This window comes from Amblyraja radiata, chromosome 5, assembly GCF_010909765.2.
Source record: "Amblyraja radiata isolate CabotCenter1 chromosome 5, sAmbRad1.1.pri, whole genome shotgun sequence".
NCBI lineage: Eukaryota > Metazoa > Chordata > Chondrichthyes > Rajiformes > Rajidae > Amblyraja > Amblyraja radiata.
In genome coordinates, this window is record NC_045960.1 from 62,716,826 (window position 1) to 62,853,493 (window position 136,668).

At 42.0% G+C, this 136,668-nt stretch overlaps 3 protein-coding genes and 1 non-coding gene across 5 annotated transcripts; 3 read left to right on the top strand and 1 right to left on the bottom strand.

Moving 5' to 3' along the window:
- Positions 1-29,868: 29,868 nt before the first annotated feature.
- LOC116973378 (transcription factor Sox-7-like) lies at positions 29,869-39,729 on the top strand. Its single transcript, XM_033021375.1, has 2 exons — positions 29,869-30,281; positions 37,364-39,729. Exons 1-2 carry the CDS (start codon positions 30,053-30,055, stop codon positions 38,218-38,220), a joined length of 1,086 nt encoding a protein of 361 aa, XP_032877266.1. The 5' UTR covers positions 29,869-30,052; the 3' UTR covers positions 38,221-39,729.
- A 4,420-nt stretch (positions 39,730-44,149) lies between these two features.
- c5h8orf74 (chromosome 5 C8orf74 homolog) lies at positions 44,150-70,956 on the bottom strand. The gene is made up of 4 exons (XM_033021376.1): positions 70,901-70,956; positions 60,375-60,567; positions 54,864-55,267; positions 44,150-44,423 (listed from the first exon to the last, which is right to left on the bottom strand). Exons 1-4 carry the CDS (start codon positions 70,946-70,948, stop codon positions 44,226-44,228), a joined length of 843 nt encoding a protein of 280 aa, XP_032877267.1. The 5' UTR covers positions 70,949-70,956; the 3' UTR covers positions 44,150-44,225.
- A 2,563-nt stretch (positions 70,957-73,519) lies between these two features.
- trnal-cag lies at positions 73,520-73,602 on the top strand. Its single transcript has one exon. It is a non-coding gene; the product is annotated as a tRNA-Leu (tRNA).
- An 8,866-nt stretch (positions 73,603-82,468) lies between these two features.
- On the top strand, positions 82,469-114,741 carry rp1l1 (RP1 like 1). 2 transcript variants are annotated; one of them, XM_033021377.1, is made up of 4 exons: positions 82,469-82,562; positions 91,267-91,915; positions 95,867-96,041; positions 108,973-114,741. In XM_033021377.1, the coding sequence occupies exons 2-4, from the start codon at positions 91,286-91,288 to the stop codon at positions 114,621-114,623; spliced, it is 6,456 nt and encodes a 2,151-aa protein (XP_032877268.1). In that variant the 5' UTR covers positions 82,469-82,562; positions 91,267-91,285; the 3' UTR covers positions 114,624-114,741. The 2 variants fall into 2 exon arrangements, with proteins under 2 accessions (XP_032877268.1, XP_032877269.1); XM_033021378.1 differs by lacking the exons at positions 82,469-82,562; positions 91,267-91,915 and adding an exon at positions 94,274-94,311.
- Positions 114,742-136,668: the final 21,927 nt, after the last annotated feature.

The following is a 136,668-nucleotide window of genomic DNA, read 5'->3' on the forward strand; positions in this document are numbered from 1 at the left end:
CATTATTTCACATTAAGTTTTTTGTAATCCTGTCATGCCACCCCTCTTTTTGAAAAGCTTCGTACGGGCCTGCGTGCTGTGCAGAATGAGGAGTGATCTTAGTGAAAGACGTACAAAATTCTTAGGTTCAATAAACATAACTCGTTGACCTGTCTGCATGCACTGCAAAAGTACCCCATGATATTAGATAGCTCATTACATTCTGTTCTTGTCTATAGTCTCTGAAGGCTCATTTTCTAGAGCCTCTGAAGGCTCATTTTCATCATTTTTATAAATCTGGAGGATTTTGGTACCCAGTTTACTGACAGTCTTAAATAATCCTAAAAGTACTCGCCATTAAAATTGCTAAATTACTTAAAATATGCAAATATAGTATTTTTCACTCAAGAAAGGAATTTTCTTTTACTTTTTCCAAGATAAAATGTCAACAGCATTTCTTAAAAAAAGGTAGTAATTTCCACGTGCGGTTCAAGACTGTCAACAGCTTCTAATAATTGACTGTACAATTACATGTTCAGGTGGTCAACAATTAGACAAGAAATCGTGTTTATTTCTGCATATGCCCTCAAGTTGCAGTCACCTTTAGTGAAATGAAATATTTTAATCATATTAAGCTATTTCCTTTTCAGTCAATGTAACAAACTTAATTAAGCTGTACAGCAATTCAACCACAAGCCTTGAGAAAAATTAGAATTTTCCTTTACTATTCTTGCTTATCTGTTCTGTCAACAAAAACAATTCCCTCTTCCCTTGCCTTGGGCCGTATATTTCCACTCAATGGTCTGAAATTTTCCCATGTTGACAGATGGAAGATTAGCAGAGCCTCACAGGAAAATGACACGAATAACTGATTTTAACTATTCATGCTATTTTCGTGATGTTTAGGAAGTCTACTGCTAGGGTGCTTTGAGAGACCAAGAAAAATATCTTAGGGCCACTAATGAATAAGGATATATAGCTCAATTAAAAAATACAAATCCTATTGTCTCCATTTGCAGCAGACAATGAACTGTGAATGGAAATAAGATGAATAATAGATCGAAGATAGACACAAATAATAGACCTCCATCTTATAGACAATAGACAAGACAAATTTAAAGCTAAGCGTAAACATTATTTTCATGTCCAAATGTCTGATGTGATCCCAGGCTGAGACAGGGCAAGCTCTGATGGTGGAGTGAATGGATAAGAGGTCGGAGTCAACCAAATGATGGTGGGGAGATGGGAAAATAAGAGTATGCATTGTAGGACTGGAGAAATTTACTATAGGGTGGGGAGTCATATGAAGTACCTATTCACCAGACCATTAAGACTAAGGAAGTAAAACTTCTGCTTTCTGACAGTGCCTTGGAGACCGAATTCCCCTAGATGTGACTGAAAAAAAGTGCTGATGCCTTCAACCCAGTGTAGTACTTAACAGGCGGAGAATGGAAATCAGCCAGACCTCAATTTTTTTTAAATTATCCAATGACTACGACTAGAAAGTGCAAACGCACAGGTGTCAGATTAGACAAAGATATCTTTGAATGGAATACATCACAAATCGTGCCAGCTCCCCATAGAAAAAGTACACCAAGTAGAACAAAAAAGACCATGAATGCTGGTATCAGTGGCTTAATGTACACAGGCTGGTGCATTAATTTAAGATTTTATTAAATAAAACAATAATATAAGACGTACTCTAAGTCAGTTTAGCTGTTATGAAACAGCTAATCATCACTTGTGGAAAAGATATATTGTTTTTATTGATTTTTAAAAACTTCAGTAGCTGTTGCCTGTTAACATTAAAGGTTCCATAGTCATCTGCCAGTTTTGTTGTTTAACAAGAGGGAGTCATTCAGCTACCTGTCTCCATGCCCCGCTGGCTGCGTGTTCAATGGAGCGTAATTTCCAGTATTCCCATAAATTCAGGTATATGCTACTGGAGTTAAGGTTTCAAGGATCAAAACAACTACTGTTGCGTAACTAATGCTAGAAGCTCTCTTGCAGAAAGCTTTTTTGGCTTTCTTTCTATTCCTACATTATGCCAAATATCATAACATGTGGTATAGAAACTGATAATGGAGTTGAATTTCCCTTAGATCTTCAGTTTATTTTGAAGATACCAATGTCAAAATGAGGCAGAGAAAACTTAAAACAAATAAAGTAACTGTTGAATTCAGATATATAAAGAAAAATAGTGATACAAGATAAATTGTAGAACAAAACACAACCTTTTTTAATTCATGGCAATATACTGTAGCACCTCTCCACTCCCCTAAACGAAGTAGGGGGAAGGAGAGGGGGGGGGGGGGGGGGGTGGTTTAAAGGTGCATGCTAGACACTGCACAAATATGGGCCATTTAATCCAAATTAAGATAAATCATAACCTATATCAGAGAAAGCATTTTTAATTTTTCACTGGTTCATACACCTTTACCCTTCAAGTTCTGATGGTTTTATACTAAGGTAAAGATTATGTCAGAGAAGATTGAACAATTTGACCAGAATTTATGGAATTCCCTGCCACAGAGGGCGGTGGAGGCCAAATCACTGGATGGATTTAAGAGAGAGTTGGATAGAGCTCTGGGGGCTAGTGGAGTCAAGGGATATGGGGAGAAGGCAGGCACGGGTTATTGATACGGGACGATCAGCCATGATCACAATGAATGCTGGCTCGAAGGGCCGAATGGCCTCCTCCTGCACCTATTTTCTATGTTTCTATGTTAATTAATTGTTACTATTAATTATTTTTACCTAAAAACCAACAAAAAATCTATTTTTGAAAGGTGACTGATACTCTGCACATGCCGACTAAAAATGCACAGAAATGGCAGGAAAATCTTGCTGTCAGGGATGAATACAACTGAGCACAAATGTTGAGATACATTGGTGATTTGGAACATGCTAGGGATGTTTAGATTTTATGATACATAGTTGTAGGAATAACTTGACAAGAGCAGGAGAATAGAACAAAAAATTCCACACAACTAGTGCGTCAAGAGATTATGCACATTGTTAAATTGTGGAGCATCGGTACGGTTGTGCTATCTGGCCTTCACACTGGGTAATGAAAACTCAGCTGTCCCAGGAATGACCAATGCTGGCTTCTTCAGGGACAAAATCAAGTAATTTCCCTTCAATGTGTCAAAAACATCACCAAGTCCCCACCGACCAATGATCACCCAGACACTAGTTCTAGTGTACACTAGTCCACCACACTAGGGACAATTTACAGAAGCCAACTAACCTACAAACCTGCACTTCTTTGGAATTTGGAGAGAAACCGGAGCACCTGGAGAAAACCCAGAGTCACAGCAAGCTCCATACAGACTGCATCTGTAGTCCGGATTGAAGCCAGGGCTCAGGCGCTAAAGGCAGCAACTCTACCGCTGTACCAATAGCTTCTTCATATCATCCTACACAACCCTAATCACAATCCTATACCGCCACATTTATTTGGTTTTTGCACTTTCATGGTCTAGTTTAGTTCAGAATAACTGATACTTTATTGTACATATTTATTATTGTTCTTGTGTCTAATGTGCTTGTAAATCTGCAGCTAGTAAGGGTTTAATTGTTCCGATTCATATCCGGTGGCAATGACAAACAAACACTCTTGATTAAACTGGAAACAAGAATGAGGGTTTAATATATTCTAAGATCCTAATAGATGTGCTGCTGCCTTACTCACAGGGAGAATGGAAACTGAAGCATACTTCTCATGCTTCGAGCTGAACTGGCCAGTTCCATGAACATTACCACTGGCAACTTCCTGTTGCAAGGCGCTTTAATTAAAAAAAGCAGGTAATTACAGATGTCACTGCTTTTAAATTTCTAGCACATGACAAAAGGACTCGTCACATAATGGTCAACATTTTTTCAGAAAGATAATTTTGTAGCTGCAATAAAGTGTGTCAAGTGTGACATATGAGAACTAGAGTATTTAGGACGTTAACTTTTCATAATATCGTGGATTTTAAACACAAGAAGAGAGTTTTGTTTAAAACAGTGCAATTTATCTCATTTTAGATGATGCCTGAACAAGCATTTAAAACAAAAATTAAACTTTAGATTTCCAACAGGTTTTTCTGATTATGTAGTTAACTGGGGAAACTGCAGAAAAAAAGGTTTGGCATCAACTTAGAAGATACATCTTCAATTAGTAACAAATTATTTAGCAAAAATATTGGAGGGTGATCATGCCAAACCTTTGCATAATTAACAACCTGGTGAAGAAACCAAGTCGTACATTTCCTGGATATTATATGTGAAATATAGAATTATGGCCAGATAAAGTCCGACTGCTCTGTTCATCCTGTCTCACAGATCCAGGTGCCCTATGCATCAAAATACACGCACACCTGGATCCATGTAATCTCCTGGGAGCACTGAGTTAGTTGCCCTACTTGAGCTGGCAATTCACTAACCTCTGCGAAAAGGATCTGCCGAACAGTCAACCCAGTTCTGCATTTATATTATGTATTCTTGTTCTTCCAAAACAGTATATTTTTCTCTGATGTATGCAGGACCAAGGGTTGAGCCTATCAGCACAACAAAGGTGTTTTGAAATGGAAATGAATCTGTAGACTTCCTCCACAACCTTTACAAAGTCTCCATTGAACTGACAAGATCAAAATGGAGCCTAACCAAGGTTTCATGCAAGGACTGAAAAATGCATGTTAATTAAAGTTAATCATTAAAGCTACAGTTAATCAAATAAAGTTAACTAATTTTGCCTTATTGCCTTATTTTCCAATTTATTTTTTAGGTGCTGCTTTGTAACTGAAAGCCAACTATTTAACCTGTCTTGTGGGTATTCCCTTGCATTAACTCTTATTGATTTTAATGGGGATCATCGACCCAAAACAAAGTTACTACATTTTAAATTATTTTCCTTCAAATTAATTCATTTAATTAGTCATACCTTTTAAGGGGTTTTATGTCTTTTCATTTTTTAAATTTTACTTAAAATGTTTCATTTAATTTTAAATGTTTTTTGAGTGCAGAAATATTAAAAGATTTAACCCTGATCCCCAGCTTTAAGCTTTCCAGGGTTATTTTGGGGAGAGGTGAAATGGGAGGGAGGAGGGAATGGAGGAGAGGGGGAGTGGGGTAGAAGGGGTAAGGGCCTCTTCATTGTGTTACTCACACCACACCTGGGAACACTGGGGTTCAATGGGCTGAGCAAGACTGACCCTCTTCAACAGATTCAGATTAGCTTATTTTCATACATTCCAGGGTGCAATGAAATTCATAGTTCACAAGGCTCAAGAGTAAACAGTATAATACAGAAATTATGAATACAATTAATAAAATGACAAATAAAATAGCTTTCTGAAAGTGCAACACAAATCAATAGATAACGAAAGCAAATGGCCTGCTGGCCATCGATCAGGGCACTGAGTATAAGAATCAGAAAGTAATGTTGCAACTTTATAGGACTTTGCTTGAGCTGAATTTGGAGTATTGTGTGCAGTTCTGGTCACCCCAATACAGGAAGGATGTGGAGGCTTTGGGAGAGGTGCAGGAGATTTTTTTTAACCAGAATGCTGCCAGGATTAGAGCCTTGTTTGTTATAAGAGGTTGGACAAACTTGAATTGTTTTCTCTTTAACATCAGAGGGCAAAGTTTTTTTTTTTTACAGCAATTGGTGGGTGTCAGGAATTTACTGCCAGGGACGGTGATGATGGAAGCAGATGCGATAGCGGCATTTACAATGCTTTAACATAGGCATGTTGATATGCAATGACTAGGTGGGCTGAAGGGCCTGTTTCCGCTGTATCTCTAAATTAAACTTGCCATTGTTTGACATGGACATTGTGGGCCAAAATGCCTGTTCTTGTGTCATATTTTATATGAGTGCAAAACAGCAGAATGGTGCAAGACTGGGCAGAGGAACAACTACAGGACTGTTTGGAGTCTGTAGACTGGGCAATGTTCAAGGACTCGGCAACAGACTTGAACAAATATTCCACAGTTGTTACAGACTTCATTAAGAAATGTGTGGAGGACTGCATCCCTACAAAAAGCTTCAGAGTGTTTCCCAATCAGAAACCTTGGATGAACTTTGAGATCCACACTCTTCTGAAGACCAGACACCGGGCATTCATGTCTGATGATACAGTGGTCTTCAAGAAGTCCAGATACGACCTTGGTAAGGCCATCAAAAAGGCCAAAATGGACTTCTGCTCCAAACTGGAGGATGAGACAGATGTTCGGCAGCTGTGGCGGGGCCTGAATGCAATCACCTCCTACAAGGCAAAATCAGGAGACAGCTCGAACGTCGGCGAAACATCACTCCCTGATGAGCTCAATGCGTTTTACGCATGCTTTGATAGGGAGAACACTGATGTGCCTTCTCGGGCCCCCATTCGCTGTGATGGTATTTCAGTCTCAGTCACAGAGGCCGATGTCAGAAAATCCTTCAGAGGGGTGCAGCCTTGAAAAGTGCCTGGACCTGATGGTATACCCGGTCGTGTTCTAAAAACCTGTGCGGACCAACTGGCTGGAGTTTTTACGGACATTTTCAACCTCTCACTTCTGAGGTCTGAGGTTCCCACCTGCTTTCAGGGCCAGAATTAGATGAAGAGAGGCCCTAAGCTGTTCCACTTGTGAGGCCCCCTCTGCGTTGGTTTTCAGTGCTGGCGGCGAGGCAGCGACCGGACAGCCATGGCGGCCAAATCTCCCACAATTCAAAGCGAGGGAGAAAGTGCCCAGCGCTGACCAGTTACCATTGCAGTGCGCATGCGCAGGGCGGCCGATGATGTGCTGGCCGTGGTTGCGCGCCTGTGCAGGGGGAGGACGTGCAGGTCGCAGCAATGTGCATGTGCAAGGCCGCCTGCCGTGCCGGCGGATGAGGAGAGAGCGGAACCCGGCGGCCCGGACACATAGCGGGGGGAGATGGACAGAGAGAGATAGAGAGGTGGGCCCGCCCAGAGTTGAACGGTAACTGTCCTGCCTTGGCCAGAGGCCCCCTAGATTTCGAGGCCCTAGGCTTCAGTCTGTGAAGCCTAGTGGTAGATCCGGCTCTCCGAGGCCCCCCTAGACCTCGAGGCCCTAAGCTTAAGCTTGTCTAGCTTATAGGTAAATCCGGCCCCGCCTGCTTTAAAAGGGCATCAATAATACTGGTGCCCGAGAAGAGCAAGGTGACGTGCCTCAATGACTATCGACCAGTGGCACTAACGCCGGTGGTGATGAAGTGCTTTGAGAGGTTGATCATGGTGCAAATCAACTCCTACCTCGACAAAAACCTGGACCCACTGCAGTTTGCTTACCACCACAACAGATCAACGGTGGATGCGATCTCGCTGGCCCTCCACTCCGCTCTGGACCACTTGGACAACAAAAACTCATATGCCAGGCTATTATTCATAGACTACAGCTTGGCATTTAATACAATCATCCCCTCCAAGCTCTCCATCCCCTTACCAAAATTGCAGAACTGGGTCTCTGCGCATCCCTCTGCAATTGGATCCTCGACTTCCTCATTCTCAGACCACTGTCTGTTCGTATTGGTGGAAATGTGTCAGACTCGATAAAAATCAGCACGGGAGCACCTCAAGGCTGCGTGTTCAGCCCCCCTGCTGTACTCACTCTATACTCATGACTGCATAGCCGGTCATAGTGCGAACTACATCATCAAGTTTGCTGACGACACCACTGTTGTGGGACGTATCACTGATGGGGATGAGTCAGAGTATAGAAGAGAGATCGAGCAACTGTCCATATGGTGCCAGCACAATAACCTGGCCCTCAACACCAGCAAAACCAAGTAACTGATTGTGGACTTTGGAAGGAGTAGGATGGGGACCCACAGTCCCGCTTATATCAACGGTTGAAAGGGTCAAGAGCTTCAAATTCCTGGGAGTGCACATCTCTGAAGATCTTTCCTGGTCCGAGAACACTGATGCAATTATTAAGAAAGCACATCATTGCCTCTACTTCCTGAGAAGATTACGGAGAGTCGGTTTGTCAAGGAGGACTCTCTCTAACTTCTACAGGTGCACAGTGGAGAGCATGCTGACCGGTTGCATCGTGGCTTGGTTCTGCAATTTGAGCGCCCTGGAGAGGTAAAGACAACAAAAAGTAGTAAACACTGCCAAGTCCATCATCGGCTCTGACCTCCCTTCCATCGAGGGGATCTATCGCAGTCGCTGCCTCAAAAAGGCTGGCAGTATCATCAAGGACCCACACCATCCTGGCCACACACTCATCTCCCTGCTACCTTCAGGTAGAAGGTACAGGAGCCTGAAGACTGCAACGACCAGGTTCAGAAATAGCTACTTCCACACAGCCATCAGGCTATTAAACTTGGCTCCGACAAAAACTCTGAACATTAATAGCCCATTATCTGTTATTTGTACTTGATCAGTTTATTTATTCATGTGTGTAATGGCGCTCCCGTGAGGGCGGCCCAGCTCGAGGATAACGGCGCTCCCGTGAGGGCGGCCTGGCGCGGGGCTGAGACGCTCACGTAAGGACGACCCGGCTCGGGGCTGGAACGGCGCTCCGGTGGCTGAGACGGCGTTCTGGTGGCGGCAGCCTGAGTCCGGGGTTCAGCCGCGGGCCAGTGGACGACGTCGTCAACAGCTGCGTCCGCTGGACTGGAGGGCGGCAGCTTCGACCACCCCGGGCCGCGGAGTTTGAACCGGCCCGTTCGCAGAGCTCGGTGAGCCGCGGGACTGATTTACCATCGCCCGATGGGGTATCGCCTCAGCGCAGAGGGAGAAGAGGAGGGAAGAGACTGCAGCCCTAAGATTTATGCCTCCATCACAGTGAGGAGGTGCTTGGTGGACTCACTGTGGTGGATGTTAATTTGTGTTTACTGTCTGTTCTGTTGTCTATTATTGTATTATTGTATGTATGACTGCAGGCACGAAATTTCATTCAAACTGAAAGGTCTGAATGGCAATAAAGGAAATTCAATTCAATTCAATTCAATATTTATATAATGGTATATGGACACACTGATCTGTTTTGTAGTCAATGCCTACTATGTTCTGTTGTGCTGAAGCAAAGCAAGAATTTCATTGTCCTATCAGGGACACATGACAATAAACTCACTTGAACTTGAACTTGAACACATTTGAGAATGGGGTGTGAAGAGCTGACTGATTCAGGAATTGGTTAGAAGTTTTGAAGAAGCTGTTCTTAAGTCTGGATGTCTGAACTTTCAAATTTGTGGATCTTCTCTCAGAAGGTAGAATCCAGAAGAGGAATGACCAAGTTGGCAGGCATCCTTGATTATACTTGCAGCCTTACTGATGCAACATATGGTGAAGTTGGACTAAATGGAAAGTAGTGATGAGTCTATGATGGACTGTGCTGTGTTCAAATGAGCAAGAAATAGCAGTTGCCATAACAGACTGTAAAGCTTCCTATCAGAAGACTTTCTATAGAACATCTATGAAAGATCAAGAGTTTTTCATGGACATGCTGAATTTGCTCACACACCTAAGAAAGTAAATATGCTAATACACTATTTTGATCACCGCATCAGTGCAAAGGGACCAGGTTAGAATGCTGGTAAAATGACTGCCTAGGAACTTGAAGCTGTCAGCAATCTATACAGCAGCAATGTGCAGTATCAGCAGTTAAAAGTGTTTGTTTTGGAGGTCTTTTAGTCTTTTTATGTGGGGGGTGGGGGAGGGGGAGGAGAGGGGGAAACCATTTTTCTCAGTCCCTACCTGGTCGGCGATGCGGCTTTTCTCCGAGCCATGTTTTCGCCCTTTCCTCGTGGCCTACCAACAGTCTGGAGCGGCGTTTTCCTGTCGGGACCGGCCAGAACTTCAGCTTCGGCGGCGGCACAGCGTGGAGCGGGCGATGCCTTACCCGGGTCACCGTGCAGTAAGCTCCGGAGTGCTGAGACCGCCGACTCCAACATCTCGGAGCTGCGGTCTGTGGAGCTTCCAGCCAAGGGCGGCGATGAGCTATAAAAAACGCGGAGCCTGGGATCGCACGATGAGACCGACCAGCGCGGCCCGTGGACTTCGGGAGCCGCGGTCTCCGGGGAGGAAGCGGCCGCTCCAGACACTCCGGGCCGCTGAGAGTGTTCTCCCGATGCCAGAACTCCATCATCCGGCGAGTGGGCGTGAAGCATCGGGCTGCCGTAGCGGCGACTGCAGAGGCCCGACTATGGGTGAACAGGGGACGGCACTGGACTTTTGTTGCCTTTCCCCACAGTGGGAACCATTGTGGGGGGATGTTTTTATGTTTACTGTTAAATTCTTTAATGTTCTGTCTTATCTTTATTTGTGTGCTGCAATGGCAAGTCAAATTTCACTACACCAATTGGTGTATGTGATAATAAATGTCCTTTGTATCCTTGTATCCTTTTATATCCCTATCAGGAAAGTGCAATTCCAGTTGAGAAGAGAATGGGCAGGCTGTAAGGTTGGGAAAGGTAAAAAAAAAAAAAAAATGGTGCCAAAAAGGTTTTGGCCAAATTGGCCCAAAAAGGTGCTCAATAATTTCATATAATTCAACTATTCTTGTTTTTGTCCCTAAACTCATATCTTGGGTTTTAAATTGTTATATTTTCCTTTATAACATCATCCTTTTCATTGAAACTCTTCTCTTTTCCCTTTCTTTCTCTCTCTCTCGCAGATTTAAGATCTGTTCTTTTCTGTTTTTATCCTGCATTTAAAATCTTACCATTGACTTTTCCCAGTCAAAATGAAATGCTAACCATTGTCCTTTCAATGGATGCTTCCTAATTTCCTGTATTTTATGATTTGCATTAAAAAATCTCCCAGTTTGTTACTTCCAGTTTAACATGGCCTAATCAAAAATAATTTGTGGGATGATTTGCTTTTGCAGTCAAATGTGCCAAATCACAATTTAAAGGCAGTGGGAAACATGCTTCTTCTAGCAATTAATCAGAATCAGGTTCTCTCTTTTACAATATATAAAGGCATACATTAAAAAAAAATGCAGGGCTGAGTTTAAAAAGTGGAAAGTACAATTTGAAGATGATCACAACTTTGAAGCATTAAACAGAGCAAACATTCTGAAACATCCTCCGGTGACAAATGGGCTCATTAACCCATATTCTACGCTGACTCAGGGTGTTGCTGCTCTTTACAAATTTTTGCTTTCTTAATTCTTGGCACAGCTTTTCCATCTGTCCGAAATTATTTTCCTGTCGAATTTTACACTTAAATATTTAGATGAATCACATATCAGTGCCTGTGACTACCATTCTATGGATACCCTATCACTTTTTCTGAATGGGTAGACAGGATACATTTAATGGATGAGCATCTTTTGCCTCAAATGGCAGTCTTTATTTAGTAATATCATTATAGCTGTGTTTCCATGACTTTTCCTCTCTGGTCTGTCCCATATTTCAATTGTAGTGCTCCACACATTTTTTCCACCTTTTCATCTCTCAATAGCTTCGGAAAGAATGACAGTCCATTACCTCAAAGCTACAACTCCATTCCCTCTGCCTCAACTTCAGATGATAAAATTATCATTACTTCTTTATTTATTTCACCTTCTCTACTTTTTTCATCTTATAGTCTTTTAAGATCAAAATCTTTTCACGATTTCAGTTAAATTGTACTTAATCCATTTTTGATGTTAATCAAAATTATGTTCTACTTTCAATATTTCACGTGTAGATCATCTTCGAAAATTAAGACATGGTAAAGAAAATATAAAAGTATGAATTTAAACAGAAACAAACACCTCATCAATTCAAATCTACCAATTGCTATGGTATTAATTATTACAAAACATATTTTTCAAGCAATTCATTGAACTTTTCAGATTGTAAGATTGTTTTCTAATTGTACCACAATTTAATGATTATCTAGAAATTTGTGGAAAAAAAATCATTTCCGAAATTTTTTCCATCTTTACTGGCATGTAATAAATATACACAATATACTAAAATGACGTAATCAGAAAGATTTTTATATTTTCTTGTAAAAGTGGCTCTAGTTCAACAAAGGATAATAAACTCATATGTCAATGTGTGATGCCATCTATTGGTTACTTCTGTTACATTTATGAAAAACCAGTATGAAATTGCATTGGTTAGCTGCCTTTTGCAGGTGCCAAAAGTGACCTTGAAGTTCCAAGATGGAGTCAGCTGCATGCTTATATTTGTGGGTTGGTTCGTGCCATAAGCCATATTTCTACCCATCCTAAGTATATTGGAACGGGCAGATCATGACGATTGATGTGTGAAGATGACTTGATGCCAGTGCTACTCTTTTGGAAAACAATGTTCCAGCAAATGCCCTTCTTTAAACTTTGACAGCTGAGCTAGCATTCAACAGGAAAGGCAACCCCCAACACAGCTACTCACTGGTTGGGTGCTGACTAATTCCTTCTGGCTGTTGGCATGAGTTTGCAAGTGTTTGACGCATTCTACCATTGTTTTAAGTTGCAAAAGTCTACTGGGATTGATGTGGTATGTGAAGAACATTTTTCTGACTTCAATAAAAATGAATCGTCATTTGCAGTCATGGGTGTAGTAAGAGGCATTCACCAGGAAAAATAGCACAAGGGTAAAATGTGAACAGAAGCCACATGAAGCAGGAAGGGTGAAGGGGTCCACAGCCAAAGCCAGAATGCTCAGAAAGCAGTTCACCTACATCACCCTCAGCCAGGAGCAATGGATGCTGCAATAAAGAAAATCCTCAATGAAAAATACTAGCTGTTGCTACCATAGCTTCCACATCAGATAAGAGGTAGGTCCTCACTAACTGTGGACATTAATATTTGTGTCAGGCTCTCTCCAGGCTGAGGCCAGGGGTTGGAGCAACGTTTACAAACCTCGGCCTCAGCTCACACCCGTCCCCGGACCCCGGCATACGCTCCCGCCACAGGCCCTCTCCCTCCCTTCTCTCCTTCCCTTCCCTCCCTCTCTTTTCCCTTCTCTCCTTCCCTCCCTCCATTGTCCTTCCTCCCTTCTTTCCCTCCCTCCCCTCTCTCCTTTCCTCCCACACACACACACACATTACGCACAGACAACTAACACACACACATCACGCACAGACAACTAACACACACACACACACAACATTAGGATGGGGTAGAAGCCCAAAGGGTAGGATGGGGCTGAAGCTCAAAATGTAATGCCTGGACTGGTTTTTCACCAATAGTTATTGGTTTTCCAGGATTTATTTAATTAAATTACGTTTTTTTTTCATTTCACAGTCACTAAAACAAGTGGTATTGTAACTATGTACTTTTCAGAGGTGATCTACACATTTTGTTTTTTACTTGAGGGCTTACATGTATGCAATTTTATATTAAAACGCAGCTTAGACCTTGTTTGGTCCATTAAGTCGCAGGCACTTTTTAAGCGCACACTTTGATTACTTTCCATTCTACCATAGAGATATAAAGTCTATAATAGACTTTATTTGTATTTCTATGATTCTACAAACCTTGGCTGTGAACCCGGGGCTCACCAAAATTGTTCCCAATTGGGCCCCGCACCTCCTAAGGCCAGCCCTGATTGCCTTGCATGCCAAACAAAAGGTATTCCACTCCTTTCATGTCAGGCTGGGGTGTGCCCATGGTTAGCAAACCATACAGGTCAATATCTGGTATCATAGCAACAATCAAGATGCCTTTGGTCTGTAATAGTCCATGATCTCAGCTACTTTTGAGTTATTTCACATTTTAGAAGTGCAGACTACCTTTAACTGGAGCTAGCCTCATTTACTATTTGGTCCCATTAGTGCAAGCAATAAATCAACACTAATATCATTATTATTAACCAATCTACAAGAATTATTTGATTCAGCCCCAACAGAGCATGGAGATTGCAGTGTCCATAGAAGAACAGTTACAAACGAGGCAGGTATTTTATCGTGATTTAACAAAAATCCTACTATTTGTTCTTGAATACAATTATAAAACAGTTTTGCTAAATGTTTAATATGCATCTGCGACATTGGTGTTAATCACTGATATGCATCTTATAAACTTGGCAAATTTCCTACAGAATTACTAATTCATCCAATTTACCTAGAAATTAATTTTCACTTTCTTTTGGCACATTAAACCTGTGCTGCTTATAGTGCTAATGCTCTAATCCCCTGCAAAAGTTTGTGAATCTGGGAATAAGTTTGTCTATTCGCACACAGAGCTATGCACTAAAACAGGATTTCCATTGGGATCTCCATGAAGAGTTTGCAACTGTTATGTCACCCTGACCGCTGGGGAATAGCATCAAATCTTACAAGAATACTCTCCATGGCAGCTACAGTGCCTTCAGAAAGTAGTCAGACCCCTTCACTTTTCCACATTTTGTTACGTTACAGCCTTAGTTTAAAATGGATTAAATTCTTTTTTTTATATCGTCAATCTACACACAATACCCCAGAATGAAGAAGCAAAAACAGGTGTTTAGAAATTTTTGCAAAGTAATTAAGAGGAAATAACTGAAATATCACATTTACATAAGTATTCAGACCCTTTGCTATGACACTCAAAATTGAGCTTAGGGTCATCCTGTTTCCATTCATTATCCTTGAGATGTTTCTACAACTTGGAGTCCACCAGTGGTAAATTAAATCGATTGGACATGATTTTGAAAGGCACACACCTGTCTATATAAGGTCCCATAGTTGACAGTGTTTGTCAGAGCAAAAACCAAGCCATGAAGCCAAAGGAATTGTCCGTAGACCTCCGAGACAGGATAATGTCGAGATACAGATCTGCGGAAGGGTATAAAACAATTTCTGCAGCATTGCAGGTCCCGAAGAGCACAGTGGCTTCCATCATTCTTAAATGGAAGAACTTTGGAACCACCAGGACTCTTCATAGAGCTGGCCACCCAGCCAAACAACGAAATCGGGGAGAAGGGTCAGGGAGGTGACCAAGAACCCAATGGTCACTCTGACAGAGCTCCAGAGTTCCTCTGTGGAGATGTGAGAACCTTTCAGAAGGACAACTATATCTGCCAATCAGACTTTTATGGTAGAGTGGCCAGATGGAAGCCACTCCTCTGCTTGGAGTTTGCCAAAAGGCATGAGAAACAAGAGTATCTGGTCTGATGAAACCAAGATTGAACTCTTTGGCCTGAATACCAAGCATCACGTCTGGAGGAAACCAGGCACCGCTCATCACCTGGCCAATACCATACCTACGGTGAAGCATGGTGGTGGCAGCATCATGCTGTGGGGATATTTTTCAGCAGCAGGAACTGGGAGACTAGTCAGGATCGAGGGAAAGAGGAATGGAGCAAAATACGGAGAGATCCTTGATGAAAACCTGCTCACCTCAGTCTGGGGCGGATGTTCACCTTTCAACAGGACATCGACCTGTCACACAGTCAATACAATGCAGGAGTGACTTTGTGACAAGTCTGTGAATGTCCTTGTGTGGCCCAGCCAGAGCCCGGACTTGAGCCCGATCAAACATTTCTGGAGGGACCTGAAAATAGCTGTGTATCGACACTCCCCATCCAACCTGACAGGGCTTGAGAGGATCTGGAGAGAAGAATGAGAGAAATGACCCAAATACCGGTGTTGCAAGCTTGTAGCGTCATACCCAAGAAGACTTGAGGCTGTAATCGCTGCTAAAGGTGTCTCAACAAAGTACCGAGTAAAGGGTCTGAATACTTTTGTAAATGTGATATTTCAGTTATTTCTTTTAATTACTTTGCAAACATTTCTAAACACCCGTTTTCACTTTTTTATTATGGGGTATTGTGTGTAGATTGGTGATAAAAAAAATAATTTAATCCATTTTAGAATAAGGCTGTAATGTAACAAAATGGGAAAAAAATGAAGGGGTTTGAATACTTTCTGAATGCACTGTATATATCAGCAGCATAAACGTCTCCATCGGAATTAAAGGGAAACATGAAGGGAGGGGGTTACACGGGGATTTTGTGCTTGGGTGCCACTATCCATGTTACAGGTAACATGCTACTGTGAGGTGCAGGCTGATCAGGGGCTAGTGATCGCAGAGTACAGCTCAGAAAAGGTTAATATATAAAGGGACAATCACTAATGCACACTCTGTAATCCTGTTCACTGAAAACATAGGTTAGTAGATGCAAGACATCTATATCATAGTAAAGGCACTTCAATTTATGTCCAATTGCCATTCCCACAAAGTTAGTAGATTCCACCCAAAATCTAAAAGTATTGCGAGGTGTAAAGGTATATGCAGTACACATTCTATAACATCTTTAGATTTGAAAGTGGTGTCAGGAAAATGTCAGCCATGCCTAGGTCAATTTTCAATTAAGTAGAATTTCACCGGGAAATCATTGTGACTGTGATCTGCCCTGGATAACAGCTTTTTATGCACAATTTATGCTGTAAAATTGTGCACATGTGGATCCAATTTCTAGTCACTTAAATGTCTTTAAACAATCAGCATCTTTTCTCAGAAATTTCCAGATGGAAGCAGTCTAAACTGATCTGCGGAAAAATCAAACAATATTTAACCAATATTTGTGGTAGGCAAGTCTGAAGAAGGGTTCCTACTCTGCTAAAATATTGCCTATCCATGTTCTCCAGAGATGCTGCCTGAACATTGAGTTACTCCACCAATTTGAGCCCTTTTTTTGTGGTAGGTAAGTTAGTGGAAAGGTTTCTGAGGGATAAGATAAACGTGCATGTAGAATGACAGGGATTGATAGGGCATAACTAGACCAGCATAGAAATGTCAAGAGTTTGCTTGGGGTGGAGGTGGTTATGGAGATAGGGTTGAGCGAGGCAATGGAAAAACTAAAGAACATGAAACATAAAATCAAGGTGTTGTGGTATTGAAAGACAATGTACACCAACAACCATTAGGGTCAGTGGAATGGTGAGATCTACGATAAAGCTGAGAGAGTTTGAATGGAGTCCTATTATGCAAGATTTCAGCAGCCGATAAACTGAGGCAATGATGAGAGAAGTTTTGGTAGTGATGATTATGGGTAGAATATTCATTTAAGAATGAAACAGAGGCCAAGGATGGTTCACATTCAGACAGAGGCCAGGGAAAGTTGTTTGTGGCTTGAGAGTTAGAGGAATTGGCTTTATTCTTCCTAATACATAATCAGAGGAAATTATTAATTAGAAGTGGTTGGGAGGAAACTTTGGAGGTGAATGTTGTCAGCATGTGGTGCCCACAACCTCAAATATATTTGACACAACAGTGATCAGAAGTAGCGTATAAATAAGAACCAAGAAGTAGGGATCAATTCTCTAGGTAGAAACCTATAAGTAAAGGTGATGGAGTATAGGGAAGCCATGGTAAATAATGTGATTAGATAGATAAAACAATACTTCTCAACAGCTCATGGCATTTCCTCACAGTGTACTAATAATGTGCACAAATGAGTCCGCTTGGCAAATACCACTCGACTACAAAGAAACAGTTTTATATCAGTGGTACACAAAATTGCTGGGGAAACTCAGCGGGTGCAGCAGCATCTATGGAGCGAAGGAAATAGGCGACGTTTCGGTTTCGGCCCGAAACGTCGCCTATTTCCTTCGCTCCGTAGATGCTGCTGCACCCGCTGAGTTTCCCCAGCAATTTTGTGTACCTTCGATATTCCAGCATCTGCAGTTCCCTTTTGAACAGTTTTATATCAGTGATGACTTCATAACAAGAGGAGTCGAGTATAGGAGCAAAGAGGTCCTTCTGCAGTTGTACAGGGCCCTAGTGAGACCACACCTAGAGTATTCTGTGCAATTTTGGTCCCCTAATTTGAGGAAGGACATTCTTGCTATTGAGGGAGTGCAGCGCAGATTCCATGGTAATATTTAGGTAATCTAGATTACTATCTAAATGGCGTCAAGTTGGGAAAAGGGGAAGTGCAATGGGATCTGGGGGTCCTTGTACATCAGTCTATGAAAGTAAGCATGCAGGTACAGCAGGCAGTGAAGAAAGCGAATGGCATGTTGGCCTTTATAACAAGAGGAATCGAATATAGGAGCAAAGAGGTCCTTCTGCAGTTGTACAGGGCCCTAGTGAGACCACACCTAGAGTATTGTGTGCAATTTTGGTCCCCTAATTTGAGGAAGGACATTCTTGCTATTGAGGGAGTGCAGCGCAGGTTCACAAGATTAATTCCCGGGATGGCGGGACCGTCATATGCTGAGAGAATGGCTGGGCTTGTATACTCTGGAATTTAGAAGGATGAGAGGGATTTTATTGAAACATATAAGATTATTAAGGGTTTGGACACGCTAGATGCAGGAAACATGTTCCCAATGATGGGGGTGTCCAGAACCAGGGGCCACAGTTTACGAATAAGGGGCAAGCCATTTTAAACGGAGCTGAGGAAACACATTTTCACACAGAGAGTTGTGAGTGTGGAATTCTCTGCCTCAGAGGGCGGTGGAGGCCGGTTCATGGATACTTTCAAGAGAGAGCTAGACTCAAAAGAGAAGCGGAGTCAAGGGGTATGGGGACAAGGTGGGAACAGGGTACTGATTGTGGATGATCAGCCATGATCACGTTGAATGGCGGTGCTGGCTTGAAGGGCTGAAGGACCTACTCCTGCACCTATTGTCTAATGGGGACTACAAGGAGGACAAAGGCTGGTTTCAAATATTGGCATGGTGAACTTGAAGCATGGATAGCTGTAGGGAAATATGATGTAGTGGCATAATTGGTATTAATCTAGAAAAAAAAGACATGATAGGACACTTAATACAGATAAAGAAATAGAAAAAGCAAGAGACATTATTGATTGAGGAAAGAAAATAGCATGTCATTGAGGAGTCAAATTGAATACATTTAGAGAGAGTTAAGAAGCTAAAAGAACACCATCACACTGCTGGGGTTGTTCTACTGCCCACCAAATAATGAGAAATAAAGACCCAAATCTGCAGAGAAATTACAGAGATGTGCAATAGGAATAGAACGATAATACTGGAGGACTTCAATTTGCCCTTTATGTCAATAATGGGGTAATTGAAGTCCTCCAGTATTATCATTCAATAGGGAACACATTTTGAAATGGTATGTTTCATTTCCCAGAATCAGATCTAGTAATCAGATCTGGACCACAAATATCTTGATGAAAAATATTATCCTGAATCTAAGTTGACCATGTGCCTGTGAGGGAATATTGAGGGAAGAGTGAATATTTTATCATAAGATTTAGATTGGAAGTGGTGAATGGCAAGTTATAATCTAAACTAGAACTTAATTGATGTGTTAATAGAACTTAATCCAATGGGGAATGCCTTTTTGATTTCTGCATTCAACAACATTCAAGAAACATAAGCTATAGATCGCTCATGACCCATATTCTGAACTATGAATGATGACAGCTCCAACACTCTAATTGGTGGCTGCACAAGAATGTCTCAGTGCATTGTTGGTATCATAGTGGACGCAAATCAACTCACGGTTGGGGCTTGCCTCACACACCCTCCTGTGTTCGTTGTCATAAGGCTCTGCTCTATCCTCCGTAACTCATAGGGAAATGCTCGTGTTACAGAAAGGTCTTTCAGAAAGCTGGCATAAAGTTAGAGCCCGCCAAGTACCTGAGCACGGTGATTTTTTCCAGATAGCAGGCATAAAGTATCACACTACCTTCTTTCCAAGAGGTTGCAGTTCATTCTTATTCATCTTTAAGCCTCGACATTAGTGGGCACAGAGAGGGGGTTGTGACTTGTGTTACAAGGCATAGAGTGAGGAGAAAAGTACTTTCATTTGTGTGCTCCTTCCACAGGTCACTCAAGTGTTGTGTACCCCCGATCTATAGCCTCCATGCTCACGATACCATCCTGATGTTTCTTCTCCACTTCAAGCAGTCATAGGCCAAATAGTCAATGAGGAAGCTGCATTTTTTCAAAGAAGCTTTGGGCATATCCGTGAGTTTATTCCTCTGGTCACTTGGTAATCACTTCCCTCAAGAGCTCAGAAAAATATTTTTCGCGAGTGTCATGTCGTGCTTGATGTGACTTACCCAATGTAGTTCACTGAGTGTAACCAGTGCCTCATGCAGGGGTCTTTGGTTTGCTTATTCTCATAATCATAATAATCATTATCATACTTTATTAGCCACGTATGTTTTGCAGCATATGAGGAATTTGATTTGCCATACAGTCATACCAATAAAAAGCAACATAACACATTTTAACATAAACATCCACCATAGTGACTCCTCCACATTCCTCACTGTGATTGAAGGCGAAAAACAGTTCAATCTCTTCCCTTCTTTGTTCTCCCACGGTCGAGGGCCTCGAGCATTCCGTTGATGGGGCGATCTTGGCTCCCGTAGCCGGCGGCGTTTGGGCCCTCCGCATCGGGGCGATCAAGCTCCTGCATCGGGGGGGGTTTGGGGGAAACCTCAGCTCCCCCGCGCCGGACGATCTGCCCCGGGTCGGGGCTGGTCGAAATCTTCTGCTTCGTTTGGAGCTTCCCAACATCGGTCTCTACCCGAGACTGCGAGCTCCTCGATGGTGAAATCTGCAGGCGGTTAGAACGTTGATCCCAGGCAATGGATCGCAGGCTCTGATGGTGGGGCTCAAAGTCAGTCCTGAGCAAGGCCGCCAGCTCCATGATATTAGGCCACAGTGCTATCGGAGATACGATCCGGAAATCAATCGCATCTCTGGCAAGGTAAGAGATTGAAAAAAAGTTTCCCCCTCCCCCCCCCCCCCATATAAAATAAACCAGAAAACTTTAACACAAACTTTTAAAAACACACTAAAAATAACAAAAAAAAGACGAAAAGACAGACAGACTGTTGGCGAGGTTGCCATCGCAGACAGCGCCACCCGGTGGCAGGTATTCACAGGCAATTTGGAGGTTTTGTAAGAGATGGCTTGTTGCTATTATTCCTGTTCCTTCACATGCCTGCTATACAAGTTCAGATTTCGGTAGCATATGTGGGCAGATATCAGTGCTTCGCAATAAACTGTAGACTTTATGCTAGATCTGAATTCTTAATATTCAAAACACACTATTTCTCAATTGCATAAAGACTGCTGGTGCACTGAAGGCATTGGTGACTTCCATTGTACATGGTACCTACCATATTGCTGCATGTTAATTGAATCTTCCTGCATTTTTGACCATCTCGGTGTAATCCTGCAACCTCTGCTTTGTCCTTTGCATTTTTAGGTTCAGGCCGCGGGATCGTAAACTTAATCACGCGCTTGTGTGTGTGCGCGCGCGTGAGCTTGCGATGCGAATGCTATTTTTAAAGTCTATTACTCATGGACTATGCTTCAATATTCAACAGAATGCCCCGTAGTGATTGCTTCAAAATTTTACCTCATTGCATTTTAGAGAGTGATGCCGGTATTGTCTTTTTCCAACTTTAGTAACTTTGTAAACTTGTGCTCCGTGTTCCAATTTGCTTCAAGTGGACTGGCCCGGATGGACACAGCTGAGCAGAATGGTTGCCCTGATGATAACACATTGGTGGCCAGTGGCCTGGCCTAATGAAGAAAGCAGTTTAAACATAACATGCAGCAACTGCAATCTGTTGTTTTTGATGCCATTTCCCCAGTAAGAGTAAATATATGTACCTTATAGAATGCAAGTTCAAGTGAATTAAAATTTAGCCTGAATGGAATGGAAGGTACCAACAAATTATCAAATTTTGCTTGGATGTCCACTAAAGGAATAGTTTTTTTATGTTGTGTTCACCATCATTACCCCCCCCCCCCCATTTTCTAGAATATAAATGGCACATAAATAATTTTCATTTGTTCCAACATGCGAGCACTAGTAAATGCAGACTCGTGCAGCTCGAGCCTGGTCTGCCTTTTGCGTTCACAATTTCCCACCCATAGGCTTCTTTCCTCATTTAGTATCAGTTTTATGTTTTAAACCTTTGCAACCTCACATCCTTATCACCAGTGGTTCATAGGTTTCCTTGACAAGAGTGCGAAATACTGAACGAACTCACCAGGATTCAGGAGCTCTAACAGTCATACTCGTTGATTGCAATGGCCCCAGATTGACTCGCGGCTTCTACTGTGAGAACCACCTGCCATTGCACTTAAAGAGGTAGCAGCCTCGCTACGACATTTGCATTTTTACAATGAAAACCAGATGTGCCACAGAGTCAAAAGCCTATTGATAGGGCATGGGGTATGCATTTGAAGGGAAATAATTTACACATGGGAGAGGGGCAATTTTTAAATGATATTTTTTGAACGCAGAGGTTGATGGGTGCCTGGAACACACGGGGTTGCGATGGAGGCAGATACGATCAAGTGGAGATAGGCACATGGGCGTGCAGGCAGAGTTACCTTCGCATCATATTCGACACGGACATTATGTTCCTGTGCTGCACTTGTCCATGTTCTGAATGTTTAGGTGAGAGCACTTTGGTTGAGAGATACAGCACAGAAACAGACCTTTCGTCCCACCGAATCGACACCGACATTAGGCCAGAATAAATAATTCTTCAAGGAGTCGACGTGGAGTCAGTGGGCTGAATGTCCTCCTGTGCTGTGATTATTTTCTGCCCTCGCTATTCAAAATGAATTTACCTTCCCGTCTCAGCTCTCCAAAGTAAAAAGGTTCAACCTCAAACGCCAGGGAGCCATTATGTAGAATGTCATTGCAGCAGCAGTAATAAAGCAGCAGCCGAAACAGCGTTGTTTCGGACGCCAGCAGTTCCACCCGGAGCCGAAGCAGGAAAGGCGTTCTCTCTAAAACAAGGCGACCCAGTAAATCCTGACCTCTCCTCCCTGGGGCATCCAACTCCCCTTTCTCATCCTCCCTGAGATACCCAGCTCCCTCGGGATCTCCCTTCTCCCTCCCTGCGATCTCCTCTCCCCAGATTACACCACACACACACACCACTACCAACACCACCACCACCAATCACCCACCCCGCGGTTCCATCCCCGTTCACCATCCAGGCGCATTCGCCCACCTGAGGCCACACACCAGGATCACCCCCCCGATCCACGCCAACACCATCGTCCACAGTGACAGGGCATCCCCCGCTTGGATATCTTCCACATGCACGGAAACCCCGACAGTCCAATCCACTACAGGCACACACATATACTGTCCAGGTACATTGTTAGAAAAAAATGCCTGTTGTGGCAGAAATGTATTGTTTTTAAAATGCTGGAGTTGTACGTACGTTTCTGGCATGTAATGTTGGTCGCCACAATACATTATAACCTCAGAACCCCAATGCCAGTCGGAGAACCATGATAAAATATAAGAAAACCAACTACTAAATTGTGCTTCTTAGGTGAAAATCAGCGGAAAACAGCGGTGTTGTCCCCGGGCGTAACGGACAATAAGGAATTCAATCCGAAACCATCAACTTTGCAACCCGGGTAGCATTTTATATACGCATGTAGATTATTGCTACATATCTAAATTGTAGCCAAATCTGTGTAAAAGCCGGAAATTCCAGGCCATTTTTCCACATTTAGCTGGCGGAGGCTTGAGACCTGCGAACGCCGGCTGCTCCGGTGAGTTGTCACTGACGGGACACCTGTACCTTGCAGGCGGATTCCTTGTACCCGGGAAACCTGCCCGCTAAACCTGTGCCAAAGCGACTAACAGCTGTTGGGAGGAACCAATGATAAGTTAACTTTCTTTCTATCTGATTTAATGTAGTTGATCTAAATACAATTAATTACACTAAACCTGTGCACTTTTTGCGTTTTATTGTAAACAATTTTACATTTTTAATTGTATTTTTAGTTTTAATAATGCTTGATTCCGCAAACATTCAATCAATAGGTCAAAAACATTCGCATCCATCTTTGTATAGGCATAACTAAAGCTTCTAATTGGGTTGCATTACATTTAGTGCCACCGTTTCGCCTGATAACACGTAACTCTCCATCTACTTTAGAAATCCTTCAAATTCCTGGGCGTGCACATCTCTGAAGATCTTTCCTGGTCCGAGAACACTAACGCAATTATCAAAAAAGCTCATCAGCGCCTCTACTTCCTGAGAAGATTACGGAGAGTCGGATTGTCAAGGAAGACTCTCTAACTTCTACAGGTGCACAGTCGAGAGCATACTGCATCGTGGCTTGGTTCGGCAATTTGAGCGCCCTGGAGAGGAAAAGACTACAAAAAGTAGTAAACACTGCCCAGTCCATCATCGGCTCTGACCTTCCTTCCATCGAGGGGATTTATCGCAGTCGCTGCCTCAAAAAGGCTGGCAGTATCATCAAAGACCCACACCATCCTGGCCACACACTCATCTCCCTGCTACCTTCAGGTAGAAGGCACAGGAGCCTGAAGACTGCAACAACCAGGTTCAGGAATAGCTACTTCCCCACAGCCATCAGGCTATTAAACCTGGCTCGGACAAAACTCTGATTATTAATAACCACTTTCTGTTATTTGCACTTTACCAGTTTATTTATTCATGTGTGTATATATTTATATCATGGTATATGGACACATTTATCTGTTTTGTAGTAAATACCTACTATTTTTCTGTGTGCTTAAGCAAAGCAAGAATTTCATTGTCCTATACAGGGACACATGACAATAAACTCACTTGAACTTGAACTTGAAATCATCGCAAATGTGTACACTATTGGATTATTTAGCAGCTGTATTCTGGTGCTTGGTGAAAATTGCATGCTGTTGACATCCCTTAAAGTTTTCTATCTTTATCCATAATGATAACTTTATGGATAGATACTTGAACCAGTTGACTGAAATATGATATCCCTGTCGTTTCAAGCGTGAAACTAGGAGATGGTTAGTTTATTATTATTGCCACGTGTACCGAGATATAGGAAAACGCTCTTGCTTGCGTGCTATCCAGTAAAAGAAAAGACCACACATGAATACAATCAAGCTGTCCACAGTGTACAGATAAAGGACTTCAATGTTATATCTTGCACTAACTGTTGTATTCATTTAGTGCAAGATATAACATCATTTACGGTACAACATTTAGTGCAAGATGTAACATTGAAGTCCTATAAAGTTTGATTAAAGATAGTTCAAAGGCTCCAGTGAGGTAGTTGGGAGGTCAGGACCACATTCCTACTGATGGGACTCTGTTCAGTTGCCTGATAACAGCTGGGAAGAAACTTTCCCTGAGTCTGGAGGTATGCGTTTTCAAACTTTTGTCCCTCTTGCCTGATGGGAGAGGGGAGAACAGGGAGTGGGACTGGTCCTTGATTTATGCTGGCAGCCTTGCTGAGGCAGCGTGAAGTGTAGATGGAGTCAATGGAAGGGAGGCTGGTTTGTGTGATGATCTGGGCTATGTTCACAACTCTCCTTAATTTTAATCAGCAAATTACAAAAGCATATCTCAGATTATTTATAATCATAGTTTATTTCACTTCTAAAATTGATCTAAATTTTACTCCATATTTTTTCAAAACCACATTGTCGTTCTGCTCTATATGCACAATTTAAAGTCCTAAATTGTACGTTTTAAGTGGCAAACATATTTACCAGTTTTATCCATATCAGAAGATTGCTCCCAGAATTACTCATAGTGATAAAGTGTAACAAATATTGGAGTCGCCATTAAAGCAAATAGGCATAACCGGAGAGTAATTAGTAGTAAAAAAAAACTCAGTGAGCCAGGCAGCATCTGTGTAGGGAAATGGACAACCAACATTTAAGATAGACATATTTTAGAAAGTCTAAAGAAGTGTTCCGACCTGAAACGTAGTCTGAAACAGGGTTCCGACCTGAAATGTCACCTATTCCTTTTCTCCAGCGATGCTGCCTGACCCACTGAGTTACTCCAGCATTTTGTGTCTATTTTCTGTATAAACCAGCATCTACCAGCATCCTTCCTACACAGTCAACATTTAAGATTGAGACTTTTCATTTGAACTGACCAGATGGGTTTTACTAGCTAATCTATTTATCTTCACAGATGCTGTCTGATCCACTGTGTTATTTTAGTTTTGTTTTGCTTCTGCAGTCTTCTCTATCTCCTTTAATCAGAAGTACACAGTTGAAACTTGTAGAAGTGTAGGTTGCTGAACAGTTAACATTTCAAGTCAACAACTCTGCCCAAGAGTTCAGCTGAATTGTCCCTCGTGCGTAGGATAGAAATAGTGTACAGGTGATCATTGTTCAGTGCAGACTCGGGGTTTCCCTGCTGTACCTCTAAAACTAAAATATCCCCAAATTTTCTAATCTCAGTCTTTGTATTTCCTGTACTCATTATGCATGAATTATGAAACCAAAATAAAGACTGAGGCATAGTTATTGAGTTTCACCACTAAGTGGAAAAGTTAAAACTCATGATGATAAGAATACATACAGTGACACAGCATATTTTGAAGGTTGCACACAGCAACCACCTGCTATCTTCAAAACCTGTCATGCTGTATTACCTTCAGATTTTATATTATTGTCCCTTTATGTCTTTACATTTTCTTTTCATTAGTGAGGGAGGTAGGGATCTCCTTGAAACCTACCAAATAATGAAAAGCCTAGATACAGTGGAAGTGTAAAGAATGTTTCAGTAACGGGGGAGTCTAGAACCAGAAGGCACAGTCTCAGACTAAAGGAACGTACATTTAGAATGGAGATGAGGAGGAATTTCTTTAGCCAGGGCGTGGGTAATCTGTGCAATTCATTGCCACAGACACCTGTGGAGCCCAACACATTTGGTATTTTGAAAGCAGAGATCGATAGGTTCTTGATTAGTAAGAACATCAAAGGTTACGAGAAGGCAGCAGAATGGGATTGAGAGGGAAAACTAGCTCAGCCATGATTGGATGGCGGAGTGGACTCTATGGTCTGAATGGCCTAATTCTGTTCCTATGACTTCTGGTAATATTTTACAGGGGAAGGCAAATTTGCCTGGTGATGACTTAAGAAAGCATCCATTAAGAAAGCATCTGTTTCACTCATTATTATCTTCCTGTGAATCACCCTCATCTATTATTCTGTCCCCATTGCTTCTCCTGTGCTATTCAAGAAGGTATAGAGAAATGCGATAGGAGATTAACTCCAGGGTTTCCATCTGCAAGTGGTGTTCAACTAATCAAGAATGTTATTGCTCCTTCTACTCCATTGCAATTACACACAGTCGCATGCATAGTGAATTCCCAGCAGTACTTCTGCCACAAGAGGGGAATTCAGTGAAGCCTAAAATCTATGTGCAGCTGAAACAAGATAATTCATGTAACATCCAAAGCAGCAAGACAGTTGAAGCAAGATGTCATGAAACTCATGGAGGTGCAGCCTTGTAGGAAGAGACATAGAACCCATATTTAAGTCATTGAACTGAGACTGGAGGGAGACATTACAAGGCACGTTGTTTCTACGGTGCAATGGTGAGTAATGCTCACAGTTATCAGCACTTCCTTCCAGGTGTCAATGTTATAGATTGGCCTATCGTGGCCATGGCAATAACACGAACAGCAAGAGGAAATCCACCAGGAACCTTGGTCTTCACCTGTGAGGTGAAAAAGGTGGAAACATTGTGTATTCCAGGAAATGCTGGAGTTGGGGAGAGCATTTTGAATAGAAAGTGAAATAATGATTGACCTGTCTGCTCAAATTTTTGTTGATATTCAGCCACTTCCCTGCCTAATTGGTGCCTCTTGGGGAAATCCATTAGTATGCATACATAAAAACTTTTTAGCGCTTAGTAGAACAGTTTTAGATGAATGGGAATCACCTCCATTATTAAGTTAGCTCACTCATGTCATTGCAAAGTAAGAGAAAAGTTGAGAAGAACTAAAATAGTGCATTGTTAAATGGGAAAGATCAGGAAAGTGGGAGTATAGAGGCATCAGTCTTTATAACAAATCCCATTAAAACATATGCCATTTGCTCAACTGCTCAATATGTGACATTTTAAGACAGCCATTATGATCATGACATACAAAGGTGCATTTTTGATCCTTAGCCTACGATGAGCTAAGACAGAATTCCTTTGAGGCATGATGTATGGTTATGCTGGCGGGCAGTTGGTGCAACGGTGTCAAAGAAATAGGGAGAGTATTGAGAGAGTCCCTTCTCATTACACTTAACTCCCAGTGGAAGTTAGAATTTCTGGTTGGTACCCAGGCATCCATCTCAGGGTTCATGGAGAAGCAGGGCTGGAAATTAAATAAATAATTAACCCCAGGTTATCCTCAATTGTGTTGTCCATGTAGAATTTTATTAACCAGATACCAAAAATACAGAAACTATTGCAGATGTAGCATAAGCTCATGTACCTTGGTTTCTTGCTCCTCCACAGTAAATCAACCTGGGCTTTTGCTGGTGCTAGATTTCCAAATGTTCTATGGGCTTCCATCCTCCTAACTGTTGAAGAGAATCTCAACTTATTTCACCATCAATGTCCAGAACCATCAGCATTTATATCAATTGATGTCATATGAAGCTCAGAAAAATAAGAAAATGAGTTTCCACCAATACAAAGGTCTAGAAAATGATATAATGATATTTGAATATAATATTTGAAGTAATGATATTTTTACATTACAGGAATAAAAGGGCATTGTGGCCATTAAATTGCCTGTATTCTCCATCGTTTACCAACTCTCCTGCAATATATTAAAGCCAAACTGCATTATTCCCACTTACAGCTAAAAAGTGCAGAATTTGCAAACTGAAATAAGAATTTGCAAATTTGAATTAAGAATTAAAATGTTGCAAATATTCAACATAGCATTTATGGATGGAGAAAAATAATTGATCTGGATCTTAAGCTGTTCTCTTCTCTCTCCAAATACTGTTTGACCTGATAAAAACTTCCAGCATTTTCTGTTTTTTGCACATTATTAGCTTGATATGGACTCACATGAGAAAGAATCTAAATGGAAGACTTGGCTCAATGATGAGAGTAACTGATTAGGAAATATAACAATATATCCTTATAAGGGCTGCAGTTATTGCAACAAAAATTCTGAATTTCTGTTTTATTATAGTAAGAATAACTGGTACTGAACAGCAAATCAGTTTTTTACCTAGAACAAAACAGAAAGCAGAAATCAGTAAAATTACAGGAAATAATAACTCTTCCAGAAGGGAACTCAAGCTACTTGACTAAATGTTACTTTTTTACCTCTTTTATTTCATTTTATAATTAAATATACATTATCTACAGGAATCAGACAGTTTTCAATATCACCTTGTTCTAATTTAATCATCCTATTTATAATATTATTTTAACAATCATTATTTATCTTTACTCTTACTGCAACACAGTGTGAGTACTAGCCTCCAACTTACTTGCAATGGTCACTCCTATTGAGGGGCTTGCGATGTTAACTCCAAGCACTGTGATTGAAGGGGTGGAATTAATGGAATGGAATGGAGGCAGAACTGAACTAATACTGAATGTAATGTCATCTGTACCCTAAACAAATTGTTTCCTTGCAATCAATGTCGCAATATGCTCTTGGCTCTGCTGTATAAGAGTTCTTATACGTTTTCACATATCTAGGTTACTAAAATAAACAGGACAACACAGAGTAAACCAAACAAATACAATTCTATTCATTTTCACAAAGAGCATACTGGTAGGTTAATTGGCTAGTGTAAACTGCCTATTTTATAGAGGAGTGGCAGGAAAATCGGTGGGAGGTGATGCAGTATAAATTACAGGGTAATAAATGGGAATGAGACTGATGGGAGTATTCTGACTATCAATGTAAACTCAATGGGCCAAATGGACTCTGCTTATGTTATAAAGAAATATGTGCCAATTTTGAATCAGTTAGAAATGATGAGTGGATAATTTATCATCCACAATATCCACAAAAATTCACAATATTTCAGAAATAAATTAGGAATAGAATGCTGACAGAAAAGTACTACAACAATATTGAACAGTGTTTTAATTAATTGATTTCTGTCAAATTCATTTCAGTTCAACATATATTGCTGGAAAATAACCTTAATGACTCCAAAGGAAACATGTTTCCTTGCTCTGTTGTTTTAAGTTGCTACAAATCTGAGCTGTTTGGTTGCAGAACCAGTTAAAGGGAGGAGCTTCTATTAAAAACAGGCTTGTGGCCATTGGTTAAATTTGCCATCAACTGACACAGAGATAAATGAATCTGGGAGACTCTCTTCCTGATTTGGGACTTGGTCTCACCAGCTTTAGGAATCAACACTACTGTGATTTAGTCCTACATGCTTTTGTATACATTTCAAAAAGTTGGAGAGCTTATTTTTGATTAAAGCAACCCAATCCATAGTGATGGCTACAATAATGAGCCCATACTCATGGACAGAGGGATTGGAATCTCCTGCTGGGGAAGGAAAGCCCAGGACTGGACTCACAGCTCACGAATCTCCAGCCAGAAACAAAACTGAGCCACGAATCCGGAGACCCATGAATGCCTTCATGGTCTGGGCTAAGGACGAGAGGAAAAAATTAGCCATTCAAAATCCTGATTTACACAACGCCGAACTTAGCAAAATGCTGGGTAAGTGTGCCGAAAAACATTTTAAAGGTAAACTTTACTTACAATGTTTGTCCCTTACATTAAATATAATATGGAAGAATTTGTAAACTATAACATCTCTAGTATGCGTTATTTTCATTCTGAATTGTAAACGTGACTAAATAGACACTGGAAAACTATCACAATTATTTGAAGTTGAATAGTTGCTGTGACAAGGGACAAATGTTTATAGATTTAACTGGCTTGTTTATGCAAGGTAAGTACAGTCAATAAGTATTTATTCCACTGATACAAACAAAAATAGTTATACGCCATCTAAACCAGATCAAACAAAACGCATAACACTTTCTCTAAATTTTCAACACAATTATTTGAAACAAACATGGGATCCAATCATTTCCGTTTTAAAATTCCTTGAAACTTAAATTAACTATTTGTGAAACGTAGTCTTCTTTTAAACATTACATTTTATGTTAAGGGAATGTCATATTTATGTACATATTTTACAGCAAAATGTGACATTATTTTATAAATCAAATATTAAAATAGTTACCAAAGGCTAAATTGCAAATTTTCAGGATAGTTATTGACAACAAAACCCCACCAGATTTTAATTTACTTAGCAGAATTTTAATAGACATGGTCATATAGATTATATGAAAAATCAAACATTTAAATTAAATACATGCTGCTTTTTGTTCAATAAAGCTATTTCATTACATGAAGGTAAGTAAGCAGCAGTTTTAATATGTGATAAATGTATGTCATTTGAAAATACCAATGATTAGTCCTTCTGTAATTGAAGGAGTCATCTTTATCCTTTAGGAATTATATTCAGTTCGTCCCCAATCCTAACTTCCATGAAATAATACACCTCGTGAACTACATTTGAGTTAAATCCAGTGGATGCACTCAAACTAAAACACAAAACTTTTGTTTTTACATCATTTTCAAAAATCAATGGCTAATGTGTTATTTACAGAGCAGCCATTATTTACTTCAATTTTAGGTTCCAATGGTTAGTCCACTTTTAAGACATAATCAATTATATCATGAAATGTCAGAAATGGATAACACATTCCAATTTAGACATGAAATAGATAGGATACAACTTATTTCCAAGAAACTGACCTTTGAAGCAAGGAAAGTCGTGTGAAAAGCAAAACCGGAGAGTAAAAGTGGTTCATATAATTAACACAAATCCAAGTAAAAAGATATTTTTTTACAAAGGCTAAGAATATATAAAAAGTAATTTTTCCAGTTAATTATTTTCATGGTTATGTTTTCAAAAGATGTAATATTCTATACAACCAGATACCTGTTGTCTCCAGCTGAGTGGACGTTGCAGATTTGTGATCTATTTCTTTCACATTCTTAACTGAAGGTGTGCATTTTTGTTAGAGGGCAGTTTTATTAGTAGTGAGCGAGCAGCCCTTGAGTAGAGAGCTATAGTAGAAGAAAAATCTCTTCAACAGTTTGAGCATCACTGGGCAATTCAATATCAGATAAAGGAAAACTATTTCTGAGGATAGTGAGCTGACTGTGTAGTATCCCTTGTGGTGGCTTGTATTCTGTAAATACTTTTAATCATATTTACAAGTGAGTAGATATCGATATAGCAGCAGAGCACCGGAATTTGCATTTTTCATGTAGCTATAATGGAAGCTAAAATAAAGTTGATAAAGGCTCTTATTTAAATTTTTGCAAGGATTATTTCTTACAGAACAATTTATCCTAAATACCGCTTGCTTTATAAAGAATGTTATGATCAGCAGTACAGATGTTTTGGGTCATATTAGTCTATCCAGTGTTATTGAGTGGAAAATGAATTAACAAATCTTTGCAAAAATAATTTGCACTCTTCAAAAATAATTATATTAAATTTCACAAACAGCTTTGATTAACAGGAAATTGGAGCAGATAAAATTTGCAGGATTTCTAAATGATACAGCTTTTAGATTTATAAAAAGAGAACGAAGTGAAGGAGACAAATTGGAGTTAAAATTGAAAAAGAACAGTATGGATATTGAACTTTTTCCTCAATTGTCTTGATAGTAAATACGAATATAAAGATAATAGTAGAAGAGTAAAACTGGTTAAATCTCAGGATGCACGTATTGGAAAGGAGGAAAATAAAAAGCAAGGTGGGAAGCCAAATTGATATTAAAAAAACTACAAATAGCTAAGATACATGAGTATGCCTTGCTCTTGCATTTCTTTTGCAAGTGTTTATCATGTCCCAGCAGACTCATTCCTTCCATGCTGCCAAAAAAAGATTATCATGGAAATAGTGAGGAAGTTAACAGATCCTATGAAAACATTGTGCCACAACATGATTTTGCATAGAACACAAACCCAGAATGCTGGAGTAACTCAGCAAGATAGGCAATATCTCTGGAGAAAAGGAATGGATGACGTTTCGGGTCGAGGTCTTTCAATTGTTCACAAATTGAATAAAAAGGGTTGGATGAGATACCGTACGCAATTATAAAGCACTGATCAGTTCCTCTTTCTGGCTTTTTCACACAAAGAGATTTTGGAAATTGGTAAATGGCTTATTCACTATTATCCATATCTTATTAACTATTTTCAAATCTTGCATTCAAGAGATCAGTTTAGACTTCTTAAGTAGGAATCGCTGGAAGTCCTAAAAATATCAATTGTAATTCTGTATCTGATAAATACATTATTTTAATCCCATCGGTACTATAGTACATAGCAGAAGCACACTTTTAAGGCAATGGAAAATTAGCTTAGTCAGAGTACAGAGTGGAGTTACAGGACTCTGTCATAATATAGCCAGAACCACCATAACAAGAATAATACGATTGTGGTTTATGACCACAGAGCAGAAGGGAAATAGAAAGAAAATCTGAGCGAGTTTAACACATCTCTAGCAAATTTGTCTGAAAACAAAAGCAGAATAAAATCAGCAAATACTAAATACTGTATTTAAAGCATAAAACAAAAAGAATATTTGAAACATTAAACATAAGTCAGTAACTGTGGGGAAGAAACAAATAAGTTAATATTTGATACGGCAGGTAACAATTTGGGATTGGACCTTTTATTAGCTCGGGGTCCATACCTGAAATAACTAATTTGTTCTCTCCACAGATGCTGATTGACTTTTTTTTTGTTTGAGCTCATTCTGGAATTGTTACCAGCTGTATGAGAGACCCTGTCAACGGGAGTCGGTTGTATGAGTATGGCACTTAGCCTAATATCAATCAGACTTAAAATAGGCTAAATTTAATAAATAATAAAATCTAATAGTGTTACTTGACAAATATATATTTTATTTAAAGCTCCTAATCCCATATAAAACCACATAAATAGGAGAAATGTATCTCTATTGATTGTGCTGAAAATCGAGAGTGTTTAATTTTCATTGAAATTCTTATTGCTGCAGCTTTAGACATATTAATGTAACAACACAACAAATAAATAAACAATAATACAATAAATTATCAGTTATACTAGGTAACCAGACCATCACAGTGCAAGTATGTGGTGCAATCTATAAAAAGTCCATATAAACAGTCCAGCCTCCTTTGTTCTTGAGCATTTAAGTTAGTGAACTAGGCCATCATGCTACCAGTGAGTATGTTCTCTGCAGTGTCTGTAGAAGTTCGACAGATTATTTGACGGCAAGTCGACTCTCCTCAAGCTTCAGAGGAAGTAGAGGCGTTGATAATATACATGTATAGTTGCCTCTGGGTGTTGTACCCTCCTTCCAAAATATAATTTCCAGCTTTTATGCAAAAAGTCTTATTTTTGTGTTTGAAGCGAGATCATAAAAGCACAATAAACAAGGAAAGACAATACCACCTCTTAAGCCTTCTCTGCTATTCAGTAACATTGTGACTGATCTTTTATCTTGCATTTATGTTTCTGTTCAGTTCTTCATCCCCGATGTCCTTAGTGCCCCAAAATCTACCATTCCGAGTCTTGAATGAACTGAGAACTCTCTGAACAGAGAACCAACTCTTTGACTAGAAAAATTACAGTACCCTTGGGCTGTAATGTGTAATGTTGAAATATGACGATTTCTGTGAAATCTGTCTAATGTTCCATTAACCCCTCCTTAAAAAATGAATTACCATCCCTTGTTAAAATAGTGGAGATAGAATTTTCTTGAACTATATCCATTCAATATAGCTGTTCTATTTAACTTCAGCAAAGTCTTAAGTTTACTGGCCACAATTTTAAATAGAGCATCTTTATTTCATTTGCTGCAGTAAATGCCCTCAATTTAATAGATATAAAATCTAATAATTCCTGTACTTATCCATAAGGATCCAAAAATTGATGGACACATTTTCCTCATGTTAACTATCTGAATCAGTATTTATGCAAATTTGTAATGATGATCTGCATGTGACTCAGGCTGTATGAATTCAATCAGTACAAAACCAGGTCCCATGCTGTCTCACCAGCAAAAGAAGATAAAAGTAAGATTCTGGGCTTTAGTTACTTCAATATATGGGGAAGCAGGGGAGGGGGAGGTGGAGGTTTGTTCTTTTTGGAACAGAAGAAATTGATTGAGATCTGAAGGACATTGACAGAGTAAATAGAAAGAAACTGCTCCCATCGGCAGAATGGTCAAGAAGTATGGGACATAGAATTCTTTTGTGCACGGTTCGGGTCTGAAAGGTGTGGAGGCATTCAAAAAGTTGCTTGTTAAGTACCTCACTGGGCTGTGGAAAAAGGATGCTGGATGCTCAATCAATTGAACTGTTTCTGCCTTGATGGATCAAATGGACCCCTTCCTTGTAGGAACCATTGCACGATTATCTAATCATAATGAAAGCACATGATAAATTTACAGATATTATTTATTTCTAGTTGTTAACTGGATCTATAGCCTATTAATCATGTACAGTACAACTTTTTCTTTAGCAGTACATTCTGTTATTTACTCAAAGAGCTCCACTAATTTTCTCAAAACAAACTGACCCAAATCTGTACTGACTGTCCTGAAATCATGTATCTATGGGAGGATGTTTGTTTTTTAATCTCATATAATTTCCTTCACGAACATATTAAACCAAACAATTCATAATTGCTTAACTCATCCACTTTTTAGAAAAAAAATATTTTAGTTGTAAACATTTCTTAATTGCATGTATTATGACTATTTGTTCTTACAAATGCTCCATAATACAAAAAGCAATAACAAGACTTCTATTTTAGGAGACACAGACATTTAACAAAGGTGGCTTTAACTATTAAATTGAAAGAACAATGCTAAACATCAACTTACAAATTCAATTTTAAAAAGCATTTTTTAGTGATTTGGAGTTCGGCTTAGAAGTAAAGATCTTCCTTCAAACAGACCACTAACAATAGTTTACAAATAACTAGGGTGCAGGTGAGGTCTGGACCGTGATGGGAACCAGTGGAGCAATACCTCCTCAGATAGGTGAAGTCAGAACAGACATTTGTGGAGACTTTAGCAGCCATTCATTTTATTTTGCGCACTGACAGCTTGTGTCAGGTCAGGTCAGGAGCACCAACAAGAATTATGGTGTCATTGATCAAATTTTAACAATAATATATTAAAGTTTGTACATTATCATATTCTTTTTTGTTTGCTTTATTCTGTAGTTAGCTATGTAGTGCATTGAGTCCTCATACTAAAAACATGGTCACAGTTAAAATATCTGTTTGCTGCTTATGGATGAATGCCATCTCCCAATTAGAAACTGCCCATTTAACAAGGATGCAGTACATGGGAACATGAAGACGAGTCACTACTGATGGACCAAACATGTGCAGGATATTGCTACTGTTTATCCCAATAACATTAGAGTGCCCGTCACAAAGTTCAAATACACTCCAGGACTACACATGCATTTGTCTAGGATCTCTAATATAGAAAACATCTCAAGGTACTTAATATATGGGGAAGGATACAATAATAAACAGTTGCTGACCTTGATGACAAGATGATAGGGTAAAGACAAAACATGGGAAACTGAGGAGATTAAAAAATATTCAGCACACAACAGATTTCGAAGTTCTGAATGATACATTTGATTCACTCCTCTTTCGGGGGAGATATTTAGTGATTTTCCCAGTGACCATTACATGATTTTCGAGCACATTAAACCATGACAAGATTGAACATTAGACCATATACTCTTACAGGTAATAGCTCCCCCATGTGGACAATATGAGACTCCTGCATCAAATGCATGACTAAATTGTAGCCAAACAGAAATCTTGTTTCCAATTAGCATTATTAGCCTCTAACAACTCATTTTTTAAATCAATCAAGGACAAGAGGGGCCTTGACTATGATATTTTGGTTTGTAGATTCATGGAGTTACACAGCACGGAAACAGGCCCTTTGGGCCAATTTTTCCATGTCGCCCAATATCCTCATCTGTGCTAATTCCATTTGCCTACATTTGATCCATATTTTTCTTAATCCTTCCTCCCAATGTACCTATCAAAATTATTTTTAAACATTGTAACAGTACTTGCCTCCACCATTTAATGGAACCTGTCGCTACCACTTTGTATTCACTAACTACAGATCGTGCTTGAGTGTAAAAGGTAATATACAAAATATAAATACAGAAGTGAGGAAGCCTTTGTTGTTGTTTCCAGATCATAGCTTTAAAATAAAAATGCAATCATTTTTTATTACTGCTAACATTTGGCTTCACTATTTAATTGATTTCCCTGCTCTTAGCTTCCGTGCCAATGCTGACAGGTAAATTTTAGTTTCAAGCTGAACACAAGACTATGTATAAATGGGTAATAGAAAACCATTTGTTAGTGCTGCTCCTGTATTTCATAGTCATGTTAGATTTGGTTTGTTAAAATGTACTGGTGAACATTGCCATAGAATGTGTTGAAACATCTCATGGTAAAATGCTAGACCAATTATAATTCTCATTTTAACACACTGTTTATTTTCAAGGTTTATTGCCTTTCATTGATACCACCTGAGCACAAGTTGTATACTATTTCAACTTTTCATTAAGCATTTAAAGCTATTAACTATGTAATAAGTAAAACTATAAGTGAAATGTCTGATGAGGAAATTGTAAATGGTGTACTTGTGATTTAAACCATGCAATACGTTTTAGGCAAATCATGGAAGGCGCTCACTCCTTCGCAGAAGAGACCTTTTGTAGAAGAAGCTGAAAGATTGCGAATCCAGCACATGCAAGATCATCCCAATTACAAATACAGGCCTCGGAGGAAAAAACAGATCAAACGTCTGTGCAAACGTGTGGACCCCAGCTTCCTGCTCAACAACTTCCCCCACGATCAGACTCCTGTTCACAGTGGAAGAATCTGCAGGGGGCCGCTGGAGGAGGAAGAGGATAAAGGCTATCGGCCAGCCTCGAGACTTCCTGCAATCAGCAGATTCAGGGATACACAGAACACAAATAGTAGTTTCGACAACTATGGGCTCCCCACACCCGAGATGTCCCCTCTAGACGTAGTGGACGCTGATCATAGTTTCTTTCCACCTCCGTGTACAGAAGGTTCTCCTCCTCAGATGAATGGAATGATGTATCATTCAGAATACAGTCAAAGTCCCATTCGATGTGGAAATCTGAATCAGATCTCAATCCATCAAAATAGATCTCCTATGATGCACCCTTCTGCCAACCATCCTGCACCACCTCCTTATTATAACCGAATTTTACACCCAGCATTCCAGTCCATGAATTCAGGCACATCAGTCCACCTTTCTCCTCCACGTGACCACCATCATCTGGACAACCTTGAGCACATCAGCCAGGCTGAACTTTTGGGGGAAGTAGATCGTAATGAGTTTGATCAGTATTTGAACACCTCCAGTCACCTGAATCAAGCAGGAATGGTAATTAACTCACATTTATCTGATGTTAGCCCATCAGGAGGCACAAGTTCGGAGAGGAGTTTAATTTCAGTCTTAGCTGATGCTACTGCAGCATATTATAATGGCTCCTAGTCCATATATTAATAGACTAGAACTTTACTAGTCAATAATAGTATTACTTACAAAGATTGTTGGACATGGATATATCCTCAGGGTTTTGAAATCAACCGCTAGTGACTTTCATATGTTAAGAACCAAAATATTTATGCCAGTAGATTCTTTTGACATTTTCTGAATAAGAAAGCTTCTCGTGTGGGCTTTTTAATGCTTGTAAATCATTAGGATTCATTTAAGATCCAGTGACTTCTTAAAATGTTTGTTTGCAAGTTTCTGCATTATATATAAACATATACGTCATTACCTGCATTTTTCACTTGATTGTTTCATTATATACAAAATAAATGATCATTTTAAAAAAAAGATAAATGCTTACACTACTTCACATTTAATGATCCATTTATAAAATCACATGCTGATAAATTTTAAAAATGGACATAACGCTCAGTGTCATTAACCGTGAGGGAAAAAATAAGCATTCACTCATTTTCATTATAAATGGAAGTTTACCTCCCTTAGGTTGCCTGTAGTCAAATAAATTCATTTATATTTATTTATTTGTAATTAGTGTTTCATGTAATTTTGCTTGACATTAAATTTATCTTTTGGCAACCTAAAGGAAAATTTAAATGTTTCGAATAAAAATATATGAATTTTAGACACACATGCCACAAATTGGGAAAACTAAAACTGGATCACTGGCTACAACATTCTATTTCTAACTATGAAGCTGCCCAGCAATCAGACTTGAGGGACATAAAATGCCTAAAGAAAAATGTTGCTTTGTCGATTCACTGTATTTAGGTTTGTTTTAATTATTCAGTAATTTTTGACGAGCTATTCTGGTTTCTCCAGAATCACTGCATTAATGTCTGAAGGGAAGAAACAGAATACAATCTGAAAAACAAATATAGCTTTATGCACTTTAGAAATGGTTTTGTTGGTCAAAAATATCTCAAGCTTGTTAATATTTTAGAGTTTTTAGAAATATATTATAGAGGAAAGCTCTTTAAGATAAAGACCCAAATTATCACAGAATTTAGATTCTATTGTATTTCCCAACAGCTATCAATGCTCAATTGCATCATTTTCAGGTGAGCTTTTTCAATTATGAGAAGGTATTACTTTCAAAATAATTTCTTTAAAACATTCTTGTTTTGTCATTTTGTCAGTCATAAAAAAAAATCAAATTAATGTTTTAAATTGCTAGAATGTTTTAATACTGAAATTCACCTTGTGACATAGTTATGAGATGTCCTAAATTAATGTAGCTGTATATTCCTAAATATGTAATTACTTTCCCAGTTTCAGTTTAATATTTTAAAATGTCTGAAGTGTAGCAATTGAAACAAATTTGTAGCATTTATAATCTAATTGTGTAACTGCCAACTAACGTACAAATTGGGAATGATCTCCTCTTTAATTAGTATGCCTTTAGTAGTAATGTTCTGCTATAATTTAAAATCTATTCACGGAACTAAGCTGTAATGAATTTTGTTTCACTGATTTTTTTAAATAAAGGAATGAGATCTACTAACCATGACTGCTGTCTGTTTTCCTGAGTTTTGGAACTTTGATTCTGAAGCTGGCGGAAGTGGATACAGCACTGTTTCCTGCCTGATAACACAGCTTCTCCCCTATCAGGATGTTTGTAGTTATTTTACCGCAATCATCAGACTGAAGAACGGACACTTATTGATATCAATCTGGCGGGGGAGGGGGGGTTAGGGGGGATGGTGGTCGGAAGCGAAATAAAAGAAATGTGGTGATTAATATCATCAGGGACCAGTGTTCCATCAGAAGATTAAGAGTTTCATTTTTCCTACTGAATGGCAGCTCAAGTATTAGCAGAATAAGGTCCAAAATTATGAAACAAACTCCAGAGAATTTTGAGATACTACGCCTTGTAGGTGCACCAATCCTATAAGAAATATATAGATAATTAGCTTGATTTTCATAAGATCATAAATGATAGGAGTAGAATTAGGTCATTCGGCCCATCAAGTATATTCCACCATGGCTGATCTATCTCTCCCTCCTAACCTCATTCACCTGCCTTCTCTCACAACTTCTGACACCCGTACTAATTAAGAATCTATCTAATGCTGCCTTAAATATATCCACTGACTTTGCCTTCACGGCCTTCTCTGGCTAAGAATTCCACAGATTCACCACCCTCTGACTAAAGAAATTCCTCCTCATCTCCTAAAAGAACGTCCTTTACTTCTGAGGCTATGAATTAAATAGGACTAGTCCTAGACTCTCCCACTAGTGGAAACATCCTCTCCGCATCCACTCTATCCAAGCCTTTTACTATTCTGTACGTTTCAATGAGGTCCCCCCTCATTCTTCTAAACTACGAGTATAGGCCCAGTACTGTCAAACGCCCATCATATGTTAACCTACTCATTCCTGGGATCATTCTTGTAAACCACTGGACCCTCCCCAGAGCCAGCACATCCTTCCTCAGTTATGGTGCCCAAAATTACTCAAACTATTCCAAATGCGGCCTGACCAGCACCTTATAGAGGCTCAGCATTACATCCCTTTTCAAATAACTAGTTATTTAAGGTTTAAAAATATCCGTTAACCGTGTATAATAAAATGCCTCATCTACATTCGTCCCACTGCCAGTGTCTGGCCCTATCCTATCCAAGTACCTGTTCAAATGTCTTTTAAATGTTGTGATGGTACCTGCCTCAATTACCTCCTTTGGCAGCTTGCTCCATACGCTCACCGCCCTTTGTATCATAAAGTTGTCGCTCAGATTCCTATTAAATCACGGCCACTCTCACTTTAAACTTGTGTCCTCTGGTTCTTGATTCCCCTACTGTGGATAAAAGACTCTGCACATTTACCCTATCTAATCCACTCTTGATCTTATACACCTCCATAAGATGACCCCTCATTCTCCTGCACTTCATGGAACTTCATGAGTCTAGCCTGCTCATCCTCTTGAGTCCTGGCAACATACTCATAAATCTTATCTGTACTCTTTTTAGCTTAACAACATCTTTCTTATAGCTGGGTGACCAAAACTGAACACAATACTCCAAATGTGGCCTCACCAATGCCTTGTACAATTGTAATATAACCTCCCAACTTCTGCACTCGATACTCTTGACTGATGAAGGCCAATGTGCCAAAAGCCTTCTTGATCCCGCTATCTACATGTGATGCCAATTTTAAGGCACTATGTACCTGCACTCCTAGATCCCTCTGCTCTATAACACTCGCCAGAGCCCTGCCATTCACACTGAAGGTTCTGCCCTGGTTTGACTTCCTAAAATGCAACACCTCACACTTATCTATATTAAACTCCATTAACCATTCCTCAACCAACCTGCCCAATTGATCAAGATCTTGTTGCAATTTTTGATAACCTTCTTCACTATCTACAATGCCACCCACTTTCATGTCATTTGCAAATTTGCCAATCATGCCTTGTATAATCTCATCCAAAACATTGATTTGGTATGAGCAATGAGCAACACGTATTTTGACCCCCAGGCTACATTAATCAAAGTTCATTTAGGACTGAAGCTATCATGATTGGTTAAGAGTATTTTTATTGTCAAATGTCATGAAATGGAACAATGAGATTCTTACTTGCAGCAGCACAACATGTATGCAAATGTACTCAGGAGACATCATAAGAAACAACAAAAGGAAATGTAATCAATTCAGTTATAATTTGGAGTTTAGTTGGAGGTCATGGTGTTAAATAGCCTGTGCAAGGTAGATGGTTTTGGGAAGAAACTGTCTCTGAGCTTGGACGTTACAGTTTTCAGGCTCCTATACTTTCTTCCCAATTGCAGGAATGAAATGAGAACTTGGGCAGGGTGGTGTGGGTCTTTGATGATGATGACTGCCTTTTTGAGGCTGTGCCTTCCATAGTTCCCTTCGATGGTGAGGAGTTCAGTACCTGTGATGGACTGGGCAGTGTTCACCACTTTTTGCATTCTCCTTCGCTCCTGGGCATTTGAGTTGGTAAACCAGGCCATGATGCAACCAGTTAACATGCTCTCTACAGTACACAAGTAGAAGTTCAAGAGAGTATGTGTCGACATACCAAACCTCCTCAATCTTTCAAGGAAGTAAAGGCATTGATGGGCTTTCTTTATGATTGCATGAATGTGCTGGGTCCAGGAAAGACCTTCAGAAATATGGACACCAGGACACCCGTCGATGAAGACAGGTTTGTGGATCCTCGGCCTTCCTCTTTGAAAGACATCAATTAATTCCTTGGTGTTGTTGATGTTAAGTGCAAGGTTGTTGTTCTGGCACTATTCAGTCAAATGATCGATCTCTTTCCTATACTCTGACTCATCATTATCCATAATTCGTCTAACAACTGTGGTGTCGTCGGCAAATTTAAAGATTGAGTTGGAACTATATCTAGCTACAGTTATGGATAAAGAGTGAGGAGAACAGGAGGCTGAGCACACAGCCCTGAGGTGCCCCAGTGCTGATGGTCCACTGCGAGGAGGAAGTGTTGTTGCCAATTCGTACTGATTGTGTTATGTTAATGTGGAAGTCGAGGATCCAGTTGCAAAGGGATGCAGACAAGTTTGAAGGGGATGATGGTGTTGAACGTCAAGCTGTAGTCTCTGAACAACATCTGATGTATGTATTTGTATTGTCCAAGTGGTCCAGTACAGAGTGGAGAGCTAGTGAAATTGCATCCTCCGTTGATGTATTGTGGTGGTAGGCAAATTCTAGTGGGTTCAGATTCTTGGACATGTAGGAGTTGATATGTGCCATAACCAACCTGTCAAAGCACTTCATTTTCCACTAACATTAGTGCCACTGGTCAGTAGTTACTGAGGCATGTCATCTTACTCTTCTTGGGTACCAGTATTTTTGATACCCTTTTAAAGCAGATAGATGCCTGCAAAAACTCTAGCTAGTTGGTCCGCGCACATTTAGAAAATACAAACAGATACATCACTAACTCTTTGGACATTATCAAAAGCAAAGAATGTGCTCCCCGGTCCTCCCCTCCCGTGATCATTCCATTGGAGCAGTGGTTGGTGATGAGCAAACTGATGCTCTGTTTGAGGATTGTAGAGTATGGATGGTGTTAATGAGAGTCGAGTGAGAAAATGAACTGGCATTCTGTTTAGCTTGTTTTTGGTCAGTGGTTGGGATGACAGGGGTAGGCACCTGGCAGGGGTATCAGGAGAAATGACCTGATTGGCACTCAGAGTTGGGAGTCATATTGCTTGTGAATCAGGAACAGTTGGGATTCAGTTTGGCATATGGGTGGAGATAGGCACTATGCTTAATGGATCATGGTATCAGATGGAATTCTAATCTGGAGAGAGATGAGCAATGCACTTGAAATTGTGGAAGTAAGCATGGGAATTGGTGCAGGATTATGCATTGCAAGCCTCCTAGATTTGTACTGCATTCATAGGAGTGCCCAACATGATCCTGATTCCTTTGCGATTCCCCAAAGGAGTATTTATTAAAGAAAATATCTAATCAAATTTCCCAACTGAAGGGGGTAATACAGAATGATCATTATTGTGCTTCAGACCTGGGCGAGGGTTTAATATCCATTTTCAATTGTATATCACTCAGGCGGAGAGTGGGAGGGTGTAGTTGTGTAATTGAATTCCTGGGCAAGAGTGCTCAAATCTGGGTGAAGGTAAATCATCACAATGCTGCACAAATGGATTGAAAGGAGCATGACTCTGGCAATAAAATACATTTCAAGGCAAGTCACTTATGTGCCACTGATGCCAAAAATGAACAAATTACTTTAAAATAATTATTTTATAAATTTATAATTTGATTAAGAGGAATAACAGTGAAGGTGAAGCATCTACATCATGCATTATGTATCAATAAGATTCCCAAATGTGGAAGGTAGTAAGTACCCAATAAAGTGTGAAGCATCTAGATTTGATTGACTTACAATCAAACAAAAAAGTCAGACTTTTTTTACATTTATAAAGACTACTTTAATTTCTTGTTAAATAAATCAAATTAATAAATGAAATACTTAAAACTGTCTATTTCTTTCTACTTGGTGGTCTAACTTTAGATTTCTTTGATGAAGATTGCTGAAGTTTGGATGATAGGAAGGGTGTAGTTATCTTCTGAAGTTTTAAATCTAGAATCTGAAATGCAGTTTCAATCTGTTTTTGCAGTATTTCAGAAGTTGCTGCCATCTGAATCTCGTAAGCAGCTTTAACAATTTCTTCTAAATCCTGAGAATGAAACAGATTGCTGTTGTAAAATAACAAGCAGATATGAAGTCATCAAATAAATGTAACGTTAGTACAGAGGACAAGTGGTGATTTTTTTGGTTACGTCTATTTTGCAATGTTAAGGACATCAAAACTAAAAGCAGAAGTAGGCTACTGGCCCCTTGATCGCAGAAAGAGGCACTGGCCCAACTTGTCCATGCCTACCAAAATGCCCTTCTAAGCCAGTCCTATTTGTGGACGATAGATGGCGCAATGTGCTAAGTGTTCGGCTGGCAACCTGTTTTAAGGACATCAAAACTAAAAGCAGAAGTAGGCTACTGGCCCCTTGATCGCAGAAAGAGGCACTGGCCCAACTTGTCCATGCCTACCAAAATGCCCTTCTAAGCCAGTCCTATTTGTGGACGACAGATGGCGCAATGTGCTAAGTGTTCGGCTGGCAACCTGAAGGTGACTGGTTCGATTCCTGCTTGGAGTGTGTACTGTCGTTGTGTTCTTGGGCAAGACACTTCACCTACCTTTGCCTGGGACTAGAGACGGAAATTAGCTACTGATTGGCTACAATCTCGCATATTTACATGCAAATGTTCATTAATATTTATGTTATAACACAACAGTGTTATAGTCCCTATAAACAAAACATTGATTAATTAATTAATTTGCCCACATTTGAGCCATAGTCCTCTAAACCTTTCCTATCTACATACCTGCCAAATGTCTTTTAAATGTTGTTATTGGATTGGCCTCAACTACTTGCCCTGGCAGCTTGTTCAATAGACATATCACCTTCTGCCTCAAAAAATTACTCCTCAGTTCCTATTAGACCTTTCTCTTTCTCACTTTAAATCTATGGCCTTTGGTTCTTGATTATCGAACCCTGGGAATATCCTGTGTATATTCACTCTATCTGCATCCGTCATGTTTTTATATACCTCTAAAAGATCACCCCTCAATCTCCTACATGCCAATGAATAAAGTCCTAGTTTGCCAAACCTCCTCCTATAACTCAGGCCATTGAGTCCTGACAACATTCTTGTAAATCATCTTTGCACTCTTCCCAGGACAATGAAATCTTTCCTACAGCAGCTGACCAAACCTGGTTTTAACATTGGGAATAAAACCGCAAGCTTTACCACAAAGGATAGAAAGAAAAAAGAAAAGGGAACAAGTTACCATAGGAAATGGTCAAAGTGGGTACATTTACAACATTTTAAAGACAATTGGACATGTAAAAATGGTTTGGAGATACAAGGGCCAGGTGCAGGCAAGTGGGATTAGCTTGGTTAGTATCTCTAAACTAAACTAAACTTGGTGGGCATAGACAAGTTGGACCAAAGAGCCTATTTCCATCTGTACAGTTCTATGACTCTAAATAAACACAAGTGTCCAGTGTACGAAACACAATATTAAAAGAGAATTGTACATCTTATAGAGAGAAAATCTGGTTTCCACGTAGCTAAAAGTAAAAAGTAATTTATGTCAACCAGGTTAATTAGCTTGAGGACACAAAAAGTCGGAGTTAAGGGCCTGTCCCACTTGGTCGTCATTTGCACGTAATTTACGCGACATCATTTACGCGTCACGACGCGCGTGTCATGACACGCACGTGATGTGCACATGGTGCGCATTACGCGCGCATGGTGTGTGATGACATAGGAAGTGATGCGCGGCTGTGATGTACAAAATCTTTGCGTGCCATCTGCGTGACGCGCAAATGACGGCCAAGTGGGACAGGCCCTTAACTCAGCGGGACAGGTAGCATCTCTGGAGAGAAGGAATGAGGTGACGTTTTGGGTCGAGATCCTTCTTCAGCTTACTCATTGACAAATACTGGATTACAATTGGTATGTTTTATAAAAGTCATTTCAAAAACACTCAGAAGTTGTAGATGAAACTTCACTGGAAACTAAGGAGTGCCGACAGGTATATTGTTCCTTTTTAAAGGATTAGTTTTCATAATGTGTGTGGAGAAGGATAAGAGAAAAAATATAATTATACTTATCATTGTTTGCTAATTACTTGCAAAATGGTAAGTTCATGAAGGATGCAAAGGATATTTTGTGTGGGAATCAAACTTCCTCTTCAAACATCAGAGTCATACAATACCAAACAATAACAGATATATTTTCATATTTGGTTTTGGATTAAATTACATCACATCTGACCTCCTGTTCCATCAATAGACTCAGCTTAGACTTTACTTAAACTGTAACCTGAGTAAGTAGTGCATCCTCATTCATTTGAATAGGATTGTCCACCTTGAGTGAGAAGTGATTTAAAAAAAGTAAAAATGTGTTTCAGTGAACTTTCTTTTGATGTTTCATTAACATTATCATTGTGTTCAAATAATGGGAGTTTTGCATTGGTCTATACATTCGTGCTTGTATTAAAATGGTGCCAGAGGAGAGATCTGTCCAAGTTTGTTTCAGATTTGCTGGGAAATATCACCCAGGTATTGTGTGAATAAGAAGAGTGATTCACAATCTTTAACATAGTTGAACAAATTAACCATTCTTATTTCCTATCACTAATGAACATGAACTTATGAACTTATATATGGGGTCCAATACGATAGAGTGATATGAAACATGCAGTGCATAACAGATGACCTCACAGCTGCACGTCTGGCATATTTTGTCTATGCATGTTCATCATAATCATAAGTGATAGGGGCAGAATTAGGACATTCAGCCCATTGTCTACTACGCCATTAAATCATGGCTGATCTATCTCTCCTAACCCCATTCTCCTGCCTTCTCCCCATAACCTCTGACACCCATACTAATCAAGAATCTATCTATCTCTGCCTTAAAAATATAAACTGACTTGGCCTCCACAGCCATCTATGGCAAAGAATTCCACAGATTCACCACCCTCTGACTAAAGAAATTCCTCCTCATCTCCTTCCTAAAATAACTTCCTTTAATTCAGGCTATGACCTCTAGTCCTAGACTCTTCCACTAGTTGAAACATCCTCTCCACATCTACTCTATCCAAGCCTTAATCCAATCTAATGTTATGAGCATTAGATCCAAAATGTCATTATGCACTCTATAGTTGCAACAATTGATACTCATGTGGCAAACAAATGAATTTGTGGGCTACAGAGCTCTGCTTTCACCAAGATGATTTCCATTTTTCAAAGCTTAAATATTGAGTCACTTGTCAAAAAAAACAGTAGAGGCTTGTTTCTGATCTCCTCAAGAAGGCACAATCTTGGTGAGGAAAGGAAGATTGTAATATGAAATCACAATGTGTTATTTTATTCATTAAATATTTCTGCAAGGAGGTACGCAGGCTAGAAAATCCTGCCCTCTGCTGTTACATTTGCTAAATACGACAAAAAAAACAAAATTAAAAATTAAACATTGCATTAAATAATTCATAAGACAGTAAAATGAAATATTTTTATGTTGAGCCGTACAATGTTCAAAGTTAAAGACCAAAACATTCTAACCCGCCACCCCTCCCCCCCCCCGGGCCATGTAGGGCTGAGGAATTATATTTCTTTCTATTCACCTTACACAGTCATAAAGTTCCAAATGGGTTCTCAGAACAATTTCCAGCAAAATGTAAAGCTGCATGGTAATACATAGAAAATAGGTGCAGGAGTAGGCCATTCGGCCGTTCGAGCCTGCACCGCCATTCAATATGATCATGGCTGATCATCCAACTCCGTATCCTGTACCTGCCTTCTCTCCATACCCCCTGATCCCTTTAACCGCAAGGGCCACATCTAACTCCCTCTTAAATATAGCCAATGAACTGGCCTCAACTATCTTCTGTGGCAGAGAGTTCCAGAGATTCACCACTCTCTGTGTGAAAAATGCTTTTCTCATCTCGGTCCCAAAGGATTTCCCCTTTATCCTTAAACTGTGACCCCTTGTCCTGGACTTCCCCAACATCGGGAACAATCTCCCTGCATCTCGCCTGTCCAACCCCTTAAGAATTTTGTAAGTTTCTATAAGATCCCCCCTCAATCTCCTAAATTCTAGCGAGTACAAGCCGAGTCTATCCAGTCTTTCTTCATATGAAAGTCCTGACATCCCAGGAATCAATCTGGTGAACCTTCTCTGTACTCCCTCTATGGCAAGAATGTCTTTCCTCAGATTTGGAGACCAAAACTGTACGCAATACTCCAGGTGTGGTCTCACCAAGACCCTGTACAACTGCAGTAGAACCTCCCTGCTCCTATACTCAAATACCAAATAATGATGCCATACTCCAGTCTTATCCAACATCACATTGCCCAATGCCACTGTCCCACTTAGGAAACCTGAACGGAAACCTCTGGAGACTTTGCGCCCCACCCAAGGTTTCCGTGCAGTTCCCGGAGGTTGCAGGTGGTTGCCGGAGGTTGCAGGTAGTGGAAGCAGGTAGGGAGACTGACAAAAACCTCCGGGGACCGCACGGAAACCTTGGGTGGGGCGATAAGTCTCCAGAGGTTTTCGTTCAGGTTTCCTAAGTGGGACAGGGGCATAACACTCTTCAAATAGAATGCAACTGATTCCATCAACAATATGTAAGAGAATCATGAAGAAGTTGCAAATTGGTGGCTTGATTTTTGTTTGACTACTGGTCGGATTGCAGTATTCCCATACTATACTATGGTTTGAATCTTGTACAGTAAATGGTACTGCTAAAGATTTAAGAATTTGTGCTGAAAGAAATGAGTTTAGTTAGCTAAGCTCCTAAAGATTGACCATAACTGTAAAAATGAAAGGAAGTCACAAAGAGCAGAACAAGCTGCTAGAGGTTACAGAAGGAAGAAGGGGAGAAGACACTCAGCAGGCAGCAACAGTATCCGGGAGGAACCCTATGGTACTTAGCTGCGTATATCAAGTTTGTGATACTGTGATACTTGCTGTAAAACTTCATCACTTCGAGGAAGTAGCCCTTACCACCTACCATGTGAGAAGCTAAGACGCAAGAACATGAGAAGCAGCAGCATAGGAGTGGAAGAACATTAAGTAAATCTACAATATGGCCACTACTTTCTTGTTCAAGCTACAGCTGATCACATAAGCAATACCAATTTATTCACCCACTCATCACTTTTCCTCACCCACTCATCACTTTTCCTCCATCTCTGCCATTAGAATTATCCTGTTACCAAAACAAAATAATCTTGTATGAAATCCACACTTAAATTAAGTTTTATAAATTTGTACTATTATAATGTATATATGAAATTAAACAAATAACCTGTCTGTATTTCTTTGGTGCCAATCTTCTGTATGCTTCTCCAATGTGTTTTCCAAAGGGTTGCAGCATGAGTGATGGAACACTGTTAACCTTCAATTAGGATTCTTTGGATGATATTGCTATGATGTTGAGGCCGTTACGGTATGTGGTTGCGAGAGTGAAAAATGGCAGCCCAATCTTCCGGGGTTTTGATGTTTTATACATGATTGAGAGGGAGGAAAAGGGGTGGGGGAGTTGTGCTACTAATCAGGGAGATTGTCATGGCGGCATTCAGAGAGAACATACAGGAGGGTTCATCAACTGAGGCGATATAGATAGAGCTTAGAAATAAGAACGTTTAGTTTATTGTCACACGTACAGATGGTGCAGTGAAAAGCTGTTTGTAGTGTGCTAACAAATCAGGAGAAAGACTATACATGATTGCAATCTAGCCGTCCACAGTGTACAGGTATATGATAAAGGAAATAACATTTAGTGCAATATAAAAACCAGTTAGGCCCAATTAAAGATAGTCATAGGGTTTGCAATGTCATAGATAGTAGCTCAGGATTGCTCTCTAGTTATTGGTACAAGCACTCTAAAGGAATTGAAATATAGGCTCTCTAATAGCAAGAGGGAGATGGAAGAACAGATATGTAGACACATTACTGAAAGATGCCAACTCAACAGGTAATAGGGTTGGCTTAAAGAGTGACTTTAACTTCCCCAATAATGACTGAGATTTGCTCAGTGCCAAAGGCTTAGGCAGGGCAGAATTTGTGGGGTGTATCGAAAAGGGCTTCTTGAAACAGTATGTGCAGTCCATACTGAGAAGGGAACATTATGGACCTTGTGTTGGGAAATTAGCCTGGTCAGGTGACTAGTGTTTCAGTGGTAGAGCATTTTAGAGATAGTGATCACAACTTCATAAGTTTTAAGATTGTTTTGAATTGAAAGAACTCTGGACCTTGCGGGAGGGTATTAAATCGGAGTAATACAAACTGCAACATTATTAGGCAAGGAGCTCAGGAGGGTACACAGGGAACAATTATTATTGGGTAAGTCGACATTGACATGTGGGAGTTGTTTAAAGACCAATTGATCAATGTTCAAAACTGGCATGTTCCAGTGAGGAGGAGGGATAAGGTTGGCTAAGTAAGGAAACCTTGGATGATCAAAGAGGTTAAAAATTTGGTCAAAAAGAAAAATGAAGCAAGGTTTAAAAGGATAGAATCAGAGAGGGTCATTGAGGAATGTAAAGAAAGGAGAAAAGAACTCAAGCAGACAATTAGAAGGGCCAAAAGGGACCACAAAATAGCTTTACGAGTTGAATTAAAGAAAATCCCAAAGCTTTTTATATCTATAATAATAAAAGCAAGGTAGGTCTGTTCTTGGTTCTAGGAGTGAATTTATGCGTGGAGTTTGGGGATGTAGGCACGGCACTAAACAAGTGCTTTGCATCTGTTTTCACCAGGGAGAAGGACATGGAAGACACTGGGATCATTGAGGTAGATAAATCCCCAGGACCTGATGGGATTTATTCCAGATTATTGAGAGGCAAGAGAAATTGCAGGAGCCCTGACAAAGATCTTTGCGTCTTCTCCAGCACAGGCGAGGTCCCGAGGAGTTGAGAGTAGCTAATTTTGTTCCTTTATTTTAGAATGGAAGTTGAGAGAATCTAAGGTATTATAGGTCAGTAGCAAGGAAGCCATTGGAGAGAATTCTTCAGGATAGGATTTATTCCCATTTCGAAGAGAATTGGTTAATAAGAGACAGTCAGCATGGCTTTGTACATGGCAGGTCAAATCTTGATCAAGTTTTTTGAGGAGGTGAGAAAGGTGATCGATGAGGGTAGGGCGGTGGATATTGTCTACATGGATGTTAGTAAGGCATTTGCTAAAATCCCCCATGGTAGGCCGCTCCAAAAGAATAAAATGCACGGAATTAATAGTGGCTCAGTCATGGGGGATTCAGAACTTATTTACCGATAGATAACAGGATTGTGGTGGAAGGACAATATTCAGGCTGAAGTTATGTGACCAGTGGAGTTCCGCAAGGATCTGTGCTGGAACCTCTGCTGTTTGTGATGTCTATAAATGACTAGTATGTAAACCTAGTCCGGTTCGCTAGTTTGCAAATGAAACCACGATAACTGGGTGCATGGACTATGAGGACGGCTGTCAAAGTATACAGCGGGATACAGATCAGCTGCAGAAATGGGCGGAGACATGGCAGATGGACTTTAATTCGAGTAAGTGTGAGATGTTGCACTTTTGGACATCTAATGTACGTGGAAAATATATAATTAACGGCTTAACCTTAACAATATTGATGTACAGAGGGAGTTTGAGGTCCAAGCCTAATATCCCTGAAAGTGGCAGCACATGTTGATAAAGTGGTAAAGAAGGTATATGGTATGATTGCTTTCATAGGTTGGGACATTGAGGATAAGAGTTAATACGTTATGCTGCAGTTTTATGACTTTGGTTAGGCCGCATTTGTATTATTGCATGCAGTTTTGGTCACCCCAATAAAGGTAGGATGTGGAGGCTTGTTTCTTCTAGAATTCCGGAGATAGCAGGAGATCTGATAGAAGTCTATGCATTTATGAGAGGTGTAGATAGGGTTGACAGTCAGAACCTTTTTCCCCAAGATTGAAAAATCAAATACTAGAGGACATAGATTTAAGGTGAGAGGGTATTTGAGAGGATATGGATATGCAGGGAATGGAGGGTTATGGATTAGGTGCAAGTCTTGGCATCATGTTTGGCACAGACATTATGGGCCCAAGGGGCATGTTCTTGTACTGTCCTGTGCTATGATTCAACAGAAGGCCTAGGAGGATAACTGAGCAATCTGGACTAAGAAGGTCTGACTTCAAACTGCATCGCAGTGCCATGAGCAGCAACCATTTTGCCTGCAAATCAAAAAAACAGATGCTGAAAATCTAAAATAAAATGCAAAATGCTGGAAAAAGTCTGGTCAGACAGCATCTGAGGAAAGAAAGATAGTCAATATTTCAGGGTCTGCAATAGTTTGTGTTCGCCGACTGACTGGCAGCAGCATGAGCATGTCAGAAGGGAGGGACAACGGTTTGCAGGACGAGTGTAATGGAGGCAACGGCTGCAACGGGCCTTTGTGATCCAGCTGCAGCTGGGACTGTAATTATGACACCAAAATGGTGCCTCTATACTAACCGGCGGTTGTGCTTATATAAGGGGATAATCTTGCTGATTTGTATACAAAAAAAGTATTTCACTGCCCCCTGGTACACATGATAATAAATAAATAATTAAACCATTGAAGAGAAGGGAGATATGATGTGGTCAGCCTGAAAGAAGACAGTAATTTTATATTCCTTGGATTCATTGTCATTTTAACAATAGCTTAGCATATCTGATGGAAAACACATTGATGAACTGCTGTGATGTCCTGGAAACAATTGTATCCAAAGAAGCTTGAACTTCCATTGCGATACCTGGATCTTTGATGGACTGTGCTGGCAATGCAATGGAAATTGCCTGCTTGTAAATGAAGCTGAGTTAGCACTTTTCAGATGCTGAACAATGGTAGGATTTGCAGAAATGCTGATGGAAGTAACTGCCATTCTACCTCTGAATGGATAGACTCTAAGCTGTGAGCAAAGCCCTTATTTGGAGCTGGATTATTCTGTGTTTCTTGACATAGTGTGTAGATTTTATGACTGAATGAGATAATGGAAAAGAGAATACCTCCAGGCCATCATCCCATATTATTATGTACAACTGTCAGTTTTCTGTAGCTTAGTCGGCAGAACATATGCAGCAGAACTATTGTGCAACCATGTTCACCAACATGCTGGTACCTCTATTATCTACCATTCCTAACTTGGCTTCTGGGGCATCACAGCAGATCACTCCTATTACACTTTGAAAGTGTGTAAGATGAAATGGGCATTTTGCTTCGTATTCACAATCTTCTTCCTTCTCCTGGGATGCACCGTGTGGTGGCAGAAGATATATATGCAATGAACAATGCAGCAATCCTTTAAGTAGGTCGCAGCACCAACATACTTCCTGAAGAGCATATGTTAATTAGGGTATTACAATCTTAATGACCATTTTGTGGAGTTATTAATCTGAAATAGACTTGGATCTGAAAAGAATTCAACGTTAAAATTACATTTATTGTTAAGCTATGAAAAATACGGGCTTGCACCAACCTATCAATGTGAATTACTTCAGAAAGTAATTTGCATCGGTGCTACCTCATGCACCCATGCAGAACTCATGGACTTCATCAACTTCACCATCAATTTTCATTACGCACCCAAATTTACTTGGAGCATCTCCGACACCTCCCTCCCCTTTCTTGATCTCACAATCTCCATCACAAGACTATTGACTGATGTCTATTACAAACCTACTGACTCCCACAACTATCAAGACTACCCTTCTTCCCACCCTGCTTACTGCAAAGACTATCCCCTACTCCCAATTCCTCTGTCTATGCCGCATCTGCGCCCAAGATAAGGTGTTCCATACTAGAACATCCGAGATGTCCTCATTCTTTAGGGAACAAGGGTTCCTCTCTCCCATCATAGATGAGGCCCTCACTCGTATCTCCTCGGTACCCTGTAGCTCTGCCTTTGCTCCCCCTCCCCCTAGTCGCAACACACAGTCCTGATCTTCCACCCCATCAGCCAGCCATCCCATAGTCCTGATCTTCCACCCCATCAGCCAACACATAATCCTCCAAAATATCTGCCACCTCCAACGGGATTCTACTACTCGCCACATTTTCCCATTTTGTTTTCTTCTTTGTTTAATATTAAAGTACAGATGTAGTACTCAATTGAAAAATTTGAATTGTATATTAGTAAGTGCTAATTTACTTGCCAGATCTTAGTCTATTGGATGTGTAAACAATGAAGGTGCACTCTGATAGCAAAGGCAGTAATGAAACCTGGATTCACACTATAACCACTGCAATGCTAATAATATCAATACAGTCTTAATTGTCTTTAAATATAACTCTAGAAACAAATCATTTCAGATTAAAAATGAAGACTGGATGGCACAATGGAAATAAAACACATCTATAAAGGGTATACTGTCTGAAAATATTGACTATTCTTGTTATATGCCACATATGTTATATCAAGGTAGCCTAATTCCAGCCTTACTAATTAAGTGCCTGAAGAAAAATCTGCACCAAAAATGTAATTACAATATATTTTTAAACATGTTAAAATTGTTTAAGAGGAAAGGCCTCACTTACAGTTTTTTCAATAATTTCTTTATTTTGAAATCTGAGGTCCATATAAAACTTGTTCATTTCTTGTTCATTTTTCAGCAGTCTGGCTTCACGAAAGACTGACATATCATTCTGTAATTGAGCTTCAGCTTCACTGAGTTTAGCCAGCTGTTGCTGGTAGTTCCAAAGCTCAACATCTATTCCATTCTTCAGAGGTGGAACTTCTTGGGGTACATGGACCTCAAGCTCATGTATGGTTTGATCAACCTCTCTGACTTCACACAGTACAAACTGGTAGAGATGATAATGTTTGAAGAAGGTTACAAGTAAATAATTGGATAAATGTTGTAGGTAATTAGAATTCAGTTTATTTTGGTATTTTTCACATTTATCCCACAATTTTCCAATAGCTTCCTGAATAGTTTTTCCTGAAAGTGAAATCAAAACAAAATAATTTATAATAAGATTTTTTTAATTTAATCGCAATTGTATATGAATAATAATTTTAGCTTAAGTTTTCAGTTTTAGAGATAAAGCATGGAAACAAGCCCTTCAGCCCACACCAACAAGCATTCACCTGTATACTAGTTCTATCATACACACTAGGAACACTTTACAGTACGCCAATTAATGTACAAACCTGCACATCTTAGGAAACCGGAGACAATGCAATCAACTTTTAAATTTCTGATATTCTTATTTCAAAGTCCCATTTCAGAAATGCATATCACATATTTATATTTGATTAAGTGATACGGGCATTGTTGGTAATACCAGTATTTATTGCCATGGCTAATTGCATTTTAGAAGATGGTACTCAGTCAGCATCTCCAATCCGTTGCGACATGTCGTTACAGATTAAACTAAATTGGGAGATAATGTTCAATCTTTCAGGCATAGTAACTGAAATAAGGCGGGACAGTTAATGTGGGCGTGGTTAGTGTAGGGATGGTTAGTGAGTGTGACGCCGCATGCCTCCCCGCAAACGCGCGTGGAGGGGAACTTGGTTTAGTATTTATTAAAACTGTGTGTGTGTGTGTGCGCGCGTGTGTGTCATTTTGCCTGTGAAACGTATCTCCTCAAAAATCCAATCCTCTATAAATTTGGTCAATTATTTCCCAAGATATTTACAAAAATTTATCACCAAACTGACATTTTCAAAAAATATAACGGTTGCCCAGCTGCTGACATCACAATGCCTTTGCTCCTGGCCCACCTGTCACCTGGCCCCGCCCCCCCAGCCTGCCTGCTGGCCCTGCCCGCCAGGCTGTGGATTAAAGCATTGTTTATTTCTTTTTTCATTGCATTGAATTTTATTGTTTCTCATTTAACTCCACCAATTATTGTTGATTCCATTGTTTTTCATTGAATTGAATTGAATTATTTCTCAATTAACATCACTAATTCTTAACATTAACTTTTAATTACAAAGACAATTAAAAAAAAATACATTTGCTGTCTTCATTGACAGTTTAGATCGGACCCGCTGTGTGTGTGCGTGGGGTGGGTGGGTGGTTAGTGTGTGTGTGTGACGCGGCAGGATCCTCCCCTGAATTCCATAGAGCTGCCGACAGCTTTCGTGCATGAGATGCGCACGCTTCATTTCCAGAACATTCTGAACGCGTGACGCACGGTTGCATTTCGCTCTCTCTGTCTCTCCCCTTCTCACTCTAATAATAATAATAATAATAAATTTTATTTAATGGGCGCCTTTCAGACATCTCAAGGACACCTTAGTAATCGGAATAAAAACATATAATCGGAATAGAACAGGTAAAAAAGACATCACAGAGACACAAATTAAAAACAGAATTCAATCCAACAAACAGAAAATCAAAAACACAGTGTGAAGAGAGAGCAGCGGCAGCCAAAGCGCGCCAGCGTCCACTCTCTCTTCACGGCAGCCATCTTGGACACAGACCTACAGGACTACAATTAGACAAAAAAAAATCATCCCCCCACAGTGGGTAGCACTGTGGAGGAAGGCACAATGTCCAGTCCCCACCCCATGTTCACCCCAAAGTCAGGCCTATTGAGGCCACCGCAATTGCCTCTACGGAGGCCCTGATGTCCCTGGCCGTTCTCACCGGGTGGTCTTGCCCCGGCGTCGGGAGAGTCCTTTCGGCGGCTGGGCCACCTGGAACGGCCGCTTCCTGGTTGGAGCCCGCGGCTGCCGAAGCCGACAAGGCCGCGCCGGTTTGGAGCTCCCAGGCTCCCGATGACAAAGTCGGCGCCGCATCGCCGCACTGCCGCCTCTCCGCTCCGCAGACCCGCAGCCCGGAGATGTTGCTCTCGGCGGTCCAGCTCGCCAGAGCTCCAGCGCGTCGCTCCAGCGCGGCGACCCAGGCAAGGCATCGCCCGCTCCGCTCCAGCGCTCCAACGCTGTGCCGCCGCCGAGGTGCTGGGCGGTCCCCGCCAGGAAACGGCGCTCCAAGCCCGCAGGTAGGCCACGAGGACGGGTCGACGGGCAGCCCGGAGAAAAGGCTGCCACACCGACCAGGTAGGGACCTAGAAATAAAGTTACACCTACCCCCCCACATTAAAAGACCATATCCCCTACAAACAAAAATACAGGACTCACTATCACTATAAAAAAAACGAATTTAAAACCAAGATGGCTCCTCCTCCTCGAGATGGCTCCTCCTCCTCCTACTCTCTCCCCCATCTCTCTCTCCCCTAAAATCTATCATCAAACTGACATTTTAAATAAATATAACAGTTGCCCAGCTGCTGACCTCACAATGCCTTTCCTCGTGCCTTCCCCCCCGATTAATGCAGCTGCTGTCAATGCGCATGCGCAGTTTCCCACGAGGCACATTAGTGCACCATCCTCGTTCTTCAAAACGTGCAGAAAGATCGAGCGTTCTGCAGATCTGGAGGTCACAGCCGCTCGCTCGAGGCGTCGCTCACAGCCGCTGGCTCACAGCCAGAGGCCACCGGCTTGCTTCTGAATCCTCTCCGTCTCCCCCGCCCGATCGTAGAACATGGCGTCACCCGTTATCGTCGCGCGGGGCACACGATGAGAAGGTGGCCCTGGCGGCCATTACTCCCTCTGGGAAACCTGCAATTCCTCCATTGATCGCAGGGACACGGGAAATCGTGAGGCTCGCTGCCCTTTCGCAGCCGCCCGCTCGCAGAGTTCAAGTCCGCCCTGTCCCTCTCCCCCATCCTCCCCCCTGCCTTTCACCCCCTCTCCCTTCCTCCCCCTTCTCTATCCCCCACTCCCCCTATCTCCACCCACTTCCTCTCCCCCTGCCTATCCCCCTCCCTCTACCTACGCCTCCCCACCAAAGATCATAGAGGATCTTTGCTCCCCACTCCTCTATGATCTTTGCTCCCCACTCTTCCCCCTACCCCTCTCCACCATTCGCTCCCCCCTCCCCGCTCTCCTCCCCCACCACCTCTCCCCCTAACCTCACCCCTTCCCTTCTCCCCTCCACTCTCCCCCCCACCCCCTCCGGTACAGAGGGGGGAGGGCGAGGAGGGATCTCCCCATCCGTCTGCTCCTGGGCCCGGCCAAGACGGCCACCCGCGGGTCCAGGCAGCGGGCAGCCGACGGTCGCACCGGGGTCAACCACGCCTCCGCATCCCCGGAGAGGGAACACGCGGTGTCCAAGGGGACCCCGGAGACCCTCCGTAAATGTTGGTTGCTGCAAGAGGTCGGGCGCTCCGTTGATAAAGTTGGCGATACATCAACTCGATGTTCGCCTGCCTGCAAACTGTTAACATAGTGATTGTGTCAATACTCGCACTCGGACGGCCGTCCGCAGCGCCCCACCCCCCTCCCCTCCTCCCCCCCCCCCCCCCCCCCCACTCACCCCTCTTACCTCCCTCCTCACTCCCTCCCTTCTCCCCCACATCGCCCTCACCCCTCCTCTCTCCCCTCTTCCTCATCCTCTCCCCTCTTCCTCCTCCTCTCCCCCCTTCCTCCTCTCTCTTCCCCCCCCTCCTTTGCCCCCAATCCCCCTCCCCCCACTGCCCCTCCTCCTGCCCCCCTCCCACTCCCCCCTTCCCCTCCACCTCCCTTTGCCCCCCTCTCTCCCTCCATTCACCCCTGTCCCCCTCTCTCCCCCCTCCTCTCTCTCCCCCCGCTCCACCCCTCAAACCCATCCATCCTCCTCCCGCACTCCCCTCCCCCTTTCCTCTCCGCCTCCCATTACCCCCTCTCCCTCCCCCCTTGTGTGTGTGGGAGTGTGACGCCGCAGCCCCATCCCCCTGCAACCGCACGTTGAGGGGACGGGACCCAACGGGTCTCCCTTGGTCTAGTGTATATATATATATACACACACATACATACACACACATACTCAAAAAAACAATAGTAGTTCAATAATAAAAATAATGTCTTAAAGTTCAGGGCTTATTTGAGGTTGTAGTGTTTAATAGCCTGATGGCTGTAGGGAAGCTGTTCCTGTACCTGGACGTTACACTTTTCAGGCTCCTGTACCTTCTTCCAGATGGCATGGGTGAAATTAGTGTTTGGCCAGGATGGTGTGGATCTCTGATGATTCTGGCTGCCTTTTTGAGGCTGCGACTCTGATAAATCCCTTCGATGGTGGGGAGGTCAGAGCCGGTGATGGACTGGGCAATGCTCACATCTTTTTGCAGTTTTTTCCGTTCCTGGACATTCAAGTTGCTGAACCAGGCCATGATGCAACCAATCAATATGCTCTCTACTGTACATCTGTAGAAGTTCAAGAGAATCTTCTCTGACATACCGAATCTCCGTAATCTTCTCAGGAAGTAGAGGCGTTGATGTGCTTTATTTATAATTGCATCAGTGTGCAGGGTCCAGGAAAGATCTTCGGAAATATGCATGCCTAGGAATTTGAAGTTTTTGACTCTCCACCATCGTCCCATCGTTAATATTGAGAAAAAGAAAATTATGAGAGGGAGAAGATAAAAAATAAAGGGATGCAAGGAAAGGTATGCAAGGAGACAAAAAAAACCCTGCACCTTAAATAATTTATGGAAATGTTCAAAAATGATACTGTAAATAATTGTCTGTGAGCTCTATCCCTTAATATTAACATGACAGGTGATGTTTGTGAACTGTGACAATGTATGACATACCATACTTTACTCTATTATTCCATTAGCTGGGCAAATCCATTTCTATCTGCAATCAACAATTGCAGTACACGTTGATTTGTTTGCATTCTATGATCCAGCAACTCCCATTGTCCAGTTTGTTTTAAATCTGGCACCATTAATTAGCAGAACAACCACCAACCTGTTTTCACAGCAGCAACCAGGCTGCATTAATAAATTTATTAGTAAATGTATTTACTGTTCTTCTGTTTTAAACTTTATTATATATTACAATTAACCCTCATGGAATTCATAAATCACTACCAAAAAATTTGCGAAACAGATTCGCTCTTATGGAATTACCTAAAGACATAACGGAGCATTAAACACAGAGACAGTTTTTCTTTGTATCATAATTCATTAATCAGCAACAAATATCAAAATAGCGACATCTTTGAACTAATTCAGTTTTTAAAATAATGACAATAAAGTACATATTATTACCTTTAGTTTCACAAAGTAATTCATGCGAGAAGCCTGCTGCCACTGCCACACTGGGCCAGGGAAATCCTTTTTCGGCAGTAAATATAATAGTATTATACAGATAGTCAAGAAGAATGCCCGGCTTTAAATCTCTCTCTTCATCAAAATCATCCCAATTTAGCAATTTTGTTAAAAGCTGACGACCATCTTCTTTCTTAAACCAAACAAAAAAATATTTTGAAATAAATCTAATGAACAGAAATCCATTTGCAAGCAAAATGCACAACTCAATAACCATGAGCACATTTGTCAGTTTTCCACAGGGGAAGGCACAATGGCACATGCAGTAGAGCTGCTGCCTGGCAGCTCCAGCAAATGCAGCTTTGATCCTGCCCTCAAGTGTTCCTGTATGGAGGCTGTGTTATCCCTGTGATTGCATGGGTTTCATCGGAGTGCTCGAATTTCTTACCATGTCCTGGACTTGTATGGGTTGGTAGGTTAATTGGCCACTGCCAATTGCTCTCGTTGTGTACATAGGTGATACAGTCATGGCATGGAGGAGGGGAATGTAAGAGAATGCGAGGGAAATATTTAAAAAAAAATAATGAATGAAGAGGTTGCTTGATGGTCTACATGGATTTGGTGGGCCAAAGGTCCTGTTTCTGTGCTGCATGGCTCTAGAGCAAACTGTAACAAGGCAGTCAACAATTCCCTTCCAGACTTGTAAATCTAGTCTAATTTACTGTTAGAATGGGGAATATGATTTGCAATATCTCTTGGGGATGTCGACATAAACCAAGTAAAATTTCCAGAGTCACTCCAAACACTGAACTAACCAGGTGTCATGGCAGAATCTCTAAAAGTAGCAATGATCCCAGTAAGATGTGGGACTGAGGTGCAATAGCTAGAAGTACCCAATAACCAGACACTAGTGTGGTCACAACAAGTACAGGGAAGTTGTGTCATAGTTGGATACCGAAAGGATGTATTAGTCAAAGAGCGTGGAAACACGCCATTCGGCCCAACTTGCCCACGCCACTTAACATGCCCCATCTATACTAGTCCCACCTGCTCTGCGTTTGGCCCATAGCCCTCTAAACATATACTATCCATGTATCTGTCTATATGCTTCTTAAACATTGCCTCAATTATCTCCTCTGGCAGTTCATTCCATACAGCCACCGCACTTTGTATAAAAAAGTTATCCCCCAGGTTCCTATTAAATATTTTCCCCCTTCACCTTAAACCTATGTCCTCTAGTTCTTGATTCCAAACACTGGGTTGTGGTGGTGGGTGGATAATGAGAGGACAGGGTGATGCTGTGGAGCCCTGAAAATTATAGTCAGTCTCACTTGCATATAACAAACAGAAAATATTCAGTGTGTGTGTATATATACACACACACACACATACAGTGGCTTGCAAAAGTTTTCATACCCCTTGATCTTTTCCACATTTTGTCACGTTACAACCACAAACGTAAATGTATTTTATTGGGATTTTATGTGATAGACCAACACAAAGTGGTGCATAATTGTGAAGTGGAAGGGAAATGATACATTCAAATTTTTTTACAAATAAAAAACTGAAAAGTGTGGCGTGCAAAAGTATTCAGCCCCCCTGAGTCAATACTTTGTAGAACCACCTTTTGCTGCAATTACAGCTGCAAGTCTTTTGGGGTATGTCTCTACCAGCTTTGCACATCTAGAGACTGAAATTTTTGCCCATTCTTCTTTGCGAAATAGCTTAAACTCAGTCAGATTGGATGGAGAGCGTCTGTGAACAGCAATTTTCAAGTCTTGCCAGAGATTCTCAATTGGATTTAGGTCTGGACTTTGACTGGGCCATTCTAACACATGAATATGCTTTGATCTAAACCATTTAAGCGCCTTGAGTATTAGAAAGGCGCTATATAAATCCCATCCATTATTCCATTGTAGCTCTGGCTGTATGTTTAGAGTCGTTGTCCTGCTGGAAGGTGAACCTCCGCCCCAGTCTTAAGTCTTTTGCAGACTCTAACAGGTTTTCTTCCAAGATTGCCCAGTATTTGGCTCCATCCATCTTCCCATCAACTCTGACCAGCTTCCCTGTCCCTGCTGAAGAAAAGCATCCCATAGCATGATGCTTCCACCATCATGTTTCACAGTGGGGATGGTGTGTTCAGGGTGATGTGCAGTGTTAGTTTTACGCCACACATAGCGTTTTGCATTTAGGCCAAAAACTTAAATTTTGGTCTCATCTGACCAGAGCACCTTCCTCCACATGTTTGCTGTGTCCCCCACATGGCTTGTGGCAAACTGCAAACGGGACTTCTTATGGCTTTTTTCAACAATGGCTTTCTTCTTGCCACTCTTCCATAAAGGCTCGATTTGTGGAGTGCACGACTAATAGTTGTCCTGTGAACAGATTCTCCCACCTGAGCTGTGGATCTCTGCAGCTCCTCCAGAGTTACCATGGGCCTCTTGGCTGCTTCTCTGATCAATGCTCTCCTTGCCCGGCCTGTCAGTTTAGGTGGACGGCCATGTCTTGGTAGGTTTGCAGTTGTGCCATACTATTTCCATTTTCGGATGATGGATTGAACAGTGCTCCGTGAGATGTTCAAAGCCTGGGATCTTTTTTTATAACCTAACCCTGCTTTAAACTTCTCCACAACTTTATCCCTGACCTGTCTGGTGTGTTCCTTGGTCTTCATGATGCTCTTTGTTCACTAATGTTCTCTAACAAACCTCTGAGGCCTTCACAGAACAGCTGTATTTATACTGAGATTAGATTACACACAAGTGGACTCTATTTACTAATTAGGTGACTTCTGAAGGCAATTGGTTGCACTGGATTTTATTTAGGGGTATCAGAGTAAAGGGGGCTGAATACTTTTGCACGCCACACTTTTCAGTTTTTTATTTGTACCATGTATCATTTTCCTTCCACTTCACAATTATGCGCCACTTTTTGTTGGTCTATCACATAAAATCCCAATAAAATACATTTACGTTTGTGGTTGTAACGTGACAAAATGTGGAAAAGTTCAAGGGGTATGAAAACTTTTGCAAGCCACTGTATAAAAAACAAATGAACAATTATAGGCCAAAAAGACAAAACCAATGTCCCCAAGTCTATGTACTTCACAGCTTATTGGAGACTGTACTGTTTAATAGCCTGATAGCTATAGGGTAGGTCAGGCCGGCGGTCAAGGTCAGGCCAGTGGTCGAGGTCAGGCCGGTGGTCGAGAACAAGGTCAAAGGCGGGCAAAGGCAGCCGAGGCCACGGGTGCTGGCGGTCAAGGATGGGTTGGCGGTGGGTACCAGAGGTTGGACCAGCCGCCGAGAACAAAGGAGGACCCGGCATGGGGGAACCGCCGAGAGGGTGAACAAAGGAGGACCCGGCGTGGGAGGATCAACGAGAACTAAGGAGACCAAAATGATATACTTTGTAACTTTGTCGATGCCCTCTATGTGGTAACTCTTTGCAGACCTTGCAAAACAAAGAATTTCACTGTGACGTCGCATGTGATAATAACATTTTTGTTCGCTCATTCCTGAAGCTTGACGTGTTTTCAGGCTCCTGTACCTTCTTCCCGATGGCTGGGGTGAAAGGAGTGTGTGGAGCTTTGTTACATGCAGGTTTTAATTGGCTGCTCAGCATCTAGTGGTTCCACAGAGCTAACCAGCTAGCTGTAGTCAGAGCATTCCTGATTTTATCAGTGAGGAGTGTGAAAATCAGAAACGTGTTGGAGGTCAGGTGCTGCTGACCTATAATCAGGTGTTAACTGTGCAACACTCACACAAACCAACTTCCCTTCTATTGACTCCATTTATACCTCACGCTGCCTTGGCAAAGCCAGCAGCATAATCAAGGACGAGTAGCACCCTGCCCACTCCCACTTCTCCCCTCTTCCATCAGGCAAAAGGTATAGAAGTATGAAAATGCACAGCTCCAAATTCAGGGACAGTTTCTTCCCAGCTGTTATAAGACAACTGAATAATCCTACCACCACCAGAGAGCAGTGCTGAACTACTATCTACCTCATTGGTGACCCTCGGACTATCCTTACTCGGACTTTGCTGGCTTGACCTTGCACTAAACATTATTACCTTATCATTTAGCTATACACTCCAAATGACTCGATTGTAATCTGCTGACTGGATAGCATGCAACAAAAGCTCATCAAGAGTGTTTTATTGTCATATGTCCCAGATAGAACAATGAAATTCTTACTTGCTGCAGCACAACAGAATATGTAAACATAGTACATAACGGGAGAAAAAAAGTTCAGTGTGTATATATACACAAACACACATACCCAATAAACAAACAATTATAGTGCAATAATAATAATAGTTCAGAGCTTATTTGTTGTCGTGTTTAATAGCCTGATGGTTGAAGGGAAGGAGCTGTTCTTGAACCTGGACGTTAGTTTTCAGGCTCCTGTACCTTCTTCCCGAGAGCAATGGTGAAATGAGTGTGTGGCCAGGATGGTATGGGTCTCTGATGATGTTGGCTGCCTTTTTGAGGCAGCAACTTCGATAAATCCTTTCGATGGTGGGGAGGTCAGTGCCGGTGATGGACTGGGCAGTGGTCACAACTTTTTGCAGTCTTTTCCGCTCCTGAACGTTCAAGTTGCCGAACCAGGCCATGATGCAACCAATCAGTATGCTCTCTAATGTGCACCTGTAGAAGTTCAAGAAAATCCTCTTTGTCATACCGAGTCTCTGTAATCTTCTTAGGAGAGGCACTGATGTGCTTTCTTTATAATTGCATCGGTGTGCTGGGTCCAGGAACGATCTTCGGAAATATGCACGCCCAGGAATTTGAAGTTTTTGACTCTCTCCATCATCGTCCCATTGATATAAACAGGATTGTGGGTCCTCAACCTTCCGCTTCCGAAGTCCTCAATCAGTTCCTTGGTTTTACTGATGTTGAGAGCCAGGTTCTTATGCTGGCACCATTTGGTCAATCCGTCAATCTCACCTCTATACTCTGACTCATCACCATCTGTAATTCGTCCAACAACAGTGGTGTCGTCGGCGAACTTGATGATGGAGTTCGCACCATGTCCGGCTTCACACTCATGAGTATAGAGCGAGTAGAGCAGAGGGCTGAGCATGCGGCCTTGAGGTGCTCCCGTACTGATTGTTACTGAGGATGAAGTCACTGAAACCTTGGTACACGTGACAATAAACTAAACTGTTTATAGGCTCTTGTTCTGTCTGAACTGGCTGCAGTTTTGCTACATCTTAATGCTTTAAGTGGTATTTTATTGATCGTAATCGACGCAGGGATGCCCCAAGCTTGTGAAAGGCGCTGTAAAAAAATATTTTTTGTCATTGGGCAGAGGAGTGTTATGATACGATATGATAGAACTGATCACTACACCTGTGGGAACTGTGTCCAGATGCAGCTCCTCAAGGACTGAGTAAGATAACTAGAGCAGCAGCTGGATGACCTGCGGTCCACCCGGGAAGACAAAAGTTTCCTGGACAGGACCTACTGTCAGGTCGTCACTCCAAGAGTACAAGAGGTGCGTCGGTTAGAGACGGAAAGGAAGGGGATGAAACTAGTGCAGGAGACCTCAGTGGAAGTGCCTCATGAAAACAGGTACACCCTCTTGGGAGCTGTCGGGGCAGACGATGCTTCAAGTCCGACCGGTGGACAAGTCTGTGACTCGAATCAGACTTGCAGAGCCATAGTGGTGGGTGACTCCATTATCAGAGGTGCGGACAAGAAATTCTGTGGCGACAGGCAAGACTCGAGGAAGGTGTGTTGCCTCCCTGGTGCCAGGGTCCAAAATGTCTCAGACCGACTTAAAAACATTCTCGAGAGGGAAGGCGAACAGCCGGAAGTAGTTGTGCATGTAGGCACAAATGACGTGGGTAAGAAGAGGAAGGAGGTTCTGCAATGTGAGTATAGAGAATTAGGTAGGAGGCTGAAAAGCAGGACTTCTAGGGTGGTTATCTCTGGGTTGCTTCCAGTACCTCGTGTTAGTGAAGGTAGGAACAGGGAGATAGCGGATCTGAATGTGTGGGTGAATTGATGTAGGGGGCAGGGTTTTAGATATCTAGATCACTGGGATCTCTTCTGGGGCAGGGCTGATTTGTACAAACGGGACGGGTTGCACCTTAATTGGAGGGGGACTGACATTCTGGCAGGCAGGTTTGCGAGTGCAACACGGGCGGGTTTAAACTAAACAGTGGAGGGGTAGAGTCAACAACGTGGAAGCGTATGGTTGCAGTTACTGTAATTGTACAGGGCCCTGGTGAAACCGCACCTGGAGTATAGCGTGCAATTTTGGTCTCCTAATTTGAGGAACGACATTATTGCTATTGAGGGAGTGCAGCGTAGGCTCACCAGGTTAATTCCCGGGATGGCGGGATTGACATATGATGAAAGAATGGGTCGACTGGGCTTGTATTCATTGGAGTTTAGGATGAGAGGGAATCTTATAGCAACATAAAATTCTTAAAGGATTGGATAGGCTATATGCAGGAAAAATGTTCCCGATGTTGGGGGAGTCCAGAACCAGGGGTCACAGTTTAAGAATAAGTGGTTGGCCATTTAGGACTGAGATAAGGAAAAACTTCTTTACACAGAGAGTTGTGAATCTGTGGAATTCTCTGCCACAGAAGGCAGTGGAGGCCAATTCAATGGATGTTTTCAAGAGAGAGCTAGATTTAGCTCTTAGGGCTAAAGGAATCAAGTGATATGGGGAGAAAGCAGGAACGGGATACCAATTTAGATGATCAGCTGGTTCGAAGTCTAAAATGGCCTTCTCCTACACCTATTTTTCTATGTTTCTAGACCTTTATGTGTCCCAGGAGGGAAATTTAAATTCCAACATTCATAAAAACGCAAAATACATGAAACATTCAATTTAAGTTACGTGTGGAAAAGATTGGGGATGTGCAAAGATTGGGAAGGAGGGAGGTGGGGGGGGGGGGGGGGATGAGGGGAGTCAGTGTCCATCTACCCTACAACAGAAGGGGGACGAGTTGTACAGTTTGAGTCACAGGGAAGAAGGATCTCCTGCGGCGTTCTGTCCTGCATCTTGGTGGAACTACATACTCCTCAGGTTGACCAGTGGGTCATGGAGGGAGTGAGCTGTATTGTCCAGGATGCTCCGCTGTTTGAGGAGCATCTTCCCCTCGAAGACCACATGCCATGAATACAACTCTGCCACCAGGATGGAGCTAGCCTTCCTGATGAGTTTGTTCGCCCTGCTGCCCCAGCACGCAGCGAAGAAGAAGGCACTGGCTACCACCGATTGGTAGAACATCTGCAACATCTTACTGCAGACATTGAAGGAGCCGAACCTTCTCAAAAAGTACAGCCGGCTCTGTCCCTTCTTGTACAGGGCCTCAGCTTTCCTAGGCCAGTCCAGTTTACTGTCCCGGTACACTCCAAGGTATTTGTACTCTCTGGTAAACTGAACATCCACACCATCAATGGAGACAGGGGATAGGGGTGTTCCTCCCCTCCTAAAGTCCCTGGTATTGTTGGTGATCCAAGGCACCAAAGGAACATCCACCCGCATCTTCGTCAGTTTGCTCCCTAGCAGTGCAGGCTGGATGGTGTTAAAACCACAGGAGAAGTAAAAAAACATGACTTTCACAATGCTTTCCAGCTTATCCAGGTGAGCATAGGATGATGGCATCCTCAACCCCTGTCTTTGTTTGGTAAGCAAACTGAAGAGGGTCCAGGTAGGGTTTAACCAGGGGTCACAGCAGAGTGAGCACCAACCTCTCCAGGGACTTCATGATGTGTGAAGTCAGCGCCACCGGTCTGTGGTCATTGGAGGAGCTGGGGAGCATCCTCTTTGGTACAGGAACCAGGCAGGATGTCTTCCACATCACAGGAACCCACTCCAGACTCAGGTTCAGGTTGAAGATGTGCTGGAGTACTCTGCACAACTGGCTGGCACACGCCTTGAGTACCCTAGGGCTGACACCATTGGGACCCGTGGCTTTGCCTGGGTGGAGTCTGCTCAGCTCTTTCCTCACCTGCTCAGACTTGATGGTCAGGCACGACAAAGAAAGGGCAGAGGAAGTGGACCAGGGGGTTTGAGGGGAAGAGTCTGTCGGGGAGCAGGGGGGAGGGTGGGCAGAGGCCTCTCCATCAGATGGCACAATGGGCTAAGTGTTCGGCTGGCGACCGGAAGGTTAGCCGGTTCGAATCCCGCTTGGAGTGCATACTGTCGTCGTGTCCTTGGGCAAGACACTTCACCCACCTTTGCCTGTGTGCCTGTGTGTGAATGTGTGTGAGTGATTGGTGGTGGTCGGAGGGGCCGTAGGCGCAGATTAGCAGCCACGCTTCTGTCAGTCTGCCCCAGGGCAGCTGTGGCTACAGAAGTAGCTCACCACCACCGAGTGTGACTGAGGAATGTATGAATAATGCGATGTAAAGCGCCTTGAGTATTCTAGAAAGGCGCTATATAAATCCCATCCATTATTAATTATTATCTATTAAATAACAGGTTTAGCTCATTGACCCAGTCCTGATTGCTTTCCCTTCCCAGGCCACTGGTCTTCTTGTAGCCTGTAATGCTCTTCATACCACTCCACACATCCTCATGCTGTTCTGCTGAGGTTTCCGCTCCAGCTTCCTCCTGTAGTCGTCCTTACCCTATCTCAGTCTCACCTTCTGGTATTTCTGCACCTGTTTCACCTCCTCCCTGTCACCATTCCTGAAGGCCTTCTTCCTCTGGTTGAGAAGGGCCTTTATGTCACTGGTGGCCCAGGGCTTGTTGTTGGTGAAACAGTGCGCAGTCTCCTCAGGGACAAAGTTATCCACAGAACTTTATGTAGCTGGTAACAGTCCGTGTCCATCAATGTCCTCTCCATGGAGACTCCAGTGTGTCCCAGTCTGTGACCTCAAAACAGACCTGTATGATATTTCATATAGTCTGTACGAGTCTATCAGAGTCACAATTCTATTCGATAGTCACAAGTCTATCTGAGTCACGAGTCTATACTTTCATGCTGAAAGTAAGCATGCAGGTACAGCAGACAGTGAAGAAAGCTAATGGCGTGTTGGCCTTCATAACGAGAGGATTTGAGGATAAGAGCTTCTTGAGGAAATTCTTCACTTGTATATGGCCCTGGTGAGACCACACCTGGAGTATTGTGTGCAGTTTTGGTGTCCTAATTTGAGGAAGGACATTCTTGCTATTGAGGGAGTGCAACATATGTTCACGAGGTTAATTTCCAGGATGGCGGAACAGCAAGATAATGAAAGAATGGAATGCCTGGGCTTGTATTCACTGGAATTTAGACAGATGAGAGAGGATCTTATAGAAACGTAAAATTATTAAGGGATTGGACACGCCAGATGCAGGAAACATGTTCCCGATGTTGGGAGAGTCCAGAACCAGGGGTCACAGTTTAAGAATAAGGGGTAGGCCATTTAGGACTGAGATGAGGAAAACCTTTTTCACCCCGAGAAGTGTAAATTTGTGGAATTCTCTACCTCAGAAGGCAGTGGAGGCCGATTCACTAGATGTTTTCAAAATAGAGGTAGATAGAGCTCTTAGGGCTAGCGGAATCATGGGTTGTGTGGAGAAGGCAGGAACGGGGTACTGATTGGGGATGATCAGCCATTGAATGGCGGTGCTGGCTCGAAGGGCCGAATGGCCTACTCCTGCCACTATTTTCTATGTATCTTTACAGGATTAGAGGTGTAGATCCCCCATTAGCATCTCACAAGCTACTAAATTCAAGAATAGAGAATGACGGTAGTCGGGTTTACTGTATGGGGGGGATATGGGCCAAACGCCGGCTTGCCTGAAGAAGGGTCTCGACCCGTACCGTCACCCATTCCTTTTCTCCAGAGATGCTGCCGGTCGCGCTGAGTTACTCCAGCATTTTGTGTCTATCTATAGTTTGGACTAGTTGGGCCGAAGGGCCTGTTTCGGTGATGAATGATTTATGTCCAGTTCCCCATCCGCTCGCCCTCGCTCCATCCTATACACTGCTTTCCTTCTGTCTTTAAGTTTGCCGCTACCCCTCAGGATTGCCCAGTGAGGGAACAAGCTGTCATTTCGCTCCTGTGCGGGTCAACGCCGCTCCCCGGCACAGCTACCCCCAGCCCCGTTAACCTCCACCCACCCCGGGCCACAGGCCCCGCCGGCCCCGTTACCCCGGGTGACAGGCCCCGCCACCGTCACCCCGGGTGACACGCCCCGCCCCGCCACCCCTCCCCCCCGGCCCCGTTACCCCGGGTGACAGGCCCCGCCCCGCCCCGTTGCCCCGGGTGACAGGCCCCGCCCCGCCACCCCTCCCCCCCCGGCCCCGTTACCCCGGGTGACAGGCCCCGCCCCGCCCCGTTGCCCCGGGTGACAGGCCCCCCCACTACCGGCCCCGTTACCCCGGGTGACAGCCCCCTCCCGCCGGCCCCGTTACCCCGGGTGACAGGCCCCGCCACTACCGGCCCCGTTACCCCGGGTGACAGCCCCCTCCCGCCAGCCCCGTTACCCCGGGTGACAGGCCCGCCACGCCACCCCCTCCCCCCGGCCCCGTTACCCCGGGTGACAGGCCCGCCACGCAGCCCGGTGTCACCTGCAGCCTCAGCAGCCGCCACACGTCCTCCGCCGTCAGCGAGCTCATGGTTGCCAGGTGACGGCGTCCGAGTCACTTCCGGGGCACTCTTCGCGTGAGAGGGCAACATCTGGACCCACGTTCCATCAATCACTCACATCTGTCTCAATCTATATATTTTTACAATGCTTTTCCACATCTTGTGAAAGGTGGTGGATCATTTTGATTTGATACAAAACGGTTCGATTTTTTTCCAAAAGTGTTCAGAATTGTCAAAGTCTAAGCTGCAAATTTATTAACTTTGTAACAACAAGGAACTGCAGATGCTTTTTTTCAAAAAGCAAAAAACGACACAAAGCGCTGGAGTAACTCAGCAGGTCAGACAGCATTCCTGCAGAACATGGATATCCGAAGTTTCAGGTCGGGACCCTGCCTCAGATGCATTGTAATAGCGGGGAGAAGCCGGATGATAGGTGAGGGACAGGACAAAGTCTGACAAGTAATAAGCGGATATCAGGGGGGTCGATTGTCAGATGGTTGGACAATGACCTGAGATGAAAAAGTATGAGATAAGGCCAGAAGAGATGTGAAATGTGGAGGACGAAGGGATATAGGTGGAAGTGGGTGGGGAAAGGAACTGGAGAAATGGATGCACATCCAGATGGGCACAAGGGAGAGAGGCATAAACAAGGGGTAGGAGGAGGTTTGTGGGTTGCTTATCTAAAATCGGGGAATTCAATGTTTATTCCGTTGGGATATAAACTACCCAAGTTGAATAAGAGGTGCTATTCCACCAGTTTGTGTGTGACCTCACTCTGACAAATGGACGAGGCCCAGGACAGAAAGGTCAATATGGGAATGGGAAGGGGAGTTAAAATGGTTAGCAGTCTGGAGATTAGGCAAGCCTTGGTGGACTGAGGGCAAGTGTTTGGTGAAATGGTCGCCTAGTCTACTCTAGGTCTCACTGATATAAAGGAAATTGAGCCATGATCATATTGAATGGCGGTGCAGGCTCGAAGGGCCGAATGGCCTACTCCTGCACCTGTTTTCTATGTTTCTATGTTTCTATGAAACCACATTGGGAGCACCGAATACAGCAGATGAATTTAGGGGAGGTTTACATTAACCTCTGTCTACTTGGGTCCCTGTGAGGGAGGAGGTATAGGGACAGGGGTTACATCTCCTGCAGTTGTATGGTTAAGTTCCTGGGAAGGGGGTGGTTTGGATGGGAAGGAATTGTTAACTTTGTTGTGATGCTGTATATACGAAAATGGAATGTAAAATAACGTTGCTGCACTGTAAGCAGGAGCATGAAAAGCAAGGAGAGAATGCAAACATATAATCCTGCTCCCACTTATTTTTGCCCTTTTCTATGTTCAAGAGACTTCATACTTTTTCTGGTCCTAACAGATGATTATCAACCAGTATGCTAACTCTATGTCCCTCTCCATAACTATCCATCTCTCCCTAATCTTCATGTTTCCACTTATTCTCTTCCAGACCACCTTCCCACCACTTGAGTATGTATGTATTTCCAGTCCGTCATATTCTGCTTTTGTAAATCGAAAGGACTCCAAATTAGGCAAGAAATAGAAGTATGAGCATAGAAAATGGAAATGTTAGCATACTTCCTGCATTAACTATCACTTAATCTGTGAAATATGAAACATTTCAACCACAAAGAGCGAAACACTCTGACGTCTTTTGTTGGAAGGTGTAGCGAGTACATGATCCAAATAAACTAAAGCAAGGATGGAGACTGTTGATAAAACAAGAGGTAGTTTGACCTAGCCTCGTGTTAGAGTATGGCTAGGGATATTTTACTATTTAAAAGAAGCTATATAAATACAGATACGTGTTTTGTTTGTAAATCAGCGTTTGCAGTTCATCGTGTCTATATAAAAGCACGTTGTGAAGTAGTTCTACATCTCCTCTATAGATGAACACTAACACTCTGCCTAAATTTTCATGGTGAATATTTTTTCCTCAAAATGTCTAGATTCACTGAGACTAGTTTTGGTGACTCGTTGGGAATGTATACGCAGACCCTAAACTCCCAGTTACCTGGCTACATGAACGACTGGAATTGAAAGAATGCAAAACCTCTAACTGTATTCTACGTTCAGTGGGATAGATCCATGAGAACAAAAATATAAACTGCGCCTCACTCCTCACTTCATTTCCATTCTCGTGAGTCCCCGCCCTTCTTTTTTAAACCACCAATTTCCCCCATCTCAGTGTAGCTCAATTGCCCGCTTTACAATCTGAAGGAGGTTCCCGACTCGAAACGTCGCCTCTCCATGTCGCCCGCTGAGTTACTCCAGCTTTTTGAGTCTATCTTCGAATTATTTTGTGTCTATCTATGTAATTGTCCAATTTGAAAGGCATGTGAATATAATGAGCGGACCAGTTGCGTAATTGACAGGGTGCCCGGGGATCTGTTTCCCCGGGCTCTGTGCTCGCGGTCGGTGCTGCTGTTGCAGCCGAGTACTTGGAAAAATGAAGCATAAAGATGCAGCAATGTGGCGACTTTACAGAGGTTACTGTACCACAAAGGAAGCAAAGCAATCAAAACTGAAAAACAATTGCATAACTATATTTGTTAGTCAGAAGAGATTCTTATGACTGAGTTTTCGGCACGTCAGGATGGCCGAGCGGTCTAAGGCGCTGCGTTCAGGTCGCAGTCTCCTCTGGAGGCGTGGGTTCGAATCCCACTTCTGACACATTTTTCTTAAAAATAATTATTACAAATAACAACCAGGAATGAACGAAAATATAAATAAAGTATTTCAATTTCAAGCCTATCTTTTCGAAAAATATTGTTTATCCATAAACAGGCAGGAGAAAGCAGGTACTCTCAACACTTAAGAAGAATTCAAACAAACAAGTTGAATTGTCAAGTCATTGGAGTTACAGGACAAATGCTAAGTATTAGCATACTTAGCATACTTAGCATACAAAGGATTAGTATAGATAGGTACTTTATGATACGCATGGACATTGACTGAAGACCCTGTTGCTGTATTGCACATCTCTAAGGATTTGGATTGGTTTCGATATTACATTTGCTTACAATATTCACAATACAATTCCAAGTCTTTTGCTGCTTCAATATATATTCATAATATGTGTATCTTAACTATATATTAAAAATATATTCATGAGTCTGAGGATTTCTCTGCCACAGAGGGAGGTGGAGGCCGGTTCTCTGGATACTTTCAAGAGAGAGCTAGATAGGGCTCTTAAAGATAGCGGAGTCAAGGGATATGGGGAGAAAGCAGGAACGGGGTACTGATTGGGGATGATCAGCCATGATCACATTGAATGGCGTCTACTCCTGCACCTATTGTCTATTGTCTAAAAAATATTAATAAAAAATCTAAAGGATGTAATACAGAATATTTGTCAACATTTTCATAACAAGCCATGTTATTCCTCTTATTTAACATTAGGACTTCATCAATAGACAATAGGGGCAGGAGTAGGCCATTCGGCCCTTCGAGCCAGTTGTCATTCATTTACAAATTTAAATGAATGGTGCTATCAGGGATGGTGGTGGAGGCGATCCAAAAGTGTCATTTAAGAGGCTTTTGTATAGGCACATGGATATGGAAGGAATGGAGGGATATGGATCAGGTGCAGTTAAAAGAGATTAGTTTACTTTAGCATCATGTTTATCGAGGACATTGTGGGTCGATGGGCCTTTACCTATGCTTTCTGTTCAATGTTTTAGGCTCTATAACAGAGCAAACAGTCGTGGGTTTCTAACGCAGATTTCAACTGACTAGTATACAATGGCAAGAGATACTAAGCTTTGTCTCTTTCTCATTGAGCCCTCGCAATGGCTTCATTCAGCTTTAGCACAGCACATAGTCCTGGACCTTAGAGAGTGGTAGTTTGCAGCATTTGCAGCATTGCAGCAAATAGGAGGAGGAGCCATCTTGGTGAACGGCTGCTAGCAGCAGCCGTCCGTCTTAAATTCGTTTTTTTTTTTAGTTTTTAGTGAGTCCTGTTTTTTTGTTTGTAGGGGATATGGTCTTTTAATGTGGGGGGGTAAGTGTTACTTTATTTATAGGTCCCTACCTGGTCGGTGTGGCAGCCTTTTTTCCGGGCTGCCCGTCGACCCGTCGTCGTGGCCTACCAGCGGGCTTGGAGCGCCGTTTCTTGGCGGGAACCACCCAGCACCTCGGCCTGCGTGGCGGCACTGCATTGGAGCGCTGGAGCGGAGCGGAGCGGGCGATGCCTTGCCTGGGTCGCCGCGCTGGAGTTCTGGCGAGCTGGACCGCCGTGAGCAACATCTCCGGGCTGCGGGTTTGCGGAGCGGAGAGGCGGCGTGCGGAGAGACGGCGTGCGTAGAGGCGGCAAGGCGGCAGTGACGAGAGCGGGCGCCGACTTTTTCATCTGGAGCCTAGGAGCGCCAAACCGGCGCGGCCTTGTCGGCTTCGGCAGCCGCGGGCTCCAAGTGGCCCAGCCGCCGAAAGGACTCTCCCGACGCCGGGGCAAGACCACCCGGTGAGAACGGCCAGGGACATCGGGCCTCCGTAGAGGCAACTGCGGTGGCCCCAATAGGCCTGACTTTGGGGTGAACATGGGGTGGGGACTGGACATTGTGCCTTCCTCCACAGTGCTATCCACTGTGGGGGGATGATTTTTTTTGTCTAACTGTAGTCTTGTAGGTCTGTGTCCAAGATGGCTGCCGTGAAGAGAGAGTGGACGCTGGCACGATTTGGTTGCCGCTGCTCTCTCTTCACACTGTGTTTTTGATTTTCTGTTTTTGGATTGAATTCTGTTTTTAATTTGTGTCATTGTGATGTCTTTAATTACTTGTTTTACTCCGATTATATGTTTTTATTCCGATTACTATGTAAGGTGTCCTTGAGATGTATGAAAGGCGCCCATTAAATAAAATTTATTATTATTATTCTCTCATGCACAGCACCTCGCTCAGAAGAAACAGAGCTTTAGGAATACCAGAAGGTAGACAAAAGTGCTGGAGAAATTCAGCGGGTGAGGCAGCGTCTATGGAGCAAAGGAATAGGTGATGTTTCAGGTCGAGACCCTTCTTCAGACTGATGCGGGGGTGCGGGTAGAAGAAAGGAAGAGGCAGAGACAGTGGGCTGTGGGAGAGCTGGGAAGGGATGGGGAAGGAGGGAGAAAGCAAGGACTACCTGAAATTGAAGAAGTCAATGCTCACAATTTTACCCCACACCCTTGCCACTTATGTGGCCCACTGGCGTGGAATCCCTTCCCTTATTTTGAGGGGCATCTCCACCACACCCTGCCCCCCATGTCCAGCAGCGGAAGGAACCTAGACTGTGGTCCTCCCCCACCGAGCCTTGGCGTTGGCTGCACCGAGCTTCAGTGTGTCCCTCAGCACGTACTCCTGCAGTCTGCAGCGGGCCAGTCGGCAACATTCCCCAACGGACATCTAGCTCTGCTGGGTGGTCAACAATGCTCGGGCAGACCAAAGAGTGTCTTTCACCAAGTTGATGAGCTTCCAGCAGCACTCGATGTCAGTCACTGCACAGTTCGCATTAACCAATCCGATCTCCCGGTGGCTCATCACTTCAACAAGAATCCGACCTTTCTGTCCTGGGCCTCCTCCATGGCCAGAGTGAGTCCCACCGCAAATTGGAGGAGTAGCACCTCATACACCCCAGCGGTATGAACATTGACTTCTCCAATTTCAGGTAGTCCTTGCTTTCCCCCTCCTTCCCCTCCCCTTCCCAGCTCTCCCACAGCCCACTGTCTCTGCCTCTTCCTTTCTTCTCCCCCCCCCCCACCGCACCCCCAACATCTGCAGTTCTTTCTTAAACATTTAGGAATACCAGAGGTAATTTTACACAACATTGATGGTTTACAAACAGCAGTTGAATTTTGTTTCTGTACGTTTCTCGGAATAAAGCACATACACCGAAGTGTTGTATGTCATGCAGCTATTTAACACGAACATACACAAATATCTTTGCACCTCATCCCCGACCTTCTGGCAAAGACACTAAGGAGATAGGCGACAGTCTAATTTCTATTGCAGCTGACATGAGGGCAGTGCACAGTCTGATCAATGTGGATTCATGTATAAAAGATCCACCAAGAAGGCCTTTCACAACACCAACCATGCAGGGTTTGGATGCTTCTTTGCAAAATATGATGATGAGACATTTTCTAATTACATTGACCGTCTGCTCATGGAACTAATCATTAATCCAATGTCTTGTTTTGCTGTAGGGCTATGATGGCATTTTGTTCAACTACAAAACTGCATAATTGATCCGCAGCGCATGATAATATGTTTGATGTGGGACATCAGGTGGTGTGACATGATGCATTTAAAAGTAACATTTCTATACCCTGTAACTCTGCTCTCACTCCCCATCCCCCCACTCGTAACAAGGGCAGAGTCCCCCTTGTCATCACCTTCCACCCTACCAGCCGGCACAGCTAACAGATAATCCTTTGACATTGTCGCCACCTCCAATGGGATCCCACCACTGGCCACATCTTCCCATCTCCTTCACTTTTGGGTTTCCGCAGAGACCGTTCACTTCGTAACTCCCTGGTCAATGTGTCCTTTCCCTCCCAAACCCCCCCCCCCCCCTCCCCTGGTGCTTTCCCTTGCAACCGCAGGAAATGCTACACTTGTCGCTTTACCTCCCCCCTTGACTCCATCCAAGGACCTAAGCAGTCTTTCCAGGTGCGGCAGAGATTCACCTGCGTCTCCTCCAACCTCATCTATTGCATCTGCTGTTCTAGGTGTCAACTGCTCTACATCGGTGAGACCAAGCGCAGGCTTGGCGATCGCTTCGCCCAACATCTTCGCTCAGTTCGCATTAACCAACCTGATCTCCTGGTGGCTCAGCACTTCACCTCCCCCTCCCATTCCGAATCTGACCTTTCTGTCCTGGGCCTCCTCCATGGCCAGAGTGAGTCCCACCGCAAATTGGAGAAGCCGCACCTCATATTTCGCTTGGGTAGTTTACACCCCAGCGGTATTAACATTGACTTCTCCAATTTCAGATAATCCTTGCTTTCTCCCTCTTTCCCCTCCCCTTCCCAGCTCCCCCACAGCCCACTCTCTCCGCCTCTTCCTTTCTTCTTCCCGCTCCCACCACCCCCACATCAGTCTGAAGAAGGGTCTCGACCTGATACGTCACCTATTCCTTCACTCCATAGATGCTGCCTCACCCGCTGAGTTTCTCCAGCATTTTTATCTACTTTCAAAACAGCATGGCAAGATCCATTCTTTGCAACACGGTAGATGAGAAAGAATCTCAACACCTTGTGCCATTTGTTGGTACACCCTCAGCTTTATACAGCCACACACAAAGTAGGCCATTAGAATGTGGGCCACTTTGGAGACATTCCTTCCCCTTTTTGTGTAAATTTATACATAGAATATATATAAAGCAGATGGGTAGGAAGGAACTGCAGATGCTGGTTTACACCGAAGATAGACACAAAATGCTGGAGTAACTCAGCGGGACAGGCAGCATCTCGGTAAAAATTGTAAATCATCCTTTTTGTGTAGGATAGTGCCAATGTATGGGGTGATCGCTGGTCGATGCGGACTCAGTGGGCCGAAGGGCCTGTTTCTGTGCTGTAACTCTAAAGTCTAAAGGAATCAATATTAATTAACGGTTTGGTCTTCACAAGTCAGCAGATATATCCGTGAACTGCAACTCAATAACTAATGTTGGTGAGATTTTATTTCCGGAATAAGCTGAGACGGGTTTAAAGGTTTTCTGCTCATCCTGTAGATGAGCTTAACTTCAGAGAGATGAATATCGGGAAGCTACACAATAATGTCTTAATTATAATGGGATGGTCTCCTATTTTCTACTCTTCACTTAAGAAAGGGTGAGAAAGGAAAATAGAAGATTGATATTATTGAGGAATGGAAAAATATTTTGTCACTACAACAGCACCCTACAATCTTCAAATATTAGACAGTGGAATTATCAAGGAAAACATCAAGTTTCTGAAGGGTCCTTTAAGACATGCAAAAATACAGAAAGCAAAAATATGCATGGAAAATTATTCAACTTTTTATAGTTTGATATATTAAGTTGCCTGCTCAACTTAATATATCATAAAGGATTGGAAGTAATTCTCCAAGTTTCTTCGGCAACATTATCAATTCACAGCACCAAACCAGATTGAATCTTCATTCATCTTCTTGTTCGTTATGGGACTTTACCATGCACAGATTGTCTTTCCAAAACTGCTGACAAAACAACAGTGTGTTTCAAAATGAATTAATTAGCTGTGTAGCTCTTTGAGATTCTGAGGAAATGAACAGTACTATGAATGCCACTATTCTCGCCATAGATATTCCACGGACGGTCAATATCAAATCCCAATATAAAGGTTAAATATCCACCGGGTGGCGCTGCGAGCGGCAGCCTCGCCAGCAGCTCGTGTGTTTTTTTGACTTTGTTGTTATTTTTAGTGTGTGTAATTGTATATTTTAATGTTTCTCGGTATGTCTGATGTGGGGGGGGGGGGGAATAGGAAAACTGTTTTCAGCCACTTACCTCGACAGACGTGAGTTTTTTTCATGTCGCATCTTCGCCCCCCTCGCGGCCTAACAACTGGTTTGATGCGGCCTTTCCAGACCGTAGACCGGCCCAGAGCTTCAAGCAGCAGGCACGGCGGACTTACCATTGCGGAGCCTGGGATCCTTTGCTGAGGATCGCCAGTGTTGGAGCTCCGACCGCGGGTGCCTGTTGACTTTAACATCGTGGAGCAGCTGTGGAGCTTCTAGCCGCAGGCGTGGCGCAGACTCCGACTGAAGGCCTGTGGACTTTAACATCGTGAAGCCGCGGTCTCCGGTAAGAAGTGGCCGATTCAGGAACTCCAAGCCTCGGAGTGTGTTCTGATCCGTCCCGATGCCGGAGTATCAATCATCCCGACGAGAGGGCCTGAACACCTGTAGCAGCAACTGTGGAGGGTTCAAGGCCCTGACCTCGGGTGAACCAATGCGGAAGATGACGGAACTTTATTGCCTTCCATCACAGTGAAGAATGCTGATTCCACTGTGGTGGATGTTTATGCTAAATTCTATTGTGTCTTGTGTTCTTTTTGTATGGCTCTATGCTATCTCAATTATCACTGTACCTTAATTGGTGCATGTGACAATAAATGTGAACATGAACTTGAAGTTGAACTTAATAATCAGTGATCCCATGTCCGAAGAAGGGTCTCGACCCGAAACGTCACCCATTTCTTCTCTCCAGAGATGCTACCTGTCCCGCTGAGTTACTCCAGCATTTTGAGTCTACCTTCGATTTAAATCAGCATCTACAGTTCTTTCCTACACATCCCATGTTTACTCTGGTTGTCAGCTTAATGCTGTCAATGCAATTATTTTCTAACCAAAATTGAATTGTTGGACAATGCGATTATTTTCTAACCAAAATTGAGTTATTCTACAGAACGTCATTACTACTGTAGATTGTTTATATATTCATTTATTGTTTAATAAATCTGTTCAGTCATTTTTATCTTAGGCCACCGTCCAACAAAATATTTGATTTACTAGATTCCAAAACAATAGAACATTACATGAAAATGCATACTTAAATTGAAATACGGAGAGTCGGATTGTCAAGGAAGACTCTCTCTAACTTCTACAGGTGCACAGTCGAGAGCATGCTGACCGGTTGCATCGTGGCTTGGTTCGGCAATTTGAGCGCCCTGGAAAGGAAAAGACTACAAAAAGTAGTAAACACTGCCCAGTCCATCATCGGCTCTGACCTTCCTTCCATCGAGGGGATTTATCGCAGTCGCTGCCTCAAAAAGGCTGGCAGTATCATCAAAGACCCACACCATCCTGGCCACACACTCATCTCCCTGCTACCTTCAGGTAGAAGGTACAGGAGCCTGAAGACTGCAACAACCAGGTTCAGGAATAGTTACTTCCCGTCAGCCATCAGGCTATTAAACCTGGCTCGGACAAAACTCTGATTATTACCAACCACTTTCTGTTATTTGCACTATCAGTTTATTTATTCATGTGTGTATATATTTATATCATGGTATATGGACACATTTATCTGTTTTGTAGTAAATGCCTACTATTTTCTGTGTGCTTAAGCAAAGCAAGAATTTCATTGTCCTATACAGGGACACATGACAATAAACTCACTTGAACTTGAACACTTGAACTTGAAGTACCAGGAAGTGGGGGGTTTTCAATCAACCCTTCTACTAATTTTAATTTACCTGCATATTGGATAGCTAAGGATACATAAAGAAGTGTAATAAATGAATTCTTACTTAATAGGTATTGAACCTTTGGAAAAAATGTTAAAAATAGAGTGAAAATATAATACGATCCATATTTTGTTGAAATTTCCATAACCAATAAAAGAAAATCTCAGTAAGTTTGCTTTGGTTTAGTCAGGCAGCATGAATCTATGAAAAGATTAGGCACAGATGTGACTTTTAAAAAGTGAAAAGTGAATGATCTACACTGCCTACAGAATTTGTATTTGAGGTTGTCATGGAGAAACTGGTATTGTATGGGTTAATTATGGGTACAGATGTCACGAGCAATAATCTACTTTACTCACAAGATAATCTACTTGGCAGGCAACCAGCAAAGAAGAAACTATTATGAATTTGTAAATGAGGAATTTATTAATTTAGACGATTACTTCACTGTATTTTAAGAAGTAACACATTATCGTAAGCAATTGTAAACTTCTGGAACTTGGAATTGCTAAGTGTTACAGTGTACAGTTTTTTTTTGCTACGCTTAAAATAGAAGCTTAGTTTAGCTCTAATTTGGATCAGTAGCCACATGGAATGAAATCTCACCGGAGAAAACACTGCCTTCAAAACTGAACTGAATCCTTAGTTAAGGTGAGTGGAACTTAAAATTATAGCAATATCTATACAATGTCAGAATAATTAGCAGGATTAGTTCTATTTCTGATAAGAAATGTGGCACTGCAGTTGGGGTAACTGTCTTCACAGTTCCGGCAACTTGTATTCAATACTTGCCCCTTGGGGCTGCCTGCGTGCAGTTTGTGCATTATTCCTGTGACCGTAGGTGTTTCCCCTGGAGTGCCAGTTTTCTTCCATATCCCAAAGATGTGCTTGCAGGTCATTTTGCCGACTGAATTGCTCATCTCACACCGCTTAATTTTCTATTACACTCCTACACTTGGGCAATTTAGCTCAAGTGTAGGGGGGTAATAGAAAATCAGGCGGTGTGAGATGAGGAATTAAGTCGGGGAATGGGACCAAAGGTATGGGAGCTGGCGCAGAATTGATGGGCTGAATGGCTTTCTTCTATGTCTTAAAAATATATGTAGCATGATAATATACTTACTGCATTGCCTTTACTATTCATGTTACAATACATACACAATACATACACAAAATGTTTGCTGTAATTTCGATAAACTGGGTTTGTGTGTTAATGCTGCTTGTTAATTACAATATTCATGGGTCTAGGTGCTTTTGAAATCTGTACTGGGAGATTAGATGGTTTATAGGTCTAACTCTGGTATTAGAAAACTGATTAGGTCCACATGATTGTCCGCCATGTTGAAGAATACAGCTGGGTTTGCTGTCACTTGAGTATTGCTCATAACAGTGAAGCTCCTCATGGCAGAATGAAGCACGGCAGTTTATTTTTATTGCAAACTTGCATGAATGAAGATTCATGTGTGAAGTAAGTTGGACTGTAATGTGTCATTTTATCAGTATTTTACAATCTTCTGTATATATTTCTGAATTTCTTGCTTTGTTTAATTCATGTGAGTATTATACACAAAAAATGATATGAATTAAATATCATGGTCATGATACCACCTGCATAACACAATGGAAGTAATTAATTTTTTTTTTGCCGAGTGAGTCTTAAAGTTGTTTTACAATGCAGTATATAATCGAGAGTCTATGCTTCACATTCATGAAGCCAGTTTAGATTAGAAATAAATTGAATTTTGTTTAACTCTCTGTCTCTTGATATTTAAATTTAGAACACTATTTCAAAAGCAAACCTTCATTCTTGCTGCAAAATATGATAGGTCAAAATGACAAAATAATCTGGATAATATAACCTGTTTCAGAAGTTGTGAACATTCACTAGGTTATACTTATACAATCTTTGTAGAAGTCAACTTTTACTATGTTAACTTAAATGCTTGCCAAGATAATTTGATGATAAAAATGGTGTCTAAGTACCTCGGGTTGGATTTATTGATGTGGCAAGAATTGTGCTGAGTTGGTGGAGAGGTAGACTCTTTGCTGAGCACATCCAGTAAACCTTGGCCCAGCTGATGCTAGTTTGGAGATTTTACATGCACTATAACTGAATTATCTGTCTTGTCAAGTAAGCACTCTCAGAAAGAGACTTGGCTCCAGCATCTGTCATGCTACTTCTTGGATAACAGGACCACAAGAAAATATAAATTAAGCATTGCTGCTTTGGATAAAATTGCTCTTTACATTGAAATCCCTTCTTCAGCACCATTTGTAATGTTAGACCTTGGTTATAAAACCTGGTTGGCATGGATGCGTTGAGCTGAAAGGTCTATTTCCATATTGTTTGACCCAATGATTCTATGAAAGGAATATATAGAAATTGAATAAAATTGCAATAAAAATAATGCACTTAGCACCCTGAGTTTATATTAACCATGGAATCGATGATCCATAACTCTCCCTGATATTTCTTAAAACATTAGAATTTCCCAATCTTGAATGGAGATTTCATGGGTTTTCAAAGCAGGGAATATGAATGAATGAACGAATGAATACGTTTATTGGTCAAGTATTCACATACAAGGAATTTGCCTTGGTGCTCTGCACGCAAGTGACAACATGACATACAGTGACAGTTAGGAATGACACATAAAACATTAAACATTAATAATAAAACATTATTGATTAAACGTGTGAATTAAATAAAATACTAGAGCAAAAGGATTTGGTTCTCAATTACAGATTTTGGTTATTGAGTAGAGTTCCTACTCGTGAAAAAAAGCTGTTTTTATGTCTGACTGTGGCAACTTTGACAGTCCGGAGTCACCTTCCAGAGGGATGTGATTCAAAGTGTTTGTGGCCAGGGTGAGAGGGGCCAGAGATGATCTTACCCGCTCGCTTCCTGGCCCTTGCAGTGTACAGTTCGTCAATGGAGGAAAGGTTGCAGCCAATAGCCTTCTCAGCTGATCGGACGATTCGCTGCAGCCTCCAGATGTCGTGCTTGGTGGTTGAGCCAAACCAGACCATGATGGAGAAGGTGAGGACAGACTCTACGATGGCCTTATAGAATTGGACCATCATAGCCTGTGGCAGATTGTGCTTCCTCAGCTGCCACAGGAAGTACATCCTCTGTTGTGCCTTTTTGACTGTGGAGTCGATGGTGGCCCCCCATTTAAGGTCCTTGGAGATGATGGTTCCCAGATGTGACTGTGGTGTTGTTGATGGTGAGTGGGGTGAGGGGCGGGGAAGCTCTCCTAACGTCTACTAACAATTCCATTGTCTTATGAGCATTGAGCTCCAGGTTGTTGCGATGGCACCAGGACGCCTGCTGTGTCACTTCCTGTCTGTAGGCAGATTTCTCCCCATCCTGGATCAGTCTAATCAGGGTTGTGTCGTCCGCAAACTTGAGAAGCTTGTCAGAGGAATCAGTGGAGGTGCAGTTATTGGTGTAGAGCGAGTAGAGGAGAGGGGAGAGTACGCAGCCTTGCGGTGCTCCTATGCTGAGGGTTTGCGGGTCCGAGATGTGCTTTCCCAGCCTCACATGCTGCTTCCTGTCTGTCAGGAAGTTGGTGATCCACCGACAGAGGGGTTCAGGCACAATCGGAAAGTTTGGAGTGTAGTAGCTTTGGCACAATGGTGTTGAATGCAGAGCAAAAATCAACAAACAGGATCCTCACATAGGTCCCCTGGCGGTCTCGGTGCTGGAGGATGAAGTGCAGGCACAGGTTGACTGCGTCATCCACAGATATATTGGCCCGATATGCAAACTGCAGAGGGTCCAGCAGGGGTTTGAGATATATTTCAGCTTGGCCAGCACAAGCCTTTCAAAGGTCTTCAAGACTACAGAGGTGAGTGCGACAGGCCTGTAGTCATTAAGACCAGTAATCCTTGCTTTTTGGGCAAAGGGAAAATAGTGGAGACTTTGAAGCAGGCAGGGACAGTACAGATTTGCAGGGACTGGTTGAAAATGTCTGTGAAGACTAGTGCCAGTTGTTTGGCACAGAGCTTGAGAGTAGAGAGGAAAACATTGTCCGGTCCTGGAGATTTCCGGCTTTTCTGTCTTCTGGACAGAGGAATGAAGAGGTCATTTAGTTCCTCAGGACTGTTTGCTTTCTTTTTTGGCATTTTACCATTTGCATGCTGGCGTGACAGGTAATTCAGAGTGAGTGGCTGGGCTGATGGAGGAGCAGCAACAAGGGTGTGGCCCCGCTGCCAGAAGGAATGTCCAGGCTTCTGGAGGTCCAGAACCAAAGGAGTTTTGTGGCTTGTGCAGGAAGGAACTGCAGATGCTGGTTTAAACTGAAGATAGACACAATAAGCTGGAGTAACTCAACGGGACAGGCAGCATCTCTGGAGAGAAGGAATGGGTGACGTTTCGGGTCGATACCTTTCTTTGGCTTGTTTGATTAATCGGCTCTTGTCAAATCTGGGACATGCTGGATAACAGACCTGGTTGTCATATATTTAAGACAAGAGACAAGACAAGAGACATTTATTGTCACATGCACCAATTGGAATTGTGAAATTTGGGGTCTCCATATAGCCATACGAATAAAAAAAGAACAAAACACGATAGTATTTTAACATAAACATTTCCTGCACAGCGGAATCAAAGTTTCCTACTGTGAGGGCAGGCCCAAAGTTCAGTCATCCTCCTCTTTGATGTTCTTTGATGTACACCCGTGGTCGGGGCCTCCCGAGCCCTCTGCAACCCTCCGCAGTCGCCGCTACGGGTGGTCCGATGCTCGCCGGGATGATGGAACTCCGACGTCGGAATGGGAGAACCTCAGTGGCTTGGACCTCCGAATCGGCCACTTACTACTGGAGTCCGCGGCTCCCGAAGTCCACAGGCCGCGCTGAGCGGAGACCCACGCTGGCGGCCCTCAGCAAAGGGCCCCAGGGCACCGCGATGTTGAAGTCAGCGCCGCACACGCTGGAAGCTCTTCAAACCACAGCCCCGCGAAGTTGTTGTAGCAGGCCCAGCACTCCGGAGCTTCAAACTGCGATCCCAGGTGAGGCATCGTCCGCTCCGTGATGTATCCAACGCTGCGGCCGCTGCTGAAGCTCTGGTCCGGTCCCCGGCAGGAAAGGCCGCGCCAATCCAGTTGGTAGGCGGAGGGAGGCGAGGACGCGACTCGGAGAATAGTCGCATCCTCGCCAGGAGATGACTGGGAGACAGTTCCACCCTTACTCTACCCCCCTCCCCCACATAGAAAAACAAAAGAAACCTCCTCAACATACTATTAATGTCTATCCCTTAATATCGTGTTATCAAATCTATTGAACTCTAATTTTAACTCAATCGCCCAGCATCAATTTCTAGGATTGGAAGGCATTTCCTACCTTCAATCTCTCTCTTATTGTAGATGTATTTCCTAATTCCATTTGTGAAAAGTCCAACTATAATTTTTGGACTATATTCCTCCCTATTTCCGATGATCAACAGAAATAAATTATTTCAACCAGCTAGTTATTTCTGCTAGATATCTTGAAATTTAAATGATAATCCTTAATGTTCTCAGTTCTTAGGAAATCTCAGAACCACAGAATGATTGTGGGATAGAAAGAAGCCTGACAAAGAGCCCATACTGACTCCATGTAAGAGCAAAACACAAAGTGCTAGAGTACCTCTATGGGTCAGGCAGCATCTATGAAAGGAATGGTTGGCAACGCTTCGGGTTGGGACCCTTCCTCAGACTGAGGGAGTGCGTGGAAGTGGGACAAAGCTTGGCAAGTGATTGGTGGATACAGTTGCTGGGGGCAGGGAGTTAATTGGCAGATAGGTGGACAAAGGTTAGAGATGAAATTGAAAAAGATCAGGAGAGAAGGGAAGTGAAATGTAAAGCCATATGGAGGGATATAGGTGGAAGAGGACAGGAGAGGGGATGGGGAAAAGAGGGTTGGGATAGTGATTGCATCATGATGTGTGGGTGGAGGGGGGGGGGGGGGTATTGGAAAATTTAATGTTTATATAATTGGATTTTAAGTTACCCAAATGGAATATGAGGTGCTAAAATATATTGATCACTCATCAATTGCCAGATTTTGTCCAGCCCTGACTTCTTTCCAAAAGTTTCTATTCCCCCATTACAATCATTCTGAAGAAGGGTCCACACCTGAAACATCGCCTATCCTTTTTTTTACACGGATGCTGTTACTCCTGCACTTTGTGTTTTGCTCAAGATCCAATTATCTGCAGCTCTGTGTTTCTATGTAACAGCAATCCTATGTAATAGCAATCCAGCTAGTCTGATCCTGACCTCCAAACTCCTTCCCTTTAGATATTTGTCCAGTACCCCTCTGAAATTCCCAATTGAATTTACCTCTACTATGGGTAATACCTGGCAATACATTCCCAACCCTAACAACTAGCTTCCATCGGTGGCGCTGTTAATGTCTGCCTCCGCCTACAGTCTGTTTGTCTTTTTATCTTTTTTATTTTTAGTATGTTTAAAGTATTCTTTGTTATTTCTAGTATTTTATGGGGGGACGGGGTAGGGTAAGGGGGAAACCGTCCTTCAGTCACTTCCTGGCGAGGATGCGACTATTATCCGAGTCGCGCCCTCGCCCCCCTCCTCGCGGCCTACCTACTGTATTGGCGTGGCCTTTCCTGCCGGGACCGGACCAGAACTTCAGCAGCGGCGGCGCAGCGCTGGATACATCCCGGAGCAGGCGATGCCTCACCTGGGATCGCCGTTTGAGGCTCAGGAGTATTGGGCCTGCAGCATCGGCATCGCAGAGCTGTGGTTTGCGGAGCTCCCAATGCGGGCGGCGCTGACCAACATCGCGGAGTCTCCGCCAGCTCGGTCTGTGGACTTCGGGAGCCGCGGACTCCGGTGGGAGTGGCCGATTCAGAGGTCCAGGCCGCTGAAGATGTTCTTCCGTTCGACGTCGGGGTTCCATCGTCCCCGGCGAGAGGGCCTGAACATCGGGGCGCCCGTAGCGGCGACTGCGGTGGGCTCGGGAGGCCACGACCACGGGTGAACATCGGGGAACATCAGCGAGGAGGTTGACTGAACTTTGGTTCCTTCCCTAACAGTGTGGAACTTTGTTGCCGCTGTGAGGATGTTTGTGTTGTGGGCTACTGTTCTGTGTTTTAGTTTTTTTTTATTCGTATGACTGTATGGGAAATAGCATTTCGTTGTCTCTTACTTGAAGACAATGACAATAAATTGAATCAAATCAATCAAATCATTAAAAAAATGTCCTCATGTTACGTCGGTTCTTTCGTCAATCACTTTCAGTCTACGATCTCCAGTTCTCCATTCTCTCCCCCAATTGAAGCAGATTATTTCTCTACTCTGATTGTACTGCGATTTAAATACTTCTATCAGATCTCCTGGCAACCTGGTTGGTTTCAAGGAAACAGTACAAGCTTTGCCATAAATTTACCTTAACTCACTCTGACCTGAAATTATTTTAGTAAATCTGTAAAGTGTTATGCCCTGAATCTCTATTGCAATACTCCAGTTGTGGCCAAAATAGTGTTTTATAGCTTCATCATGACTTCCTCACCTTTGTATTCTATGCCCTTTTATATAAAGCCCAACATCCAGATTACTTCTTTAACCAATTTCTCAACCTGTCCTGCTACTTCCAACACATACTCCCAAATATCTTTGTTCTTACAAGATAACCTGCACACTCTGCCTTACATTGTCACATCTCATATTTCCTACCAAAATATAAATCTTCAAATCCGTATTAAATTTCATCTGCAATCTATCCATTCATTCTACCAACCATCTACATTACGTTGAAGTCGATTGCCATTTTCTGTGCAGATCACTATAGCTCAAATCTACTGAAAATTGTGCCCCATACATCTTAATCCACATCATTAGTATTGACTAAGAATACCATTGTATAATCTTTCCCCATAATAATCTGTCACAGCTGCTTAGTTCTGGACATAGTCCAACTGGGTTTTTGCTTAGTTGAAGCACATTTTTCCCCTTACCCTTCAGTCCTCTAGGTATGAGCCAGCATTTCATTAGCCTTTTAATTACTTTCAGTGCCATCTCTTTGGACTTTCATTTATTCTGCTATGTCACCATTTTAAACATGCTCTGCTCTGTCCATATTAGGTCTAAAAGGATGATCTTGCATTTGTGTGTGTTAAAATCCACTTGTATACATAAACGAATAAATAAAACATTTTAATATATGAGGATATATAATAAATCTCCCAATGGGTCGCGACCAAATGCAGACTGAGCGATCGTTCGCTGAACACTACGTGATCTCCCGGTTGCCAAACATTTTAACTCCCCTTCCCATTCCCATACTGACCTTTCTGTCCACAGTAATGCCACACTGGAAGCGCAACACCTTGCATTTTGCTTGGGCAGCTTACAACCATGAATATTGATTTATCTAATTTCAGGTAACCCTAGTATTCCCTCTTTCTGTCCCTCACCCACCATAGTCATCCTGCAAATGTCACTGTTTGTAGGTATGTTACAAAACTTACCTTCAGCGGCGCTGCAGCTCTGCCACTGGCCGTGTGCGCGATTTTGGCGCCTTTAAGGGGGGGCGGGGGGCGGGATTAAAATGCAGTTTTTTCCTACCTGTCCTGGATTATATTTTGTTGGAGTGCAAGCTTTTGCTGAAGAATTGTTCTGACGGGCGTTCTGTGAATTTTTTTTTTAAATTCGCCTGACAAGTTCAGCGCAGGAGTAATTTAAAAATCAGTTTCTAAAGCCGTCAACGCCGACAACGGGGATGGATTTCACGTACGGGACAGGTAAAGGAAAGCCGTTTATTTTTTGTATAAAAGTGCTCCTTAAGATGCCTTTAATTCACATTTTACGTTGCGAAACGGTGATTTTTTTCCCCCCATACGAACCGGCAGTATTTTTCCTGCCGACATGGGGTTTAAATTCACCGCAACCGCAACGTTCAAATTAGATTAGATTAGATTAGATAGCCTTTTATTGTCATTCAGACCGAAGTCTGAACGAAATTGAAGCAGTCATACATACAATACAATACAATAAAAAACAACAATAAACACATATTAACATCCACCACAGTGAGTCCACCCAACATCTCCTCACTGTGATGGAGGCAAAAGTCTTAGGTCTCCAGTCTCTCCAATGATCGCGTTCCTCAAAAACCCACTCGCAAGATGATTTAAATGCCCATTAATTTACAGGAATTAAACACAAAATTCCTTCCATTTGGCCTATAAATCCATGACAATGAGATTTAAAAATCATGTTATATTGTGAATTCTTGTGTGTATGTTATTTGTACACTTAGGCTATTTATAAATGTTGATCGTTTCTTAAGAAATGGATAGATGTTTAGATCTAGTAATTGAATTAAGTAATTAGCTACAATTGGGTAACTAACTAATATTATGCTTTAATTTCAGGTCATCCAAGTAAGATTGTTTCATATTTGTTTCAGAATGCTTCAATCTATAATAACTGAACATTTCTTTCAGTTCTCTTAATTTTTAAGAGTTATGGGGTTTTGACTGTCCTTGATCACAGCTTTTGTGTTAAGTCAATGGAAAAGCAATAGGGAACAAGATGCTAATTTCCGTGTATGAAAATTGCCATAACTTTTTTAATACTGAAGATATGAAAGTGAATTAGGTGTCAAATTAAACTTCTTTTTATGCTTTATCTGATGGGATAAATTGCAGACTTGATTTTTAAAATCTCAAAATTTTGTAACATTGCTACTGTTTGTATCCCTTCATTATCACCTCCTTCACTGCCAACAATGGACCATCGGTGCCGGCTCTGATTTGTTCTGTACCGTTTCATACCTTTAGTTTCCCTCTCCCCTGACTCTCAGTCTGAAGAAGGGTCTCAACCCGAAACATCACCTATTCATTTTCACCAGAGATTCTGCCTGACCCACTGAGTTACTCCAGCATTTTGCGTCTATCATTGGTGTAATCCAGCATCTCCTATTCTTTTCTATACATAGGTTGTGGGGACCTGTAAGATTGTAATAACCACTCTATCAAAATGCAAGTTAACTACTAGTCTATAAGGAAAGACCCTCTAGTATGAGTCAACAATGTTCAAAGAGGAGGGAAATAAATCTTAATATTAACTCTTAATTAAATCTTTCTCTAAAACTTAATGCAGTAGGAACTATTGTTTTTCATTTAGGAGCCAGGAAATGTAATGATGTTATTATGTTTTCAGATTTGTCTGACAGAGCAAGATGAACCAGGCTTCTCTGGGTTACTCTTCTATTGTTTATCCTCACAACTCTGAACAGCGTCTGCCTTCAGTTTCCAAGGCCACTAACCTGACTGAGGTAACTCCAGCTAAGAAGATAACTTTCTACAAGAGTGGTGATCCACTGTTCACTGGTGTAAGAATGGCCATTAACAAAAGGACATTCAAAACATTTGACGCCCTCTTAGATGATCTCACCAAGAAGGTATCACTTCCATTTGGTGTGCGTACAGTGACAACCCCTCATGGAGTTCATAACATCAACACTTTGGAGCAATTGGAAGATGGAGGCATGTATGTCTGTTCGGATAAAAAGCATGTCAAACCAATCAATTTGAATACAGTTGGAAGAAAGCTAACTGCGCGGCAGGGCAATAACACAACTAATACCCATCAAAATATTGCAAAGAGGGCAAGACAGGAAGATGGACAAGTGCATCGTGTTCATGCAGCGCATAAAAAAATAACACTCATTAAAAATGGGAACGTTGGCATCCAATATTCAATTGTACTACACAAAGGAAATATACACAGCTTCAGAAGTTTTCTCGAAGATATCTCTGAACTCATGCAGTATAATGTGACCAAACTTTACACAATGGATGGAAGAAGTGTAAGTAGCTAATTTGTTCCGTCACAGTTTTATAATTTAGTGTTGCAGTGTATATCATTTATGTGTTTAAAGGATCAAACAGAATCAAAAATAAATATTCGTGATGGAATGAAACAAAGAAAGCAGCTCTGCCAACTAAGTCATCTTGTGTTTGAGTTTAGTGTATTGTCACATGTACTGAGGTACAGTGAAAAGCTTTTGTTGCATGCTAACCTAATCTGATTCATTAATCAGCAACTAATACTTTGTTTCACCGTTGGTGCTGTTTCTCATTCTTCAGGGTTAGGGCACAAGGGATAGAAGTGGGGAATTTAGTTTATTTTACCATTGAAATTATAGCTCCATTTACTAGTCTTTTTGCTATTTCCTTTAATATCTTCAATTGACAGAAGGTAAACAATCTCACATCTGAAACTAATTATTGGCAAGTATGAATTGGCATATGTGGAAGAGAGTTCCAAACTTCTGCTACTCTCTGGACCATGCTTCCATTCTTGTAGAAATAGTCATGCTATTACATATATTGAAAACTTCAACAAATCATTACCCCATATCTATTAAATTTGAAGTTTGTATAATCTCTCCTTACATGTTTTCTCTCAGAATCTAGATATAATTTTAGCTCTCTATTCCACATCCAAAGTGTGGGAGCTCAAAATATGTGGTCTCGCCACACACAGTAGTCAAAAAATAATAATATTCTGTCCTTGTTCAATCTTCCAGATATGAAGCCCAGAACTCCATTAACCTCTTTCTATACTTTCTACTTGACCTGTTGAATGTTTACAGCATTTTCTGTTTTTGTTGCAAATTTCCAGCATCTGCAATTTGTTTTAATCTTTATAGCATTCTCGATTCTCAAGTATCAAGTATCAAGTATCCTTTATTGCCATTCAGACTTTTCAGACTTTTCAGTCTGAATGAAACTTCGTGCCTTGCAGTCATAACGTAGAATAAAATAACAAAGCACACAATAAACACAGATTTAACATCCACCACAGTGAGTCCACCAGGCCCTCCTCACTGTGATGGAAGGCAGAAGTCTTAAAGTCCTTGTCTCTTCCCTCCTTGTTCTCCCTCTGTGCTGAGGCGATCCAGGCCGCCGATGTTGTGACCCCACCGGGTGATGGTAAGCAAGTCCCGCAGCTGAATCCGAGCTCCGTGAACGGGCCAGTGCAAACTCCGTGGCCCGGGGCGGTCGAAGCTGCCGCCCTCCAGTCCAGCGGACGAAGCTGTTGTTGCGGGAGCTCCGGAAAAACAGGTCACCAACCTGTGACCTGCGAGCTCCTGATGTTGTCGTCCACTGGGCCCGCGGCCGAGGCTCCGAAGTCGGGTCGCCGCCACCGCAACGCCGTCACAGCCCCGAAGTCGGGTCGCCGCCGCCGCAACGCCACCACAGCCCCAAAGTCGGCCAGCCTCGCGTTGGTAAGTCCTGGCTAGCTCTGCCTCCGGAGCCTCACGGTAGGTCCCAGTTGTAGGCCGCCTGCTCCGCCATTAGGCCTCAGCGCAGACGGAGACGGAGATGGCGGATACGACAAGAAAAGGTCGTATCCCCTCCGAAGGAAGAGACCAAAAACATGTTTCTCCCACCCCCCACACATACACAACCTGAATAAACTAAAATTAACTAAAACAAGACAAAAGAAAACAAAAAAAAAGAAAGAAAAAAAACGGACTACAAGCGAGCCGCAGCTGCTAGGGCAGCGCCGCCACTTCTATCTTTTAGCTTTTCAGTTTGTAGAAAATACTCAGTTCCATCTTTTATCAGTCCAAAGTGGATGATCACACCTGCCTGCATCAAAATCAATTTGGCACAGTTTGACTATTTTACTTTCGATTAATGTCTTTGTAATTTAATGCTTCTAGTTGTACAGCTTACAACGCCAGCTAATTTGCAACTCTGGCAAACTTGGATATGTTGATATCTTCTGAATCATTTATGTGAGTGGTTGCAGCACCAACACAAATCCGCATTGAACAATTGCAGCCACGTCCTACCTATCTGAGGAGTCATAGATAGATGCAGCACAGAAACAGACCCTTCGGACCACCGATTCAACCACCCATGAATCCTATATTAATCCATCTTTGTCCTTCCCACATTCTCATCAACTCCAATAATTCCATCACTTATCTACACACTAGAAGCATCTTACAATGGCCAAATTAACCAGCCAATCCACACATTTTGGGGATGGGACCCGGAGGTGGCCAACCTAGTCACAGGGAGAACATGTAAGATCTGCACAGACAGTGCTCAAGGTCTCTCGTGCTGTGAGGCAGCAACTGCTTCACTGTACCTCCATTATTATTATTACTATTATTATTTACAATTATTAATTATTGTCTCTTATTCATGGGGTCTGTCCCCAACACTCAAATGATTTCCTGGCCAGGTGAGTAAATTCAATTCAGTGAGTTTAATCTTTGGGCGACAGTCTCATCTGCACAAATTTATCAAAAGCCTTCTAGAATCCTATTTGGATAATGTCAATAGCCATTCCTCTGTATTCTGATAAACTATTTTCCTTGTTAATCATTTGATGTACATATAAGCACCTACTTCTTAACTTTCCATGTTTTGGTTGCAAGAATGTGCAAATGCAATCCCTCAACTTTCACAACTCGGTAGATCTAGCCTCTATAAAAAATGTTATTTTCTTTCTTGCCACCAGGCTGGATAATTTCACAACCATTCACTTAACTGATTTGTATTGCTTAGTAGTGTCTTAACATGCTGTTCAAGCTTGTTTCCCTATCTAATTTTGTGAACTTGCAAATTTGGATGTATTGGAGCAGAATTTGCAGTCAATTATGAGTTACTTGTTTTTCAGTGCTGCCGAGAGAAGCTAACTCCATCCATCACAACGCAATTCACAATGAAACATCACTATGTGTTGGGAACAGCAGGTTAGGTCTTGCCCACAAACAGATGAATGTTATTTTGATTAGCCTAACTCTTCTGTCAAAGCTGTCAAATTATTGAATGTCTCTTACATTTAAAATGATTCGGATTACTCCAATAGTAAAATATATTACAATAAAAATCACTTTAAACAGGCTTAAAATATTGAAATAAACTGAAACAATTAAAAAAATACATTGGAAGACACTGAAGAAGGGTCTCGACCCGAAACATCACCGATTTCTTTTCTCCAGAGATGCTGTCTGCCTCGCTGAGTTACTCCAGCATTTTGTGTCTATCTTCGGTTTAAACAAGCATCTGCAGTTCCTAAAGATTTATAATTACCTTAATCTTACGTTGAGAAGATCAGCAATGTAATCAGGCTGCACTTTACTGGAAAATTAGGAAATGAGCTTAAAAATCAGTGGACTGGGCACTATCCCATTTGGGGGATCTCCACTGGACAAGAATTTCATCTGCCGATAATGTCTCAGGTCTGATAAACCCATCAAAAAAGCAAGCTCTACTGAAGTAACTAAACAAGATATTAATTCCAGAAGGAAGCAATTACTTTTCCCGATAGATAAATATTTTACACCCCTGTCCTCTACACTTGGTGGCTCCTAAGTGCCAGGATTCCAATTTCACCTTAAAATATTGGATATCCCTGTTTTACCACCAGAGAATTTGGACCTATTCTCTGGGTTTAAATCATTTTAAACTTTATATAGTATTTTGGATAAATTAACTGGCATATTAAATGTGTGGGTAGAATTTTGCACTATCGTCCATAAGCATTAAAAAAAACCCTCCATTATGTGACAATATCATTTGGTGTTGGTGCACCAGCAGCTTCTTCAGTAAACTGGATAGGGTGCACAGTCTAGAGGCTTTGGATGGTGGGGAAAGAGAAATGATTGAACAATAGTTGTTCATTCATTGAAGGTTAATAATTTTGTTTTTTAAAAAGCTGCAATGAAGTGTCAGCACATTATACAGGGAGACACCGTTTTAACCTGAAGAAAGATCATGCTTGTTTGTTACAGATTGGCACCTTGCAGGCTCTTCTTCAAAGCCCTAATGTGCTGGTGTGCGTTGGATCTGAAGGTTTCAAACCAATTATGAATGAAGATGTCAGAGGACCATCTGAAAAGCTGCCAGGTGTGCCAAGGAGGTCTCGGACCGAAAGCAATAATGATTCAGCTGATACCAAGAAAAACGGTTAGAAATTTTCCCTTTCAATTCATTTTTTAAAAGTGTGAAAATAGAATGCAACTGTTGACAAAAAAATAAACATTGTAGCAGTAACAATCAAGACCATCAGATTTAATTTTGAAGTAGTTCAAACAATGGTCTTGAGTGTAAATTCCCAGAAAAATCACCGGTGCCCTCGTCTTTTAGCTAACTATGTAGAATTTCACACTAAATTTCATTTTTATAAATTCCCTGCATATAGGAATTGTACACTTGTTGCAGTTTCAACATTGGGCAAGTCAACAGTTCTTAAAGAGTTGTGATCATATTTACCAGAAAATTAATTATTGTAGTTATCACCTTGTTAGCTATGCTGCAGTGAATATCATGGTCCGTTTTTGATGTTTTCTCTGCTTATTCTAAGATCAAGGGAGGGCTGATCACTGGGGAGTCTAGCCCAGGCAAATGTAAGCAGGATGTATTGGATAGACAAGATAACTGCTTCCCTCAACTCACAGCAAGTTCCTGCTATTCTCTTCCTCTTCCCACAATAATAATTTCTGGAATTTGCTCACCCATCCATTCCTGTAGCCCATAGCCCTCAATTGCTACCATTTGTTCAAAGCTGCCTCCACAAGTCCTGAGCTGAACTCTTCTGCCACGTGCTAATATTCCCATACTTTGGATAGGTTGCCATTTTGGCGAGCGGAATGCCGCAGCAGAATATTTAACTGAGACCTTGCTATTAAGTTCAGCAGATCTTCCACATTCCAATCTTGTTGTGTTGTCTTGGTGGACTAGTCCATATTCAGGGTCTCTGCGGCCAACCTAAATGAGCATGCCACTGCCGGCACAGACTTTCTTCATAAGTGGTTAGAGGACTGCGTGCCAAAGCAGTCAATCTGAGTGTTTCCCAACTGGAAACTATGGATGAACCATGAGGTCGATTCACATGTGAAGTCCCAGTTTGTGGCGTTCTAGTTAGATGATCCTGACCTGTACAGGAAATGTAGGTTTGACCTTCGTAAAGCCATCAAGGATGCCAAGAGACAATTCTGAACCAAGTTAGTCAAGTACACCACTTGGACACCCGTCGATTGTGGCAAGGCTTACATGCTATAATGGGTTACAAACCAAAGTCTGGCAATGCAGCTGGTAACAATGTATCCCTCTCTGATGAGAATGCATTCTATGCTCATTTTGAAAAGAAGGTCAGTGAAAATATGTCATTCACTGTCATTCAACAGCCTCAGGTGCACCTGTACCCATAGTCACCACTGCAGAATCAGATTTGTCTTCATGAGAGCAGACCCATGGAAGATGACTGGCCCGGATGGAGTTCCTCGCCGTGTTCCCAGATGGACCTGCTGGCAGGAGCATTCTGGGACATCTTTAACTGCTCCCTATGCCAATCTGGCAATCCCACCTGCTTTAAGAAGACCGCTATCATCACAATTGGGCAGCACCGTGGGGCAGCAATAGAGTTGCTGCCTTAAGGGGCTGTCCCACTGCGGCGACCTAATCTGTGAGTTTAGAAGAGTTTGCCCTCGACTCAAACTCGTAGCATGGTCGACACGTGGTCCTAGGAGGTCACTGGAACTCTCCTTCATGCTCGAGGGTAGTTCCCGCCCTCTGCTCAGTCGCGGAAATTTTTTCAGCATGTTGAAACATTTTCTGCGAATAAAATTTGGTCGGCATGTTTCTTTTTAACTTCTAGTGCAGTGGAGTGGGGTCGCTATTTAGTTACAGGCAGTCGAGGGCAGCCGTAGGCAATCTCCTTCACTGACTGGGCATTTTAATTGGCTCATTGGAGTTTTTAGGATGAGAGAAACCGACCAGTAGGTAAAATGCCCGCTAAACTTTATTAAACGTTGTCGGACCTTAAAACCGTCTCCACTCCTTCTCCCCCCATCCCTTCCCTGTCTCTCCCTGTCTCTCCCTGTCTCTCCCTGTCTCTCCCTGTCTCTCCCTTTCTCTCCCCTTCTATCCCCTTCTATCCCCTTCTCTCCCCTTCTCTCCCCCTCTATCCCCTTCTCTCCCCCTCTATCCCCTTCTCTCCCCTTATCTCCCCCTCCGCGCTCTCTAAAGGACTTACCGCACACTGTGCAGCCATCTTTTACCTTCTTTTTCATGGGTGTGTGTGTGTGTGTGTGTGTGTGTGTGTGTGTGTGTGTGTGTGTGTGTGTGTGTGTGTGTGTGTGTGTGTGTGTGTGTGTGTGTGTGTGTGTGTGTGCGTGTGCGTGTCAGCAGCATCGCTGACGGGCGATCCAGCTGCAGGTTTTTCAGGCCAGTCCCCTCGAGCTTGAAGGTCAAATACACTCTTGTGAATTTGCGGATTAGAAGGCCGCAGTGGGACAGCCGCTTTACAGCGCTTGCAGCGCCGGAGACCCGGATTCAATCCCAACTATGGGTGCTGTCTGTACGGGCTTTGTACGTTCTCCCCGTGACCTCGTGGGTTTTCTCCAAGATCTTCGATTTCCACCCACACTCCAAAGACGTACAGGTTTGTAGCTTAATTGGCTCGGTGGTATAAGTGTAAATTGTCCCTAGTGTGTATAGGATAGTGTTAAGGTGCGGGGATCGCTGGTCGATGTGGACTCATTGGGCCGAATTATGCCTTAATGACTACCATCTGGTGGCTCTGACATCCCCCATCATGAACTACTTCAAGAGACTGGTCATGGTGCACATCATCCCCACCCTCCCACATTGCCTGGAGCCACTGCAATTTGCCTACTGTTGCAACATGCCGGTGACAGATGCCATCTTTCTGACACTAGATTCATCCCTGGAACATTTAGATAATAAAGATGCCTCGGTCAGACTGCCATTTATTGACTATTGCACCGTAATTCTAATCAAAGTCATATCCACAATACTGCGCCTAAGATTCAGTAACCCTCATCCCCCCCACTGCAACTGGGTCCTTGACTTCCTGACTCACAGACCCATATTAAGGATAAATGACAAAACATCCACCATGATAATATTCAACACCAATGTACTCCCCATACACTCACAACCGCTCTAACTCTTTCTACCAATTTGTAGATGACACCACCAAAGGAAAGCCAGATGAGACAGAGTACAGGAAGGAGATTAGAGGGCTTAGTAACATGGTGTTAAAACATAACTTCACCATCAATGACAGCAACATTCAGGAAGTGCGGTGGAGTACATCCCCTTGTCGGCATCAATGGCACTGAAGTGGAGTTAAGGTTCAGTCTTCATCATTTTAAATGGTGCAACAAACTTCAGGGGTTGAATGACCTTTTCCTGTTCCTTATTAGTATGTTTCTATAATCATGGTTATCATATAACAATAGACAATAGGTGCAGGAGTAGGCCATTCGGCCCTTCGAGCCAGTACCGCCATTCAATGTTATCATGGCTGATCATCCCCGATCAGTACCCCGTTCCTGCCTTCTCCCCATATCCCCTGACTCTGCTATCTTTAAGAGCCCTATCTAGCTCTCTCTTGAAAGCATCCAGAGAACCTGCCTCCACCACCCTCTGAGGCAGAGAATTCCACAGACTCACTATGTGAGAAAAAGATTTTCCGCATCTCCGTTCTAAATGGCTTACCCCTTATTCTTAAACTGTGGCCCCTGGTTCTGGACTCCCCGAACATCGGGAACATGTTTCCTTCCTCTAGCGTGTGTCCAAACCCATAACAATCTTATAAGTTTCAATAAGATCCCCTCTCATCCTAAACTCCAGAGTGTACAAGCCCAGCCGCTCCATTCTCTCAGCATATGACAGTCCCGCCATCCCGGGAATTAACCTTGAAACCTACGCTGCACTCCCTCAAAGCAAGAATGTCCTTCCTCATATTGTGGGACAAAAACTGCACAAAACACTCCAGGTGTTGTCTCACTAGGGCTCTGTAGAACTGCAGAAGGACCTCTTTGCTCCTATACATCGACTCCTCTTGTTCTAAAGGCCAACTTGCCATTTGCTTTCTTCACAACCTGCTGTACCTGCACGCTTACTTTCATAGACTGATGAACAAGGACCCCCAGATCCCGTTGTACTTCCCCTTTTCCCAACTTGACGCCATTTAGATAGTAATCTGCCTTCCTGTTTTTGATACCAAAGTGGATAACCTCACATTTATCCACATTAAACTTCATCTGCCATGCATCCGCCCACTCCCCCCACCTGTCCAAGTCACCCTGCATTCTCCCAGCATCCTCGCAGTTCACACCGCCACCCAGCTTTGTGTCATCTGCAAATTTGCTAATGTTACTTAGAATCTCTTCATCTAAATCATTGATGTATATTGTAAATAGCTGCAGTCCCAGCACCGAGTCTTGCGGTACCCCACTAGTCACTGCCTGCCATTCTGAAAGGGACCCGTTAATCCCTACTCTTTGTTTCCTGTCTGCCAACCAATTTTCTATCTATGTCAGCACTAGACCCCCAATACCATGTGCCCTAATTTTACCCACTAATCTCCTATGTGAAACCTTATCAAATGCTTTCTGAGAGTCCAGGTACACTACATCCACTGACTCTCCCTTGTCCATTTTCCTAGTTACATCCTCAAAAAATTCCAGATGATTAGTCAAGCATGATTTTCCCTTCGTAGATCCATGCTGACTCGGACCGATCCTGTTACTGCTATCCAAATGTGCCGCTATTTCACCTTTTATAATTGACTCCAGCATCTTCCCCAACACCGATGTCAAGCTAACTGGTCTATAATTCCCTGTTTTCTCTCTCCCGCATTTCTTAAAAAGTGGGATAATATTAGCTACCCTCCAATCCACAGGAACTGATCCTGAATATATAGAACATTTGAAAATTATCACCAATGCATCCAAGATTTCAGAGCCACTTCCTTACGTAACCTGGGATGCAGACCATCAGGCCCTGGGGATTTATCAGCCTTCAATCCCATCAGTCTACCCAACACCATTTCCTACCTAATGTGGATTTCCTTCAGTTCCTCCATCACCCCAGATTCTCTGGCCACTAGTATATCAGGAAGGTTGTTTGTGTCCTCCTTAGTGAAGACAGATCCAAAGTACCTGTTCAACTCATCTGCCATTTCCTTGGTTCCCATAACAAATTCACCTTTTTCTGTCTTCAAGGGTCCAGCTTTGGTCTTAACTAATTTTTTCCTCTTCACATACGTAAAGAAGCTTTTACTATCCTCCTTTATATTCTTGGCTGGCTTACCTTCGTACCTCATCTTTTCTCCCCGTATTGCCTTTTTAGTTATCTTCTGTTGCTCTTTAAACATTACCCAATCCTCTTGCTTCCCGCTCATCTTTGCTACGTTGTACTTCTTTTCTTTTATTTTTATACTATCCCTGGCGTCCCTGGAAAGCCACAGTCGCCCCTTACTCCCCTTGGAATCTTTCTTCCTCTTTGGAATGAATTGATCCTGCACCTTCTGTATTATTCTTTGAAATACCTGCCATTGTTGTTCTATTGTCATCCCTGCTAGGGTATCTTTCCAGTCAACTTTGGCCAGCTCCTCCCTCATGGCTCCATAGTCCCCTTTATTCAACTGTAACACTGACACCTCCGATTTAACCTTCTCCTTCTCCAATTGTAGATTAAACTTGATCATATTATGGTCACTACCTCCTAATGGCTCCTTAACCTCAAGTTTCTTTCTCAAATCCAGTTCATTGCATAACACTAAATCCAGAATTGCCTTCTCCCTGGTAGGCTCCAATACAAGCTGCTCTAAGAATCCATCACGGAGGCACTCCATAAACACTTTCTTGGGGTCCAGTACCAACCTGATTTTCCCATTCTACCTGCATGTTGAAATCTCCCATAAAAATTGCCTTCACTACATGCCAATTTTAACCCCTCATTCAACTTGCACCCTATATCCAGGCTACCGTTTGGGAGGCTGTAGAAAAGTCCCATTAGGATCTTTTTACCCTTACAATTCCTTAGTTCTATCCATACGGACTCCACATCTCCTGTTTCAATGTCACCTCTTGCAAGGGGCTGAATTTTATTCCTCACCAACAGAGCTCCCCCACCCCCTTTGCCCACCTGTCTGTCTTTTTGATTGTAGGTATAACCTTGAATATTCAGTTCTCAGCCCTGGCCCTCTTGCAGCCATGTATCTGTAATTCCCACAACATCATACTTGCCAATTTCTAACTGAGCCTCAAGCTCGTCCACTTTATTTCTTATACGTCGCGCATTCATATACAACACTTTGACCTTGGTATGCACCTCCCCTCTCACACCGCTCACAATTGGCCCTGACCTTACTCTCTTATCCCTTCTCGAACTTTCCTTCCCATTAATTTGAGAGTCTTTTGTAACTTTTCCTGCACTAACTTCCTCTTCAACTCCTTATAGTAGCAATGTTACAAAATTTTGAGATTTTAAAAATCAAGTCTGTAATTTATCCCATCAGATAAAGCATAAAAATAAGTTTAATTTGACACCTAATTCACTTTCATATCTCAAGTATTTAAAAAGTTATGGCCATTTTCATACTGGGAAATGAGCATCTTGTTCCCTATTGATTTTCTATGGACATAACAAAAAAGCTGTGATCGTGAACAGTCAAAAGCCCATAACTTTCTTAAAAATTAAGAGAACTGAATGAAATTTTCAGTTATCATAGATTGAAGCATTCTGAAACAAATATAAAATAATCTTACTTGGATGACCTGAAATTAAAGCATATAATTAGTTAGTTACCTAATTGTAGCTAATTTCAGACTTCAATTACTAGATCTAAACATCTATCCATTTCTTAATAAATGATTAACATTTTTAAATAGCCTAAATGTCCAAATAATATTCACAAATAATTCACGATAAAACATGATTTTAAAATCTCATTTACATTAATTTATAGGCCAAATGGAAGGAATTTAGTGTTTAATTGCTGTAAATAAATGTCCATTTAAATCAGCTTTCCAGTGGGTCCCTGTGGAACGCGCTGGTTTAGAACGTTCACATTGCGGTAGATTTGTGCCCCCAAATGCCGAGAAAAATACTGCGGGATATAATGGGCCCAAAATGAGCTACTCGCAATATTAAACTTTGTATAAAGGGATCTTTAGAAGCCCTTTTTAATGTAAAAATATACAGCCAACCTTCTGTGGTTTGCTTTATGAGACCCTGCGGTTGCTGGCGGTCGCGGGTTTAGAGATTGATTTTTAAACTACTATAACTATTATTCAAGGCCTTTAAACCTAATAATAGCTTTTGCGACGGGGTCTTTCAGCGATTTTTCGTTAATAATTAACTAGGCTGAACATTTTCGATTGGAACAGCTTAGAGAAAATCGCGTTTTAAACCCGCCCCCTCTAAACGGCGCCAAAATCGCGCACACCCGCAACGACAGATTTTCACCGACGCTTCAGGTAGGCTTTGCAACATACCTACTTATAGTCCCAATTTGTCAATCCCTCCCCCCCACTATTTAGTTTATCAGAGACATTGCAAAATGATTTGGGGAATGGTCTATGGGTTAAAGGACTTTGGTAATTTGGCTGGAAGTGAGAACCTAGGATTATTTTCCTTGGAACAGAAAAGGTGAAAAACGAATCTGATTCCAGACAAGTTGAACAAAAGAGAAGATTATGATTGGTAGAAGGTGTAAGTCCAGATCACACTGATTTATTGTTTGTCAAAGAACCAGGATGAAATGATGAAAATCTTTCTCGGGCAAAGAATTGTCATTGAAATTAAGTACCTGTAACATTGGTGGAAACATATTCAATCATAGCTTTTAAAGGACAATTGGATGGACATTTGCTGCAGACAAGATTGCACAACAATGTAGAACGAGCTGGGAATTGGACTGAAAATATTGCCTTGTTAGAAACTTGATTCAGGCTGATGTGGTCATAGAATGGTACAGCATAGAAATAGGTTCCTAAGACCCACCTCATCCATGCATATCTATGCTAATCAATTTCCCTGCATTAGGCCCATATCCCTCTGTCTTTCCTATCCATGCACCTGCACAAATGCCTTCCAAAAAAATGGTACAGTATCAGTCTCTACCACCTCCTTTGACAGCTTGTTCCAGATAATCCTATTTGTGAATGATTTATCTCTCAGATCCTGACTCAGGAAAAGACTCAGATTACCTATTTCCCTGGTAATCATGTACACCTGCCAGTCTCCAGTGAGAATAAAGAAAGCCTACCCAATATTCCTTGTGACTAAATACATTTCTTACATGATGTTTCTATAATTCTCAGAAAAACATAGTACATAAAATAAATCAGAGTACATAAACAATGTGAAATTTATCAAATTATTAGCTACTAGGAATTACGCGAATTTGATGATACAGTAATGGAAGTTTGATTTTGTTTTTCAGTGGTAACAGCAAGGAAACTCAAACCTGATTTGAGTTAGCCTGTTAGTAATTTATTGTTCAAGTGTTAAAATAGTCTTCACTGAAGAGAGTAATTTCAGATGGGAGTTTGGAATCTCAATGTTCCTTAAAGTAGACCTAAACACAATGAAAACAAAAAATGTCCGAGATTGAAAGAACATCATTGCGCTCAAAATCTATCTCATTGTAAACACTTGCAAGATTTTTAAATACCTATTTACATTTATTGTGAAATACTCAAATATATTATAGACAACAATGCAAAGCTCTTTCAAGATTGCTAAGAAATGTAAATTCATCCTAATATGCATGTTTTAATTAATTCACCTATTTATTTTTACAAAATGCCATGTTAACAGATGTAACTTGTTCTTTGTCAGCATTAAGTTCATCTTAATAGTTACTAGGTCTCATTCCCCAAGGCAATATTCCACCAAACTGCGCATGAGCGGCTGACGGACACGCACAGCACAGGCGCGACTGCCGCGTTCAAAATTGTGGCGTTGACCGCAGAAATTACATTAAAGTTAATAAAGTGAATAGAGGACCCATGGAGCTGTTTGTAAAATAGAACAAAACTTACCTGTGGAGCCATTGGGTCCTCGTAGTGAGGCCAGGCAAGTACATGCCGGAAAAAAACAGCGATCTGAAAATCAGCAAAGGCCCCAACTGCGCACGTGCGGGTACCGGGCCCACTGCGCACATGCGGGGTGACGGGGTCATTTGGTGTCACTGCCACATCGGCGCCATTCTCAATTGCGACGTGGCTAACGAGCCTCCCCCAACTGCGCAGGCGCGGCCGACAAGTGGGGGCACTGTTGTGTTAATTTAAGTTAAAATGTCAATAACTTGAAAAATATAACATTGATCTGAATGAAACTTGGCTAATGCACATCACAGGATAATGGTGAGTAATGTGGGCCTAAAATTGTAGCGCTATCATGTACTGTTTTTGCGGAGTTTCGGGAACACACACACATATATACAAACAAACAAGATGAGAGTTTTAGTAAAATATATACAATACCAAGTGGGACCCATTGGGTCCCTGTCACATGGGTGGCATGGTCCCCCAACGCAACCTGTTCCCCTAATGCAATATTCGACCACACACCAATAGCCCCCACGGGATGCCTGGTCCCCCAACGCAACCCGTTCCCCAACGCAATATTTCACCACTCACCCGTTCCCCCAACACAACCTGTTCCCCCAACACAACCTGTTCCCCCAACGTAATATTCCACCACTCACCCATAGCCCCCAACTGCACAGGGGAGGCTCATTTCCCCTTATTCACATTCCCTCTTTTTTAAATTAAAAACAAATCCAATTGCACTAGCTGCCACTTGCTGCCAGGGCTCAGTGTCCTGGGATTTGCAACATTGTAGTGGGCAGGGTTACAATCCCATTGTAACGTCATAGCTGGAACTGCCACTGCAATCTCAAGTCATTTTTCTCAAAGTGTGGTTTTGTAAAGTTAAAATTGTGAATAACTTGGAAAATATAACATCAGTCTGAACGAAATTAGATACACCAGTCCACAGGACAATTGTGAGTAAGGTGGTCCAAAAATTGTGGCGCTATTGTGTACCATTTTGGCGTAGTTCTGGGATCACATGGCCAGGCCAGGCCATCGAGGACCATTTCACCTCCAGGGATACAGCTCGCATGTGACAGGGAATACATCACCTAACAAACCTCAGGGGCAGCAGGGACCCACCGACAGCTGCAAATACATCGCTGGCAGAGGAGCTCAACCACTTTTTTGCCCGTTTCGAGAGAGGTCCGAATGAAAGAACCTCTCTCCAACTGGACCCTGCTGACCAGCCACTTACCCTCCAGTTAGAGGAGGTAAAGCGGGCCCTGAGAACTGTTAATGCTAGTAAGGCTGCTGGCCCGGATGAGATCCCAGGCAGGGTGCTCCGGGACTGACGCAAAACTGCATTTCGTTGTACCGATACTCAGTATTTGTGCAATGACATTAAAGTTGAATTGAATTGAATTGACTGTGCTCACCAGCTCGCTGGGGTATTCACAGACATTTTTAACCTTTCCCTAGCACACTCCTCCGTGCCAGTGTGCCTGAAAAGCACCACTATCATCCCGGTGCCCAAGCAGACAAACATCAACTCCCTCAATGACTACAGGCCACCTCCTGGAATCTAGGAGGTGGCCTGTAGTCTGCGAGGAGGTGGAGAGGGTGCCTAGTTTTAAATTTCTAGGGATCAACATCAGTGAGGATCTTAAATGGTCTGTGAACTCTGCTGTAGTTGTAAAAAAGGTACAACAGAGACTTTACTTCCTCAGAACACTGAGGAAGGCCCATCTGTCTGCTAAACTGCTGGAGTCTTTCTACTGCTGTTCGGTAGAAAGCATACTGACTTACTGCATAACTGCCTGGTTTGGGAACTGTTCAGCAGCTGACAGAGCAGCTCTCCAGAGGGTGATAAAAACTGCCCAGGGTATCATTGGACTCCCCCTGCCCCCTCTGGAGGACATTTACCACTCCAGATGCCGCAGCAGGACCTGTAATATCGTGAAAGACATTACACATCCTTGTCACCACCTTTTCACACTGCTGCCCTCAGGAAAAAGGTACAGGTCGCTAAAGTCACGCACTGCCAGACTCAAGAACAGCTTTTACCCATCAGCAATCTTGGAACTGAACTCTGTCTCGGGAGCGGGTTATGGGGAAGGAGGGGGGGGGGTGGGAGAGAGTGTTAATTTATGTAAATGTGAATCCATGGGTGGGTTTGGGGAGGGAGGGAGTGTAAAAATTATGAGTATGTGAATGTTTGAAGTTCTTTTAAATGGAGAGACACAGCAATCTCGTTGTATGTGACACATGCAATGACAATAAAGCATTCTGATTCTGATTCAGGCATGCACACACACACACACACACACACAGAAACAAACAAGATGAGAGTTTTAGTAATGTACTAGACCAAGTGCAGACCCGTTGGGTCTGTTCCCCCAATGTGCGGTTGCGGGGGGGGGGGGGGGGGGGCATTTGGCGTCACACACACTAACTACCACCCTGCACACATGCTAACTACCCCCCTTGATATTATATTAATTTGCTCCTTTTACCCCATAACCACCCTATCCACTGACGCATAGCCCCCAACTCGCAGGTGCGTCTAGAGAGGTGGGGGGGGGGGGGGGGAGGGCTAGAGAGTGAGGGCAGAGAGAGAGTGGCAAGAGACAGAGATAGAGGAGCAGAGACAGGGCAGGAGACAGAGGGAGAGGGGGGTGGAGGGGAGGAGGAGAGGATGGGTGGGTGAGGAGGGGAGAGGGAGATGGGGAGAGAGATGGGGAGAGAATGGGGAGAGAGTGGGGAGGGGGAGGAGAGTCTATCCCCCACCTCCCCCACTTGTCACCTCCCCCCCCCCCCACTATCCCTCCTCGCCTCCCCCACTGCCCTCCGCTCCCTCTATTCCACACTCCCTAGCTCCCCCACCCCCTCCTCTACTCCCCCCTTCCTCTCCCTCTATGCCCCCTCCTCCCCCACTCTCCCTCATCACCTCCTCCCTCTTCTCCTACTCTCCTCCAATCCCTCCCTCACCTCTCCTTTCCCCTACCCTCAGTCACTCCATCCATCCCTCCCTCCATAACTCCTCTCCCCTCCCTACCCTCCTCTCCCTCTATCCCCTCTCCCCCTTTGCCACCCCAGGATCTCAAAGTTGCCGCTCCTCCTTTCCCTGCTTGCATGTCCCGGAGGAGCATCAGCCGTTGGCACCCTTAGAGCCAGGCCTCAGGTCGGCCCGGAAGCATCAGCAGCTACGGCCGTGTGGGCGGGGGTGGGGGGGGGGGAGGGGGGGGGGAGATCTCGGAGAAAAGATGGGTGAAGAGCCATGGGGGAGAGGGGGGTATCGCGGGAGAGGGGGCAGGAGCCAGCGATGGGGCCAGGGGGGAAGGGGCTCTCCTCCCCCGGGATCAGATTCTCCACTTTCCGTTCGGCGCCATCTCCCGCCTGGGCCGGGCCGCTTCAGGTCCCTCTCCGAAAATTGTGTCCGGTTGGAGACTTCTGCCGGCCTCCCTCAGCTCCTGTAAAAACGCGATGGCGCAGGAAGGGGCGGACCGTCCCGCGGAGTGACAGGAGAAGAGACCAATGCGCACGGCGCTGACTGGCAGGAGAGGAGATCGATCTGCGCACAAAGATTTTTAAAGCTAGCTAACTTTTACAATAGACCACCGATCGGAACAAAACTTGGTGCACTCGCAGCACAGGAGAACGACGAGTGAGCTGGCAAAAAAATCATAACGCTATCACGTACCGTTTTTGCGCAAATAGAAAGACCGCGCAAACCAGAAGAGCACAAGATCAGAGTTTTAGTTATGTATAGATATATAGATAATGTAGATTGCTTTTTTAAATTTTAACCATATTATCTGCTGTGTTTATCCTTGCTTGAGTTTACATCATAAATTATTCTTCTTTGAAATATTTATCTTTTATAAAAGCTAATAATGACAAAATTGCTTCCAAATTAAATACAATTTAATCTTTCTCTATTTTTTTTTCTCTTCTTTACTCCAAATTCTGTATGACAAATATCTTTCCTCTAAGGTATTGTTGAATATTTTCATGAAATACTATTCTGTATTTGACAGATAACTTTGGACTAGAAACTAAGAAAAGCATAATTCATCCCAGAACACCATCTCGGTCATCCAGATTTTCATTATCATCAGACAAGTTATTTCCTAATACCTTGAATATGTCCTCAAACAACAATGGGCAAACTTCATTTGTGGATCAACCACGTGAGAATAATTCCGAACTTATTGATTCTATGATAGATGACAATATTGAGAAAAGAGTTAAAGTGAACAAGGATGGCAGCCTTTCCGTGGAAATGAAGGTTCGATTTCGTTTGCTTAATCGTGAGACACTTCAATGGTCCACACAGATCAAGAGATCCAGTTTGGCTGGGAAATCCATGAATGAACGTTTGTGTTCAGTGGAAGGCCATGCCACGGAACAGGCTGATCAAAGTAATAGTTTTGATGAATCATTTTATCCAGCCGATGGTGATGACACCTGTGTTTCAAAACTCGATGGAGCAGAAGCTGAAGAACTCTGCTGTGAGAACTGCTGCAAGTGTTGTCAAGGGTACGATATTTGGAAAAATCCATTGTATGCTGATAATATTACAGAAGTGAACTCCAGAAATGGCAAATACACTCACTCTTCTCATTCAAGCACATTACCATGCCGACGTGTAACGTACAAAAGCGAATCTGTTGAAAGCATGCAAACAGCATCAAGTGAAGAATATACACATATTGTACATCAGATAAAAAGCCATTCAGAGTCTGTGGAAAATAGGGACGAGGGAGCAGAATATTGTTCCCTGAGTCACTGTAGTAGCCAAAGTGGTGGCTATACATCTAGTTCTAAAAGTGTAGGATATCATGAGAGTAAAACATCTTTTTCTAGGAGTCAAAGTGCCATTGCTTATCAATTTTCATCACATGGCTCTTCAAACAACAGTCATCAAAACCTACATGATGGAGATCTTTCCTGTGTTTCCAAATGCAATTCCATCGGTTCCTCAAAGGGAAAGGTTGCAGTAAAATCAACAGACATGGCAGAAAATGACAGGCTTGCTGCTTCGTACACCGGTTTTGCAGATTCAAAAGTTGATTTAAAAGATGCTAACATTAAAGCAACTGATGATGAACAAGCAAGTAACATTATTGCATCTCGTCATTGTGCAAAATGCAAGAAACAAATTAAACTGGAGGATGATTCCAAAGCAAGTTCTCAAAATGGATCTGCAAATGGGTCAAAATGTTCAACTAATGATTGGAAAGAATCAGCTGCATTGAACCAATTGCACTCAAGCATTAAATCAAACTCTCCTACCCAAATTACTGGTAAAATAAATGACACAAGTGATACTGGGGGTACCGATGAAGGCAAAGCATATTCACTTGAATCCAGTTGCTCCATTCACAGTGATAAAATGTCAGCTCAGGAAATATATGAGGACAATAGACCGGCAAATAACATTTCATTATCTTCAGCAAAATCCAAAACTGGTAGTCATATTAAGATAGATTTAAATGAATTGGAAAGACATTGTACTCCTAAAATCCATGGCAAAAATTATGATATTCATGGAAGACCAATAAGCAACACAACCGACGCATCTTCTAAAAAGAACAAAAAACAATCAACAAATAAGCAGGCAGAAGATGATTCAATTCCTTCTCGTTCAACTAACTCCTTAGGATCATTGACTGACGGTAAAGATGATAATGTTTCATGTTCAGACTTAAATGGAAAAAATAGAGTGAAACTAAAATCTCAGTCAGCTACTTCCACCCATTATGAACAATCAGCAGCAAGCCAATGTGCAAAACATATTGTGACAAATTTCAATGACAAAAGTCGAATATCCTCTGAATTGTTAAATGATAGCCTTTCTGACAGCTTAAGTAGAAGTGAAAGTGCCATTTCAGAGGATGATGGGAGTTCTTCCACATGTGTACCTGACAATACTGAACCAAATTTAAAAGCTGCTGAAAATGTAAAAACAAGCAATGAGGATAAAACACTCTCTTCAACATCGGAGTTACAAAATGAAGTCAGTATAGGAATGGAGCAAGTAAGAAGCCAAACAGCTAGCAGGATTTGTAGTGGTATTTCTAAAGCATCTGCTGTCAAGGCTGATGAAAGTCAAGAAATGCAGCAAGTTGAAAGCAAACCAGAAAACAATGATATTTCAATACCTCCAACTATAGCAAAGGTAGATCTTTTGTCTTGTAAGACAAATGAAAAAGCAGCAATTGAAATAAACACAGTGGCAGAAAATGTTTCTGTTCAGAGCATGCCTCAGTCTTTGGAGCAAAGAGGAAAGGGTGGTGGTAAAAGGACTCCACATTCACACACAGAACCAGGTCAGAAATCTAAAAGGAGCTTGACTCCTAATAAAGTAACAGATAAAACACTTACTGAATTTAAGCCACCCACACCAGGAGCTGAATCGAATTTAATTGAAGGAAGCACCAGTCAAAAATCTCAGAAAGAAAACAGCATTAAAAGTGATAATGACAAGAAGAGTGAAAAAGTCAGTAGCAAAGAAAAAAATAAGCATAATAATAATGTAAAACAAAATAAAATAAAAAAATCTAATCATCCTGTTGCAGTTGCATGTGGAAAGAATTATCTTATACCCGGTGTATTGCCAAATCCATCTCTTGAAGAGGCTGTTCATGAATGGTTGAAGAATATTCCATCAGAGAACATGCTCATCAAATATGACAGCATTGAGGAGTTCCAAGGTAAGTGTGAAAAATCAGCAGCAGGTGTGACAGAAGGAGAAAAAACTGAAGAGTGTACAAAAACATTTGAAGAGAAACCACATGAAGTGGAATCTACTGCAACCAATCTTGATTTTAAAGAGCAAAACAATTTTGAGTTGGAAACATTGGAATGCAGCAATAGTTCAAAAGCAGAAGATGAAATTTCAGCCCAGCCTAATGTCAAAGCGGCAGATATACTGCAATCTAAGCCAATTAGTTCTTGCTGTTCCACAATGAAGCAAAGTCTACGAGATGACATTTTACCAAGCAACGTGCATTCCCCTGTTGAGGTTATAAAAGTTTTTCTTTCTTCTAGGCAGAGAGTAAAAATGGACAGGTCAAATAGTGTGCCCGATTTAAATATTGCACATGAGAGAAACCTAAGCCATTTAGCCAAGGCCCTGTTGACATGTCTTGCCAGTCTGCAGTTTTTTGATAAAGAATCTTCTGATTCTGCGAGCAAGTTCAACAATGTTGAGAATTCTGCACAGAAAGAGCTTTTAAGTATTTTAAAGTCACTCTGGTATACTGACATTGCTAAAGAAGGTGAAGGAGAGCTCTCCCAAAGTGTTGTTAAAAATTCCAAAACTTTTAAAGGCCATAATTCAGCTGATGATAACATAACGCCGGTCTCCTCTTCTGGAGTGGATGTCAACAGTGGATCTGGAGGTTCAGGAGATGGTAGTGTGAGTGGGGGAAAGGATGTCTCTCCAGCAGCAGAGAGAAACAAAAGTGACTTAAAAACAAAAACCTGTACCAGCAAGACAGATGAGATATCAAAGCAAAATCAACCTTCTATAATGACAAACTCATTTGAAGAGTGCTCTAAAATATATACTGAACAAAATGAGAAATATGAAAAAAACTCAATATCGTCCATAGAGTCTGCAGTGACAAATGCTTCACAGAGGAAGGCAAAGGTAAGAAGCTGCAGAAATGCAGAGCACAAGTCAAAAGATAGTAATAACTTTGAAAAACGGTCTCTTTCAAGAAACTCAAAATTATCGCAGTCAGATATTACCTCATCCAGTTCAGTTACCCAAGACATAGCTTGCCATGTCCGATGGAACAGCGAGGAGCAAAGTAATGATAAGCATTTTGTCAAAAATGCAGACAACGTAGGGAATGGCACACAGGACGCAACTCACAACTTACAGGAACAGCATGCTCCAGGAGCAGAAGGAATGAGGCCATCTGCTAAGAACAGCATTAATATGGAAGACATGGTTCATCATAACAAGGCAAAAGATTATAAAGAGGGAGTCAGTACAAGCAAGCCTGAAGAAATTGACGAAACAACAAAAACATTTGATAATATCAATGGAATAAAAGTATCAGAGGAAATAGCAAGTGCTAATACAGCACAAGAGGTCATGGCTAAGGTAAAGGCTGTGCCAATAGAAAGGAAATTAGCTGATCCTGATCCAGCTTGGTTACTCAAACTGCTGATAAAACTGGAAAAGCAATTTATTACACATTATGTGGACGCAATGAATGATTTTAAAATTAGATGGAATTTAGAACCCGATGGACGATTAGATCAGATGATTGAGGAATTAAGAGATGACGTCAGTCGAAGAATGCAAGGAAGCATTGAAAGAGAGTTTAGAAAAGTCCAAGGTAGGGCAGGTAAGAAGAAGCCGTCACCTCCACAGGAACCACAGAGATGCGAGTCATCCGGGCAAACAGAACAGAGACGGAGACGGCTAAAAGCCATGTATAAAATGGAAACATTTTCTCCATCTTCTAAAGAATCTGATCATGAGTACAGCGCAAATGATTTTTCATCTCTGGCATGTGATGAGAATCTGAGTTCCCATCTGAAGGGAGGTGACAAAGTTGATGCTCAAGATCAGCTTGAAAAAGTATGTCCTTGTGATTACAGCACAGGTAAATACAAGTCTCCAAACCTTGCAGCAAATCAAAAGCAAACCAAAACTTTGGTCAAAAACTTTGATTTGAAAGAAATCCTTAGAATGAAAATGAATAGACCTAATGAGCAAATAACAAAACAGATTAGCACAGATGGGGCCGAGGAATTATTGAACAAGGAAATTAAGAAAAGTGGTTGTAATGAGAATGAAGCGTTGGAATCTGGTTATATTAACAATGAAGTCGGTCAGAATTTAGGGGATATTAAAGAAGTAGATATATGCAATGATGATCAAGGAAATAAAAGTGAAGTTGGAGAATTAGCAAAAATAAAATCAATTGATGGCCAAAAGACCAATGAAGATCAAGGTGATCTGGTTTATAAAGATGAAAGTCTGCATCAAAATGACAAAGCAAATCCCCAGTGTGCTGAGTGCAAAGCAGGTGACAGTGAACATAATAACGAAGAAGCCAGCACTATAACTATGAAATGCAAAGAGCAGAATGAAGAAGATGATTTAATATCCAATGATACAGATCTAGAGACAAGAAATGATAGTAAATTAGAATCACCAAATTCTTATAGTCCGAAAATGTCCGAAAACAATGTAAGCGAGACTGTGGAGAATAATGTTAGAGATGATGAGGTTCAAAATTTGGATAACAATGTTTCAGAGGAGCACGTAAAATCTGATGTTATTAAAAACTTCCACAAAGAGGTATTGGACATGAACGGAGCATTAGCTACAAGTGGGAATGTTATCAATTGCCCACAGCACTCTGGAGAGGGAGCACTAGAAGATTCCACTGAAGAAAACACGGCTGATAACATTCAGGGGAGTGCTAAAGAAGCTACAAGCAGCAGTTCAAATAGTGCAGGAAACAAATCGTCCCAAATGTACCCAGGAAGCACATCAGATGAAGACAGAAAAAGCATTGGTACAAGTGCTGAAGTATCTGAAGATGAGAAAGAAACAAGACATAATTCAGCCACCGATCCTGAGCATAAAGTTTCTATGAGGAACCAATCAAAGAAACCTAGTTGCAATGAGTTCAATGAGGATGATCTGGATTTTTAAGCATTCCGAAAAATGGCTGATAATAATTCTAATCAATATGGTTACATTGAGTTAAACAAGTTTAAACCAATTATTAAATTTCTCCACATATATAAAATATTAGTGTAATATAAGAATAACTGGAGGATCCAGTCATATTCATAGAAACATAGAAAATAGGTGCAGGAGTAGGCCATTCGGCCCTTCAAGCCAGTCCTTTTCTTTTCAACACTGGCATCTCCCACATCCTCATACCAGCTTTCATCTACCCAACCAGTAACATTTCATAGTTATAGAGTCTCTGCTCAGTTCTATCATTCTATAAAAACACAGTCTTGAGTATCAGAAAGCTTCAAATGTTAGCTATTCTTACAACGTTCAAACATATCTGCAACCAAAGACTGGGAGGGGGGGATTTATTTGCATTAAAACGTATCAATGACAATTCACTTCCACATCTAAATTACTTCTTTCCTTTCTTGTTCTGTACCTGGAATTAATTATCTTTAGATAAAAAATATCACAATTTGCTAAATACGTTTGAAAGCAATAAACCCAATTATGTCACTGAGGTACAACCTAAATCTTTAGTATCTTTAGAAAATGATATGCTAATCATGCTCCCTAAATAGTTACAGTTCCTGTGACTCTAGCTTCTCTCAGATAAACAGTAATATATATGTCTGGACAGTCAGTCCTGATTGGAGGAGTACAAGTCTCAGCTGAGGTCCAAATAATATACTCATATCACCCCTGCAATAGGCCAAAGATCAACTAAATTGTGAATTTGTGAGAATTTTTATTTGGATATTCAGGAGGTTTCTGGTCTTTCTGAGAATGATCCCTACACTAACCCCAAATCCTTCACTATTCGCCCTGCCCTGCATCTTAAACATTTGCCGTTTGAGAGAGGCACGTCTAGATGTATCCCTCATGACCGAATTCTCTTTCCCACCTTAGAAATCTACTCAAAGTATTAACAGAGCCATACAAATGGCATTTAAGGACTTACTGAGATCCAAAGTGTATTGTTCGTCTTGGGATAATTATAACTTTCAATCAAAAATCCCAAAGTTATATAAATATTTATTATAAAACAGAAAATTATCAACATTCATACCTTTGGACAATCACAATTTTTTAAAGATCACATAATTATTCTAATTGTAATGTTGCACAATGTAATTTTGTATGACTTCATAGCATTCTATGTTGACACCTTCCTGTATAGCCAGAAGAGATCCAATGGACTAGATTTCTTTCTCCAATACTATTCTAGAAAAGATTCTACAAACATACATGCAATAATATGTTAAATTAAAACAGTGGAGTTTTGGCTTTGCTGCAATATTCTGTTTGTATTTTGTATTTTTTAGCTCTGTGGGAAGGCGAATACATGTATCTATGTATCAATATCTTTCTTCACTGCCAATTGTCTACTGTTTTGAATTTTCATGTAATAAAAAGGAACTGCAGATGTTGGTTTGCAAAGTCTCTGGAAAAAATGGATAGATTATATTTGGGTCAGGACCCTTCTTTATATTGATTGTAGTAGGGAGACAGGGGAATAAAAATATGTTTGTAGAAGTTACCTAAAATTGGAGAGTTTAATGTTCATAGCGTTAGGCTGTAAATGTGCTATTGTACATTGGCAACACCAAGCATAGCCTATTGGACCTCCCGGTTACCAACCACTTAAATTCCCCTTCCCGTTCCCATACCGACCTTTCTGTCCTGAGCTTCCTCCATTGCCGGAGTGAGGCCACACTGACATTGGAGGAACAGCACGTCATACATCACTTGGGTAGCTTACAACCCAACAGTATGAACATTGAATTATCCAATTTTAGTTAACTTCCCTCCCACTCCACTAAAGGTCCATTAACCAGCTTCACAGTTTGCAACAATGTATCCCTCTTGGGCTCACGCCTGTCTCTATCCAACAATCGGCCTTTGAGGAAACCTCCTTGCCTGAGGTAATTTGTTGGCAGCCCTGATTTGTCCTGTTTATTTTCGCTTCCAGTTTTTCTCCCTACTACAATCAGTCTGAATAAGGTCGCATATCCATTTTTTTCCAAAGATGCACTGAGTTACTCCAGCATTTTGTGGCTTTTAAATTTTCATGCTTGGCTCAGGCAGAGAATTAATTTATGTGTGTCAGATCCAACAATTATATATTTCATGGAATCTATATTCGGTACTGTTTCTCATCAAAGAACATAAAATTAATTAACATCAACACAAATATTTTGTATTTGTAAAGTAAAACATTTAATTCCATGTTTGGATCTTGCGAGTCTCATCCTCAGTGGAAGGAAGAAAGAACATGCATTCATACCAAGTCATTTGAAAGCATTTAGCAATCAATGAAATGCAATCACTGTGTTCTGTGGGTAAATATATTAACCAATTGCTCATAGCAAGGTTCCACAAGGGGCAAATAAATGCTTTGATTATCTGCTTTTGATGTTGTTTTGAGGGAGCAGTGCCAGCTAGTAATAGGAAAACCTTTTCAGCTCTACATGCTGTTGCAACTATTGCATCTTCTTGAATGACGGGGAGGTAGATGGAACCTCTGCGTCTCAGTGCTGCACTGAAGTATTACAGTAGTATTGTAATGGAGGAATAAGAGGGACCCTGGAGAAATTCATCCTTTTTGAATTTAAGTCCTGGCAGAGGTCTTTGAACCCATAATCTCCAGGTTCAAAGGTCAACATAATGGCAAAATGAGACAAGGGGAATACTTCAACAGCTTCTTATAGTCAATGGCTTGGTTGTCTTTGAAAGCTTCTTGCTATCATTTAATCAGCAGATTTACCTGCTGCAAATCGGGATAAATTTGAGCATAAAACAAAAAATGACAAACTTGATTATTAGGTTGACCTATCACATTTGATAGAAAGTAAGGAATAAACATGACGTGCTAAAATAAAATGTTGCATTTAGTACTGTACACCCGTTGTCAAATGTGCACAATACTGTATTAGTTTGCATAAAATGCCAAATTGGAATTTTTGAAATTGCATTCACAAATAAAGAACTTATTTTCAAGATTTATTTTGGATAAGCTTCTCTGTGGATGTAGGCAGTTTAAAATAAAGAATCTAAGATGATAATAAAGATTGTGAACTATATTACTCCAAATACAGAAAGGTAACAGTGATTAGAATTTAAATAACTTTTTTCTTTGCTATTAGACAATAGACAATAAGTGCAGGAGTAGGCCATTTGGCCCTTCGAGCCAGCACCGCCATTCAATGTGATCATGGCTGATCATCCCCAATCAGTACCCTGTTCCTGCCTTCTCCCCATATCCCCTGACTCCGCTATTTTTAAGAGCCCTATCTAGCTCTCTCTGAGGCAGAGAATTCCACAGACTCACCACTCTCTGTGAGAAAAAGTGTTTCCTCGTCTCCGTTCTAAATGGCTTACACCTTATTCTTAAACTGTGGCCCCTGGTTCTGGACTCCCCCAACATCAGGAACATGTTTCCTGCCTCTAGCGTGTCCAAGACCTTAACAATCTTATAAGTTTCAATGAGATACCCTCTCATCCTTCTAAACTCCAGAGTGTACAAGCCCAACCGCTCCATTCTCTCAGCATATGACAGTCCCGCCATCCCCGGAATTAACCTTGTAAACCTTGCTGCACTCCCTCAATAGCAAGAATATCCTTCCTCAAATTAGGGGACCAAAACTGCACACAGTACTCCAGGTGTGGTCTCACTAGGGCTCTGTACAACTGCAGAAGGACCTCTTTGCTCCTATATTCGATTCCTCTTGTTATAAAGGCCAACATGCCATTCGCTTTCTTCACTGCCTGCTGTACCTGCATGCTTACTTTCATAGACTGATGTACAAGGACCCCCAGATCCCGTTGTACTTCCCCTTTTCCCAACTTGACGCCATTTAGATAGTAATCTCAATTACCTAAATATTACCATGGAAAGTTCTCATTATTGTATATACCTGTAACAGTACTGTGTAAAGTTCTTACAAAATGAATAGTGTGTTTGAACAAGGTCTTAGACAAAATTTGCAATTAGTAGAACTCAATCGATATACATTAGTCATACAGCACAGAAATAGGCTCTTCTGCCCAGTTTTTTAACTGAGGTAGTCCCATTTGATTGCATTTGGCTCATATTTCCCTAAGCCTTTCATATCCATGTACTTTAAATGTATTTTAATCATGTAGATGATCAGCCATGATCATATTGAATGGCGGTGCAGGCTCGAAGGGCCGAATGGCCTACTCCTACACCTATTTTCTATGTTTCTAAATATTCCCATTGTACCTGCCTCTACAGGTTTGTCTGGCAGATCGTTCCAAATATCAAACCTTCACTGTGTGAACAAATTGCCCCTCAGATCTTTTTTAAATCTTTCACTTCTCACCTTAAACCTATACCCTATAGTTTTAGACTTCCCTGCCCTACTAAAAAGACTGACCATTCTTATCTATAGTTTTCACGATTTTATACACTATACGGTCACCTCTCTGCCTCCTATATTCCAGGGACCAAAGCCCCAACCTATCCAGTCTCTCTTTATAACTCAAGCCCACGACATCTGGTAATATCCTGGTGAATCTTTTCTGCACCCTTTCCAACTTAATGACATCTTTCCTATTGTAGAGTAACCAGAACCGCACAGGACACTCCAAATATGGTCTCACTTATGTCTTGCACACTAATAATGTGCCCCAAATCTCAAGGTGTTCAGCAGCAAGCATGCCAAACACCTACTTCATCACCTTGTCTACCTACCTGTGGAGCTACTTTAGGGAACAGCACCACATACTCCTTGGTCTTGCTGCTGCATTACAACATTACCCAGAGCCCTACCATTTACTGCCCAAGTCCTGGCCTAGTTTCACTCACCAATATGCATCAGCTCACACTTATCTGAGTTAAACTCTATCTGCTATTCTGTGTCCCACTTCCCTAGTTGATCCAGGTCCTTTTGTAAAGTTAGGTAGCCTTCTTCACCATACGGCCAAGTTTGGTGTCATTCACAAGGTTACTAATCACATTAAATATGATCCTTACAGAACACCACTGGTCAAAGCTACCAATCAGCAAGCCTCCACCACTCCCATCTGAAGTCTTCTACCAAGTTAATTTGGCAAGCTCACCCTGGATTCCACGTGATCTAACCTTCTGGATTAGCCTACCATGTAGGAACATGTCAAAGGCCTTGCTAATATCCATATATACACCGTCTGCCTTGTAATCAGCCCTTGCCTATCCAAATACAGGTAAATCATGTCTCTCAGAATCTCCTCCAATAATTTACCTATGTCAGTCTCAGGCCTGTATTTCTCTGGCATGTCCCTGCAGCCCTTCTTAAATAAAGGCTGCATTCTTGTTAGCATATATAACCCTGCATCTTTTGTAAAAATGATTTTACTCCACATTAGTCCTTCAAGATCTGTTCACTTCAATTCTTCATCCTAGCATCCTCATTATTTTTTTGTTTATTTTTTGTGATGTGTCTTTGCTGGCACAGACAGCATTTATTGCTGATCCCGAACTGCCCTTGAGAGAAGGTAATGCTGAACCCTCTGCTTAAACGGCTGCAGTTATTCTGCTGAAGGTATGCCTTTTCTCTGTTTAATTATACAATTGAATGGCTTGCTCCGCTACTTCTGAGGTTACTTCCCTGTCAACCACATTACTATTGGTCACACACCAGGCCAGAATAAGGATGGCAGAGTTTCTCCCATGGAGAACATTAGTGAACCAAATAGATTTTTGGTTAATACTACCATGACTAGTTTTTATATTACAGGTTATTAACTAAATTTATTTTTCATTGCTATTTGAATTTATGGATATTGATTTTTACTACAGATCTCGATTTTTACTCCAGATCTCAGGTTTACTGGTCCAGTAACTATTGTCACTGCCACTGCCTTGTGATATATTTTATTTCCATATTTATTTTAATTATTTTTGATTGAAATAATCAATTCTCCATTCTCCTTTAGATTGCCATCAATTCACCTTTGTTCCTTTTAACACATCTTCACTAAGGAGTAATTCACAGTAAATAGAAACATAGAAACATAGAAAATAGGTGCATTCAACTCAGTATCCCGTACCTGCCTTCTCTCCATACCCCCTGATCCCTTTAACCACAAGGGCAACATCTAACTCCCTCTTAAATATAGCCAATGAACTGGCCTCAACTACCTTCTGTGGCAGAGAGTTCCAGAGATTCACCACTCTGTGTGAAAAATGTTTTTCTCATCTCGGTCCTAAAGGATTTCCCCTCTATCCTTAAGCTGTGACCCCTTGTCCTGGACTTCCCCAACATCGGGAACAATCTTCCTGCATGTAGCCTGTCCAACCCCTTAAGATTTTTGTAGGTTTCTAAAAGATCCCCCCTCAATCTCCTAAATTCTAGCGAGTCTCAGTAGTAACATGTCTTTGGGAATTGGGAGGAAATTGGAGTAGCTGACAGAAACCCATGTGGTCACAGACCCTCCTCAGTTTCGAATCCTGATCTCCGTAGCTCTTGGCCAAAGCATTAACTGCTCCACTACCATATTGTCCTTGCAGTTATCTTATTTTCTTTCTATCATCTTGAGGGCGGCACAGTGGTGCAATGATAGAGTATGTATAGCTGTATCTCTAAAACTAAAACTGAACTCCAGCACAAAATAAATGTATCAAGAGCAGATTCTGATTCATGAATTCAATATTTTGTAATGCAGTTTACTTTTCTACATTCCCTTTCTATTCTGTCCGTGTATCATCCTGATCTACCTACCCTCACTGTCCATTTACAATATTTCAGAAATGCCCAAAGAAGGCATGGACAAAATTGATCAGTTTAGTTTTAGTTTAGTTTAGAGATTTATTCCATTCAGATAGCTAGTGAGAAGGATCTTCCAATAAACTTTTGATACCATAGGTATTCACATTCTCCTTGGATCTAACGTCAAATTAGTAACTCCCTGTTATCTTCCCTCCCTCTACTGTGCCCACCTTTAAATTTTTGTGCCTTCCACCACAGTGATGAATGCTGTGGTGGATGTTTGTGTTACAGTTTTATTGTGTGTTCTTTATTATTGTACTGCTGCTGACAACCCAAATTTCCACCGACCCTGGTTGTGTGGCAATAAATTATATCTATCTATCTATCTATCTATCTATCTAATATTCTTACACAAAAGCAGATCAGGGCACATGTTTTCTCTGTAAATATATTTCAATGCATTCCTTGGACAGCATTATCTATAAAGATTCACCATGCACACTGTGTGATGAACAAGGGCTGGATTTTAATCCCATCCACCTGAGTAATCCATCAGGTGGTTTACCCGCTGGTGTTCTGCTTTGATTCTATAATTAGATGCTGATGGCCAGTTAAACCATTCGTCCAAAGAAGCAACGGTCTCTTTTAACCATACAATGGATTATCACTCTGATGTTTAATTCCAACCTCAGCAGGGAAGTCACTGTGCCTTTCCTGTCAGGCGGAGGACAATTGGTCACAGATTTATCTTTACATTTTCTTTGGGTGTGAGGTGTTGCTAGACTCCCCGGACACTCCATGCTGTAGGCAGCCATTGGTTAATTTACACATAGGTTTTCTGTTTTAGGATGGTGCTGCCCACCCAGAGCTGGTTACAATCGTATTGACGAGGATGCTGCGAGTTTGCCATCAGATCAGTGGCATTAAACTAAAGAATGGAGCAGGAGTGGTCAGCACAATTTCTACAACCGTTCTGTTTCTCCCATGGTGATTGGGGAGTTAAAGCTCCTCCCATTAGTTCAATTTTTATCCAGAATATACTGCAGATTAAAATCCAATATTGCAAATCTCATCCTCACAGGGTGACACTCATGATGGCACCAGGCAGGCAGCATCAGGTATTTTTGCAGCAACCATCTGTTGCAAATAGATTTTAAGCATTTGAAGTGATATTAGAACAGTATCAAAGTGTTCTGAATGTGTGAATTTCACAATTCAGTGTCTCAGCTCTGGAGCTTTGTGGGTAAAGAAGGAAACCCCTATGCCGTGTTCAAGAAGGAACTGCAGATGCTGGAAGATCGAAGGTACACAAAAATGCTGGAGAAACTCAGCGGGTGCAGCAGCATCTATGGAGCGAAGGAAATGGGCGACGTTTCGGGCCGAAACCCTTCTTCAGACTGATGGGGGGGTGGGGGGGAGAAGGAAGGAAAAAGGGAGGAGGAGGAGCCCGAGGGCGGGGGGATGGGAGGAGACAGCTCGAGGGTTAAGGAAGGGGAGGAGACAGCAAGGGCTAGCAAAACTGGGAGAATTCAACGTTCATGCCATCCGGACGCAAGCAACCCAGGCGGAATATGAGGTGCTGTTCCTCCAATTTCCGGTGTTGCTCACTGGCAATGGAGGAGACCCAGGACAGAGAGGTCGGATTGGGAATGTGAGGGGGAGTTGAAGCGCTGAGCCATCGGGAGTTCAGGTAGGTTATTGCGGACTGAGCGGAGGTGTTCGGCGAAACGATCGCCCAACCTCCGCTTAGTCTCCCCGATGTAAATCAGCTGACATCTAGAGCAGCGGATGCAGTAGATGAGGTTGGAGGAGATACAGGTGAACCTTTGTCGCACCTGGAACGACTGCTTGGGTCCTTGACTGGAGTCGAGGGGGGAGGTGAAGGGACAGGTGTTGCATTTCTTGCGGTTGCAACGGAAAGTGCCCGGGGAGGGGGTGGTACGGGAGGGAAGGGAAGAATTGACAAACGGAGTTGCGGAGGGAGCGGTCTTTGCGGAAGGCAGACATAGGGGTAGATGGGAAGATGTGGCGAGTGGTGGGGTCACGTTGGAGTTGGCGGAAATGGCGGAGGATTATTTGTTGTATTTGCCGGCTGGTGTGGTGAAAGGTGAGGACTAGGGGGACTCTTCCCTTGTTGCGAGTGCGGGGATGGGGAGAGTGAGCAGTGTTGCGGATATGGATGAGACCCTGATGCGAGCCTCATTTATGGTGGAGGAGGGGAATTCCCGTTCTCTGAAGAACGAGGACATTTCGGATGCCCTGGTGTGGAATGTCTCATCCTGGGAGCAGATGCGGCGTAGGCGGAGGAATTGGGAGTAGGGGATGGAGTCTTTACAGGGGGCAGGGTGGGAAGATGTGTAGTCCAGATAGCCATGTGAGTCAGTTGGTTTGTAGTGTATGTCGGTCAGAAGTCTGTCCCATGCGATGATCCTATGCCGTGCTTGATGAAGCTGTTGCTCACTTACATAATACACTCGCTCACCTCTGACTTATGTGTCCCATGTCATCCAAAGCTGCCTGATGCCAGTAACACCAAGGGCTGTTGTCAGTTTTACAGCCACAATCATAGCTGGATCCCTTGTGAAAATATCTGGTATAATTCATTGATTGCTGATGAAGGAAACTAATCCATCACACTCTCTGCTTGTGTCGGAAAGTAATACAACACTCTTTTGGATTTCAACTGTGGTCTTGGGCAGCGGAACAAAAGCAAGAAATGCTGGAAATATCCAGCAAGTCAGGCAACATCAATGGGGAGGTAAGCAAAGTAAATCTTTTAGATGAATAACTTTTCATTTGAATTTGGATTTTTTTTCAGAAATGTCTGTAGTTCAGCTAAAGGGTTGCCAGGCTGATATATTGACTGTGCCTCTCTCCATGGACACTGACTGGCCTGCTCTATATTCCCAGAATTTTCTACTTTTAGTTCAGTATCTGCAATATTTTGCTTTTTGATTCAGTTTGGAACCTGCTGCATATTTAGTGCCAGATTCTTTGAATTCCTCTTGGCTAACCTGGCCTTGTCACTGTTTTATTCAGAGTAGAAACAATGGAATGTCAAAAGGGACTGTCAATATTTCCTTACCTTTACCTTACTTTTCTGAAAATGGCAGCAACTATTTTCAAAGCCTGGTAACTTAATGTTGAAATATGATGGAAATCACAGTCACAAGTCTGGTAGAAATATCACTTTAAATGAAATGTCATCTTTAAGGCATTAATTTGGATACCATGTTTAATAACGTGATTCTTTCAGGAAGTAGGAATCTGACAGAAAAAAGGTAGGGACCAGGGAAAAGGTAGGCAAACTCTTCCCCATTTTCCTAATATGGTGGAGTGACAGGGTTGAGGTAAGAAATTCCCGTGCTGGGGATAGACACACAGTTATATTATTTCTCCTTTCCAAATTCACGATATGATTGAACTTTATTTATCGCAGGCGGGAAATTGGTTTGCCAACAGTTATAAAACACGAGATACATAAAATTAAAGGGACGAGTGATAAGTCTAGGATTGGGATGTGTAAAGATTGGGGGGGAGGGGGAGGGGATCAGTCTACCTTACGACAGAAGGGGGAGGAGTTGTACAGTTTGATAGCCACGGGGAAAAAGGATCTCCTGTGGCGTTCTGTGCTGCATCTTGGTGGAACCAGCCTGTTGCTGAAGGTACTCCTCAGGTTGACCAGTGTGTCATGGAGAGGGTGAGCTGTATTGTCCAAGATGCTCTGCAGTTTGAGGAGCATCCTCCCCTCCAAGACCATCTCCAGTGCATCCAACACATTTTCAGTGAATCCAACTCAATTTGATTGCCGGGCTGCTGATGTACTGTCCTAATGAATGAAACTTATTGGGCAACAACATATGTACAGTGTGAAGAGAAACAGAACTTACTTTTGCTTAAAATACTCTTTCTGACTCACACTGCACAAATCTTCAGGCCATCACTGAATTTCTAAGGAGGCATTGGAGCCTGGCATCTTCCAATCCAATGATACATAGCACAATTAGAACTTGGAAACAAATAAAACAGAATCTAAAATTAAGAAATCTATCTCTTTTAATGCCAATAGTCAATAACCCGTCGTTTAAACCTTCAATTATAGATAAATCATTTACACAATGGGAAAGAATGGGAATCAAAATGCTCGGAGACTTGTATGAATTAGGAAAATTATTATCATTTCAACAATTACAACTGAAATATAATTTGAAAAATAATCAATATTTTAAATATCTTCAAATCCGTGACTAACTGAAAAAATACACAAAAGACTATCATAACATGTCCCCAGACTTATTGGATGAAGCCATGAAGACAAAGGCTGAATCAGCAAATCTAATATCATACTTATACAATATTATTTTAAATATAGAAATACCTACAACCGATGGTATTAGAAGAGACTGGGAACAAGAACTAGCTATAAAAATGTCAAAAGAGAGCTGGGATAAACACTTACTATATGTGCATAAATGCTCGATCAACGTACGAATAAACGGGTCCTTTTCACAATGGCAGGCAGTGACTAGTGGGGTACCGCAAGGCTCAGTGCTGGGACCCCAGCTATTTACAATTTATATTAATGATCTGGATGAGGGAATTGAAGGCAACATCTCCAAGTTTGCGGATGACACTAAGCTGGGGGGCAGTGTTAGCTGTGAGGAGGATGCTAGGAGACTGCAAGGTGACTTGGATAGGCTGGGTGAGTGGGCAAATGTTTGGCAGATGCAGTATAATGTGGATAAATGTGAGGTTATCCACTTTGGTGGCAAAAACAGGAAAGCAGACTATTATCTAAATGGTGGCCAATTAGGAAAAGGGGAGATGCAGCGAGACCTGGGTGTCATGGTACACCAGTCATTGAAAGTAGGCATGCAGGTGCAGCAGGCAGTGAAGAAAGCGAATGGTATGTTAGCTTTCATAGCAAAAGGATTTGAGTATAGGAGCAGGGAGGTTCTACTGCAGTTGTACAGGGTCTTGGTGAGACCACACCTGGAGTATTGCGTACAGTTTTGGTCTCCAAATCTGAGGAAGGACATTATAGCCATAGAGGGAGTGCAGAGAAGGTTCACCAGACTGATTCCTGGGATGTCAGGACTTTCATATGAAGAAAGACTGGATAGACTTGGCTTATACTCGCTAGAATTTAGGAGATTGAGAGGGGATCTTATAGAAACGTACAAAATTCTTATGGGGTTGGACAGGCTAGATGCAGGAAGATTGTTCCTGATGTTGGGGAAGTCCAGGACAAGGGGTCACAGCTTAAGGATAAGGGGAAAATCCTTTAGGACCGAGATGAGAAGAAACTTTTTCACACAGAGAGTGGTGAATCTCTGGAACTCTCTGCCACAGAGGGTAGTTGAGGCCAGTTCATTGGCTATATTTAAGAGGGAGTTAGATGTGGCCCTTGTGGCTAAAGGGATCAGGGGGTATGGAGAGAAGGCAGGTACGGGATACTGAGTTGGATGATCAGCCATGATCATATTGAATGGCGGTGCAGGCTCGAAGGGCCGAATGGCCTACTCCTGCACCCATTTTCTATGTATCTATGTATCTATGACATACTCTAATTCAATATAAAACATTACATAGACTATATTATTCAAAAACTAAAATAAATAAACTTTTCCCCAATGTCTCACCCATTTGTGATAAATGTCAGTCACAAGAAGCTACCATAGCGCACTCTTTTGTTTTTTGTATAAAAATCCAAAAATTCTGGAATGAAACATTTGAAATCTTCACAAAATTATTTAAAATAAAACTTGTACCAAAAGCAGAATGGATCATTTTTGGAATATCGGAAGGTAACCCCGAATTAAACGTGTTTCAAAAGAACTTACTTAATTACGGGCTAATAATGGGAAAAAAAGCTTATACTCAAATTTTGGAAAAATGCTCCAATACCAACAATAAAAATGTGGATTTCAAACATGTTCGAAACACTACACTTGGAAGAGATGAGACTCCTCCTAGCAGGCAAAGCAGACCACTTCCAAAAGACGTGGTCTGCATTTATGGAACTATTACAAGCATAAGGTGCAATAGTAATTTAAAATATAAATGGTACCAGGATCTGGTAACGGGGGGTATAAAATAAATTTAAAAAAAAAAAAAAAAACACGGTTGGTATATCCTTTTTTGCGGAGTTTTGTGTTACAATAGAGCGATTGTTTTTTCCTTTTTTTCCCTTTTCTTTCTAGGGTCTTATTTCCTTTCTTTACTTCCTTCTCTAACTTCTTCCCTAAGGGGCTTTCTTTCCCCACTTTCCTGCATCTTCACGATTCTTGCTCACTTTCCTTACTTCTTTTATTTCTATCTTTTTTAAAGCTCGAAAAACGAAGTGGTACAACAAATGTAATAAGATATATCTGATGTGTATTATTGTAATTTACTGTACTTCTAATAAAAATAAAAATAAATAAATAAATAAAATAAAAAATTTATGTGTATATTGAACTGAACTGTTCTGTATTTTTGCTTACAATATTCTGTTGTGCTGCAGCAAGCAAGAATATCATTGTCCTATCTGAGACACACGACAATAAACTTTCTTGACGCTTGACTTGACTTGACTTGAGTCCGCACCAACCATTGATCACACATACACTAGCTCTATCCTATACACGAGGGACATTTTTACAGAAACCAATTAAACTACAAATTTGCACGTCTTTGGAATGTGTGAGGAAATAGGAGCACCTGGTGAAAGCCCACGTGGTCACAGGGAAAACGTACTAACTCACTACACACAGCACCCGTAGTCAGGATCAACCCCGGTTCTCTGGTGCTGTAAGGCAGCAACTGTACTGCAGCACATCTGTGCTGCCCTAAACTAGCATTCAACTAAAAGCAACAAAGGCCATGGCCATGGGACTAAAAGCAAATGGTATGGAACCAATCAATACTTTCTGAACTAATTGGATGTTAATTGTATTGCATTGTAAAGAATTACGGCAGTTTATCTTCTTCCCCAATAAGATGGCCGCTGTCCTGTGCTTTTGGGACCAGAATTTAAGATGTTCCATGGGACCCTCAGGAAAGAAAGGATTTCATAAACAATAGACTTGCACTGGGATCTATTCCAATATTGTTTACATTACTGAAACAACCCAAGATCTAAAATGTCCCTCCATTCAGCAATACTGCACGTACAGCTTTGGAGGATCATTAGTAGAACTGAAGACCTGCCTCCCAATTTTTTGAAAGTGTCTTTGAAGATAATCGATGTACCGGTTGCTATTTTCCACAATTTAATCGATTAGTGAAAAGTTTGCATAGACTAAAGGGAAGCAAATGTAACTTCATCATCGATTATTTTTTCGCTAGGCTGTAATTAACAGAAAGGGAACCAGGGGCTGGGTACATTGGCCAGTGAGCAGACTTTTGATGTCAGATGAGGTTAATAAATAAAATGAGAGTACACAGTATTGGAGTAATAAATTGGCCTGGAGTGAGGATTGTTTTCTAGTTGGAAGATGTAGTGCCAGAGGAACTGGTGCTGGAACCTCTAACAGTTGGTTTGGATGAGGGAATCAAGTGTAATATATCCATGTTTGCTAATGTTGGAAAACTGGGTGGTAGTGTGCATTGCATGGAGGTGCAGAAAGAATTCAGAAGGATATGAGAAGGCTAAGTAAATGGCTGAGGACATTGTAGGTGTAAGGTAATATGAAAAAATGAGAAATGATCTACAATGGTGAAAAACAAATAGAAAGGCAAAGCAATATTTAAATGGTCTGTAATTGAAAGGCATTGGTGTTTATAGAGACCTGGGCATCCTGGAACATGGATCACAACTTGCAGATACAGCAAGCAATTAGAAATGCAATAGGATTTGTGTAAAGAGTAAAGATGTCTTGATTGGAATTATCTAGGGCCTGGTTACACCATATCTTGAATATGTTTCTAGGTCTGGTCCCCTACTGAAGGAAGGAAATACTGAAATAGGGGGTGCAATGAAGGTCCATCAAATTGATTCCTGGGAGCAGTGGCGGACTCGGTCTAAAAATATTGGTTGCCAGGAGACAAAGGGGGCCCACTTCATCAGGGGCCCACTTGATATAGGGGGCCCACTTCATCAGGGGCCCACTTGCCATCAGGCAAGCTGACACCCTGGCCAGTCCGCCACTGCTTGGGAGATAATCCTGTGATATACAACGCTGGTTGGGTTGATAGCCTCTTGGGTTTGGAAGTAAAATAAATGATCTTATTGGAAACAATGAAATTTCTAACACAGCTTGATGAGGGGTTGGGCAGGCTAGATGCAGGAAGATTGTTCCATATGTTGGGGAAGTCCAGAACAAGGGGTCACAGTTTAAGGATAAAGGGGAAATCTTTTAAGACCGAGATGAGAAAAACATTTTTCACACAGAGAGTGGTGAATCTCTGGAATTCTCTGCCACAGAAGGTAGTTGAGGCCAGTTCATTGGCTATATTTAAGAGGGAATTAGATGTGGCCCTTGTGGCTAAAGGGATCAGGGGGTATGGAGAGAAGGCAGGTACAGGATACTGAGTTGGATGATCAGCCATGATCATATTGAATGGCGGTGCAGGCTCAAAGGGCCGAATGGCCTACTCCTGCACCTATTTTCTATGTTTCTACGCCGGCCCTGCAGACTGCGGTGCTTCCGGCTGCGGCACGGCAGGTACTTTAAAACTTTGACCGCCGGCCTGCGGCCTACACCAGCCTGAAGCCGCGGTCTCTGGTTGGGAAGAGCCGATCCTGGACTCACCTTGACTTTGACTTTGTCCCTTACCATCTGGACGCCCGCAGCAACGGCTGTGGAGGGTGGTGGTCCCGACCACGGGGGAAAATGGAGGAGGACTGGCCAAGCTCTGTGCCTTCCACCACAGTGATGAATGCTGTGGTGGATGTTTGTGTAAAATTTTTATTGTGGTTGTGTTCTTTATTATTGTACCGCTGCTGGCAACCCAAATACCACCGACCTTGGTTGTGTGGCAATTAAATTATTTCAATTATTTCAATTCAATTCAATTCTATGTTTCTATGTAACAAGAGCAATATTTCCCTAACCTATAGCTTTTGTCACCTGATGCATTCTTCTTCTTCTTGCGTATGGCGTGCACAGCCTAAAGTTGTAGGACAACTTGTTCTATTTGATCTTATTTGATTGTGCACGCCAGGTTGATTGCATTCGTCGAAACAGGGCGGACCACGTGAAGGTTGCAATCTTCCACCCCACCTGATGCATTGAAACACCAGGCCATTGGTGCAGGCGTCTGGGAAGACTGTTTATGTACTTAAAATACAATATTTGTGTTCACTGTTTACCAGTGATCAGTCACAAAGCATGCTCTTTTCCTTTAATAATTCTGAAGAAAGCTTGCACCAGCTCGAAAATTGAATACCGTATAGGGGATGCATGCAAAACATTTCCTATTATTCCCTGACTTTGATGAATACGATAGAGGTTTTGGCCCCTGACTAACACATGAAATTAATTTACAATTTTCCAGTGACCTTATATTGAGCCACACAATTCAAATTTACACATAATGTGAAATAATTGGGGCCAAATTAGCAAATTCATTTGGAGAAGGCAGCTGAGGTAAAGAGTTAAAGCATTAACATGGAGGGTGGTTTTGTGAAGTTGCTGTTAAGATAAATAAATGTTGGGAACAGGGTTCAATGAACACACACTGAAAATAAATAATGCTCCACAAATTGTTGATTTCACCAATCATGAAGTTGAAATTTGCACTTTGTGCAATATATAAAAATTGTGCCCAGGAAATTAACGATGTTTGATGCCAGGCTGTATGGCTTTCGACATTGTGCATCCGTTTCTATGGTTGCATATGGGGGACTTATACAAGTCAGCTGCAGACAGTGAAGCTTTGCAAAGTGGATTTGTAATGTTAAAACTGATAGTCTTGTGCTTTGATCATTTTCTTCAGAAGCATATCAAAAGCAATCATTGGTTCCAGCAATTGAAATAATAAATAATATTACATTAGGTTTCCTTAATTTATTAAGGTAATGACTAAAGTTCCTTGATGGTTTGATCAGTAAATTTCCTATTTAAATATGGAATCCGTTTTCATTCAATATTCAATTCATACTGAATTAACCAGTCTGAGCTGGTTTGAAGATACATTGTGGTCAGTAAGACCATTAGAAAATGAAGACATCAGTTTTTTGTTCTTTACAGCTTGTCACATTGCATGAATGTGTGGGAAGGAATTGCAAATGTTGGTTTATACCGAAGACAGACACAAAATGCTGGAGTAACTCAGCAAGGCAGGCAGCATCTCTGGAGAAATAGAATAGGTGATGTTTCGGATCGTAACCCTTCTTCAGACTGAACCCAAAATGTCATCTTTTCTCCAGAGATGCTGCCTGATCCGCTGAGTTACTCCAGCATTTGTGTCTATCTTCCACGTTGCATGAATGGAGGACATCAGTGAGTTAGGGAAGGGCATTTGGGGAGGTATGGATGCTGCTGGAATAGTTACGTCCTCATTGTCCTTAACACAGGCTGACACACAAAGATTAGCATTTTAAGTGAGACATTGGCAGCTGTCAAACTTCTTCCTCATTGCAGTGTGATTCAGCAGCACCAGAAGAGAACAAAGAATAAAATATTATAATCCGAGTTATCAGGTCAGTGTAAATATACATTGAATCACATGACTGTGAAAATAAGCTTCTCTACTTCTGATCCGATGTACTTACACTTATCCTGGAGATTAAAACCAAGGAGAAAATAGCTGACAACTATTATATCAATTGCTTGAGAATATCTTCATAATCTTTATGTTGCAACAGATATTTTGGCTTTTCGCAACCGGCTGTAAGACTTTGCAAAACTCCATTGAGCAGAGTCAATGCATTTCTAGAACAGACGTTAGTTTCTCTGCTACTGAGGCAAACATTTAATCCTTTTGAACAGCTCCAAAAGATTACCATACCTAGTTTGTTCTCATTATTTATTTATCTGGTGTCTCTTCATAACTTAAGTTTCTTATATCTAACGTAATATTAGTAATAACATTTGCAAGTCTCCTGGGTTAAGTATTCATCCTGAAATACCCAGTACAGGCTTAACTATTCTCCTCGCTGCCTAATCATTGATTTCTATAACTCTAAGGTAACCTCTTCAATAATGCATTCAGCATCCTTATTTAGGTAAAAGAAAGAACAACAATATTTTTCCTTTATAACTGTCAGCATTCTTACATTAGTATATACACTAACCTGGTTCTTTCCTGTAAACATACTCTCTTTATTCTTCACTCTTTTACTGGTGGCCACAATGTCCTTACGGCGGAAGGAAACCAGTGTACCCAAAGGAACCCCAATGCAATAATGGGAAGAATGTACAAACTTCACATAAAGAGCCTGGATCAAGTCTCTGAGTTGTCATGCTGTTAGGAATCAGTGCTAACTACTATGCTACCATGCTGTTTATTTTACGTATTCAATCCTCTATGTAGGTCATATCCATCTACAGAGATCATGACAATCTGTTCTCCAATCTTTAACAAAACTTTCTATTGACGTCTAACCAGATAGCTATCCTTTTAAGTACCATCTGATTTGTTCAGTAATTCCCATAATATTTCCAAACAATGTTTAACCGATGAAAGCTAAGGATAAAACGTATAAAGCTCAAAAATCTGAAGATGCATTCTGAACAATTTTTATTCTCACAAATATTAGCCAATCAGCATTATAATCCACGTGGAATTGTTCGCTGCCCCATATCAAGTAATGTTGAATAATTATCACTGGAATGCTAGTGCTTCTTTAGTCTGCCAATATTTCATCAGCAGAAAAATGTCATGCTGTATGTGAAACAAAGAGAATGGGTGAGCAATCACATGGCATTCAATAAAATGCATTCAAGCGTTACTGTGCAGGGACCAGCACCGGTTTTCTGCACGGCAACGCAGCAGCAAAATGAAATCATGACGAGAATTCTATGTCCACCTAGCACGTGGTATAATAAATTGTTCCGTGGATTGATGGCGGGGACGTGGTAGGTTAGGAAGGACTCAACTAGAACGGCAGGAGGAGTCACTTACCATTAGAAATCGCTGAGTAGGCAGCCAGGACCAGTTGGACAAACTAGTGCTCGGGTGGCAGGTGGATTGAGGAGCCTTGGTTGCGAGAGGAACAGGACTGGCTGCCAACGTTCACTGTTTCAAATGTGATAGAAATGGAGGTTAAGGAGCTGGAGGAGTTGTATTATATTCAAAGATAATATCACAGCTGCACTGAGTCAGAGTGGGCCTACTGGAGGGATCATCCACCGACTCAATATGGGTAGAGCACAAAAAGAGAAAGGTGCAATCACCCTCGTGGCATAATATTAGAGGCCCCCCATATCCAGAGGGAGATAGAGTAATAGTAATGTAGACAGAAGTAAAACCAACATAGTGGTGACATTAACTTTCATATCTGACTGACGTGTGGGAGCTGTATAAAAAGCTGATCAGTGTTGAGGTCCAGTAAGTTCCAGGAAGAAGGAGGTTTAAAGATGGCAAGGTAAGGGAATGATGAGAAAGGTCATTGCCCCCTGAAAATGTGAAGTTGGAAAGGGTGCAGAAGAGTTGTCATTCTGACTGGAGGTCCGTGGCCGGAGGTGTTTCACAGGATCTGTGCTGGCAACTCTGTTGTTTGTGATATATATAAATGATGACTGAAAATATAGATATAAACATAAAGTTTTTAATGTTTAAGAAGGAACTGCAGATGCTGGAAAATCGAAGGTAGACAAAAATGCTGGAGAAATTCAGCAGGTGAAGCAGCATCTATAGAGCGAAGTAAATAGGCAACGTTTCGGGTTGAAACCCTTCTTCAGAACGGTTTCGATATAAACATAAATATGCCTTAAAAGGGCCAATGTAGACAACACCCTGAAAGTGGCATCACAGGTGGATTGGGTGGTCAAGAAGGCTTTTGGTACATTGGTCTTTATCAGTAAGGGTAATGAATACAGAAGTTGGGACAGTTGTTAGCGTTGTACAAAATGTTGGCGAGGCCACACTTGGGGTATTGTGTTCACTTCTGGCCATTCTGCTTTAGGAAGGATGCTGCCAGGATTAGAGAGTATTACTTATAAGCAGAAACTGGTGAAGGCTGTAATGTTTTTGTCTGGAACTTCGGAGGTATAACATTATGGGAGGCATAGATAGGGTAGAGAATCAAAATCTTTTTCCCAGGGCGAAAATATCAACTACAAGAGTGCATAACTTTAAGGTGAGATGGGGGAAATTTAAAGGAGAGGTGCAGGGCAGTAGTGGTGGGTGCCTGGAACATGCTGCCTGGGGTATTGGTAGAAACACATATGCTAGTAGCATTAGGAGGCTTTTAGAATGGAAAATGAATATGCAGAAAATTAAGGGATATGGATCACATGTAGACAGAAAGGATTAGCTTAATTTGTCATCATGTTTGACACAGACGTCATGGGCTAAAAGACCTGTTTCTGTGCTCTACAGTTCCATGTTCTTTCTATGTTGACTTTATGAAGAATGTATTTTAATTGCAAAAATGTGAATTGTCTGACATTAATTTGTAGCATGTAAGAAAGTTTCCATGAACACACATAAGTAGTAGTTGAATTCTCAATATAATACCTAACCCATTGGGAGCATATATTGGGAATTAACAGACAGAAAATATGGACGAACACACTATACTGCACTTCCCTGGGGACAGGAATCTACAGCAGGAATGGATGGAAATAAAAGTAGACACAGTAAGAATTGCCTAATGTGAGTAAAAACTATGTTGAGATAATGGACTATTCTTTAAAAAAAATGAGCACATACATATGGTCATTTTATATGTCGTTGCTACTTCGGGATCATTGAACTGAGTGATAAAAAGGCTGGAGTGGTTTGGGTATCCATTGCAGAAACAGTCTGTTCCCTTCATATCAGTGGAAATGAACACAATGCAAGTTCTATCATGGGCAGCTGATCTCTCAGTTTACATGCAAAATGGGAAGGTGAAAAGTACTGAGGGACAAACATGGCAACATCATTGGAAATACAGACTACAAATTGTCCTTACCAGTAGCAAAAGAAACATGTTTAAATAAGTAATCAAAAATTGCAGTATGAAGGGTAGCTTACAATGATTCAGTCTCATCTTCTGAAAAATATTTCCTGACAAAATATTATTTTGCTTTAATAATATATAATTTAACCAGACATTATAAAACAATATAAATGGGGTTGTCTATCTCCATGTTATAGCTTCCCCCTTTCCCTTTTGATTACTATAATTAATAGCCAGAGTGCATTAAATTGGTGAGGCCAAGAACAAAGATTATTGCTGCCTTTCATAGATCATGCCTACATAGTGCTGACATAATAAATAATCCACCCAAAATTTTAAAGGTAAATTCACTAAATCATTAATAATAACTATGGAACCATACATCAACTTGGAACTAAAGAGTAGCAAGTGCAGATCTGAGTTACGCTGAATCTGAAGATTGCATTTTATATTTATTTCTTTATATTACTTTCATATCAAGCTATTATTGTATTGTCTTTTTACCGTGGATAATTTTAAAAGCTTTTATGTCAGATACTTTATTTCCATCTTACTTTTTGATTTTGGAAGTACGAACTTCAATGATCTACTGTTCAGGGATGCACTCAGGCCTCAGGGGTCCTCCTATACGCTCAATATTCCGTCAGCTTGATAAGCCTGGAGCCCCAGTGGTCCTGTGATTGATGGTGTCCCACTGATGTTTCATATATCTCCAACTTCCAGCCGACACATGGCACAAATAATTGGTGTCACTTCTATTGATCAAGTGCCAAATGCTGGCACAGCCAAAAGCTGATAAAACACTTCTTAATATTAGTTCACTGAAGTAAAGATCTTGACCAACTTTACCTTCCGCTGCAAGTGAATGAATGCAGCAAAGCATGAGGGGACATTTTCCAGGGTTTGTTCTTCCACCCTACTGAAAGGATTAACCATTGTCAAACCCTTCACATCTAAAGGCCCTGATACAGAGCAGCTGTGGAGGATGAGAAAGGCTGTAGTTACAATGTGTGTGAGAGCCCTGAAGCACCAACAAATGGAAGTACAGGTAATCATGAAGAGGGAGGATGTCTGGACATGAATGAGTGAGTGGGAGGAGACTGGAAGGAAGCAGTCTCAGTGTAAAGCGAAGCCTTAGACTCAATCTGAAATAAACTTTTCATATTTCCCATGATATTGTTGGGAAATGTGGTGCATTATTAGTGCAAAGAAACGGTGCCACAGACAGCTAAGCATGCAGATAATTTGTTTCTTTTGGTGTTGCTGC

Coding starts and splice junctions, on each gene's coding strand:
- LOC116973378 (XM_033021375.1), top strand. CDS start 30,053: ATGGCTACAATAATGAGCCCATACTCATGGACAGAGGGATTGGAATCT. Junction 30,282..37,363: donor CGAACTTAGCAAAATGCTGG/GTAAGTGTGCCG, acceptor AATACGTTTTAG/GCAAATCATGGAAGGCGCTC.
- c5h8orf74 (XM_033021376.1), bottom strand. CDS start 70,948: ATGAGCTCGCTGACGGCGGAGGACGTGTGGCGGCTGCTGAGGCTGCAG. Junction 60,568..70,900: donor GGCGGCTGCTGAGGCTGCAG/GTGACACCGGGC, acceptor GTTTGGTTTAAG/AAAGAAGATGGTCGTCAGCT. Junction 44,424..54,863: donor AAGAAATTATTGAAAAAACT/GTAAGTGAGGCC, acceptor TTTCATTCTCAG/GATTTAGAAGAAATTGTTAA.
- rp1l1 (XM_033021377.1), top strand. CDS start 91,286: ATGAACCAGGCTTCTCTGGGTTACTCTTCTATTGTTTATCCTCACAAC. Junction 91,916..95,866: donor ACACAATGGATGGAAGAAGT/GTAAGTAGCTAA, acceptor TGTTTGTTACAG/ATTGGCACCTTGCAGGCTCT. Junction 96,042..108,972: donor AGCTGATACCAAGAAAAACG/GTTAGAAATTTT, acceptor TGTATTTGACAG/ATAACTTTGGACTAGAAACT.